A 103998-nucleotide genomic window follows, 5' to 3' on the forward strand; every position below is an offset into this window, starting at 1 on the left:
GATTCTGAAGGAAGTCACTCCTCTCAGCACCCCTCTGACAAAAACAGTGCAGCCATTGGGTCCTATCTAGGGTGAACCTCAGGGAGGGTGAGATGTGATTACTGTTAGGATGTTCAAAGGCAGCTTTGGGGAGTCTCGGAGGGCTCTGCTTAAAACTGGATGGGACACACAGATATTAGGAAATAACTCCGAATCCCAGGCTATCTGAGGGGAGATCATCTATGTAACCAAGGAGCGAGTGGCAAGCTGACCTGTGGCCTCTGCACCCCCATCCTTGGCAGGCATTCCTCATTGGTTGTGACCCTCTGTCCTCTGCCCCACTGGATCTGTTGCGGTGAGTGGCAGAGCCAGGCTAGAACCAGACCTCTTCCCTGCCCATCTGGATCTCTGCCTGCCATCTCTCCCTCTCCCAGCAGGCTTTCTGCACTAGCATCTGAGCATGTATCAGATGCTCACTTGCTGCCATGTGCAGGCTCTGCCCTTGACCACAGTGTAATTTCCCCTGGTCTACAGATCACATGGGAACTTGCAGAGTGAGTGCACGTAGTGTGGGGGCTGGGGTGTCTATTCCTCCCTCAGTATTCAGCAGGTCATTAGTTCAGTCACTTGTCTGGATGCCTAATTTCCAATCACACCCACAAGAAATAAGCATACATCTGCTCACACCCCGATACAGACCATCAAGAATACACATATGGTTGGTGCCTTGACTGAGTCATCTTTTTTCCATTTCATTCATGAAAGCAACATAAGAAAGCCAAGAGTGAAAGGGGTAAAAGATCACAGTATAAAGGTCTTCTGTGTGTCCTTCAAAGGTTTACACAACATTGTCCTAAAGGAAAGTCACAGCAGCTTAGCTGTTTCTCACAGATCAGAGGGGCTGGTAGGGTGGCCAGGAGTCATCAGTAAACCCAAATGAGCAGTGCAGGACTGAATGTCGCTGTCCCCTTGCAAGGGGAGTCCACGTGGAGGGTGCTCCTTGTTTCTCACTGGGATGGTGACTGTGTACAGTGGTAAGCGCAGAGCCAATGAGGGAAAGGATGGCCGTGGTGGAGGGAAAAGAGTGCAGGGCTCCTCTGTTGCTCTGTCCTGTCCCCTGTTAGGGCTGGTGGGCCACCACAGGCTTCTGTAAAGTACAAACACACACAGGCATGTAACACAGACACACATGGGCGTGTAGCCCACAGGTTTCTGTAAAGTACAAACACACACAGGCATGTAACACAGACACACATGGGCATGTACATACAAATATACAAGTGTGTACATGGATGTGCACATCAGTAGACACAAACTTAGATTATACATTTGGGCACACATGCAAGTGGGGCAAGAAAATAGGGTCTGGAGGCAGGGAACGTAAGGCCAATTCGTGCTAACTTCCTAGAACTGAATCAAAATGAAAACCCCACCTCTCCACACCCGAGGAACAAAAAGTCCAGCAGCTACTCCCTTTGCTATGCCCCCTTTCCTCTGCATGGCAGATGAAAATGGAAAGTACCTCGGATTGGTCCCCTCCCACAACCAATCAGACTAGTCATCGGCCAAGTCTTCATGTGTAAATTTGTAACTTCCCTTCAGTCTCCGATTGGTTGCCTCCTGCGACCGATCACATTGATTGGGTCCACTCCTTCATTTGCATAGGGTATAACCAAGTAACCAATGGGAAACCTCTGGAGGGCACTTAAAGTCCACAAAATGCTGTAACCAGGCTCCTGAGCCACTGGCTCTAGCCTGTTCCCACTCTGTGGAATGAACATCCTTTTCAATAAATCTGTGCTTTCGTTGTGGTAACACACACACTTGGGTGTGTAAGCAGGTACACACACATGGGTGTTCACAAACACACAGGCATGCACACAGTACACACAAATGCACACAGGAGTGAACGCAGCCACACACATACACACATGGACAAGTTGGTCAAACGCTGGGTTTACGTTCTTCACAATATTAGGTGAACTCCCTTGGAGTTTTTTACTTAGCCTCTCTCTGCCTCTGTTTTCTTAGCTATAAATTTGGGTCAATGACACAGGTCCTCATCCAATGGGGTGTGTGGACAGCAAGTATTTGAAAATTTAAAGCTCTAAAACACAAGAAGATATTATTCTAATTTCAGAGTATTTAGATGTTCAAGCCCTCGTTGGCAAAGACTTTACTTTTTGCTTTGATTCTCTGGTCTGAATCCTTGTTTTGTTTATCTCCATTTTCTTTGCTCTGAAGACTTAATATTAACACATAAATCTGACGGGTCACTGAATTTTAAAAACTCCTCAGAGAATGAGAGAAAACTTTACCGCGAAGGTGTGGCTGGCCATTCCTTTCCTCCCGTTGGGGTTTCTCTGTGTCAGCGAGCCTCGGTACACTGATTTCCAATCAAAAGAATCATCATCTTTGCCTTTGGGGAAAACAGGGAGAGGGATGGTGCTTTATCAACCACATACCTAGCCCAAACAAGTGCCTTGGCCTCCTCAGACATTTAAAAGGTAGAATAAAAATGGACATATCCCCTTTTAAGAAGTTTCCATATCACATATTTTTAACAAGGCATTTACATTTCAGGTTTCATGGAAATAAACAGTTTTGCCAACTTCTTTCTCCTTTGCTTTGGAGCAGGCATTAATGTACTGTGCATTAATGTACTGTGCAGGCATTAATGTACTGTGTAATTAATGTAATGTACTGTGGCCCCAGAAATCCTCACACTAATGAAACAGCAGAAAGGCCTGTTGCACTGCACTGGTGTGCGGTCTGTCTTTTCTTTTTCCTTTTCTTTTCTTTTCTTTTTCTTTGAGACAAAGTCTTGCTCTGTCACCCAGGCTGGAGTGCAGTGGCGCAATCTTAGCTCACTGCAACCTCCGCCTCTGAGGTTCAAGTGATTCTCCTGCCTCAGCCTCCCAAGTAGCTGGGACTACAGGTGTGCACCACCATGCCTGGCTAATTTTTGTATTTTTTAGTAGAGATGGGGTTTCACCATGTTGGCCAGGCTGGTCTTGAACTCCTGACCCCAAGTGATCCGCCCACCTCGGCCTCCTGAAATGCTGGGATTATAGGTGTGAGCCACCATACCCGGATTCCTTGCCTTTCCTTTGTGACATGGCAACAGCCCAAGGGGTCTCAGACTCTGACCCTCATCACAGGGGCCCCTCCTGGGGCCGTGGCTGTGTAACTGGGGGCATCTGGCCTCACATCCTAGTTGAGTGTTGGTGTTCAGGTGGCTGGTGCAGGCCCTTCTTCACTTTTGCATGTCTTCTGTGGCCTGCCTGACTGGAGCCAGTTGCCAGGGCTCCTGAGAGCTGACTGTGTGCACCTCTTCCTGACCGCACGCTCGGTGACATTAGCTGGGAACTTGCGATCAGCCAGGATGGGAACATTTACGCCACAGAAACTGGCGCATGCTACAAGCCAGGCCTCTGTCCCTTTCCTCTTTTGGGAGTTGGCTCAGCAGCATACTCCTGTTGTGCTGTTCTCTCTGCAGGGTCATCTGGCCTGGCCTGCCGACCCTCCATCCCTGCTCCAGGACTAACCTCTGTGGAGGGAATCACCTAACTTGAGGGATCATGACTCCTGAGGAGTGAAGTCACATGAGGCCCCGCAGACCCTGGGATGGAGGCCCAAGGACCTGCCAGTGCATGGGGCTGGCCTCTGTGGACAGTGAAAAGCCCCCTTGGCCACCCTTGGCAGAGGGTAGTGATGATGGCTGGGAGACATGTGAAGGTCAGGCCTCAACTTTGCCGTTCAGACCCCGAAATGCCTGTGAGCTATCAGGGGGCCAGGGGTGAGCTATTCTGGCCTTGGACTGGACATGAGTGAGGTCTTTGGATAGGACAGAGTCTACCCTTCACGAAACCATTCATACAGAGATGCAAGGAATCACCCTTTGTCCTCCTGCTATAAACATGAACCTCTCAGCCGGGCATGGTGGCTCCCACCTGTAATCCCAGCACTTTGGGAGGCCAAGGTGGGTGGATCACCTGACGTCAGGAGTTCGAGACCAGCTTGGCCAACATGGTGAAACCCCATCTGTACTAAAAATACAAAATTAGCCAGGCATGGTGGCGGGCACTTGTAATCCCAGCTACTCGCGAGGCGGAGGCAGGAGAATCACTTGAATCTGGGAGGCGGAGGTTGCAGTAAGCTGAGATCACACCATTGCACTCCAGACTGGGCCACAGAGTGAGACTCTGTCTCAACAAAACAAAACAAAACAAGAATCTCCACCTGGATTTCAGCCCACGAGACGTGCTGGAAACTCCCCTCAGAGCCAGCACGTGGATCTCCAGGAGCCCCTGCTGGCCACTCCTTAGCGGGTCATCTCTGGCAAAGTCACTCTCCTGGCTGGTGATCCTGAATCTGGGATTAGCCCCAAAGGGCCTTGGGTACCAGCTCCATCCCAGGATTGACCAGAATGTGTGCTGGGAGCTCAGGGGGTGCAAAGAGCGATCTGGCATGGACGTGGGGTGGCTGACTGACCAAGGAGTGAGCTGACTGGAAAGAGGGATCGATGTGCTGGGTGTTGCAGGGAGGTGGTGGAGAGCCCCAGGGGAGATGCTTCATACTTGGCCCCGGAGGACTTCACAGGACAGAGATGGGCAGGGAGGGAGTGCACCCAGGTGTGGAGGCATGTGCTTGTGTGGCGCACTCTGAAACCAGCGTCTGCTGTGTGTTGTTCCACGCATGGGAAGGAAGTGCATGCTTGGGTGGGTGTAGTACAGGGCCGGCTGACTCCAGTGTACGACAAATGGCCAAAGTCTGCAGGGCTATGCTAAGAAATCCCACTTCATTCTGCAGGCAGCTGGGAGCCAAGGGTTGCTTGTGAGCAGAGGAGGGACACACGCTGTCTGCTAGGACTGCAGCTGTGGCAGAGTTTGAACGATGGTGTGTGTGAGGACACAGCTCAGAAAACAGGGACAACAGATCAATGCAACAATGCTTGGGGGCCTGAAACAGCTTGACAGCAGAGGGACGGGGCTCTGAACGGGGAGAGGAGCTGCCAGCCTCCGGTGAGCAGTGGTTGGGTCACAAGTTGAGTGAATGAAATGAGCACACAGATACCCCAAGAGCCCAACCACGTGCTGGGGAGGCCTCACATCCCATTAGTCCAGGACAAAGCTAATGTCCCTGTCACCACCAAGCCTTCAAGGAAGGCTAAATGATGACCCGCACTTTCTGTAAGAAGGCCAGGAACTGTGTACCATGTTAGGACAATTTATGTAGAAAAACATGGAGACACCACCAGCATCACCGCTGTCACCAGGGCCGCCTTTGCACGCTTAAAGCAGCAAGTTCCAGCTGTCTGGAGCACCAACGTGCTGGGTCCTGAGGGTGACCCAAGCGGCACTGGGAACAAGTTTTGGGAGTCAGGACATGAGATATGTCCCACAGATGATGAAGAAACACACAGAAGCTGCGACGGGCCATTTTCCTCCCTGGAGCTCATTTCCCAGGCTCATGGGGGTGCGGGGAGCAGAGGGCTCTTACCTGGAATTTTCAGGGAATTACTGAACTTTCTTCTCAGAAGATAGGGCACAGCCATTGCCTAGAAGAAACAGAATGTCTCCAGTCTTCATCCAATTGTGATGTCTGGGAATTGTGAACTAATTTTTGATTTCTTATTGCTCTTCCAGCTTCTAATTAACCAGGCTCACTGTTTTCTGCTCTCTAGCAATATTTGAACTTTTAGCAACATTAGAATGGACATTTTCAATATATTAAGCACTAAATGCCTGAAATAAGAGATGCTCAGCTTTGGGGGAGCTGCAACATTTGGGTGGTATGGCAGAAGGAGTATAAGTTTCTGCCCTGCAGGTCTGGTTCAGATCCCAGCACTACCCCCTTACCACTGTGTGACATGGGCAAATTAATTCACTTCTTTTTTGTTTGAGATGGAGTCTCGCTCTGTCACCTAGGCTGGAGTGCAGTGGTGCGATCTTGGCTCACTGCAAGCTCCGCCTCCTGGGTTCATGCCATTCTCTTGCCTCAGCCTCCTGAGTAGCTGGGACTACAGGCGCCCGCTACCACGCCCGGCTAATTTTGTTTTTGGTATTTTTAGTAGAGATGGGGTTTCACCATGTTAGCCAGGATGGTCTCCATCTCCTGACCTCATGATCCGCCTGCCTCAGCCTCCCAAAGTGCTGGGATTACAGGTGTGAGCCACTGTGCCCGGCTAATTCACTTCTTATCCTCTCTGAACCTTGGTCTCCTCCTCTGTAAAGTGGGCCTGTAGCTCTCTTTACAAGGACACTGGAAGATCAATTGTGTCTAATACGATTCCCAGGTCCCCGTGACTGTTGGTCCTCACACCTCTCCTCCTGTCTCTTTTCCAGTTGATTACCTTGCTACGATGCGATAAGAAATCCATTCTCTGTTTGGCTTTTCAGGGAAGTGAAGAGACAGCCAAATGGCCTAATTCCCCTAGAAATTTCTCCTGGTGTCTGGCACCCTGGGATTTTGCCTGGCTGGGTTTGTGGGTGGCTCCCAGAGGTGCTGCAGAAGCTGTCAGGCCGGGCTTCTGGGGACAAAGGTGGAAGCGACCCCCCCACCCCACCCAGAGAAGAGCGTGGGTGTCAGGCATGGCCTGGGCTGAGACCCTGCTGTCACTTCCTGTCTGTGATCTGGATCAGGCTCACCCACTGCCCTGAGCTGGCTGGTTTGTTCATCAGTACAACAGGGTTAATAGCACTGCCTAGCCGCTGGGTGCTGTAAACAGCATGTGGAAAGATGGACTTTTGAAAACACTGTGTGTCACTGTGAGGAACTGCCAGGGTTGTGATGAGGAGTGGCTAGGTGTTCCTCGAGGCTCCCTGCGGTGCTGGGCTGCAGGTAGGGCCTGACGCTGAAGCCCGTTCCTCCTGGGGCGCTGGCCATGGCACCCCTCATCCTATTCCTGACCACTCCACCTAAACGCAGGGAGCTCCTCCCTCCCAGGCTGGCTCTGCCCTCTGTGCATTGCCATCTGTGGGTCCCGCTCACACCCCCACAAGTCCTTGTGCCATTTTGAGCGCACTGGCTCCTGGGTGTTTCCACCTTTGGCAGCCAGCGCCTTCGTCTCCCAGATGGAGGCAGTCCCCAGGCCATGGGCCCGCTGTGCCTGTTCAGGGAAGGGCAGAAGTGCCTGGGAATGTGTGTGGCCCAGGGCCTGGCCCTTACTCAGGACTGACGGGTGTGGAAGGGATAAGTGCTGGTGGCCTTGCTCCTACACAGAATTAACTCTGGGGTGTGAACTGCATGGTCTCCAGAGCCCCCAGGAGGACTGAGCCACAGTCAGCCTGTGTGGGTTTGCTTCATGTCAGATGCTTGCTTCCTTCCTTTCCCGTCTCACTTTCCCACTCCCCTACTGGGCTTTCTTGGATTTTCAACAAATGCATCTACACAAACCCAGCTCAGTGTGTGCCACCGAGGAAGCCAACCCACGGGAGTTGCCACGGCGTTCTGGCAGCTGTGTGGGCGGCTTTGCAGACATAGGAGCTCCGCCACCCCGTGGACTTGCCACACTGCTGGAAAGCGGTGCAGTCCTCCACCTTCGTGCGGTGTCTGGGCTTGGATGGAGTAACACATACCTTGGCCTCACTTGAAGGGTCTGCATTTGGGTCCTCTGGTCTCTTGCCAAGTTTCCCAGCCGCTCGAGGGAGAAATATCTAGAGGACAAAGAAGAAACTTTATGTTATTGTTTAACCTCCGTCCACAGGGAGGAGCATGGGCATGTGTCAGCTGGATGTAAGGATGGATGCTGTCTATGCACGCTCGGTCGGGGACGCTGGGACTGCACAGCCACCTCCAGTATGCCGCTACGGGGCTCTGGGACTAGGGCTGCCAGAGTGTGCAAATTAAAAAGCAGCATACCCAGGGAGTTTGAATTTCAGATTGTGAAGAGAAAATAAATCTTGGGACTCCACAAACACTAAGCTAAAGGGAAAAGTCAAGCTGGGAACTGCTTAGGGCAAACCTGCCTCCCATTCTATTCCAAGTCATCCCTCTGAAGCTCACCTGCAGATCTGATTGCTCCCTCTCCCCTATTGCCTAAGTAAAAACGCAGACTCACTGAGCCAGACTAAGTTGTGTATTCAGTGGAAGGCTGATCAAGAACTCAAAATAATGCAACCTGTTGCCTCTTACCTACTCATAACTGGGAAGCCCCCACTTAAGAGTTGTCCCACCTTACTGGATCGAACCAAGGTACATCTTCCACATACTGATTGATGTCTCATGTCCCCCTAAGACGATAAAAGCAAACTATACCCCCAACCACCTTGGCACAAGTCTTAGGACTTTCTGAGGCTGTGTCATGGGTGTGTCCTTAACTTCGGCAAAATAAACTTTCTCAGTTGACTGAGACCTGTCTCAGATATTTTGCGTTCACAAGATCAACAGCTAACTTTTTTAGTGTAAGTCCCAAATGTTGCATGGGGGTATACTTTTACTAGATTATTGTTCATCCGAAATTTCAAGCTAACTGGGCATCCTGGGTTTTCCATCATGACCCTGTCTGGGACTCTCCTAAGGACATCTTCCATTCTTTTGCCAAATGTCCTCATCAGGGTGGTTTTGTCTGAAGATTCCTGAATGGGATCAGGAGAGGAGGATGTTGGCCTAACATGAGCAACTCCTCTGATGTGAGTCTCCCGCGCCATCCCTTCCAGTCACATCCATCTTCACGTTGCAGCGGACTAAGGCTTTCAACGTGAGGCAACGTGATCCAGGTGGCTCCTTTTGGATTTTACACTGTGAGTGTGTGTGTCTTTCAGATCCTCAGAGCAGGGGCTCAGGTCCCCTCAGAAAGAGCTTTTGGTAGAAACAGCAAATAATAAACAAAAATGAACCCCAACAAATTACAGTTGAGTAACTGGCTATGAGGAAACTCGGGCCGGATGTTCACGGGAAAGGAGGTGAGGGGGCCAGGATCCTGCTGTCAGGCCCCTGGTGGCATGTGTGCTGTGGGGAGGCCTCGGGGGGCACCAACTCAACTGAGGTTGCTGTGCCCCCACTCACCACTGTCCCCACTCACCACTGTCCCCCCACTCACCACTGTCCCCACTCACCACTGTCCCCCCACTCACCACTGTCCCCCCACTCACCACTGTCCCCCTAAGGGAGGAGACCACCCCTCATATTGTCTTATGCCCAGTTTCTGCCTCCAAAGAAAGAAGTAAAAACTAAAAGGCAGAAATGAAATCCACAGGCAGACAGCCCAGCGCTGTGCCCTGAGTCTGGTTAAAGATAGACGCCTGACCTAACCGGTTATGTTATCTATAGATTCCAGACATTGTATGGAAAAGCACTATGAAAATCCCTGTCCTGTTCTGTTCTGATCTGATTACCGGTGCATGCAGCCCCCAGTCGTGTACCCCCTGCTTGCTCAATCGATCATGACCCTCTCACACGGAACCTCTCAGAGTTATAAGCCCTTGAAAGGGACAGGAATTGCTCACTCGGAGAGCTCGGTTGTTGGATTTGTGAGTCTAGCCGAAGCTCTCAGCCGAATAAAGCCCTTCCTTCTTTAACTCGGTGTCTGAGGGGTTTTGTCTGCGGCTTGTCCTGCTACACCCCCAGTTACCACTGTCTCCACTTACCACTGTCCCCCCCCGCACACACCACTGTGCCCCACTCACTATTGTCCCCCCACTCACCACTGTCCCCACTCACCACTCTCCCCCCACTCACCACTGTGCCCCCACTCACCACTCTTCCCCCACTCACCACTGTGCCCCCACTCACCACTCTCCCCCCACTAACCACTGTGCCGCCACTTACCACTGTGCCCCCACTCACCCCGTCCCCCCACTCACCACTCTCCCCCCACTCACCACTGTTACCCCCTCACCACTGTCCCCCCCACTCACTACTGTCCTTCCACTCACCCTGTCCCCTCACTCACCACTCTCCCCCGACTCACCACTGTGCCCCCACTCACCACTCTCCCCCCACTAACCACTGTGCCCCCACTCACCCCTGTCCCCCCACTCACCACTGTCCCCCCTCACCACTGTCCCCCCACTCACTACTGTCCTTCCACTCACCCTGTCCCCTCACTCACCACTCTCCCCCGACTCACCATTGTGCCCCTACTCACCACTGTCCCCCCACTAACCACTGTGCCCCCACTAACCCCTGTCCGCCCACTCATCACTGTGCCCCCACTCACCACTCTCCCCCCACTAACCACTGTGCCCCCACTCACCCCTGTCCCCCCACTCACCACTGTCCCCCCTCACCACTGTCCCCCCACTCACTACTGTCCTTCCACTCACCCTGTCCCCTCACTCACCACTCTCCCCCGACTCACCATTGTGCCCCTACTCACCACTCTCCCCCCACTAACCACTGTGCCCCCACTAACCCCTGTCCGCCCACTCATCACTGTGCCCCCACTCACCACTGTCCCCCCACTCACCACTGTCCCCCCACTCACCACTCTCCCCCCACTAACCACTGTCCCCCCACTCACCACTCTCCCCCCACTCACCACTGTGCCCCCACTCACCCCTGTCCCCCCACTCACCACTGTCCCCCCACTCACCACTGTCCCCCCACTCACCACTCTCCCCCCACTAACCACTGTGCCCCCACTCACCCCTGTCCCCCCACTCACCACTGTCCCCCCACTCACCACTGTCCCCCCACTAACCACTGTCCCCCCACTAACCACTGTCCCCCCACTCACCACTGTCCCCCACACTCACCACCATCCCCCCACTTACCACTGTGCCCCTACTCACTGGGAGGTTTGACTTCCTCCGGGGCTTTCCTGAAGGCTTCACCGTGAGCCCCGCGGCCCTCAGGGCTGCAATCCTGGATTCGATGTCTGAAACCTGCGAGACGACAGCAGACAGACAGACGGCCCCTCAGACAGACGCTCGAGGTCCTGCCTCAAAGTCATGGATAGGAAGAGCAGCTGCCCCCAGCTCACTCCTGGAGACAATTTTACTTGTGTTTTCCCTTAAGATTGGTGTCCCAGCCACATGCCTGTCTTGGTGGTCCCCTTGGCGTTTGTCTTCCATGGTTGGTGAGAAGGGGGTGTTCCTTGTGGGTTACCCCAGGCAGGAGGAAGGCAGGATGGGGGGCATTTTCTGGAGTCTCAGGGAGTCTGGCTCCCATGAGGGACTGGAGGAGGGGCCGTGATTGGCAAGGACAGTAGTGGCCACTCTTCACCTAGCAGTCGGCCACCCCCACCGGCATCATCCTTGCCTGAGCCCCCTTCCACTCCTCCCTCCTTAGGCCCCTCCTCCCACAGCAGCCAGGGTCAGCTTCTGGAAATTAGAGCCAGGCCCCATCACCCCCTATTCAGATCCTTCCAGTGGCCCCCAGGGGCCTTTGCCGTCCACCCTCCTCACACTCTCCCTTCATCACTCTGACCTGGTCTCAGGGTTTCACAGCTAATCCCTGCACGCACCAAGCTCACCGCCACCCCAGGGCTTTGGCACACGCTGCTGCCTCCACCCTGACTCCTGTCCCCTGGATTTGCCAGGTTGGCTCACTTTCCTAGTATCCCTCCTGACTGCCTTATCTAAATCGCCCCGCCCCGAGCACTCCAGGGGCTCATCTTCACTGACTGTCTTAATCACACTTTTCATGAACCCAAATGATCTTGTTTGTTTACTGTTTATCTCCTTCCACTAAAAACACAAGCTGCAGGAAGGCAGGGGCTTGGTCTAAGACACTCGCAGCTGGATCTTCCGTGACCTACACAATGTGGGCTACATTTATTTGCAAAGCAAGAAGGAAAACACGAAGGAAAAGTCCAGAGCCTGACTCATTCCCCTTGAACAGCTCTAGGGGACGTGCTCTTTGTCCTCAGGGAGTGACAGACACCTGCTGATGAGAAGGGAAGTGGAGGAGGGTCGTAAGGGCTGGCTGTCCCCACAGTCTGAGGGGCAGAACTTCTCCTCTCTGTAGGTCTCCAGGTAGGACAGAGCAGAGTCCAAGTCACCTTGGCTGTCCCTGGGAGGCCTGAATGCTTTGGCTCTGCCCTTTGACTTTTGTGCACTATTGATAGGTTTCAGACCCAGATTAAAGCTCTGCAGCCACAACTCAGACTCACAGATGGCCCTCGGGACACAGTCCAGTGCTGAGGTCAGGGGCTGTCCTAAATTCCAGGCCTGCTTCTAGGCCCCCATCCTGGGTCAGGGATTGTGTGTTCAGCACCTTTTTCTTAGTGGAAACCCTGCCTGTACCTCACCAAGTTGAACAGGAAAAAGGGAAGGGGCTCAGTGGGTGGTGAGCCAGGTGAGTCCCACAGAAACCCCCAGGTTCATGCTTGGCCTTCAGAGCTGTGCATGCTGGGCCAATGGGGAGGGCTCGGTGAGAGCTGTCAGATGGTTAGAGCTGTCAGATGTTCAGTGCTTGGGTGTGGTCACCATCTGTGTTTGCGGAACCCAGTGCTCCCCTGTGCCTTCTGGACTACCTCGCTCTCTGCCTGCTGGACTTCTGAGGCCGTCACTGCCACTCTGTCCTCCAGCTCCGACAGCTCCTCATCTGTGGTCCTGTTGTGCTGGACGGGGTCCCCAGGGCCCTGGGGGCTCTTTTCCTGTCTGTTGGTTTGATGGGCAGCCATGCTCACCTATGAAAGAGAAGGATGGAGGCTGACCGGCAGCAGGAGGGAGTGCGGGGTCTCACCCAGATGGGGACTCGCCATGACGTTGCTCTCCTCTCTGAATCCTGGGAGCTGGTTTCACAGCTGCAGAACCCATCAAGGGCCCTTGGTGTGCCCCTGTGGGTAGCTACCTCCCTGGGGAGGGCGGTGGCCAGCTGGGACTGTCCATCCCTGCCCCTACCTCTGCAGGGTCCTGCTGAGACCCCTGGGAGGGTAGTCTCACCTCTGGGTCCGCCTGGGGGACAGCCCCAACTGATTTGCCCCTGTCAGGCTCTGCCTTTTCATCCTTGGCCTCCTCCTCCTCGGATGAGGTCCCCTGGTCACTGACGTTGCTGGTCAGCTCCTCCAGCTTCTTCCTCAGGGTCTCCTCCTCTACATCAGCCTCCGTGCGCACTCCAGCACCTAGACCCTGACAGAACAGGCCAGTGGGCTTGGATTCGGCTAGTCATCTGGAGCCGTGGAGCTCCAGGGCTGGCTCCGGGAGATGGGCCTGGGCCCAGCACACCTAGAGTTTCTGCTGAGCTCAGCTGCCTCCCTTCACCTTGCCGGCTTGTCCAACGTGCCCCACTGGGGCCCAGTCCCAGACCTCAGAAGCAGGCTCTGCAGGGCTGGGGGCTCCCAGGGAAAGCTGGCCACCACCCCTGGCTATCTAAGACCCACTGTTTTTATCCCTTCTCATCCCTTCCATTTAAGGGTGCCTCTTGTTTATTCCAGGCTGATGTCCTCACTTTAGGGATGGGGAGAGAGGGGTGTGGACTCACAGATCTCTGCCCACTCTCTCTCAGGGAAATATGCAGACAGCCTTGGTTGGGTCCAGCTCCAGGGGCTGGGCTCTTCCCACGCTCTGACCAAGGATTCATTTAGCAGCTGCTGTGGGACACTCCTCTGTGGCACACGGCTCCTGATCACATAAAACCAGCCACTGGACTGCGAGTTCCCTTGTGGCTCCCCATCAGGCCGTGTACCCCTCGGCAGGTCACTCAACCCCTCTGCATCACAGTTCCCTTAGCTTTAAAATGGTAGTGATAGCAGTATCTAACCTGCAAGTTCTCATACAAACTCAGTTCAATAATCTATATAAAGTCCTTAAAGGGTCTAGTTCCACTGGCCACCTTGTCTGTGGGCAGGAGGCAGGGAGGTTAAGGGCAGGCTTTGTCTGTTGTGGATGCTGGCCTTTCATGAAGAGTTTTAGGTGCCAGGTTTGAGAAGGTAACAGAGTTATGTGATAAAAACACAAAATTATCCCAATTGCCTCTTACAGCTAACACCGTGCTAAGGTAGGTGACGAGATTTAAAGCGTCGCTCATTTTGGCTGAGGCAGCTCCACTCTTTGAAGCTTGCTTAGGCCAAGAACCTTGCAGACATCCTGACTCCTCTTTTTCTCTCGTCCCAAGTATCCATTCCTGTTGGCTCTGCCTTCGCGAGGGCCCCAGGATCGGTCTGCCTCGCACCATCTTTGCTGCGATCCGGTTCGACCACCGCCTTCTCCCAGCCGGCCCTGCTGTCTCACTCCCACCTCCACAACCTGTTCTCAGGAGGACGGCCAGAGCAACTCCTGTGCCCTCAGCCAGCTGTCTTCTGCTCAAGCCTCCCCATCCCTTCCACAGTAAAAGGCAGAGCCTGGACCATGGCCTGGGAGACTCCATTCTGTCTGACTCTGCCACTACGTCCAGCTCCAGCCTCTGCTCCCCCGCCTGCCCCTGCCTTGCCCGTCTTGGCCAGGCTGTCTCCTGCAGCGGCTCCCTCCTTGGGACCTTAGGAGGGGCTGCAACACTTGATCTTAGATAGCCACACAGCGGCACCTCTGCCAGCTCTTTGGGCAAATCTCACGCTTAGTGGGGCGCCCTGACTGTCCTGGTTGAAATGCCACCCTCACCCCAAGGACTTTCTGCCTTGACTTATTTCTCTCTACCTTCCTCCACCTCCTGACCTATGTTCCACTTGTTGGTTTGCGAAGGAAACCAAAATACACCACCCCAGAATAGACTTCTGGGACATATTTCCAGCTGTTTATTCAGAGAAGTTGCAGATGGGATCGCTCAGAAAACCTGTCTTTGTGTGTGTGTCGGGGGGGTGGATTTTGTCTGTGGAGGAAAGCTATAGCGGTGAGCTGAACACCAGACAGATGGGCTTTCTCTGAGACCCCCTCCAGCGGTCTTAAAATGACACTGATGGCTGACACTGACACGTCAGATGGGGACGTTGCCAGCATGGGCTGCTGCTGATTCTTCCAGGGCAGCTCCTGGTTACCTGAGAGATTTTTATCTCCATAACCAGAAGCCCTTCCTCCCCTCCCCCTCCCGTGACCTTGTCACCACTGCAACCCCTCAGGAAGCCCCAAGCCCCATCCATCCTGTCGCCTTGGGTATAAACCTCAGTCATCTGTCCCTGCTTCGAGTCCCACATTCATGGGACCCCCGTGTTCATGTGCATGGCAACATGTTGGCCTTTTCCCTGTGACCCTGTCTATGCTGAGTTCCCTTTAGCAGATGCAGCCCCGCACTTCTGCGGGAAACTTGTTCCTGCAGTTGCGTGTTTCCTGCCTCCTCTGAATGGAATGCAAACCCCACGAGGCCCGCTTTTTTGTTGACTTTGTTCATGGCCACCTTCCCACCGTCAGGAGATGGCGCTGGGAGCAGAGTGGCTCCCTGTGTCTCCCGACTCTTCCCAGGTGATAAAGTCACACAAGTTAGCAACATGGCCAGGAAGACGGCGCCCATTCACTTGTCTGTCTGTACACCTGTCCGTTCACTCATCCATCCCACATTCCGAGGGCTTTCCCCTGGCCCCATGAAGTTGACTTTGAAATGTGAGGTGAGGGCCGCCCAGAGATGCCACCTGGGGAATTTTAGTGCCGCCCTTCGTCCCTTCCTTTGGGAGCCGTCACCTCCACTGACACTGGAGGACTGGGAGGGAGGGAGGGCAGGCGCCTCCACCAGGAAGTTGCTCACAGCCCACGGTGCCCCTGGGTGGCATTGATCCCTCCCTCACCCATCAAGCTGAGGATATTACCACGATCATTTAATTTTCTATTTAGACGAAGCCTATTGAGACAGATCGACAGGGCTGGCTGCCTGGGGTCTCACAGACGAACACCAAGGGGATAATTAGATTCAGTCAATGAATAAGCTGTATGTTTTAGCCAGGATGCTTTTCTATGAGGCTCCACTTTCCTGACAAAGCCCCCACATCACAGAGGCCCTCGGTGGAAAGATCGGGAGTGACATTCAGCCTGTAAACGCCACTGAGCCTGATATGAGCTGAACTTTGTCCCAGAGTGCATGGGGCTGAGAAACTGCAGAATCCCCGTGAGAAATGGAAGCCCAGCACCCATCAGACAGGACGCAGCAGAGCGATGGGGTGTGGGGGTGGAAGCCGGTGGATGCCTGGGAGAGGCAGGGATTGTCTTCACTTTGTAAGCCAGTAAATAAACTCACACACACACACACATACACAAACCTACACACACAACACATGCACACGTATACACATGTATGCATGGAAAACACATGACAACATACGAACATACGTGTGTGACAGGGACCTGAACCAGCATGATGGGACATAGCCAGGGCGACTAACTTGTCCTTGTTTGCCAGGAATTTCCAGGTGCAAGCCCTGAGAGCCCCTAACAGGACACTGGCCACCCTAGAACCAGCCCCCTCAAGGTGGAGGGCCTGGCTGCCTCTCAGGTCCAGCTCCTTGATGGCCCAGAGGGCCATTCCTGTAAGCAGTGTCCCCTCGCGGGGAGTGTGTGGGCAGTGCAGGTCCCATGTGGAGTCTGTTACTTCTGACTTACTAGTCCCTGGGCTGAGATTTGTATGAGCAAAAGGCCAAAGCCAGGAACTACCAGCAAGAGCCACGGTGATGGTGGCTGCCCTTTCCCTCTGCAAGGGTAACTCGTTTCTGGGTGGGCTGGAGTTAGGGCCACGCAGGCTATCAGACAGTGGGTCCCAAGTGCTGCCGAGGGGTCAGCAGGGTGGGGAAGGAGTTGGGCAGGAAAGGGGTAAAGGAGGTGAGTGACAGATCTCCAGTGTCTACCTGAGAGGCAGAGCTGAGGCCCGAGTGGGACCTGGGTCAGTGTATAGCAGGGGGCTGGGGGCGGCCTGGGGGCTGAATGGCTGGATATGGGCCATGGGGTCCGATGGGCTCTGGAGCTTGCGTTGGGGCCACTCTGACTCCAGCGTAGGCGAGGGCCCTTCTAGAGGTATCCCGCGGGAAGCCACGCTCTCCCCAACCTCCCTGTGCTTTCAGCTGATGCTCTCCAGCCAGTGATGGGCTGAGTCTCACTCATGAGAGCCTGGGCCTCAGTTTCTTCATCTATAAATGAGGGAAAGAAATGTCTACTTTGCAGGGGTACTGCAGGATTAAATGAAATGATGGCACATGGTCAGCCTAGCCCTAGCCACCCGTAAAGCATAGAGCACAGTAACCCATCCCCTTGCAGACAAAGGCAGCTATGGTCCCTGCTGGACACATGGCATGTGGGCTGGGCCTCAGTCTCCCTCTGCTCTGGCTGGGGTCAGAGCCTGTGTAGGCGTAGCCCTTGGGATCTAACTTGGGGCCTGTGTGCTCTGCTTCCCACTTGGTCTCATGCCCTCAGCCTGAGCTTCACCCAAATCTGTTTCTCCGGAGCCCTGGCCCCAAGAAAAATGAGCAGCTGCAATCCTAGGGTGCTACAGGAGTGTCCTGTGGTAAATCATTCAAACTTAAAGCTGTGGGAACTTCAAATGATTGGGAACCTTGAGAGGGATGTGGCTATGTGGCCTGAGTCAAGTAGCAGGCAGCTTCAGTTTCTGCTTTTCCCTGTAGACGATTAGGAAAGACTGAGTGGCGCCAGAGATGAGACCCCTCTCAAGATCATTACCCCTACTCATGGAGTGTTAAAGCAATCTTCCCCGAATTAGTAAGCTGTAACCTACTGAATTGCTACAATGCAATTATGGGCCTTGTATGGAAAATGCTGCAACACTGAGAAACGTCTCTGTTTCTGCCTCTGTAAGTGAAACTTTAAATTCTCCACTTTGGAGCGCTGACCCCTTTCCTTTGGAGTCTGTGTGGCCCAGAAGGCTATCCTCAAACTTTGTGGTCAAAGAAACTCAATACTTAATCATATTTTCTGAATCTCCTTATCTCGGTGCCCAGGTGCTAGATGTGTGGCTGTGGCTCAGCTAGAATGGAGGACTGGGTCCCCCACTCCCTCTGCACCCCCAGGCTGTCTGTCTGCCTGTCTCCCAGCCACAAAAGCACACACACACACATGCACACACACTCCTGCAGCAGGCCATGTTTGTTTTATGTACTCCCCATCAGGTTGTCTTGGTGTGCTGCTGTGGTTTGAATGTGTCCCCTAAAGTTTATGGGTTGGGAACTCAATCCCTGGTGCAATAGTATTGAGAGGTGGGACCTTCGAGAGGTGATTAGGTCATGAGGACTCTGCCTTCATGAATGGATTAATATCATTATCGAAAGAATGAATTTGTTATTCATTCCAGGGTGGTTGTTATTAAAGCAAGTTCAGGCCGGGCGCGGTGGCTCAAGCCTGTAATCCCAGCACTTTGGGAGGCCGAGACGGGCGGATCACGAGGTCAGGAGATCGAAACCATCCTGGCTAATATGGTGAAACCCCGTCTCTACTAAAAAATACAAAAAACCAGCTGGGCGAGGTGGCGGGTGCCTGTAGTCCCAGCTACTCGGGAGGCTGAGGCAGGAGAATGGCGTAAACCCGGGAGGCGGAGCTTGCAGTGAACTGAGATCCGGCCACTGCACTCCAGCCTGGGCAATAGAGCGAGACTCTGTCTCAAAAAAAAAAAAAAAAAAAAAAAGCAAGTTCAGTTCCATCTTGCTTTCTGTCTCTCCTGCCCTCTGTCACCATGTGCCATGTGGTGACACAGCAACAAGGCCCTCACCAGATGCCACCCCCAATCCTAGACTTCCCAGTTTCCAGAACCATAAGCCAAATACATTTCTGCTAATTATAAATTACCCAGTCTGTGGTATTTTGTTATAGCAGCATATAGCAGACTAAGCTGTGCTGATGATACATTCACAAACACGGTGCGGAAGGAGACTCCACCCTGCTTTGGTGCCTAGATCTCAGAGGCTGTAGGGCCAAGAAAGTTTCCTCTCATCTCCAGTTATGTCCCCTGGGAAGGCTGTTACACCTGTGTGCCCTCCAAGTTCTCTTGCATTCAAGTTCTGGGCATGAGGGGTGCTGGCAGGCCTGGATGGGACAGACAACTTCACTCAGGCTATGTGGTGGGAACCGCCTGACTCTCTGAGAACTGCACACAGAACTTAAGCTTACAAATAGCAAAATCTCAAGAAACTCTTCTCCCAAAAGCCCATGTCACACCTCAGCCTCCTTTAAGGAGCTGTGGGGGCCCTTTCTCCTGGCCCAGTCCCTGGTGTTACCTTGGCCAAGGGAGGCAAAACTGTGTTCTCCAGGTGGGTCAGCAGACGTTCCACAGCTGAAATACGCTTATTCAGCTCAAAGATCTGTAGCAGAAGGAAAGAAACAGTGGGCAGAGGACCCAGCGCACTCCCACCAGCAAGACACTGGCACCCACCACCTCAGAAGCGCCAAATTCCCAAGAAGTGGAAGGAGAGCTAAGGCCACCACCCATGACATGGCCTGGGAAGGTTAACTGTGAAACCCATTTCTGACACCAAGAGTTCTGCAACACCAAGCAAAATGTTAGAGCAGAACCAAGAGCGGAGAGTAGGACAGTGAAAGTGGCAAGAGAGGAGCCGAGTCCAGCAGGACAAGGAGCTGAATCTGGAAGGTTGTGATGCTGTCATTACTGTGGACAGCCACTGTCACTGCCGGTACTGAGCAGCACAGGAAGATATCAGTTAATTACGCTACAGTGATCAAACACAGTCATAAGCTAGCAAGAGCCTTGGGTCACTAGTAGGCTAGGAGGCAAGGCACTTCAGGTGACAACGTAAAGGGACCAGAAGTACAACTTCCTCATCCCTTGAGTCACCAGACTCTTGAGTCACCCAAAGTCTATTAGCTCCCAGACTGAGACATGAGAAATCAATTTTCTAGTTTTTTTCCTCGCTCAGCAGATGCATCTTTCCTGCCATTATCTCATTTACAGCTCACCTGGCTTTAAAAGAGGGAAGTGGCGCGGTGGGGTGTTAAGATGCTTTTGTATTGTTTGGTTGGTAATTAGTTGAATCATCACAGCACCAAGGGCTTTGAGTGGGCAAATCTCCCCAAAGGACATGATTGGCTGAGAAACGTCAACACCAGGATTTCAGTGAGACCTCGGCCCACGCCTTGAGTGACCACTAGTAACTGAGTCACCCTCTGGTCCTGTTGAGCATCTGCAGAAGCAGAGATCAATACCCTGGGGAGACAGCCCTCGGCACACAGCCTCTGTCTCCCGGAAGCAGTGGGCTTGGCACACATGCGGACTCAGGAGAGGGTAACAGCTCCCCAGCCAGTGCCTGACACCATCACTGGGAAATGTCACATCTAGAGTGGAAGAGAGGGGAAAACGCACACGGGGAGAAATTGGAAGCAGGATGGAGGAGGTTGGGGTTGCGGGAAGTGGGCAGGAGCTACAGGTGGGTGGGGGCGGCAGGGAGCCAGGGAGAGGCCAGCAGGGAAGAGTGGGAAGTGAGCTCAGGGTGACTGCACGCTGCTTTCTGACAAGGCCCTGGCTGTGTCCAGGCTCCCACACTGAGGAGGTGACCAGCATGGACACAATGAGTATGATGCAACCCCGGCTTCAGGAGCGCCGGGCCCCTTTCAGACAAGCCCACGTGCAGATGCAGCAGCTCCTCGGCGACTCCTGAGTGCCCAAGTGGTGTGGGGGCAAATGCAAACACACTGGAAAAATCAGGTGCTCACTCTGCCTGCTGAAAATAGAGAAGAGGCTGGGTGTGGTGGCTCACGCCTGTAATCCCAGCACTTTGGGAGGCTGAGGGGGGCGGGGGCAGATCACGAGGTCAGGAGTTTGAGACCAGCCTGGCCAACATGGCAAAACCCTGTCTCTACTAAAACACAAAAATTAGCCAGGCGTGGTGGCGGGTGCCTGTAATCCCAGCTACTTGGGAAGCTGAGGCAGGAGAATCGCTTGAACCTGGGAGGTGGAGGTTGCAGTGAGCTGAAATCATGCCATTGCACTCCAGCCTGGGCGTCAAGAGCAAGACTCTGACAAAAAAAAAGAAAGAAAATAGAGAAGAGATTTTCCACTGCCCCTTTGTCTTTCAGAGCTTCTTTCTCTGCTTTTTCCAAATAAATTTAAATCTTCAAAATGGCTAAAAAGCCTCTCTGCAGTCTCAAAACTCTACCTGGGAACTGTGTTTTTGAAATGGAAACATCCCTGGCGATGATCCTAGCTCCCACTGCCCAAGAGAGGGTGAAAAGGCTAACGTGGGTGGGCACCTTGCTTCAGTTTGCAAAACTAGCTCCCATCTTAAAGATGTGTGAGAAGGTTGCTTTTCTTCTGGTTAAAGCCAACACAGTGGTCTCCGGTTATGATGCTAGAGCGAGGATGTACACTGCAATCAAAGGCGCCATCAGGTCCTCTCACTGGTGAGGACTGGTAATGGCTTGTGCTGAGAACTGTGTAGAATGGGCTGGGCCTGCTGGGCTGCATAAGGGCTGAGAGCCCTTCCTGTCTTTGCAATCTCTCAAGCGGATTGCCTGGGGCATGTGCCATACTCTGGTTTGATGCTTGTTCAAGAATAAAACTGTCTTCTTTCTTTGCTACCCTTATGGAGAGATTTTCTGAGTAATGAAAATATTTTGGGTTTTTTAAAAAATTGTATTTCTCCAACAGTAGCAACTGCTCTGGGGGGATTAGCATCACTCAGACCTGGGTGTCCGACCCTGTGTGGGCACCAGTTGTCAGGATTATCACGTTACTTAGATACATATGGATGGAATACTAGGTATGAATCCCTTATGCTTTCAATTCGCAACAATACCAAAGTTTAAAGTTTACAAATGCAATACAGACACTGGCTAGGGATTGAAACAAGCCAACAAAATGTGTCACTGGTGACACTTTTATGGGAAACTGTTGGTGTCTGTAGCCTGAGCACGCACGAATGGCCCCAAGGCCAGCCTTCGGGAGTGAGGGGGCGGAGGGTGCGTGCTGGGGTGGTTTCCTCTCCCGTCTCCCATCTCAGCCCCCTGGAAGCTTCTTTCCTACCACATGTTTATGCCATCTTGGGCCTTGTCTGGGCTTGAACAATATCGACAGGGAGTCTTTTCTGATTACCCCTCGTCTGGAAAGCTGTGGCTATAAATACAAATGCAAAGGCAGGCAACGCACAGCTGCCTGACTCCTCAGAGGAGCCGTGATGAAATACGATTCCTGAGAACGCTCAGGCTCTGAGGGCATGGCTGGGAGTCTTGGGGTTGATGGGCAGATTGAGAGGGCTTCCTCCTGGGGTCCCATGGCAGTCACTTCACAAAGGCCCTCTAAGAGTCTGTCTGGGTTTTTTCTCTGAAGTACAGGATCACTGCTGCGTTTGGAGCTTCTTTCTGTTGCTTAATTTCCTCCATATAAAGATGCATGGGAAACAATCTAAGTGAAATATTAGTTGAGGTTGTGACATTAAATAATTCAAACAAAGCTGTTGGAACTTTAAATTCTGAGTCTTGAGAGGACATATTTCATAGCTGAAACTTCTACCTTTTTTTTTTTCTCTATAAATAATTAAGACCAAACAGGACTGCAGATAAGGGCCCCCCAGGTCACTGTTCCTCCGCAAGGATGTGATCCTGCTAACATTTCTACATGAGTGAAACCTTCACTAGTCCACTTTGGGCCATATTTGTTTGGAGTCCGTGTTTCCGGGTGGCCACTGTCAAGCTTTTGTTCTGATAAACTCGATGTACTAATACTTATTTATATTTTCTGAATCTCATTATTTAGGGTTGACAAAGTAAATACAAGTTCATAGGAATAAATAAAGAGAAACAATTCCAGAGGCAGGATATACAAACATGAACTAGAGAATAATTCCAAGCAGGTATAAAAGATAATTGGTTTCAGTGGGGCTGGATACCATGATACGTATTTTACTAAAGGCTATTAAAGTTGCCAAACTAAAGGTTTACTGAAAATAGACAACTTGATTCTTCTCTTCATCCCATTGTCTTCAGACTAGGCAGCTAGGAGATGCTCAGCCAGCCAAGGATCTGCCATAGATCTCTACCTGGCCTCCCTGGGAGGTCTCTATCCTGGCCTCACCCAAGAGGTCTCTATCCTGGTCACACTGGGGAGGTCTCTATCCTGGCCACACCCAAGAGGTCTCTATCCTGGCCACACTGGGGAGGTCTCTATCCTGGCCACACCCGAGAGGTCTCTATCCTGGTCACACCTGAGAGGTCTCTATCCTGGCCACCCTGGTCCTCCACTGCCCCCTGCAGCCACAGGTCCCTGGATGGACTTGGCTGAGTCGGCTCTTCCCCTTTTCTCAGAATAACTGTAGAATGTGCCAAGAAAGCCACTTTCTGATACAAGGAAGAACTGTCTGGACTGTCTAGAGCTCTAGAACTGGATATCCTTTGCCCAGTGATCCCAGTTTCCCAGGGTATAAGACTCAGAGAGGAATGCTTTCTGGAGTCCCCCAGCTGCCGCATGACACAGGACACTTGCAGCCGAGACTCTACCCTCCCTGCAGCTTCCCTGAGCCTGGGGACCTCGCAGTCTGTCTGTGAGTAATGAAGTTGCTCTGCCCAACTTGTGCGTATTCCATGTTTCAGAACTAGATCTGCGAATGCAGGCGGTGGAGGCGTGAATGTTGTGGCACCGGGTCTGCTCTGAGTCCCTGCCAGAGCTCAGCACACCTGCAGCTTCCAAGTCCTCTTGGGACACAGAAACTGCAGGGCCCAAGCCAGTCACTCCCTGATCTGAGTGAAAGGACACTTCCTTGCATCAGGGCCTTGCTTGCTGTTACATCAAAGGAGTTCTATGCCTCAGGAACTGTGGGGCCAGTGGGTGAAGCGGCCATAAGTAGTCTTCATGCAGGCCTTCTCAGGGCCTTTCATGCCCGGCTATGCTTGGGGCAAGGGTGCTTCTTTCAGAGACTAAGCGGGCCCTCAAGGAAGTTGGTGCAGGAGAAACTTCCACCCAGGGCTGAGGAAGCTTCCAGATGACACTACAGTAAACAGCCAGCCGAGGGCACTGACTCCGGAGAGATGCTGAATTCAGAAACTGCGCACTTCTGCCCCGTGGACACCAGCCCAATTTTAGAACCCAAACCCCTATGATTCCCCATATTGCCATGCTAAGAAAGGCTCTTTCTGAAATTCTGGTGCTCGTTTTCAGCAGATCATTTCTGTGGGTGCAGAAGCAAAGTGACAGGAGGTTGGAGGACCCCCCCCCCCGCCTATCACGTACCCAAAGGTTTGGCCCTGTGAGAACAGCCACGGGACAGATTTCCTGCTGAATGAGAGCTCAGAAAAGCCCGGAGCCCACTGCACGCTTCTCCTTGTTGCCCACTCCTGAGCCAGTGCTGGTCTAGTGACTGCCACAGTGTAGGCCAAGGCCTTGGGAGAGGAATCTGCAGCCCTGCGGCTGAAGAGTTGGGTGATGCTCCATCTCAGGTCGTCCCGTGCACCGAAGGGCCCGGGCGCTGGAGAAGCCCTGGACCCTGCAGAGCAGCTACTGTGTGCCCCGCCTACCTCGCCTGCCCCTTGAGAACCCCAGCCGTGCACCATCTGCCTCCCTGCTGCTTCCAGGCCTTTCCTGACAAGGCTCAGCTTTCGCTCAGCCTCCCTCCTGACAGCCCACAGGCCCAAAGGGAAGCTCTACAGAGCCATTCCCTTCCCCAGCTCTCCCAGGAGGAGGGAGGAGGGGTTCCGTACGAGGCATCACCATGCCCAAGGAGCTGGACCTACACTCATCCAGGCACCAGAAGATATGCTTGAGACCAGCTTTGGTGAAACTGCGGTTCCCGTCTCCATTCAGAGCAGCCCCACTTCCCCTTCTCTGGGTTTCGTGCCTCAAGAGTCATCATTTACAGAACAGCCCCCATCCTGTGATTACATTGCTGGAGTCAAGGCGCTATCAGGGACATTAATAGCCTGTGTCTTTCATTGCCTTAAAGAATCTAGTGGCCATAATGTTCTCAGAAGAAACAATATTGCCTTTCCCCCAGCAACATGAACTTGCTCAAATTGAAATCAGCTAACTCAACAGAATCATCATTTAAACGCAGCGAGCGGAACTCAGAGCAGTTAAATCTTGTGATGAATTATTTCATAAGTTAATGTCTACAACGTGAGTGAGTCTACTAATTTAACAGGTGTTAAGTATTATGAGTGGAGTTTCTTGATGCCTATATAAAACCTGCTAAGGGGCTGGGCATGGTGGCTCACATCTGTAATCCCAATGCTTTGGGAGGCCAAGGCGGGCAGACAACTTGAGGTCAAGAGTTTGAGACCAGACTGGTCAGCCTGGTGAAACACCATCTCTACTAAAAATACAAAATTATTCAGGCATGGTGGCGGGTGCCTGTGATCCCAGCTACTCAGGAAGCTGAGGTGGGAGAATCGCTTGAACCCAGGAGGTGGAGGTTGCAGTGAGCCGAGATCACTCCACTGCACTCCAGCCTGGGCAACGGAGCAAGACTCTAGCTGAAAAAAATAATAATAATACAGCCTGCTAAGGGTTTCACATAGCTGACAGATTATTTCCTCCTCTTGTAAAATACATCATACTTGATCGAGTATAAAATATATAGTTTCATAAAAAGGAATGAAGCACCCAAATGTGCTATAGCATGGATGGACCTCAGAAGCATTATGCTTGGTGAAAGGAGCTCGTGACAAAAGGCCAGATGTCCTTCTGTGAGTCCATTTACATGAAATGTCCAGAATAGACAAATCCACTGAGACAGAAGGAAGACTGGTGGTTGTCAGAGGCCGGGGACAAGGGAGACTGGGGAATAACTGCTTCATGGGTATGGGATTTTTTTGGTGGGTGAAGTTGTTTTGGAATCAGAGAGAGGTGGTGGTTACACAACACTGTAAATGTACTGTCACTGAATTGTACACCTTAAAAGTTAATTTTTTGGCCAGGCACGGTGGCTCACGTCTGTAATGTCAGCACTTTGGGAGGCTGAGGTGGGGGGATCACCTGAGGTCTGGAGTTTGAGGCTAGCCTGGCCAACAAGGTGAAACCCCATCTCTACTAAAAATGCAAAAATTAGCCAGGTATGGTGGTGCACGCCTCTATTCCTAGCTACTCAGGAGGCTGAGGAGGGAGAATCACTTGAACCTGGGAGGCAGAGGTTGCAGTGAGCTGAGATTGCACTATTGCACTCCGACCTGGGCCACAGAGGGAGACTCCGTCTTAAAAATAAATAAATAAATAAATAAATAATAATAAATTTTTTGAAAGACATAAGATTATTTTCCCCTAAATTCCATAAAATATTCTTTTTTTCAAATTTTTAAATTATAAAAGATACAAAATTTTACCCTTTTATCCATTTTCGAGGTATTAAGTACATTCACATTGTTGTATGACTGTCACCACTGTCCATCTCCAGAACTCCTTTCATCATACAAAGCGGAGACTCTGCCCATTCAACACTAATTCCCCATCCCCCTGACCCCAGCCCCTGTTGACTACTATTCTGGTTTCTGTCTCTATGAATTTAACTACGAACCTCAGATTAAGTGGAACCATATGGTATCTGTCCCGAGTGACTGGTCTATTTCACTTAGCACAGTGTTCTCAAGGTTCATCCGTGGTCTAGCACGTGTCAGCATTTCCTCCCTTTTTAGGGGTGCATAATACCCTGTGCCGCGCACAGGCTGCATTTTTTAATCCATTCATCTGTCAATGGACAGAAGCTCGGGTTGCCTCCATCTTTTGGTTTTTACAAATAATAATATGGATACAGGGATGCAAATATCTTCTTCAGTCCCTATTTTCAATTTTTTGGGGTGTATACCAAGAAGTGGAATTGCTGGATCATAGCGAAACTCTATTTTTAATTTTTGGGGAATGGCCATACTAAGATGGTTAATTTTCTGTTATGTGAATTCACTTCCATAAAAAATACTGTGATGACGTATCTCCATTAAGTAGGCTTGTGCAATTTCATAGTTTGAAAGTATTAAGAGCTGCAATTTCTCTAAAGTGACTTGGTGTGGAAGTAAAAAGACTCCACCCAAAGAAATGACAAGACAGAAGTCTTTCCAGCCACTGTTACCTGACTCTCAGAGGACGCCCGGCCTCTCCGCTTGGAATGATGGGAGGCCATCACGTGAGCCCGGATGATTTCCTCATCAGAGGTGTCCACATCGGCCAAGTACTGCAGGGGCAGCTGCTCATTCCTGATGACATTTGACCCTTCGGAGCAAGAGTGAGTTTGAATTACTTAGAGTGAAAAGCTGAAAGCTGATGGACGTGTTTAGTCCAATGAAGAAAAATGAGAGCTCAAAGAATATGAAGACATAATGATGTTCATGTTACGGGGCTGAGGTTCTAAAGTCACAATAAGAATGGGGCAGATTCCATGGCCACACACAAAGATCTTCAGGAAAAAAGAGGCCCTTGCCTGGCAGTGCGGGTGGGGATAAGAGTGGACATACTTTGCATGTTTGAAAAGCAAATGTAACATGATTCTCAATTTCAAATTGCAAATAACACCAGATTCCACGATGAGATCATAATTGTGTTGTTTCAAGTCACATTTTAGGTTTGTGATAATTTGCTATGTAGTCAAGCAGGTTCAGACATCTCATTTAAACCCTATGACAACGGGATGAGTTAGACATTATTAACCCCTTTTGTACAATGAGGAAACTGACGTGCACAGAGGTTAAGCAATTTGCTCTAACAGCACAGCATATCTCATTGAATCTCAGACTTTGCAGATTGGATGTTGCACAATTGAGAGACAGTGCTGCCAGTGAGACTCAAGCACACCCCTTTCTTATCACATTCACTAAGACTTTCTTCCCGCATTCACTGTAAGACACTCCCCATTTGAGAGGCTGATATGTAAAAAGAATGTGTGTGAGAACCAGTGAAACAGACTGGCAGACTGAGGCTCCAAACGCAGAACTGCCTAACTCCGAGGCAGTTCTCCCAGCACGATGCAGTCTCTCCCGGCCTCTTTCCCAGACTGCCTCCTGTCCACATGCTCAGAGGACTTGAGATCACAGAGGAAATAAAACTGCTGTCCAGGTCTGCAACCTGTGGCTTGGCCAAAGTAGATTCATTTATGCATTGTTTTGGGGGAATGTAGGACCCTGCCTTCCTCCCAAAGCCTCCAAGGTCCCCGTCAGCATGAGGGCCATGAGATTATGGTCCCTTCAATACAATGAAGAGGGAAGCTGGAGAGTAGACAGCCTTCCCGCACGCAGCCACTCACTGTGGCTGGGGGAAGCTGGCTGCTGCTGTGATCTTACTTGCTCCTGCTCTGATGGGACATCTGAACTCCTGGACCTATGGTACATACACCCTTGGGCTACCAGAAAAGACAGAGATTTGGGGATTTCATTTCAAAGCAAAACTGACAAAGTTAAGCCGAGCAGATTTAGGTTCTCAGTGCTTGAAGATCTCCTGATCAACAGCCTTGAGCCAACCGTGGGCCAGTGGTGGCAATGCCCAGATGCTCATCCTGCCCAGACCAGGATGGTTGGCCGGTTGACCAGTGGTTCTACTCATTTCAGGGAGGCCTGCATGTCCCACCCCCGGCCAGCAGCAGGGAGCTGTGGGCTGGCCACCTCCTGTGCTGGAAGTTCTGAGAGTTACAGGGAAGCACACATCCCAGGGAGGGCAGGTGTCCACGGCATTTGTTGGGACTGCACGTCCTGGACAATCACGCCAAAGGAAGGGGCCTTTCAAATCAGCCCGTGTGAAGGCATAGGTCAGGGTGTTGGGGTTGTTTCTCAGTGACCCGCTCCCCCATGCCGAGCCCTTCAGGAAGACCCTGGCCAAGGGCACCTACTGAGTGCAGCAGCGGCCCCCAGGGCCATACTGTGGGAGCCTCCAGGAGGGCAGAGCTCAGCGAGGGCCGCCGTGTCCAGAAGGCGAGATGCTCATCGGCTCCTCTTCTGGATGGCGCTGGCACCCAGAGGCCCCAGTGTCATCCTCGTCCAGGCCCTCAGCCTTCTGGGGGGCTGCCTTCTCCGAGCAGGACTCATCTGTGAGGGACTAAGCACATGGGGCTGTCAGCCTTCTCTGCAGGGTTTACTAGGAGGGGCCGCTGCCTGGAATGTGGGTCTTTTAATCCAAGTTCTGAGGCTTTCCAGGCACTTGACTGACCCAGCACTAGAAGCCCATCCCTGCTGGCCCCTGCTACTCAGTTCTCTTTAATTTCGAAGACTGTGCTAAAGCATATATTGCCTGTTTGTTGCCTACTGACTGCCTATTGCCTGTGTCTGTGCAATGTTGGGGTTCCCAATGACATCCTGGGCCAGGCATGATGCAAGGGGACCAAAACTCTCCTGACACAGCCTCAGGGGGCTCAGACTCACCTAGAGATCAAAGCCCTGTGGACGTGGGCAGGGAAGTTCATATTTTTGGGAGAAGGGTACACTGTTACTAACTATGTACACCTTAATCTTTGAAGATCAGAAAGGTGGGTTGGGGCTTCCTGGCAGCTCCTTGGCTGTAATCCGGACATCCCTTCAGCAGAGGGGTCTCTGTGTTATATCGTTGTCCCCAAGGAAAGGAGGTGCTGAGGGCTTCAAGAAGCAATATGCCACAACCCCCTTCCAGTTTGACTGTGAGTGGGGGGTGGAGGCCAGAGGCAATGCACACTTAGGCCAGCCTCTAGTTAGAGCAGGACCTGTGGCCCGGAAACCAATTGGCTGGGGCTTCCATGACCCACCCTGCTTCTCTCTCCTCCTGGAGGGGGCTTCAGACTGGCCTGGGTGGACCCAGCCCCGCCCCAACTCTGGCTCAGCACTGCATGTGCCCAGGGGATGCTGGGAATGGAGTTCAGGAGTTCACTATGAAGCTGGCCTTGGGCCTGGGCCTGGGCCTGGCTCTGTGCCCATAGTTACCTTTACTGCCTACCTGTGAGTCTCATGCCTTCCAGGTACAGCATCTATGGTGATTAGTAATGAGTGTCAACTTGATTGGATTGAGGGATGCAATATTGATCCTGGGTGTGTCTGGGAGGGTGTTGCCAAAGGAGATTCACATTTGAGTCAGTGGGCTGGGGAAGACAGACCCACCCTTAATCGCGTGGACACCATCAAATCAGCTGCCAGTGAATATAAAGCAGGCAGAAAAACGTGAAGCGAAAAGATGGGCCTCGCCTCCCAGCCTACATCTTTCTTCTGTGCTGGATGTTTCCTGCCCTCGAACTTCGAACTCCAAGCTCTTTAGTTTTGGGACTCCGACTGGCTCTCCTTGCTCCTCAGCTTTCAGACAGCCTATTGTGGGACCTCGTGATCGTGTAAGTTAATACTTAATAAACTCTCCTTTTCTATTAGTTCTGTCCCTCTAAGAAAACCCTAATACGGCATCCTTGAAATGATCCTGTAGGGCAGAAATAATCAGCTTGACACTAGCCCTCGTAACTGACACCTTACTAGCCCTATTACTAATAATAATCGCATTTTGGCTCCCACAACTTAATATTTATATAGAAAAATCTAGCCCCTATGAATGAGGATTTGACCCAATAGCCTCTGCCCACCTCCCCTTTTCCATAAAATTATTCCTGGTAGCCATCACATTCCTCCTGTTCGACTTAAGAGATTGCTTTACTACTACTGCTGCCATGAGCTCTTCAAACAAGCCACCTGACACCAATAAGCAGCACAGCCCTTATACTAGTTACCATTTTAATCCGAGGCCAAACCGTATTACTTACCCGAGGCCTTCAAACACTGCTCCCAGTAGTAGTCTCTTGATGACGTCTAGCAAATCTTACTAATCTTGCCTTACCCCCCTGTCAGTAAGCTAGTAGGAGAACACTTTGTGACTATGGCCTCATTCTCCTGATCAAATATCACCATTATGCTTATAGGACTTAATATACTAATTACAGCCCTTTACTCCCTATATATGCTAATCATGACACAACGAGGGACACTTGTCTATTAACAGTATTAAACCTTCCTTTACACGAGAAAATACATGAATACTTATACATCTTGTGTCCATCTTCCTATTATCCTTAAACCCTAAAATTATTATGGGGTTTGCATGCTGTACCTATAGTTTAACCAAAACATTAGATTGTGGATCTAACAATAGAAGCCTGCAACTTCTTACCTACCGAGAAAGTATACAAGAACTGCTAACTCATGCCCCTGTGTCTAACAACATGGCTTTGTCAGCTTTTAAAGGATTAGGTCATCCGTTGGTCTTAGGAACCAAAAACATTGGTGCAACTCCAGATAAAAATAACAAACATGAATTCTTCCCCTGCTATAACAGCTCTAATCCCCTTAATCTTACCAATTACTGTTACCTTAGCCAACCCCTGCAAGAAAGGTTCATACCCAAATTACGTAAAACCATCTATCGCATGTGCCTTCATCACTAGAGTCATCCCTACAACGACGTTTATATACACAGACCAAGAAGCCGTTATCTCACACTGACAATCCAGACTCTCAATCCCTCACTAAGCTTCAAACTAGACCTACTTCTCCACAATATTTATCCCAGCAGCACTCTTCGTTACCCGATCTATTGTAGAATTCTCAATATATTTAAACTCAGACCTCAACATTAATCAATTTTTCAAATACTTACTTTCCTCATCACAATATTCATTTTGGTTACCACCAACAACCTCTTTCAGCTCTTTATCAGATAAGAAGGTGTAGGAATCATGCCCTTTTTACTGATCGGCTGATGGTACGGCCGAGCAGATGCTAATACTGCAGCCCTCAAGCAGTCCAGTACAACTGCATCGGCAATATTGGCTTTATTTTAGCTATAGCATGGTTCCTCCTGTCCTCCAACACAGGAGAATTTCAACACATATTTGGTCTAGACCCCACCCCCAACCCCTTCCATGAATTAGTGTTCTCTTAGCAGCAGCAGCAAAGTTAGCCCAATTGGGCCTCCATCCCTGACTCCCATCCGCCATAGAAGGCCCAAGCCCACTCTCAGCCCTACTCCACTCCAGCACTGTGGTTGTAGCAGAAGTTTCCCTGCTCATCCGCTTCTACCCTTTAATAGAAAATAACCTATCAATCCAAACCTTTACATTATGTCTGGGGGCTGTTACTACCGTATTCACAGCAATCTGTGCTTTAACACAAAATGACATTAAAAAAATTGCGGCATTCTCCACCTCAAGTCAGCCAGGCCTTGTAATAGTCACAGCTGGCATTAATCAGCCACACCTAGCATTCCTTCACATCTGCACCCATGCCTTTTTTAAAGCTATATTATTTTAGGTTCAGGGTCCATCATTCACAACCTCAATGATAGAGGAATAAGACATCCACAAAATAGGAGGGCTATTCAAGACTCTACCCCTCACCTCCTCCTCCCTTGTTATTGGCAGCCTTGCACTGACAGGTATGCCTTTCCTCACAGGCTTTTACTCCAAAGACCTCATCATTGAAACCACAAGCACGTCATACACCAACACCTGAGCCCTTTCTATTATTCTTATTGCCACCTCCTTAACAGCTGTCTATAGTACCTTTATTATTTTCTTCACTCTAATAGGACAACCTTGCTTCACAACTCTGGTTACTATTAATGAAAATAACCCCTTCCTAATTAACTCCATTAAGCGCCTAACAATTGGCAGCACCCTTGCCAGATTCCTCATCACCAACACTATCATTCCTGCTTCATTCCCCCAAACAACCATACCACTCCGCCTGCAGCTCACAGCCCTAGGTGTAAACACCTTAGGCTTCTTGCTAGCAATGGAGCGTAATCTCATAGCTAATAACCTTAAACTAAAACACCCATTACAGATATTTAACTTCTCCAACATACTAGGATTTTATTCAGCCACAATTCACTGTACAACCCCCAATTCAAGCCTATTCACAAGCCAAAATCTGGCTTTACTTCTTGACCTAATTTAACTATACCAAAGACCTTTACACAAACCCAAATTTCAGCCTCCGTTACCGTATCTACTCAGAAAGGCCTAATCACTCTACTGTCTCTCTTGTTTTATCCCATCCCTTCTAATCCTACTCCTAATGATCTAATCTATTATCTTGAGTAATTTCAATCGCAACATAAACACTAATGAATAATGATCAACCAGCAACGACCACTAATGAGCACTTTGAAGAGGTTCCAGGGGCAAAGGCCACACAGCGAATGAGTAAGGCAGCCACATGTCCTGTTCACCTGGATGGCCCCTACATATGCCTGTGTATAGGTGTGATCATTAATAGCTGCCGGTATCACAGGACTGTCCTAGTTTGGGCGATAAAGTGTATGTTCCCCTCCCAGTAAGACGGAGATGCAGGCATCATGGCAGGCCCTGCCTGACTCCACAGATGCGCTTCTCTGTCCTGCCCTCCCGAGTCTCAGGGGTTCTGCCTTATTTCTGTGCCAAGCACCAATCCCTGGGCCCCAGCTCATCTGTCTAGCCTCAGGGCCCTGCATCACCCCCTGCTTCTCCAAGCTGGCTGCTCAGTATCTCCAGACATGCTAATCCTGAGGGAGTGTGAGGTCTCTGGATCCTGTCTTCCCACAAGGGTCCTCTGCCCTGTCATGCCTTGGGAGCCAGTGGGACTGTGCGGCCATCAGACACTGCTTCCAGAGTGTTGCCCCTCACCTGGGGCCTGAGCACCTGTCATCCAGATTCAGGGAGGGGCAGGGGAAAGACACGAGGACTCACTGACCTGCGGGCTGTCCCTGGCCTCAGAGACTGAGGACAGGTGCAGAGAGTGACCTTGAGGCTGAGTGGAGTCATCTGAGTCTCCCTCGAAGTCGAAGTCATGGATGGAGAGGAGGCGCTTTTTCTTAGCAGGCACAAGACAGGACAAGACTCAAGTCAGGGCTAGCTTGAGGGAGAGGACCAAACACCCCACACCTCCCCAACCCCATACTCAGCCCCCAGGGTGGTGGGGCAGGCTCCTCTTCCAGCACATCCACCTGCTCCACTAGGAACGAACCTGACTGAGCCTGGAGGGGGAGCTGGTGGGAGGACTGGTTGGTGCTCATGTGCCCATCCCACCCAGGACGCGGGATCTGCATCTCCAGAACCTTGGCTGAGCAGAAGGAATACTGAGTTGAACCCCTGCCCTTGCCCCAGGGGCCCCACCTGGGGGGCATGCAAGCTGTTGCAGGGCTGGGAGAGGGGAGGGTCCCTGGGGCTTCGGGTAAGGGGGGCGCGATGGCTGAGAGAGGCAGAGGTGGGCAAGCTCCTGAGAGGTCCTTGTTCTTTAGATGCAAGAGCCTGCATTTAGCTCTAAACTCCTATTTCATTATAATTCTTTTGATTCTTTAAACTGCTCTATCATGTAGGGAATACTCCAGGCACTGGAGAGCATTCTGGGAACTTCATAAATAGCATGAATCAAATGTTCTCAAATAAAAGAGGATGACATTCCCCTCACAGCAGCCGCAAAGACCTGGTTCATGTTGCATGTCACTGGCCCATTTCTCTCCAAGCGTCTAAGTCTGAACCCCTGCTCATCTACCCAGCCCCTTCTCCCAGCTGCTCCCCCTTCCTGCATCCCACCCCAAAACCCAGGGGTTACCTTGTTTGTCTCGCCCACCCAAAATAAGTTAAATAATACTTGAAAACAGAAACACAAGGCTCATGGTTGACGAAAACAAACAAACAAACAAACAAACAAACAAACAAACAAACAAACAACAGAAGGAGAAAAGCTCTTAGAGGAGAGCCTGAGGGGTCCACTTTTTTGAAAGTTGCAAAGGCAGCTGCTTTCAGGACCCCCGAGAGCCCTTCAGGACCCCTGCCTGCCCTACAGGAGCCTGCTGCACTCATCGCACCTGTGTGCCCCCAGACTGGCCACACACTCAGCAGACTTTGCCCAGCCCACACATTGCTTTTGAGGTTTCTGATGGTGGAAGCACTGCTCCTGCCTGGTGCCCAAGGATCTCAGAGACTACTGAGGGCTGGGAAAGGGCAGCAGATTCTTGGTGCTCACGCAGTAGGAACTAGTGGAGAGGCCATCAAGGTTTTCAGGAAGTCAGAACCTGACGTTCCAGGTACAGGGTGGAATCGAGTTGGCTGAGGAGGGGGTGACTGGAGATGACTTACTTTGTTGCCAAAGGGCTGGGCCTGGGCCTCTGAGTCCCGTTCTCCTTCCTCATCTGTCCGCTCGCTGTCTCCACTTCTCTCTTCAGAGATTGACTCAGGCCCAGCTGCAATAGATACCTGCATGACTCCACCCCAGGACAAACAGTCTGGGAGCAAGCCATCTGTCAGTCCATCCACCCACCCATCCGCTAATCCATCCATCTACCTACCCATACCTCCATCCTTCATCCATTCACCCACCCATCCACTAATCCATCCATCTACCTACCCATACCTCCATCCTTCATCCATTCACCCACCTATCCACCCAGCAATGTATACCTCCATCTACCCGTCTACCAATTCATCCACCCCCCTGTCTATTCATCAATCTATTCATCTATTCACCTACCCACCCACCCATTTATCCACTCATCTACCCACTCAATAGGCAGCCCATCCATCCATGCATCCATCCATGCATCAATCAATCCATCCACCCACCCACACACCCACCTATCTATCCTCCACCCATCTATTCATCCACCCATCCACCCACTCAATCAGTGGCCCATCCAACCATGTATTCATCCATCCATCCATCCATCCATCCATCCATCCATCCATCCATCCCTCCCTCCCTCCCTCCCTCCCTCCTTCATCCACCCACTCATCATCAATCCATGTATACATCCATCTACCCAATCAATCAGTGGCTCATCCACTTACCCACCCATCCATCCCTCTCTCCTTCATTAACACACCCACCCATCAATTGATTTATCCATCTATCCACTCAATCAATCAGTGGCCTATCTATCCATCTACTTACTCATCCACTTATCCATCTACCCACTTATCCACCTACCCATCTACCCACTTATCCACCTACCCATCTGCCCATCCACCTACCTATCCATTTATTCATCCATCCATCCACCTACCACCCATCCTTCTCTCTTTCATTCATCTACCCATCCATCCAGCTGCCCACCCATCCACCCAGACATCTATCTATCCATCCATTCATCATCTATCCATCAATTCACCCATCCAATTACTTATCCATCCATCCACCCATCCATCCATCCTCCATCCATCCATCCATTCACTTACTTAGCCATCCATCCATCCATCCATCCATCCATCCATCCACCCACCCATCCATCTGCCCATCTACCCACTCATTCACCTGCCCATCCACCCCTCCACCTGCCTATCCATCCATTCATCTATCCATCCACCCACCACTCATCCCTCCCTCCTTCATCCACCTACCCATCCACCCAGCTGCCTACCCATTCACCCACCAATGCATTCATTCACTCAGACATCTATTTATCCATCCACTCAGACATCTATCCATCTATCCACCCATCCACTTATCTATCTATCTATCCATCCATCCACCTATCCACTCACCCACCCATCCATCCTGTTGACCCACCTACCACCTTATCTGCCCATCCATCCACCTATCTATCCACCCATCCACTTACTTATCCATCCATCCATCCATCCATCCATCCATCCATCCATCCATCCATGCATCCACCCATCTATCCACTCATTCACCTGCCCATCCACCCCTCCACCTACCTATCCATCCATTCATCTATCCATCCACCACCACTCATCCCTTCCTCCTTCATCCATCTACCCATCTACCCAGCTGCCTACCCATCCACCCACCAATGCATTAATCCACCCAGACATCTATTTATCCATCCACTCAGACATCTATCCATCCATCCATCCATCCATCCATCCATCCATCCATCCACTCACCTACCACCTTAGCTGCCCTTCCTTCCTTCCTTCCATCCTACCATCCATCTGTCCATCCATCCATCCATCCATCCATCCATCCATCCATCCATCCTATCATCCATCCATCCTATCATCCATCCATCCATCCATCCATCCATCCATCCATCCATCCATCTGCCCATCCATCCATCCATCCATCCATCCATCCATCCATCCATCCACTCACCTACCACCTTAGCCACCCTTCCTTCCTTCCTTCCATCCTACCATCCATCTGTCCATCCATCCATCCATCCATCCTACCATCCATCCATCCATCCATCCATCCATCCATCCATCCATCCATCTCTCCCTCTCCCACAATCCATCCACTCACTGAAAAACATTCAGGGAAGGCTCTCTGCTGGCGTTTCATAGACCTATCGAAACATCACTTAGAACTGGTCTGAATTACAGTGTAAAAATCACTACTTTGCATCAGTGTTACCAATCAGTTGCCAATGTTACCAATCAACGTTACCAACAGGTCTGACCATGTCTGCAGCATTGTGATTATTGGGCAGTAGGAAGACCCTGGAGCTGTGGAGTGTGAATGAGGCCTAGAGCTAAGTCATGTTCTCCCAAACACATGGCTTCACCTGCAGGCTCATAGCATTTGCTGGTCAGCAGGCCTGACCTCATCACTGCAGGGAGGGAGGTGAGGCTCAGCCCTCATGCCCCCTCTCCTTTCTCTACCCAGCAGGGCTCCTTCCCCACACTGAGCTCCTGGGCCTGGTCTCCCTAGCCCCACTGTCTCTCCCTGCTTTCTCCTACACACCTTGGCTTGGCCTGTGCTGTGACTGTGGCAAATGGTTCAGGAAAGGGATCCCAGGGTTTAAAGCTAGCAGGCCCTGTGGACCATCCACCTTTCTACTCCAGGGGCTGCTGAGGGCACAGCTGGCACTGTAGAGGTCAGATTCTCTGGGCCCAGCCAGGCCTTGCTGCCCCTGGACACCCTTGCCCTGGGGCCTGCACCTTGCTGTCTGCGCCTCAGGGGTCATAGGTGTGAACAAGCAGGCATTGGTGCATTGGAGTATGCACTGTCAACTGCAAAGGGGAGCAGGACTGTGGGTGCAGGGCCTGGGGTGGCCTCAGAGCCACCTTCACTCTCTGCTCTGTGACGTCGGAGCTGGCCCTGCACACTGCACCTCCGGCTTGCCTGCTGCTCTGTGAGGGCTCGGCCCGCAGTGAGTGGGAGTGGGAAAAGGAAGGAGAAGGAATGTTCCCCTTCCTGTGGTTTCCAGCCCCACGCCCTTGACCCTGACAGCTGGTCCTAGCTTCATCACGGCCTCTGAGACAAGGGCACTAGCTGGTGGCACCCCCGCCTTGGAGGGCTGTGTCCCATCCCTGGGTGGCCTCCTTGGAGCTGCCTGTTTCTATTAATCCCAGCCTCTGCCCTTTGCTCACACCCCTGGTGGTTGTGGGGGATGCAGGCACCCCTGCAGTTATGACCTCTGATACCTCAGTATCTCCTTTTCCCATTCTCCGTTAACAGCATTTGAACCAGTTCCTTATATGAAATGACCGTGTGGTTTCTGTTTTAGACATTTCCCTGACTGGCCCACCTGTGATCCCCGCAACTCCTATCTTCATCTCTCGGGCCTGGGGCCCCTTTGCAGGAAGCTCCTCCCTTGTGGCTTTCGGTTTCAGAGGCACATATGTCCCTATTTGATGGACTGGCTATGCTGACAATCCCTCCCAAGTGGGGACTGTCCCCAAGTGTGGAAGAGGGCCTGGCTCTTCCACCGCCCTACCCTCAGGACAGCCCAGGACCTGGCACCTGGCGAGCATTCAGGGGATGTACTGAGTCAATCACCGATGCATCTTCCAAAGCCTCCCGTGAGATGGAGACCTCACTGTGCACCTCCCTTCATCCACCCCCAAATGCCGCACACCCTCCTCCGTGATGTCCACACCAGCTTACAATTCTACCATCGACTGGGCCTTGGGTGGCTCTGGGTTCTCAGGCTCTGTCCTGAGCCAGCAGTGATCTTTTATATGGGTTGGAAAATTCAGTCTAATTGTCCAGCTTTCCACTTATAATACAGAGATAGAAGCAGTCAACCAACTGGCAAAAACTGAAATCTGAACGAAGGACTTTATAACAAACAGCTGAGATCAGGTGTCAAGCACATGCTGTCACTGCCTGTCCTGCCTGAAGCTGCCACTGCCATTCACCGCTTTGCTGCCTATTTAGGAGTGTCTGGGAAGATGTTGGGGTGAGTCAAGGGGACCAGCAGCTTGCCTGGGCTCAGAGGGCCTCAATTTCCCCAGTGGAAGGAGAGATGGGAGAGGCAGCCTGGTGTATTCTTTAACTTGAATCTTTCTCTTAAAGATAAAAGCTATCAAGGGTTTTAAAGGGGCCCGCAGGTGCCCATGTCTGAGCTCTGGCAGGTCTATTTTTATACACTCACCGGATGCCTGCCTGGCTGGCAGTGCTTCTGGGGCTCAGAAAACAGCGCCCCCAAATGAGGGCCTTAGCAGCAGCCTCAGAAGCAGTTTCCCTCTGATCTTCTCCTGCCCTCTTGTCTCCCAGGCCCATTCTCCCCCAAGGCCAGTATAGAAACTAGAATCCCTCTTCCACAAGGCAGGACATAGAAACCGGTGTCCCTTTCTCCCAAGTCAGCCAAAAAACATGCAAATACCACTCTGACTTTCTCTCTACTTTCTATGTAAAATCTAGCCATAAAGAAATTATCTGGCTGGGCATGTGTGGCTTATGCTTGTAATCCCAGCATTTTGGGAGGCTGAAGTGGGAGGACTGCTTGAGCCCAGGAGTTCAAAACCAGCCTGGGCAATATCGTGAGACCCCATCTCTAAAAAAAAAATTAAAAAAAAAAAAGAAATTATCTGACCTTCCTTGTTTGACTTTAGGTCATAAGACCCCCACTCCAGAGAGGGTCCCGCCCCATTCCTGGAGGAAAAAGGTCAAGAAGAATGTAGAGAAACAGGGCTTGCTGGGTTCCCTACTCAGCCTATCAGCAGTAGGTTTGGCCTTGTATAATCCCTTTCCACACGCTGTCCATCCTTTCTTGAACCTAAGCCTAAAAATGGACAATTTCCCTGCATCTGTGGGTCTGCATTCTGAAGGCTCCCATGTATACACGGTGAACACATTTCTATGTTTTTTGTCCAGTGAATCTGCCTTTTACGAGATGATTTTTCAGTGAGCTTTCAGAAGGTCAAGGTTTTCGGCTCCAAACGTGCCCAGATGACAGTGCCAGAGAGCAGACCTGGTTTTATTTTTGTTCTCTCTGGACACGTGAGTGCCTTGAGGAGACGCACCCCAAACCAACAGGCAGAGGCCCCAAGACGTGAACTCCCCCTGCACTCAGGGATGCGGAAATGGGCTTTCCGGGGCCTGGGGACCCACCTGTCGGGGTGATGTCCCCGGTCCCCACAATGAACATGAAGAGGAAGGTATCCTGGCATCTCAGGGGTCCTTTTAGTGTTGATCCCTTTCGTCACTCTGCACTTGGGCCAGGGGTTTGGGCGATGTTATCCTACCTATCTGATCAAGTCATGCAAAAAAAAAAAAAAAAAAAAAAAAAAAAATCCAAAAGATCTTCCATGTTCCTGACACAGAACAGAGATTTTCTGACCACTCTTGATAGGGAGGAGAAAACAAAAATAAAACCACATGAGTATAAAGAACTTAGTGTTGACGTCAGGCGAGGCCTGCACTGTCAGGCAAAGCCATCACCGAGGGAAACAGAAAGGCACTGGGAAGGAAGGCAGGGGGTGGGGGAACTGCAGGCACAGCGACCAGTCCAGGGCTTTTCCCTTCCTCTCCTGGCCATCAGCCATCGAGGCTGCCTCCTGCAGAACCTGCCAGGTCCCCTATGGAAGGCCTTGGTGAAACACCCAGCACTCTGAAGGTTCACTCAAGGAAGACGCCCAGCGGCCCACTTACTAGCTGGACAAGGTCTGCATTAGGCCCTGGCTGGGCCAGGTTTCAAAACATTAACCTTAAGCTTTTTTACCCTACTTTTTTTTTTTTTTTTTTTTAAAGGCACAGCTTTCCCAGTTTTTGTGTTCTTTGCTTGCGCCCTGTTTTAATGTTGTAGTTACAGGCGCCCAGCAGGGAGGAACGCAGCCCCGTGGGCGCTTGGGGGAGCTGCTGGGAAGCCAAGTTCAAGGAACAGCTGTTTTCTGTTTTCTGTTGCCCCACAGCGCCACCTCCTGGCCCTTGGTGGTGATGATTTTGAAGTCGGCAGGTTCTGGCCGGCCGTGTGAAGTCCAGCAGCTCTGGGCTGAGCTGTTGAAACACTGCATTCTGCATTCTTTGAAATAATACAGCTTCCTGAGGCCACCCCAGTCCCTAAAGACTGCCTCTGGGGTTGACATTCTCAGATGCTTGACAGCATGGCTTTTCCCGGTGTTACGTGTCGTTTCTATCCCTACGCCTGGTAGGGGTGGACTGGAGGCTGGACCAAGCTCCATCAGCTGCAGGAGGACCCTTCGGTGGGCTCCAGGCTGGCCGTGTGCTTGTGGGAGGTAGGATTTGCTGCTGGGCTTCATGATCACTGTGAAGAAGCAGCCCAGGAATAGGGTGACGGCCTGTCCCCATGTCATCGGCCATTCCTAGTCACATCTGTTGTTGCAGCATGTTATCAGCAGAGCTTCCTTTTACTCTTAAAAATGCCCTGGTTTGGGTGATTTATCACACCTGCCCCCACCCTCACCCCCACCACTCAAGAAGTGCAGCCACCCTGTGCTGCTCAGCGTGCTGCTCCAGGGGTGCCTCTCCGTGGCCTCTGTCCTAAATTAAACGATGTGCTAAGATGCCTTGAAATGCCTGCAGCAGGCCCAGTGAGAGCTTGAATGCTCAAAGGGTGTCTATGCCAACTTCTGCCTCTCCAGTCAAACTTGGGGCTTTAAGGGACAGGCATGAATAAGGTGTCTCTCCAGAAAGAAGGCCTGGGGGAGATGCCTGGGCTGGGGCATGGTAAGGACGCCCCAATCCAGAAGCACAGCCTCTGCCCTGGATGTGCCCAGCTGCTGGAGCCAGGCAGCTGCCTCGTGACCCTGGAGAAACTTGCTTTGCAGATGGAGTCATCCAGGACACTGAGACCCCAGACACCTGGCTTGGTGGGGGCTGTCCCCCCAAATGCTTGGCCAAGCTTAGTGATAAGAGCCTTGGACTCAGGTAACAGGGACAAGGTGAACTTTCTCAAAAACACTGTTGGTTTAGCTCCCTTCAAACTCAAACGCAGAAGACCCTCTGGCATCCTCCCACTCTCCCCTTGAAAAGATCTCTTCCAAATGCCTTATGGGGGGTATTACAGGCAAACAGATTGTTTAGTTTAAGACTACTGCCTGGATTTCAAAGTCATCATGAAATAAATACTTGGATTCAAAAGACAAAAACAACCGAATTGTAACAGATTTCTCTAAATCCTGATAATCACCATTCATGTGAAATGTTTGTTGAAAAGAGAGAGTCTAGGCCCCAAACCAGATGTCCCAGGGAAGAAGGGCTTGGAAAACATGTAGTATTAACAAGCACCCTGGTGATTCAATCAGCAGCTGGGTTTCAGAAACTTGGCTTTGAGTTCTCAACTTACTTTGAAGATTTGAAAACAATATAATTTCAAATACTGGCAACTTCAACAGCACCCAGGACTTCTGAGGCACTCAGACCAGGCCACTGGGATGCAGAGGTTTGCACTTCACATAAAAAGGAGCCAATTTCACAGGGCGCAGTGACTCACGCCTATAACCCCAGCACTTTGGGAGGCTGAGGTGGGTGGATTGCTTGAGCCCAGGGGTTTGAGGCCAGCCTGGGCAACATGGTGAGATGCCTGTCTCTACAAAAATTAAATTAAAAAAAAAACCAGCAGAAGAGACAGAGAGGCATGTGCACGCACACACACGTGCACACACATACACACACACATACATACACACACACGCACACTCCAAAGGAGCCTGCTTTAATATTCCTAAAATGCCTGGGAACTAAAAGTCCTTCCCACTGTCCACTCCTTACCTCCACCCTGCAGCCGCCCATGGAGGGACCGGATCACTTTGGCACTTCCGAACCTCTTGAAGCGGGCTTTCACGTGCTCATAGTACCACTCCAGTGAGCCGATCTTCACGACTCTGCAGAGACAAGCACAGGCGCATGGCACCGCCTAAGTGCTGAACACAGGTCTGCATAAATAACACACACACATGCACACACACACACACAAGCGTGCGCATGTGTGCATCCACCCTTCTTCAGCTAGCTTCACCGAAGGGACATGCCAGATCCAGAAACTATCAAGATCACTTTACCTCGAGGTCTGGGCTCACCTGGCCAGATGGCAGGGGTCACAGATCCAGCCCTGCTCCTCCGGGTGGACGCGGCCACAGCTTTTGCAGGTGAAGAGGCCACATTCCAGGCACTGTCTTTTGCTATTCACAAGCAGCCGGTAGGGCTGCAGGCAGTGGGTGCAGTGGGTCTCGTTCAGATGGGCAGTGTCGGAAAGCAGCTCCCTCTTGGAGCTTTCCTTCTTAATCTTGCCCTTCAACCCCCTTGGAAAAATATCAGAAACAAGAAATACATTGGACATCTTGTTTTTGCCACAGGCTTTAAGTGTGTACATGTACATACACATACACACAGACACATACACACACACAGTAACGGTCTCCTATGCAGAAAATGTTGCCTATGCAACAAAGTTGGGCAAAGGCACACAGGCATCTTTGTGTTGCGGGCTGAGCTCAAACGGGCAATTTTGGTAGGCTGGAATGGAAACACGTTAACTTCATAGAAATGACATTGCATTCAAGCATTTCTGTGGCTGTTTACTATTGTACCAATTTTGGTTGGCAGGTCACTGGACCCTCTCCAGGGCGGTCACAGAGTCCTGAGGGCAAAGCCAGATGGTGTTTCCTGATCAAGCATTTTTGGGTCTCTTCCAGCAGGGGGCAAGAGTTGAGCTTCCCCAGAGCACGGCTGAAACTGGCTTGGTGTTTCCAGAGCAGGAATCATCCAGCACCCAGAAGTCTCAGGAAAACTACAGTTCTCCTAGACCATCCGAGTTTAACTAACACAGCTTCCTGGTGAACCTGCCAAGTTGAACTGATTGGAAAATGTACGCTTAGATGATAATGAACACATTTCTTTTGTTCTAGAGTTCAGCGAATGTCTGCCAAACGTAATATTTTCAGTTTCAGACGAGATAAAATTAATCCATTCTTAGTGACACAAACAAGAAGGACACTAGATGCCATTGTCTTCTGAGAACTCTGAAGTACACTGATTTGGATGGGGACACCCAGAGTGTGGCAAAGGTGAAGAGACTGGAGAGTCCCACAAGGCAGTGGGAGGCCACCTCCGGTTTCAAGTGCAGTTGGCTGAACTTCACTGATTTTCCTCTCTCAACTATTTACAAAAATATTCACTGAGATGGACACAAAATCAGGCTCTCGTCATAGCTTCAAAAACCAAGAGAAAAAGCATCAAGCAGTTGTAGGAATCTAGGGGGATACCGCCATCCACAGACTACAGTTTAGATAAAGCTGCATTGACAAGGTAAAGTCTTTGCCCCAAACAGAGGAGCACAAGTCCCTGGAACCAGATGGGAAGGGCCTCACCCCTCCATTTCCACTCTTGCCAGCTCTGCACCAACCAGAAAACCTGGAGGCCACCCCTTCGCTGGACAGGGCTTGTCCAGCCTGTGTCCCAGGGAGTACCTCTTCTTCTGTATCCAGGCAGAACAATACCCCGAGGCCCAGCACAGCAGGAAGAAAGACAAGGACATGTGCACTGCCCTGCACCCCAGGCCGGAGGAGTCCTCTTACATAAGAGCCCAGGAGTGTCCTGGGGCAGCAGCTGGAGGTTGATATATTTCCGGGGCCGAAATTGGGGAAAAGGATAACTGTACTGTGCTTTAGATTCTTTAAAACATAACTTCCCTTCTTCATAGCCAGAGACCAGGAAGGGAGGGCAGAGAAGACTCCATTTGGGGAGGCCAAATGACACCTGCCAGCCACTCCAGGACGTATCAACCAGACCCGGAGCTTCAGATCCTGAGGGGTGAATGGGGCCGGAGCACTCCATGCACTCTGTTTATTGGGTTGACCAGAAGTCACTCCTCAACAGGCAAAAGCCAGGCACGTGGCTCCAAGTTAAAGTTAGCTTCAGGAATAAAAGACCCTCCTGAATGTGACTTACCATCAGAAATAGACTTGAAACAAGTCAGCTTGGCGTGCTGAATGGGGCATAAGCAAGTATGTATAGTCTCAACGAGAGGGACAGAGGAGACACGGGAGGAAACCAGGCTGAGATGGGAGCACCACCGGCTATGCTGGTGGAGATGGAGAAGAACCGGTTAAGACGGAGGTGGCGAGGAATCACAACCCACAATGGAGGGGGCAATGGGCACAACTTCTACTGTGAAATATTAGATTCCATGATTTCCAATAGTGGTCTTCAAAGTGTGGTCCAGGAACCTCTCCTCTGGAGGTTCCTAAGATCCTTTAGTGGGCGGGTCACAAGGGCAAGGCTATTTTTGTAATAATGCTAAGACATCATTTGCCTTTTCTTTGCTCTTCGACGCCTGCACTGAAGGTGTAAAAACAATGGTGGATAAACTGCTGGGGCTTTAGCACGAGTCAGGGCAGTGGGCCTGACGGCACTGGCAGTCACTGTATCCTTCATCAAAAAAGAAAGGAGCTGGGCGCAGTGGCTCATACCTGTAATCCCATCACTTTGGGAGGTCGAGGCAGGCAGACCACCTGAGGTCAGGAGTTCAAGACCAGCTGGCCAACATGGTGAAACCCTGTCTCTACTAAAAACACAAAAATTAGCCAGGCACAATGGTACACTCTACTAAAAACACAAAAATTAGCCAGGCACAATGGTACACCCCGTAATCCCTGCTACTTGGGAGGCTGAGGCAGGAGAGTTGCTGGAACCAGGGAAGCAGAGGTTGCAGTGAGCCGAGATTGCACTACTGCACTCCAGGCTGGGTGACAGAGTGAGACTCTGTCTCAAAAAAAAAAGAAAAGAAAAAGAAATGAGAAGAAAAAACAGTTGCATTTAAGAATCACCTTGATGAAACACTGAAAGTTATGAGTCTTTTTGAACTGTGGCCCCCGTCCATGTCTTTTGAGTATTCTGCGTGACAAGCTTGGAGGAGGACGGGATTGGAGGAGGACGGGAAGCTCTACCGCTGCATGTTGAAGGTGACAGATATTTCTATCAACGGGATTGGGCAATTGTTCAGACTGCAACCTGAGCTAGAAACTTTTCTTATGAAATACGATTTTCATCTGAGAGAACAACGGGGAGATGAACTGTTTCGACTTGGGTGCGTGGCAGATATTTTCTCAAAAATGAACGAAGTGTGACTCTCACTTCAAGGAAAAGAAGTGACAGTATTTATTGCCAGTAATGAAACGGAAGCTTTCAAGCACAAAATAGAATTTTGGAAAACATATATCGCCTGCTGTGAGCTTGACAGTTTCCAACACCAGGAGAATTTTGATGAGATCGCTGGTGAGAGTAACAGAAGTGGTTCTCTTTTGGGATGCATATGAAATGTGTCAACGTTTGAGAAGTCTGCATAACTCAGTGAGCCAGAGTCTTCCAAATGATTAATGCATGGTGTTGCAAAAATCACACAGGGGTAGAAAATCTACCTCAAGTGCAAGAGAGACCAATGGGTTTTAACAAACAGGAAAGGAAAAGTTCACTAATGTGGTTTCAGATTCCACATCACAACTAACCTTTAAGAAACTACCAACTGTCTGGGCACAGTGGCTCACGCCTGTAATTCCAGCAGTTTGGGAGGCCGAGGCAGGCAGATGACCTGAGGTCAGGAGCTCGAGACTAGCCTGGCCAACATGGTGAAACCCTGTCTCTACTAAAAATGCAAAAATTATCCAGGCGTAGTGGCACACACCTGTAGTCACAGTTACTCAGGAGGCTGAGGCAGGAGAATCACTTGAACCTGGGAGGCGGAGGTTGCAGTGAGCTGAGATTGCACCACTACACTCCATCCTGGGTGGCAGAGCAAGACTTTGCTTCAAAAAAAAAAAAAAAAAAAAACCAACAACAAAAAACTACCAACTCCAACTGCCGGGTTTTCATGCTATAACAACACATAATGATGTTAATTATCATCTGCAAAGGCTCATTTTTTCAATTATATATCTGGATGAGCCTAGATTTTCTTCAAATACTACAGCCCAGACAATGTGTTATCACCCACTGAATGCAGAAGCAAGTAGAGAATTCAGCTGTCTTCTATTGTTCCAGATAAGGGAGGAGACCACCCCTCACATTGTCTTATGCCCAATTTCTGCCTCTGAAGAAAAAAGAAGTAAAAACTAAAAGGTAGAAATGAAATCCACAGGCAGAGAGCCTGGTGCCACACCCTCGGCCTGGTAGTTAAAGATCGACTCCTGACCTAATCGGTTATGTTATCTAGAGATTCCAGACATTGTATGGAAAAGCACTGTGAAAATCCTTGTCCTGTTCTGTTCTGTTCTCATCACAGGCGCAGGTGCAAGCAGTCCCCAGTCATGTACCCCCTGCTTGCTCAATCGATCACAACCCTCTCACATGGGCCGCCTTAGAGTTGTGAGCCCTTAAAAGGGACAGGAATTGCTTACTCGGGGAGCTCGGTTTTTGGAGACGTGAGTCTGCCAATGCTCCCAGCTGAATAAAGCCCTTTCCTTCTACAATTTGGTGTCTAAGGGGTTCTTGTCTGCAGCTGTCCTGCTATACAGACATTAAAGGGATTTGCAAAAACAGAACAACACCACTGACCTTATTCATGCTCTTATTTTGGGAAAATCTCATTTTTAATAAAAACTATATTTATGTTAACATATAGGGGGTTTACAGTTATTTTAAATGAGTGAATAAATAAATATTTTTAACTCCCAGTTTTAATTTCTGATGTGATAAATATTAATAGATATGATTCATATGAATACAACTCTTTGGGGTTCTCAGTAATTTAGGAAATGTGAAGAGGTCTTGAGGCCCAAAGGTTTGAGAACCGCTGATTTCGAAGTCAAGTTTGCTCCCCCTCCCAGAATGCAGAGAAAAGGGACTAAGCAATGGGAGAGAGGGGGGAGATGATGGCAAAGGCAGAGAAAGTGAGCCCCTGGCGGAGACAGAGCCCTGGAGACGGGGATGCGTGGGGTGGAAGGGAAGTGCTGTCCTTGTCCTGAGGGCAGGGAACCCACACTACTGTCCTCTGCAGTCCCACCTCCGGGGGGCCCTGGGACACGCAGCCAGAGCTGTGACTGGTGGGGCAGAACAGAGCTGAGGGGAGACTCCTGTCCTCAAGGGAGGCCCAGCAGCCTCTGAGGAAAGGGCACATACAAGGGAAGAAAAACGCTTCCAGGATGAGAAGAGGAAGGAAAGGCCGCTTCTATGATGGGGGCTGGACAGGCGAGGTGAGCCAAGCAGGGTGAAGGGGTCAGACCTGTGCCCTGCTCTGCCACTCTTGGGGTGGAATCCAGACGGGGGTGTGGTGGCAACATGCAGGAATACTGGAGAGAGCCCAGGATGGCAGGGCTGGTGGCCACCCCCGCAGGCACAGCAAGGGGAGGCTCCCCACTATGGCCGTCCCCAAGGTCCAGCACACAGGCCAGGGAGGAGACTGCATGAAGGGTCTTGTGGGCCTCCACTTGCATTGGGTGCTGGGGTGTTGGGGAATCCACATCCCTGTGGTCTCAGACCATGCTCCAGCAGGATTGCATGAGATGAGGAGCAGCCAGGGGACTGGCAGAAGCTTGGGGTTGGTGGAAGAGGCCACAGCACGTGGGTATGTGGCTGGGATCAGGATCTCAGTGGTGGGTGCCATCCGCATCTCAGTGCCCAGCCAGTACCCTTCGCGTACCAGCCAGCAGCCCCATCCTGCAAGCTGACCTGCCCTCCACTCTGCATCAGGACCAGCAAGGAGGTGGGGACAGTGTGTGGAGTGCAGATCCCAACAACCCAGCCACTGGGAGGGTCATGAGCCCTTCTCCCAAGGCCCAGCTTCTGGCCTGGCCAAAAGCAGGGGTTGGGGAGTAGAAGTGGCATTGCGGGGAGCTCTGGAAGAGAAGCTGAGCCAGGAACAGAGACCCGGTAAGTGAGTACAGTCTGGGAGATCTGAAGCCCTGAAGCCTGCACTGTCTTGCTGCTCAAGGGTTGGGGCCTCACGAGCAGGAGCAGATGGGAAGTAAAAGACCTGTATTTCCTTCACACAGCTTGGTTGGGCATGAGTGAGTTTTTGACCATGCCACCAAGGCAGCCATCACCTTAACAACACAGGAAAACTCTCCCAACCAGAGAGAAGAAACAAAGAAAGAGCTGGGTCTTCAGATTAGAGGGGTCACTGGATGGTAGGAGATGCCTACACAGACTGACAAGACCACTCGGTTCCAGGGTGGGCAAAACCCCCACCAGCATGGTGGAAAAAACCAGCGACCTCCAGTGGGGTGGAGGCCATGCAGGGGGCCCTTCCGCAAGGCTGAGGGCTGGCTGTGGGGCAGTGGCTCCTGTCCTATTGCTGCCGTTTCAGAGCTCCACCAACTCCATGGCTTAAAACAATGCAAATGCTGGCCAGGTACGGTGGCTCACACCTGTAATCTCAGCACTTTGGGAGGCCAAGGTGGGTGGATCACCCGAGGTCAGGAGTTCAAGACCAACCTGGCCAACATGGTGAATCCCTATCTCTACTAAAAATAGAAAAAATTAGGCTGGTGTGGTGGCGGGCACCTGTAATCCCAGCTACTTGGGAGGCTGAGACAGAAGAATTGCTTAAACCCAGGAAGTGGAGGTTGCAGTGAGCTGAGATCATGGCACTGCCCTCCAGCCTGGGCAATAAGAGCAAAACTCCACCTCAAAAAACAAAAGAAAATAAAAGAAACACAATAAAAAAATGCAAATGCATTACCTGACAGCTCTGGAGGGCAGAATTTTGACTCAGGATTCACTGAGCTAACATCAAGGTGTTGGCAGGACTGTGGCCCCTCCTGGAGCCCCCAGGGGAGAATCTGCTTTCTGGCAGCTCAGCTTCTTGAGGGCTTCAGGTGTGTGGGCTCCTGGCCCCTTTCTCCATCTTCAAAATCAGCCATCCCTTCTGTTTCCAAGGCCCCTGTGATGACATTGGTCCCACCCAGGGAACCCAGGATCATCTCCCAGGTCCAGGCCAGCAGGTGGACAGCCTAAAATATTGTATAGACTGAGGAATTCACAGGTTCTGGGGATTGGGATGTGGACATCTTTTTGGGGGGGATGATTCTGCTTACCACCGGTAGCAGCATCCCCACAGCCTGCAGGGGAAAGCGTGTGGGCTCAGATTGTACTCCCGGCCGAGTGGAACAGAGATCCTCAAAGACAATATCCACACTCCATGCCATGCCTGAGAAAATCGCCTGAGGACAGACACCAGGTGACGGAAAAATGACTCCCGAGGGTGACCCTGAGTTGGAGGCTGGAGCACAAAAGACCCAGTGAGTCACGGGATTGAGGGGCCAAATGACTGAAAGCGCAGCAACCAAAGTAAACCTCACGTCAGGGCTAACAGCTGGCAGAGGATGGAAAGACGGCAGCCATTGCTGAGGAGCAGTGCCGGGGAGCCAGGCTCCCGATCCTGGGAATGCATGTCAGGAATTACCATGAGGGAGCTGGAAACTCACTAAAGGGAAGGCCAAGATGACGATAAAAATGATGAAGAGGAAGTGAGTGGTGATGTGAGAACGGCAGGCACTGAGAGACAGAGCCTCAGAGAATCTCATAAAACATCTCAGACCAACGTTCCCCTCCAGGCCCTGCCTTGGAAGCAGATTCCCTGTTTTAGCCCCTATTTTTTTCATCTCTAGAGCTGCCTGTGTCAGTGATTCCAACTAGCTTGGTTAAGGGTGATTTCAAATTCCTTATTATCAAAAAAATTTATTTTTATTATTAATTAATTAATTAATTTATTTTTGAGATGGAATTTTGCTCTGCCGCCCAGGCTGGACTGAAGTGGTGTGACCTCGGCTGACTGCAACTTTGCCCCCCAGGTTCAAGTGATTCTCCTGCCTCAGCCTCCTGGTAGCTGAGATGACAGGCGCCTGCCATCATGGCTGGCTAATTTTTGTATTTTTAGTAGAGATGGGGTTTTGCCATGCTGACCAGGCTGGTCTCGAACTCCTGACCTCAGGTGATCCACCTGGCTCAGCCTCCCAAAGTGCTAGGGTTACAAGTGTGAGCCACAGAGCCTGGCAAAAAAAAAAAATAAATTTTTTTTTAAAGCAAGCCATGGTTTGCCCATGTCTCATACTGGGAGAACCTTACAGCTTCGCTCAGGAACCTCCTCTGTTTGCAGAGATCACAGATCCACGTCACCACCTATTTGCCTTTCCAGGGCAGGTTGGCAGGCCTAATATTTGATTTGTAGGCTGTGTCCTTTAAAACAGGGTGTTCCGTTTGGGCTTCAGCCTTTTCCCCAGGGCATGAGTCACCCAAGTCTGGCTATGCATGGTCTCCTAGTTCTTCCTGGGTTTGGGGAATATCCATTAATTTCTACCATAACCACAGCTGAGGGGCTACCCTCACAAATGCAGAAAGCAGTTACTGGAAGAATTTGATACAAGCATGATACAAAGCAAGACACAAATCAGCACCAACGCAAGCTCCAGGATGCCTAGGTGGAGGCCAGTTCCTTTTGTGCACAGCCCCAGGTCCCTTGGGTCCCGGACAGGGATGGGTGCCCAAGAAGTTCTGGGCTCTTCTGGGGACAGAGGGAGTTAAAAAGCTGTAACTCTTATCCAATGTTCCCTTCAAGAAGGTTTACTTTGGCCCTACTTTGTATTTGTAGAACAATAAAAAATAATAACATGTGATAATCTTTTCTGTACTCTTAAAACCTTCTTAATACCCAAGTGATACAAATGAATCTAAAACACTCAAGACAAGAGCACTCAGAGGACCACTTCTATGGAACTCACCACCAGCTTACAGGAAAACAGGGATGATGGAACTTTTGTGCAAACATCACGAGGATATCCTCAGCTAACTCTGGACTCTGAAAAATTCCACAAAGGTAAACAGCTAGCTTTCTCCTACACATAAGCTTCAAAGAAAAAAAAGAGAGAACTGAAAAGAGATCTTATAGATTCAAAAAGACTTAAAAGATACTGCAAGCAATGTAAGGTCTGGACCTTATTGGGAGATGAGCGGAAAAGTTTGAACACACATCAGATATTTAAGGAATTAGAGCTAATTATTTTATTTATTATTATTATTATTATTATTTTTTGAGGAGTGCAGTGGTACGATCTCAGCTTACTGCAACCTCCGCCTCCCAGGTTCAAGCAATTTTCCTGCCTCAGCCTCCTGAGTAGCTGGGATTACAGGCAAGCGCCACCACGCCTGGCTAATTTTTGTATTTTTAGTAGAGATGGGGTTTCACCATGTTGGCCAGGCTGGTCTCAAACTCCTGACCTCAGGTGATCCACTCACCTTGGTCTCCCAAAGTGCTGGGATTACAGGCATCAGCCACTGCGCCTGGTCTATTTTTATTTTTTATTTATTTATTTTTTTGAAACGGAGTCTTGCTCTGTCGCCTAGGCTGGAGTGCAGTGGCACGATCTCAGCTCACTGCAACTTCCGCCTCCTGGGTTTAAGAGATTCTTGTGCCTCAGCCTTCTGAGTAGCTGGAATTACAGGTGCCTGCCACCATGCCTGGCTAATTTTTTGTATTTTTTTTTTTTTTGGTAGAGACGTGGTTTCACTATGTTGGCCAGGCTGGCTTCGAACTCCTGACCTCAGGTAATCCACCCTCCTTGGCCTCTCAAAGTGCTGGGATTACAGGCATGAGCCACTGTGCCTGGCCTAGAGTGAATTATTTTAGATGTAATATATATTTATGGGGGAAAAAGGAGATGAGAGGAACAATAACACAAGAGAATACACCAAGACACAGCAAGCTATCACTCACTGCAGGCAAACCTGCAAATGCTAAAAGTAAACATTTACCAGATATTCATCACAGCTAGGTAACCTGCCTCAGCCTCAGTTTCTCACCTGTGCATGGTGACAGTAAAAGTTACCACATCACAGGGGTGTCTCAGGGTTAAAGGAGACAACAGAGATGAAGCTGAAAGGGGTCATCATCCAACATGATCCCAGAAAGCTGTGGAGTCGGTCATGGTCAGTACGGTGCTGGGGCCTGGTGACACAGCAGTCAATGCAATAGAGCCCTCATGGGACTTAGATGCCCGCAGGGATAAGACACTAACAAGGAAATGACTCACTGGGTACTGGAGAAGGCTAAGGAGGAAATGGAGGAGGGAGTGAGGTCCCACGGTGAGCAGGAGGGAGGAGGGTGAATTTCATCATAAATGTGATGGAAGCTCTGTGGGGGTTATGAGGACTTGATCTACATTTTTAAGGCATGAGTCTGGGGGACGGGGGGAGAATGGACAGCAAGACAGTGAGGGTGGAGGAGGAGAAGAGTGAGCATATGTGTGTGGGGTGGATTCCTGTGGTGTCCACAACGAAGACAGTGTGGCATTAAGGGTGGTGAGCAGTGGCTGCATTGGTTGAGCCATGGGGCTGGCTGAATGTGGGGTGTGGGGTGAGAGGGAGGGAGCAGAGACAGCCACGACTCCTGGGAACTTAACTTTGGCAACCAGCCTGTGTCCAAGATGGGGATGGGGTGCTTGGAGGTGGAGGAGAAATCACAACTTCTGTTTTGGACATGCTGGGACAGAGATGCCAGTGGGACACTCCGGCTGCAGTCTTGCAGGCCTTTGTCTACCAAAGTCAGAGTTCAGAGGACACGTCTCTGATGTGGGTATAAACTTGGGACTCATTGTTTAGATGTGTTGTCTAGCTGCTATAATAGCCCCTAGCTGCTAGGGCACATGCAGCTATTTACGTTTAAATTAATTAAAACTGAACACAATTAAAACTTTGGTTCTCCGGTTGCATTAGCCACACTTCTAGTGTTCCATAGCCTTGGATGGCTGGTGGCTGCCACATGGGGCGTGCAGATACGAACATTTCCCTCACTGCAGAAAGTTCCATCAGGCAGTGCTGGTCTGGAACTCATTTAAAACCTTGGGGTTGGACAAGGTCACTGGAGAAGTGAGTGACACAGAGCAGAGAAGAGAGTTGGGCCAGGGTCCTCGATCCTGCAAAAGGGAATATTAAAGGAGTCCAAGAGGTTCCAGCGAAGGAGACAGATTAGGGGCTAGACTCCAACACACGACGTAGAGCCACTTCCAGAGAGGGCTCAATGAGTGCGGAGCTTCTGCTGCTATTATTGGATTTTTCTATATATTTTTTAAAAAGTAAAATGTGGCTAAGTGTAGGGGTTCACATCTATAATACCAGCACTTTGGGAGGTCAGAGTGGGAGGATCACTTGAGCTCAGGAGTTCAAGACAAGCCTGGACAACATAAAGAGACCCCATCTCTACAAAAAATTTAAAAAATTAGCTAGGTGTAGTGGTGCATGCCTGTAGTCTCAGCCACTCGGGAGACTGAGGTGGGAGAATTGCTTGAGCCTGGGACGTCGAGGCTGCAGTGAGCCATGATCATGCCATTGTACTCCAACCTGGGTAATAGAGCAAGACCCTGTCTCAAAAAACAAAACAAAAAGAAGTAAAATGGGATAAAATTACATGTTCATAACTTGCTTTTTCTACTGGACAATGTCTTGTGAACTATTAATGTCAATTTATTTCTATAGCATTATTTTTATTGGGGGCTGAGTAACCCATTCTTAAATCCGTTGTTAAATGTGGTATTTAACCAAAGCCTGAACATTTGGACATTAGGGTCTTTCTAATTCTTCTCTCCTGTAACCCTTGTCTGATTCTCTCCTTATGATGACTTTCAGCAGAGGACCTGCTGGCTCAACGGGTGAGCATACTTTTAAGACTTTTGCTACCTTATTCCAAATTGGCCTCTGCAAAGATCGGATATGGTGGCCACTACCCACGTGTGGCCATCAAAAACCTGCAATGTGACTGATAAGACTGAAGAGCCAAATTTTATTTAATTATAATTTTATTTGATTTAATTATAATTAATTTTAATAGCCACGAGTGGCTAGTAGCTTCTGTCCTGGACAGTGCAGCCTTAGGTCTATTTATATGATGGTTTAATTGGGCTGTATTTTCTTTTTTTTTCTTTATCTTCATCAATATGAGGTGTCAGGGCGAGGCTAGTGAACACTCTGGTATGAAGCAGTTTAAATCACACAGGATTTATTTGTTCTTTGACCATTTGAAAGATCGGTCCATGAAAACATATGGATCCAAACCCTCTGGGAAGATCTGTCATTGGCAATTTATCCCAATAATGGGCCAGCAGGAAAAAGAGGAAGCTTCAAACTAACCACAGAGAAAGGTCAAGAGAGTGTGGGGAAAGGGACACCCAGGACAAACAGAGGGTCGAGAGCGCAGAGTCGGGAGGGACAAAGGCTGAGAAGGGGCTGCTGATCGGGCAGCTCCTGGGACAGGACGTGGATGTTAAGTCAAATCTATCCTATAATGCCTGTCTGATGCCAATGGTTCTAACATCCTAATTTTGTGCATCTTCCAGTTTTTGATTCCATGGTGCACAGCACTGTGTCCTTGTGGGAGGCAGGAACCGCCCTCCCACTCTATATAGCAAACAGCCCGTTCCCAAATCCCTAGTGGCACAGGCGACTTCAGGGAGAGATTATAACTGCCTGGGCTAGATCAAGACGTGCTGGCTTCCCCTTCCTTCTCACCGATCCCTCCTAAGGGCCAGCAAGGAGAGCCTTGTCAGGGGTGTGCATCTCTGAAGGTCCACAGCACAGCCTGGAGGGAGGGGCAGGCCTGGCCAAGGGAGCAGGAGCTTCCGTGGCTTGAGGACAGTACTCTGGTCACGGGGGGGTTGTCTCAAGGTCACGTGCCCTCCTTCCTCCAGCATATCAGGGATCTGGACCAGCTTGTTTGTCCCGCTTTGACAGAGGAGAAATCAAAGTTGTGTTGTTCTGACGCTGTGGGAAAAGGTGCAGGCATCACCTCCAGACCCTGCCCAGCATCCTTCAAGGTGATTGATGCTCACATCTGGGGAGAAATACTGAATCCATCTGACACACATCTGCTAACTGTAAGAATGTTAAAAGAAATGCATTTTCTTTGGTTTGATAACTGGTGCATTAAGTGAATCGGCTCTTAAGCAAATCAACCCCCTGGCAAACTTGTGTCTGGGGCACTGGCCTTGAGTCTGCATGTGGTGTTCCCCTGATGCATATTTGGGGCAGTAAAACTCTTTCCAAGCAATGACTGGATGTGTTTCTTGGTTTTACAATTCCCCCACCCCTGTTCTCTCCTCTATCCTATCAGTGGCCTTGGGTTTCCTCGGGCTGGGCCTCACCCACGGGCATCCCCCTCAGAGTATGTGAGACACACTGGAACCTGCTGGAAGGTTCCCGAATTGCTACATTTGTTACCGCCACCCACTGAGTGGTCCCTTGGGCACCAGTTTCTTCATCCAGCCTCTTGCTGATTCAGATATTTAAGACTCGGTGACCGGGAACAGACATGAGGACCCCGAGGATGTCACCCAGAGAGATGCTACAGAGAACGGGATTCCGTGGTGGGAGCACACAGATGACTGTTCATGTTGAAATTGGTTAAACGCACAGATTAAGAATGATGAAAGACGGGGAAGAAGGAGGTTCATTATTGGAAAAGTTATCTTCTGTTTCATCGTGGATTTCTGGTATTTTTGGCAGCTCCTCTGCAGAACCAGTTTTGGTGCTGAGAACTAGAGCCTTTATTCTACGCTTGTTTGCTCTGTAGCCTTGCTGAGCCTCCACACTGCTCAGTTTGAGCAGAGCACACTGCGAGGTGTGTTTCGACCTTGCAGTGCTCACGGCACCTGCACGTGATGCGTGCCCACATGCCAGGGCCCTGTCACTCCTCAGGGCTCATGAGGCACCTGTGAAAAAGCCTCTCACAGGTAGAGGCAGATCTCCTTTTAGTGAAAAATTTAATCAATAGGGCAGTCAACAAAAGACAAGCACAAATGAAACAATAAGAAACTCACGCCATTCTCCTGCCTCAGCCTCCCGAGTAGCTGGGACTACAGGCGCCGCCACGTCGCCCGGCTAGTTTTTTGTAGTTTTTAGTAGAGACGGGGTTTCACCGTGTCAGCCAGGATGGTCTCGGTCTCCTGACCTCGTGATCCGCCCGTCTCGGCCTCCCAAAGTGCTGGGATTACAGGCTTGAGCCACCGCGCCCGGCCAGAAACTCAGAAACCTCTTAACTACCTCTACCTCCACGCTGTTTACATCAGGGGTCCCCAAGCCCCGGCCGCGGCCCAGTAGGGGTGCCTGGCCTGTGAGGAGACGGATTGCATGGCAGGAGGTGAGTGGCGGGTAAGAGAGCATTTCCCGCCTGAGCTCCGCCTCCTGCCAGGTCAGTGGCAGCTCAGATTCTCATAGAGCTCCTGTAGTTCTCTATTGCGAACTGCCTGCGAGGGATCTAGTCTGTGTGCTCCTTATGAGAATGAGAACGAGGCGGAACAGCTTCATCCTGAAACCATCCCCAAACCCACCCCCAGCCTCCTCCCCCCCCCGACCCCCACATCTGCGGAAAAATTTTCTTCTATGAAACCGGTCTCTGGTGGCAAAAAGATTGGGGACCTCTGGTTTACACGATTCTTTGCCTCCCAAATGTGTCACCCGCTGAAATGTATTCTCATAGTAAGAACCATCATAGCAATGCCACTTGGGGCTTCAGTATTCTCGACCTAACACGACCTTGACACAGGCTTTCCATAGCACTGTCTCTCTGCACACGGACATTTTCAATACGGTACTCTACGCTCATGTGGCCCCTTCCGTCGGAAGGCATTTGGGGATGTAACAAGCCCACCCCCTAATCACATAGCAGGCTGAGAAGACACAGCAGAGTGGGCCCATTACACGTTCCCCCCACTGGCTCATTCTGGGCAAACGGCCTCAGGTACAGAATGAACAATGTGACCTTAGCTGCAGCCAACTGGCCACCAGCGGCCCCCCAGGCACGGTCAGCAGAACCCACGTGCTTACAAAAGTCCCTTCCTAAGAGCACTGAGAGGTGACCCGGGTGCGTCTTTTCCTAAGAATTCTGCAGGTGACCTGGGTGTGTCCCTTCTTTGCAATGTGAAATGATGAAAAGAACATGAAATAAGGAAAGATGGGTGTCAGAAGTGGGTGAGCCACAGACAGGAAACACGTGGGAGTTTCTGCTAAACCCACTTCAGATAAGCCTGGACTGGAGCAGGGCAGACCACTCAACAGTTCCCTGGAAGACAGTACCTGCCTGGGACCCCAGGCCCCACTAACTCCCTCCCTCTGCTCCTTGGAAAACATGGTTCTCCCTCCCCTTTTCATTTCTCTGCGTTTGCCTATACACAGGCAATGAGGAGTTACAAGTAGCCATTGAATTAAGGGCTGACAATAGCCAGGGCTGCCCTGGAGACAGGGCAGGATGCACCTGGGAAGGATCCACCTGGAAGGGGCTCTATTAATGAGAATGATGTTCTGCCCTTGGCACAACCTGAACGCCAAGGCTGAAGCAGGGAGACTTGCCCTAGTTAAAACAGCGAGAAAACATTTGAATTTACTTAGAGAGGATGGGAAGGAGAGGGTGAGGGACTTCAGAATGTGGAAATGGGGGATCTGAGACTCAAGAGAGGAGGGGTGAGACCACATTTTCCTGCCAGTGCAGAGGGGACAGGGTGGCAGCCCTGGGGTCAGCTGCATGCTGGTGGGCAGCCTCTGCTCAGGCTTTGAGGAGTTGGTCAGTGCAGGCCATGGCCACCAGGCTGGTACTGGCTGTACCAGGGCCAGCAGGATGGGCCCTCCCCAAAGGCCAGCAGTGAAACCTGTGCTATGATGAAATCCAGGGGTGATCAGTGGTCCAGGGTGAGGGAGAGTGGGGGATCGCACGGCTCTGACCCTGGCCCCTCCCCACCAAATGGACTGCCCCTGCTCCATGTGCTGCTCTTGTGAACTGTTCTGCTTCACCTAACGGTTTGTTGTGGACCCTACTCAGCCTGGGGACCCAAAGTCCCCCTTCTGCTGCTCCTTCTGTCTCCTTTCTTGGCACTTTATCTCCTCAACATGCTGGAGCTGAAGTTCCCGGGGCTGGTCCCTATCCAAATTCCCTTCCAGCTTTAAATGCTGTGGTCAGCTGAACAATGCTGCCCCGCCCCACCCCAAGGCGTTCATGTTCTAGTCCCAAGAACCTGTGAAAATGTCACCTCACATAGTAAAAGAGACTTTACTGATGGAATGATATTAAGGATCCTGAGATGGGAAGAGGGTCCTGGATGATGCAGGCAGTCCCTAAATGTAACCGTATTTCTCCTCATAGGGGAAAGAAGAAGGCAAGAAAGTCAGAGGGAGAGATGTGAGCATGGAGGCACAGGTGAGACAGGGTGAGGGTGAGAGAGAGGCAGTGGGAGAGGGAGACATTGTTAGATGTTGTGCTGATGGCCTTGGAGGTGGAGGAGGGGCCAGCAGCCAAGGAATCCAGGAAGCTTCTAGAACCTGGAAAAGGCCCAGAGATGGGTCCTCCCTCAAGCCTCCAGCTGGAATGTAGCTCTGAGGACACCTTGATTTTAGGACTTCTGACCTGCAGAATTGCAGGAGAACTGTGTGTTTTAAACCACTACATCTGTACTGTACAAGCCACATAGGCAGCAGTCCCAGAAATGAATACAAATACCATTCATCTGTTTCACCATATGAAAGCTTCACCTTTAGGAAGCTCTCATAACAGCATCTCCTCTGAGCCCTGGACTAGTGACCGTGTCCAACGCCCGCTCAACATACCTGCGTGTTGTTACTTCAACATGCCTGAAACATTTTCCCCAAACCTCTCCATCTGTGGCCTCCCCAGCAGAGCTGACCTCCACCCTGTCCTCGAAGTTGCTCTGGCCACAACCTTGAAGTTGCCCTTGACCCCTCTCACCCTGGAGACCCCCTATCTGATCTCCGGACAAGCTTGCCGGCTCTGCCTGCAAAGTGCATCTGGTCACTTCACAGAGCCCACCACTGTGAAACAGAAACCAGGACTTGCTGTTGCTCTGCTTGAAGGCCTGTGGTGACTCAGGGGAAGGCTGAGGCCCTGTGAAGCTCTACAGGATTCCTGTGACCGGCACCAGATCCCATGCCCCCAACCGCCTCTCTTCCTGGCCCCCTCATTCACTCCACTCCAGCCTCGCCAGCCCATGCTCTCCCTGGGGCACACCAGGCTCCCTCCTGCCATCTTCAGTGGGGCCCTCTGCCTTCCGCTCTCTGGCCTCTGCCCTCTACCCTCTGCCCTCTGCCCTCCACCCTCTGCCCTCCACCCTCTGCCCTCTGCCCTCTGCTCTCTGCCCTCTGCCCTCCGCTGGCAGCATCCTCTCAGCTTTTGCTTAACTACTTTCCTCATATTGCTTCCTTCTCATAGGGTGACCCAATCCACTAAAGACATCAAGAAAGGATAAGGGGGCCCAGATGATAGAGAGGGGAGGAAGATACACAGTGGAGGAGGAGTGAACAAGGATGGGTGGGTTTTAGCCCAGTCACTGGGCAGAGTGGTACAAAACCGTGCTGGGGCCTCCCATGGTGAGGTCGGGATGCTGCCTGGCACTGCTGAAAAGAAAGGTAGAAGGGCAGCTTCCGTCCTAAAGACTCGATTCCAACATCGGGGTGCTTCAGAATGGCATAGAGACTCCCCCCATGGATCACTTTTGGCTCTGTTCTTCAAAGATGTGGCCTAAGTATCACCTGGCTTAGGAGATATCACCCTGGAAGCTGGGTCAAGTTGAAATAAAACTATTCAGAGAACAAGTGAATGTAGTTTGGCAAGTCAGATCCCCTCACTGAGAAAACCAAGGCCAGAAAGAAGAGCTATGTCCCAGACCCGGCTTCCTATCCATCACTCTTCACCCTGCACGTGGCCGTCTACCCACCCAGACAGCACCCAGAGTATGGCCCTGGGGGGAGATCAGGGACCACGGGCTCTGTGGGCTCAGCACGGCACACTCACTCTAGTCGTTCCTCTTCTTTCCTTCGGAGGTCAAAATCTCGTTGAACAACTTCCAAGATGTGCTGGGCCTCTTCATCAGTGAGCTTGGAAAGATCCAGTTTCTTCCCCATTTCTGCTTCTTGTCAGGGTCACACCTGGAATTTCACAGGATCACAAGTCATCAGTCCCAGAAGCCTACCAATGCCAACCAAGTCACAAAGTAAGAGACAACACAGAACGACGCTGACTTCTCAGGACATCTGTCTGTACTCGGGTTAAATGGTTTTCTAATGCTTGTCTGGAAACTTGTGTAGATTAATGAATTTAAGTGAATCTATGCAAAATTCCCACATTCAAATTTTAAAAGGGATCTACTTCCTACTCTCCCAAACACACTCAGCCACAGGTCCTTCATTCTCTTTCCACTGTGGGATAAACGTCAGTGATCTCCCCATCCAGGGGCACAGCTCCTCTCCCTGGCCTAGGGTTGAGCTTTGCAACAGAAAACCCTGGGAGAAATGCTCCACTCCTGAGGCTTCTCACCTTAAGTTTCTTGGGAGCAGGAACAGCACAGAAAAGAGGAAACTTCACAGCAAATTCAGTCAGCTCAGAGTTTTCTATCATCTCCCAGACCGCCTAGAGTGATGCTGCCGGCTCTACGTGGGCAGGAATGCCTGGATGACTGACCCACTGGGTGGAAAAGTTGGAAGACTTCACAGCACTTGGAAGGTTTCATCATCCTCCGGGTGTTGGGGGCTGTTCAGGTTTGCCATGCGTGTGGTGGGGGGTGGCTCCAGCGGGAGGTCATATGAGCCTGATGCCTGAGAGGGTGATGTGCTTGTGCTGGGAATTGCCACATAATTTCCTCGGAGAGGCCAAAGCAATGCAACTTGGGAGAACAAAACATCTGGGCAGGATGAGCAGTGGATGCTGAACTTTATTTACTCGAGAGGTCAGCTATGGGGCTGCCCAGCAGGGATTCTCAAGCCTGGTGTGTATAAGGATTACCTAACACGAGTGGTGGCCAGGCCTCACCCTCAGTAAATCTAATTAAAATTTTTAAAAATGTTACTTTATTATTATTTTTTTTCTTTTAGAGACAGGTCCTCACTATGTAGCCCAGGCTGGTCTTGAACTCCTGGGCTCAAGTAATCCTTCTGTCTTGGCCTCCCAAAGAACTGGGATTCCATGTAGGAGTCACGGTGCCTGTCTGAGAATCTGGTGTGACTCAGCTGCTTAGCAGAGCAGCAGCCTCACTCAATGCACTGTGTGATGCGGTGTTTATAGGTAACCTGATGACCAAGAAGTCAAACCTCAGATGATCTTATGCCCTTTTTGAAGTTCATCAGACCTGATCCCAGTGAATATCCGAAGGACAGAGGAGGGAAAATCCAAATGCCAAAAGCCAAGATAAGCAGAACCTTAGAATCTTGCTTGCTACTCAAAATGTTGTTCGTGGACTGGCAGCATCCCCTGGGAACTTGTTAGAAGTGCAGATTCTCAGGCCCCACCCCAGACCTACTCATTCAGGATCTGCCTTTGAACAAGATCCCCAGGCAGCTCGAGTGCATGAATTGGCTCATGCTGCTGTCCTCAGACCCCTCTGAGTAGCAAAGCTCTAAGGGAGACTCATTCACTTGGGTGGTGGGCGAGTCACAGAGGACTTTAACCTGTACATCCTGTTGGGTGGGTGATGGGTGTGAGGCAGGGGAGTGATGCAGTGGTGGTGGCTGAGGAGAGAATGACAGATCTTCTTGTTGGCTTTTCATATGGCAATATCATACAGGCCTCACAGCTCATGTTGATGTAGACATTACTGCTGGGTATAAAATTGGAGGCACAACTGTACCAGGGAGAACCTCACCACCAATGCATGCACACCGGGACACTGCAAAACTGTGCATGCTCCCCACAGAGGACTTCCCCTGACCATCCTGTGGTTTTTACTCCTTCACCTGTCCCCATCCCTTTAACATTTCTTTATACCCCTTAACAGTTGGTGATGTCTCACTAGTTATTGTTAAGTTCCATGAGAATAGCAACTCTATCTGTTCCCAGCACACGGCGGTTGCTTTTCTGTGCTTGAAGCTCCCTGGTGTGCAGCAGGCTGTGCCAGGGAAGCCCTCAGCCCTTAGATGCTGCAGCTATAGACAGACCAGCTCTGCTCTGGGCACTGAGGCTTTGGGGAATATTTTGTTTGGATGACTGGGAGTTCTGTTGTGAGTAACTGAAAGTTTAAAAACCACCTCATGATTTCAACAAGTTTTCCTTGAGGACTTGAACCTATTTTCTCAGGAACATCAAAGAAAGGGTCCAATTTGTGTGCTTTCAGGGGGAAGTCTAAAAACCACCAAAAAGACTCAATTTTGCTTCTGAATTCTGGGAAGCATCTCCCATCAGGGCTGCTGACCATTTGAAAGTGTTTATCATAAAAATACGAACAAAACTCCCCCTGTGCTGGAGATGTACTTCGATTTCATTGCACAAGAGGTTAATTATGAAAAGTTACATTTTCTGGGCAGATACCATTTACAATAAAAATGTCTACAGAGCTCTCATGGAAGTCAGCCAAAAGAGTCCCTGGCTTATGCCATAAAAATGGGGAAGGATAATTTGTTGATTTTTTTTTTTTTTACACCCACACCTCAACATTTCCACTCTCAAAGGTAAAGAGGAGTGTTTGCATTATAGGAAGAGATTGCCCCAATGCCCTGGGAGCATTCAAACTCTGTTCCTTTACAGTCAGATTTAGGTTCTGGTCAATAAACCCTTACCACAGAACTCATTTTTGATGCTCCCACAGAGCACACACTTTCTGGTTTCTAAAGAATTGGAACAAAAAGTTATTATTTGATGCATGACTGGAGTTCATTCACTTTTATTTTTCATGAGTTCTGAAAAAAAGGGATCATAAGAAGAGCATTCACTGACGTTCTATTTTCAGAATGGATGGACAGTGTGACCATCAGCTGAGGTATTATCATTCCCTCTCTTCTAACGTAGAAGCCAAAATTCCAGGCCTCAGTTTGAGAAACTTAAATCATGATATGTGAGGAAGAAAAGCAAGACAAAAGGAAAAACCTGCTTTTCTTGTCTTGCAACCTTCTTAGAGCAGTCAGTGACCAGTAAGTGAATGGATGAAAAGATCACAGTGCATCACAACCAATGTCCTAGAGGCTGCCTGGATACCTGTCCCTCCCTCTTTCTATCCCCTTTCAAATCTTGGTTTTGTTTCTTGTTTTTTGAGATGAGGTCCCAGTCTGTTGCCCAGGCTGGAGTGTGGTAGTGCAATCATGGCTCACTGTAGCCTCGACCTCCATGGGCTCAGGGAGGTGAGGGCAGAGAACATGCTAGACCCATGAGGAGTGCAGGGCTGCTCTGTGCCTGCCCTAGCTGGGTGAGGTGGGGGTGGGGGCTCCCAGAGTTCGTGTGTTGGGCGAGGGCAGACGCCACCCTGCTCTATCTGTTCCTTGTTCCATTTCTATGTAGATAACGCCTGCTCACGAGGTTCCTGAACAAAACACTTCCCCTTAGTGCCTGTTCCACTGCTCAGATTCAATCATATTTTAACCATTGGAGACAGCCAGACTTCCCCAGTGGTTTAATAGCCATAGTGGGGCAGAGGGAGGGGACACAGGGATTAACAGACAGGGAGGAGAGAGTGGAGCTGGTTTTATAAGATGGATATCCCAGGCTCAGACCGCTGAATTCCAGTGGTGTATCACCTTTATCCATTAAATAGTTGAATTCATTTTTTGGCCAAATTGAAGGGAAATCAGGGTGGGGGCTCCTCCTGGATGAAGAATTGGCTTAACTAGCTCTTGGGCTGGCTGCTTGGAGAGCCTTGGAACAATGGTGATTGTGGGTGATCACTTGCCTGAGCAAACAAACTGGCACGCTAATGACAGCAGGAATGCTCTCTCTGACTCAGCCAAGGCGTGTCGTGTGTGTTATTCTTGCTGATAAAGGGGAGGTGGGAGAGATGACAACTGTGGTGCCCTCTGCCTTAATCCTTTGTGGCTATTTCCCGAATGCTGCTGTCCAGGATGGCCATTGTGGTTATTTCTGTAGGCGGGGCCCATCAGTAGGCACTGACCCCCAGCTCTCATCAGTGGCTAAATGAGCACATTTCCACCCAGAAGGGCCACTCCCTTCCCTACAGGTGAACCAGGCACATCTGTGCTGTAGCCACGAGGGTCTGGAATGGCTCCAGCAGCAAAAGCACTGGGAGGGTGTTCTGCCCCTCAGCCACCTGCCTACCAAGCTGCCATCTCCTCTGCTCTCCCGGTTCTCTGGGGAGTTGGTGGTAAACCTCACTGATAAATGGACATGAGTTCTGCATTTGCACCTAAAGCCTCAGTGCTAGTCTCTACAGCAAGGATGGGTCCCAGGTGAGGCTGCAGAAGGAGGATGGGTCCCAGGTGAGGCTGCAGAAGGAGGATGGGGCTGAGAGGTGGCAGCTGGGTTCCCATCCCAGTTCAGGCACAGCCAGCCCGGCCGCCTGGGACAGATGCCCCTTCTTTCAGGGTCTTAGTTTCCCCATCTGTACCATGGACATTGGCTGAGCTCCAGGACCTCTCTGGCCCTCTCCAGCCCTGGATGATGCCAGGATGTTGAAATTAGGAAGGGGAGTGATGGCGTTGGGATAGTGGGGAGGAGTAGGGGCAAGGGCTGTTCCTCCAGAGGTTGCTTCTGAAAAGAACAAGATGGTTGGCCCTAGAAGAAGGCTGCAGCAACCACTGAGACTGGGGCTCACTTGAGCCGTTGTTACACTGCGGTTGAAAGGCACCAAATTCACTTTTCACATTAGCACACAGGCTCTGGGACACTTCCACCACCTCCAGCCCCTCACTGGGCACACATTCAGCTGGTTTTAATTTTCTCCAAGTCACTCATGCTGTATTCAGCAAGACCCACTGACTCCCCATGTGTGTGCCTGGCACCGCCCCATGTTCTCTAAATGTGTCCTCAGTCAATCTTCTGAGGCACCTGCTGCTGTTCTCTGAGCCTGAGTGAGGGCCAGGAGGACAGTGACCCATGCCTGGTACTTAGATACTGAGGAGCACGGCCCTGGGCGGGGAGGGGGCTGGGCCCAGGAAGGCTGAGACCTTGCTGAGGTCAGCTGAGTCCCACCAGTGAGCAGGTGGAGGGATGGGTTTCTAAGGACAGATGCAGGCCAGCTGGAGGGATGGGTTTCTTAGGACAGATGCAGGCCAGCTGAATCCAAGGCATCATGTCAGCAGCGTGATAGGCTAGTCCAGGACCCTTTTCCTGAGACTTCACAGCCCCCAGCAATGCTGGCCTTTGCACCTGTGGGGAGCCTTGGTCTCCCCCACTGTCATTTCACTCCCTCAGAAAGAAATATGTGAACAACATACCAGTCACACCATCTAAAAACAGGTCCTGTAAAGGCCCCAACCCAAGCTCCGTGTGGAAGAGAGGTGGAGTTTTCAGTGCCAGTTAACGTCAGTGGGACGCGGTGTTAAAGCCTGTGGAATTTTTGGGGATTTACAAGTGAGATTCCGTTCCTGTAGGGACCTGGGGCCAGGGCAGGGACCGAGCCCACAGGTGCTCACAGCTCACAGACCCTTTCCACATCTCTACTTCCCACATCTCCCCGGCGGGCCCAGGGAGTCTGTCTGCAAACAAAAGGTGATTCCAATAAAACAGACTTTTAGATACCCAAAGGAAGCCGGGTGCCTCCTCCCATGCCAAGATCATCCGGCCTCTTACTCACCCCAAGACCAGCTCCTGGGCCGGGAGGAAGCCTTTCCCCTGGGGCCAGCCTGCTTGGCATCAGCAGCCTTGGCCCAGTCTGCATGACAGACTCGCAATGGAGGCAATGGAGCTTCTGATTAAAATCAACCGTTTTGCCCAAAATGGGGATACCCCACCACCCCACTTCGACTCGTGCCCGCACCCAGACCAGTCTGCTCAAAGAATCCAGGTGAAGCCTGGGGACTAAGGCTGGGTGGCTGGGAACGCGCTGTCCTCACCAGCCTGGACCAAGGCAGGGAGGCTGGCGGCTGGGGGCGGTTTCATACCAGTGGGTCTGCACGCGCGACACCGCGCACTCCCCAAAGCCTAAGCCCTCAGTCCTGGGTGCCACCCTAGCCCCGCTGTTCCCTCTTCTCGGTGCACTCACCGGACCCTCTCCGGGGGACGCTCAGTCCTTGGTCCAGCACCTGGGAGAGAAAGGAGGGCGACGAAGCAGGGCGTCAGGTCAGGGCGCCGGGGCAAGGCTGGATAATGGGGGCAAGCAGAGCGGCTGGCTCGCGCCTGGATCTCGGGGCAGGCGGGCAGCTGGCCAGGTCCCGGCGCCTCCTGCCCGAACCACGTGGGCTGCGCCCAGCTCCGCCCAGCTCCGGGAGCGCGGACACTTCTGGATGCCCTGCGAGGCCGAGGGCGGGACGTTCACCTGGGGCGCCCGCGCAGGGAGCGCCAGTGCGGGGGAGAGCCCCGGATACTCGCCCCCAGGTCAGTTAGGGGAGAAAGACGGCGGCGGGGTGGGGAAGGTTCAGCACACAGCTGCGATTCCCGTGAGTTGCGGCGACTTTGCGTGGGTGACATTGCGCCGCGGTCCTGCCTTGGGCACGGTGGACCCGCTTGCTGAGCGCGCTATAGAACGCGCGGCACAACGTCGAAACTTCTAACTCTGCCAGGAGAGCGCTATTTACTTCGGCTTTACAGATGGGGAAACTGAGGCTCAGAAACGCGCCCTACCAAAGCCACCGACCAGTAAGTGGCAACGCCAAATAATAAGTGGGATTTTAAGCCCAGGGCTTTCTGCTGCAGAGCGCATGCCCTCACCCCTTCGATTCTGCCAGGCATCAGGACCAGGAGGGTCCCGCAGCCGCGGGCAACCCCGATGCGGAGAGGAGACCGAGGCCTTGCCCGCCAAGGAAAAGTCAAGATCCGTGGGCAAATGGGGCAGATGTGGAAGCCAGGACGCGCGGCGCGGCGGTTCCAGGACCGAGGACGCGCTGCGGGGGACGCCTGGGAGCTCCGCGCCGCTGCGCTCTCCTCCTGGACTCTAGAGCCGTCCTTTGGGTGCTCAGTGGGGCCCGCGAACTCAGAGGGTCCCAAGGCCAGCCGCCGTCTCCAGTCCGCCACGCCTGCCTGTCCTTCCGAATTCCAATGAACATTAGGGAATTGCCCTCCTCCCTCATCCTCCAGGACTGGGCGCTTCAGAACTTTCTCTCCCTCCTCCTCCCTCTCCCTTGTCATTTAAGAACTTACATTCTCTTCTTCAGGAACTGCTTTTGCAATTCAGTTTTCGTACCTGCAAAATGATAGGAATAAAGCCATCAGGTGAACAGATACTACTATCTCCATTTAACAGAAGAGGAAACGAAACCTTATAGCATTGTTGTGATATCACATTAGATTATTTGTAAACAGCTTTCAAAAGGCTGCAAAAGAATAAAAAAGAATGTTGTTGCCTGCTGAGCCCTGGGGAACACTGTAGGTGAATCAGGGTATTTCGGGTCCCTGGGCTGCCTTGGGACAGGTGCTGTCACCAAACACCATCGATTGTTGAGTGTGAGCCCTGGAATGGGGTGAAGCTTACACTGAAGCCGGCGCTTCCACATCCCACATGATCTGGTGTTTATGTTTTTCATTTCCTTACCTCCTTGCCATATACCTTACTGTTTGTTGCTTGTAAGATTAGTAAAACCCTTAAGAGTTGATGTGGGGACTTAATTTCCTTAAGGGCAGAAGTTTTTTTTTTTTTTTTTTTTTTAAGTTTTTAATACTTTAGTGCTTATTTATTTGAACTAGTGGTTTTAAAAAATATACAACTGACACATGCTGATATATAAGGTATATAGTAAAGAATATAAGGAATATAAAATGAAAAGCCAATTTCTCTCTTATTCTACTACCAACCTCTATGACCTGAAAGCAATCATTATTAATGGTGTCTTGTGTATTCTTTCTGAATTGTGTGTGTGCGCGTGTCTGTGGTTAAGCATGTGGGCTCAAACCAACTGCAAGAGTCGGAATTCCAGCTAAGAGTGTGGCCCACAAGCTGTGTCATGTTGGACCTGTTACTGAATCTTTTGCCGACTTTTTTTCTCTCTTCTCCATGACGGGAATAGTAATGGGAGTTACACAACATAAGGGTGTTGTGGATCAATATCCCTGCAGCTTGGGTGAGACACCATGTGGTGAGTGCTTGGTAAATACTAATTACTATTTCTGTCGAGCCACTTCATCCTTTTTTGGTTGTAGAATATCCATTGTGTGAGTTACCATAATTACTTATCAGTCTTCTATTGATGGACAGCTAATTTTTGATTTTTTGCTATTTAAATGATTCTGCCATAAATATATCATTCTACATAATTCTTATGGACACCTATCATACACAGGATGACACATAAATATCATTGTACATACATACTGATATATCTGTAGACTAAAAGCCTACAGATTTGGATTTTCTGAGTCAAAGGATGTACACAATTTTAAGAGAAAATTCTAGAATTATAAGCTTTTTTTTTTTTTTTTTTTTTTTTTTTTTTTTTTTTTTTTTTTGAGACAGAAGCTTGCTCTGTTGCCAGGCTGGAGTGTAGTGGCTTGATCTCGGCTCACTGCAACCTCCGCCTCCTGGGTTTGAGCAATTCTCGTGCCTCAGCCTCCCCAGTAGCTGGAAATACAGACGCACGCTACCACGCCCAGCTAATTTTTGTATTTTTAGTAGAGACAGGGTTTCACCATGTTGGCTGGGATGGTCTTGCTCTCTTGACCTCGTGATCCACCCTCCTTGGCCTCCCAAAGTGCTGGGATTACAGGCATGAGCTACCGCACCTGGCCCTAGAATTATAAATATTTAAAATGGTTAAACAATCCTCAAATTACAGAAAGTTTCAAGTATAACACAAAGAACCCTCCCTTCCCCTAGCCATTTGTGATGAAGTTTCTGACATGAAGGTTTAGTGTATTTTATACAAACAAGGACAACCTTCTATTAAACTGCAATCCAACCATCAACATCTATAAATGATACGTTGCTATCATCTAATCATCGGAGTCCTTTCAAATGTTGCCAGTTGTCTCCATAATTTTCTGTTGCCAAAGGATCCAGTTCAGAATCTCATGTTGTGTTTAGTTGTCATTTCTAAGTCTCCTTCAAATCGGATCAGTTCCTCTGTCTTTGACTTTCATGGCTTTGCTATCTAAATATTAAGCCACTTTTTTAGACTGTCCCTAAATTTGGGTTGGTCTGCTCTTTCCCATGATTATACTCAGGTTTTGCATGGTTGGGAGAATCTCGCAGAAGTAAGGCCGGGTCCTCTCCCTGTGTCCTGTCGGCTGGTGCCTGGATGCAGTATGTCTCCTTACTGCTGCTGGGATCCCCAGACTAAGGTGCTGTCTTCCAGCCTTCTCCATGGGAAGTTACTCTCTTCCCCTCTGTAATTAATATCTATTTTTGGAGGAGGGGTGTACACATTTAACATTTCATGAGGCTGGGTGATGTGGCCATGCCTGTAATCCCAGCACTTTGGGCCCGAGGCGGGCAGATCACTTGAGGTCAGGAGTTCGAGACCAGCCTGGCCAACATGGTGAAACCCCGTCTTTACTAAAAATACAAAAATTAGCCGGGTGTGGTGGTGCATGCCTATAGTCCCAGCTACTCGGGGGGACTGAGGCAGGAGAATCGCTTGAGCTCTGGAGGCAGAGGTTGCAGTGAGCCGAGATGGCGCCACTGCACTCCAGCCTGGGCGACAGAGTGAGATTCTGTCTCAAAAAAAATTAAATAAATAAAGAACAAAATTTCATAAACAATGTCAAATGGTAGCAGAGAATAGATTTTATGTCTTTGTATTCCTGCCTCCCCAGCTTCTTCTCAGGGCTCCCCAGGGTGCCTGTTGTTGGTACTCTCTACCTCCCTCCCTGATGTTTTACCCTGCCCTGAGATCTACCCTTCCTTCTTCACTTTCTAAAGGAGGAAACTGATGCCCAGAGAGTCAGAAGGTATTTACCCAAGATCACACAATGAGTCAGGGGCAGCAGAACTCTTCAGCCCTGAGCCTCACAAGCCACGCTACTAAAGTCTGGGTTGGTGGGTGGACACCAGAGGGCAGTAGAGAGCCCCCTTTCTACTTCCTTGTCTTAATAGTGGCCTTTTGGAGACTCAGCCTTTGCTGGGACTTAGTGGCTGGCATGAGAAGGAGGAAAGGATGGTTCGCTTGGCCATGCCAGCAGGAAGCTCACCACAGAAGATGGGCTTCAGAGAAGCACCCTTTAATTTCACTGCCTGGGCGTCCCCCAGTTCCAAGGACAACTGGTCAGGCAAGTCCCACTGAGGGGTGGCCTTGGGCTTAGTCTCCGCTTTGCACATGGATAGGGGACCTTAGGGGAGAGATGGTTTCTGGCTCACCAAGGAGCCTCACAGAGTCTGGACGTGGCAGCTTCCTTTGCAATGGCAGAGTCCAGGATTAGTGCTGAAAAGGCCCGCAGTTCCCATCCACTGACCCTCCTGGATGCTCCAGCTCTCTGGCAGGCAGTAGTTAAAACCCATCCCCCTCAGTCTCTCTGTCTAAACCATCTAGGCCAGTATGGCATTGGGCTAACAAAGGTGTCTGGATTTTTGAGATAACCATCCAGGAAACAGAACACATGCAAAATATTGCCCCAAATCTTAGCTATGTCCAGTCAACTACTTGTAAATTACAAGAAAATATGTTTTCATCAGACACTGAATCCTTTTTTTTTCTTCCAATAAACCTGGAAAATTGAGGGGGGAACCCATTTTTGGAAGCATTCTGGCTTTGCCGTTGTTCAGCTGGGTGGGGGATCATGGGTTATGCAACAGTGCCCTAGGCCTTTAAAGAGCTGTCACCTGACTCTGCTCCTGCCAGTTCGTCAGAACACAGGCTCATGTGACTGCCCTCCAAGCAGCTGAGCACACATGCAGCTCCCTGGGCTCGCATTGGTCTACTTGCACAGCCCCACCCTGGCTGCCTCCACTTGTTTTCTGGGCTCCAGCTCTTTTCTGAATGACCCCGCCATCCAACCTCCCTTCATCTGTCCAAGTCCTGCTCCCTGTTTGGATCACCACTCAACTGTCCTTCCCTCAGAAATCGGGTCCTGGCCACACAGCCCTGCCCACTGTCAGCTTCCCTGTGGTTTCCACGTGTTCTTGCAGACCAGGCCCATAGTTTATCTCCCGTGCTCGTGTGATTATCTGGTTAGTGTCTGTTGCTCCCCTGCCCTGGGCTCTGGGACGACAGGGACTGTGATGGTCACTCTGATGTCCTGCTGCCTTCCACGGTGTTTGGTGCATAGTAGGCTCTCAACAAATATGTGTTGATTAAATATTGTTCAATAACCATAATATCATATCTTGATGTTGCCCTTCATCTTAACTTTGACTGAAGGGCATTTTCCAAAGAGAGCTAGCTCTGCCCTCCACCATCCAGGTGGCCTCACAGCACTTCCCTGGAAGAGCAGGGTCCCTTGGGAAATGACTTGATGGGACAACGGAATGCACAGCTGGGAGAGAGAGGGTTGAATTGTCCTCCCAGGGATCTCTGCTGGCTTGGGGCCCATCATTCTCCTCTTGCTGTTACGATTCATTGGCCCTTACTATGTTTTGAGACGGTGGCCCCCAGCTCAGCTCAGCCTCCTTCTCTTTCTTGTGTTGGTCTGAGACCACCCTTTGTTTTCTCTCCTAGGATGCGTGTGCTACAGAGTAAGAAATAGTCCCCTTCTGCTCAAAGCTTAGCAGAATTCCATTTAGGATTCCTAAATTCCTACCCCACATGTGTGAGTGCTCGGAAGTGGAGGACTCTTACATTTATGTTGGCAATGTGCTTTCCCTCATCTGCACACATAGAGAACTACATTTTGATGAGTGCTTGAAGGGAGCTCTAATTAACCAGAGAGGCCAGCCAAGAGGAGTGAAAAATCTGAACAATGAAGTTCTTGAATCTAAAACCATCAGAAATCTCAGGCTTCTGGGGGTTCTGGAAGCTTCAGCCCATGTTGGGGCATGGGCCAATGAGCAGTTCTCTTTACCTAAATTACCTTAATTAGGAGCTTTAACCATGAAGGATTCAGGAATTAGGCAGAAATGGTCCACATTGAAGGGAATGAGTTCAGGCAATAAAATTTCCAGACCTACTTCCATAAATCTTGGTCATGTGGTTATGAAGGAAGACAGCAGGAGGGGCACTGGTCCTCAATGAAGGCTACTGTGTGCCCAGCAAGTGTGGTCAGATGAAGGGAGGTTGGGTGGTGGGGTCATTCAGAAAATCGCTAATGTGCCTGGCCTGCATATTAGCAATTGGGTTGGGCATCTGAGCTCCCCAGTGTCAACTGTGTTGTGCAGCTAAGGAAGCTGAGGCATTGGTGCAAGATCACACAGTCACAGAGGGGATACCAGAGGCAAACCCAGGTCTAAGGGCCTCTAAGCCTGGACTTGCACAGCGCCTGGGGCAGGCAACAGCCACAGCAGGGATGACCGGTTCATGGGGCCTGGCACGGCCAGAAGCAGGAAAGCTGTGAAGAGCAGATCTAGAAATTCAAAACCAGAGCCCCTCTCATGGGCCCCTGCTGGAGAAAACAGTGGTGAGCAGCCCCATTAGGCCCTGAGTGCATTGTGCCCCACATCAGGTGGTGGGCATCACCCCATTCCCAAATCACAAGGGTCGAATCAGGCGTTACGGGAACAATTCTTTTTGCTTCTTCTCCACTTCCATAATTCATAGCGATGGCCTAATTTCAGTTTCAACACATAAGCCGCACTTCATATCTCACGTTAAACTCTTGTGCGAATGTTCCAGAATATTTGCAGTGTTGCTAATGCCCTCCCCACGGTGAAAGCTGTTACAAGATCTCTTGCTTGAGCTGCTACTGCCTGCACCTCTCAGGTCGGTCTGATGTCAGCACAGGGCTTGGCTCAAACCACCCCAGAGCCAGCAGCAGGAATCCAGCAGTATCCCCGCCTCTAGGCCTCCCCCTCACTCATGGCCAGATTCAAAGCCCATTACCAACTAATAATGTACCTAGAGCCAATTCCTAACCCATGAATTCCCCACTTTCACCTTCCTATTCCCCATACTCACCCCAGTCTTGCCCTTCTGCGAACTACACAGTTTTCCAAGCTTGCCACCACCTCAACTCCAAACCCAATTAATTTCCAGTGGCTTTCTGGCCGCACAAATCCAATGAATCCACCTATTCCCGGGAGCACATGTGCCTTCAGTTCTGGGTGGAAATGCGACATCAGGCTGTGTTTTGTGCCTTCCCGTTTTCTCCTACAGTCATCCAAGGTTAGCCCTCAAGACAGGCTCAGATCCTAACTGCTCAGGTGGCTGGGCTAGGTCACTGGTTTTGAAGTTGGATTTGTAAACATATTTCAGGTTCTGAAAACACTTGGTTAGAATTTTCAGGTACTTAAAATTATTTAAAAACTATCATAACAACTTCACACATACTTTGGAAATGGAATGACAGGCTCAGGTCTATCTCCTCAGGGCATACTGTAAGAGCCAGAAGGCCTCTGTGGCAGTGTTTAAAGAAATCTGCATCTCCTGCCAACTTAGTGCAGACTGTGCTGAAAATCAGACCCAGGATTTGATTGTAAGGGTGCCAAGAGTACAGTTTCCAGATGAAATGTAGGCTTTCCAGTTAAATTTGAATTTCAGATAAACACTGAATAATTTTTAGTATAAGTATGTTCTAAATATTGCATGGGGCATACTTGCTTACCCTAAAATATTATTTGTTGCTTATCTCAAATTCAAATTTAACTAAGCATTTTTTATTGACATCCTGCAAATCTATACCAGAAATACAAAGGGAGCACCCTGAATACATTTTCTGTGCTTAAGTCAGGGCATCGATAGGGTGGTAGAATCCTGTGACCTGGGAGGAGGAGATTTGGATAGATGAGTATAAGCTTGAACACCTAGATTCCCAACAGTCCTCTTGGGAATAGCCCTTTCCCTTTGCCCAAGGATGCTGATACCTGGACACTGTGCAGAGTCTTCACCTGAGATGGTTGCCTTCCAATGGGATGCTTGTCCTTCTCAAGATCTGTCTCCATCTCTTCTTATTTCCTCTACATCAATAACTAGGGCCAGGTCCCAGGATAGCCCAAGTGGGAAAATAAAGTTTCTTTTCTGGGAATAAACAGCATCTAGTGAACATAACTGCAAGTCTTGGCTAATATAGGTCACCAAGCAACAGACAGAAATGTGTCTGAATAAGCCATGAAGATACTGAATTCAGTTTGTTGATTTGGGGCAACTTGTCTATGTCTTAGAATTTGGCTTCCTGGCAAGGGTACTTGGAAATCATTCAAATACATTGCTGAGATGGCTCTGCGAAGCTTGGGCATGTTGTAAATGAGGTGTAGATGCTGTGCTCGCCTTGGCAGAGTATTGAGTAAGAGCTTAGAAGGCTTAGGGAGGTAGGAATGTGAGAATGGATTTATTATGTAAGATCAAAGACTCTACCATTTGACTGTGTTTCCTGGGAGGACCCAGAGGACACTTTCTTCACCAAAGCAATAAGAAATGTACCAGTGTGGGGAGTGTCTGCATCTTTTGGCAACTCAGTACTGGCTGTCCTCTGAAGCTGGTATTGACAATAGGAAGTTACTCCGTGGAACTACACTCTGTCGTGTCACGGAGGATGCTGGGATTCAGAAATAGAAGAGTTCAGATAGAGATCCTCAACTATCAGAGGCAGGGTGGACAGAATTTCTGTAATGACAGAAAATCCAGAAAAGCAACCAACCGTAAGTATCTACGGGATGGCTAGTAGACTGTGGTATTCCTTGGGGCTCAAAAAATTAGCAGATGACTAAGGTACTGGTTGATTGTGCACACAGATAATTCAAGGACTGGTGAATGGAAGGCTGATATCAGATGCTGCAATGAAAAATCACAATCCCTCACTCAGTTTCCATATCTAAACCAGTTTTTATAGACCTAGACCCCATCGACTAAAGGAGAAGCATGGTCCCTTCGAGAAAGGACTTTACAATGTCAGTACAATATATACCATAAATATTATACGTTGTTTTCCTCAAATGGCCCACAGTTATTTACCAGGATAACTGTACACAGGGGAAAGGAAAACACTCAAACTTTGGAGGGTGATTGGATACAGATTCTGAGCTGACATTAGTCAGGGGAACCATTACACCATCAGCAGAAAAGATCTGAAACAGCTTTTACGTGGGAAGGACAACAGTATGCCTTCTCTCTATTGTCTGTCCCAGGGCTATACCAAATCTCTGATTACTGTCACAATATAATCCTCAGGAACCTTGAGCACATTGGTGCAACATATGATGATATTTTCCAGATTAGACCTGGTGGAAAGGAGAGTAGAAGGATGCTGAATACCCTGGTAAGATATATGTGCATTGGGAGGCCAGTCTTATGATGTTCCAGGGATATAAAACTTTGGTTAGGTTTTTAGGGGACTAAAGATGTAGAGTGTGCTGGGACATACCTTCGAAAGTATAGGGCAAATTATTCTCTTTGCAGGCGCTGTGACAAAGACAGACATAGCACTAGGTGGAACTTTGGATTTTGGAGGCAGCACATGGCTCACTTGGGAATACTACTCCAATCCATTTGGGAAGTGATTTGGAAGGCTGGCAGGTTTGAGGACGCTTAGAGCATGAGAAAATTCTGTAGCAGGTCCAGGTATTAATGCAAGCTTCTCTGGTTGTTCAGGGAACTGGAAGAGAATAAGGTTGAAAGACTGGAGACAGAGAGGTACGTGCAGGGATCTTGGCAATAGGCACCATGTGTGAATCTTCTATCTCATGTCAATGCTCACTAGAGGCCACCCAGGACAAAAAGGACGCTGAATGAATGATTTCACCCATACTAGGTGATTTACCCTGTGGAGTCAGACTCTGTCCTTGGTCACCTCAATGTTCATGCCAGGGGTCCATGAGGGAGGCCATATGGTCGACTATGTGGGCTCTATCTCACCAAGGCTGACCTAGCTACTTCTGTTGCTGAATATCTGACTGATGCTGAGCTCTTTACATGGCACCATCCCCTGAGAAGACTAATGAATCCCTTGGAGCTGGCGTAGATTTGGGGTATTTAGTGGGAGTCGGTGAGAGGTAGGTTGGAATGTGCTGTTGAAAAGGATTTAGGATTTTGGTTCTGAAACAAAATGGGTAGACTCACTTTTCCCTACTCCTCCCTTCTAAAAACTAAATACCATGGAAATTATTTAACAGACAACGATAAAAGGACTCTGAAAGTTGGATAGAAGAAGGTGGACTGGCCAGAGACCTCAGGACTGGAGGAAAGATAATATGGTGAGTTCCTTAGGCTTTTCTTTTTATCTCCCATGTAGCCTGGACTGGGTGTCAGAGATGTCTGCAACCAGTATCTCCAACAGGAGATATTCTTTAATATTTTGTAATAATCTTTTATTATGTTTGAACATAATAACCAAATGACCAGGATTCAATACAAACCCACCTGTCATACCAAGAACCAGAAAAAAACCACCCGAGTGAGAAAAGACAATAAATAGATGCTGATACTTTGATGCATCAGATGGTGGAATTATCTGGTAAGAATTTTAAAGCAGTTATTATAAATATGCTTCATAAATTAACATCAGTGCTTCAAAACCAATGCCATAAAAATGCCTCAACATCAATGTCAAGTCATTGATATACAGAACATCAATACTTAGAATCAGGAGACTGGGATGTCACACCCACTAGCTGTGTGACCTTGGGCAAGATTTCCAGCATTACTGGGCACTGATTTCTCTGTCTCCACAGTGGAGGTTAGGTAGACTATGCAACAGCATACTAGCAGGTCCCGTTGGTTGTCCACCCAATAATCATGTCCCTTGTGTGCTAACAGAACCCTGACTCCAGGTAGAGGAGCAAGGACTTCCCCTAAAAATAGGCATTTTCCAGCCTCTCTTGCAGTGAAGATAGCCTGCATGGACACTTCTGGACAATCGAAGTGCAAGAGGTTCCTGTCCTTTCCAGAATAAACAGGAAACCCTTGCAGGAGGAAGCCCTTTACCTCCTGTCCTTTCCCCCTTCTTCCTGCCTGGATCTTGAATCTGAGGTCTGCAGCTACAGCAAGTATCTGGCAACCAGGAGGAGACCAGCAATAGGATGGTAAGGATCGGGGATGGAAAGAAAGCCTAGTGTCCTGACAGATTGCTGAGCTGTGCTCCCAGGCTGACAGATGACTTCTGAACTCCTTGTTATGGGAGAAAAAGACACCTGCACATCTAGGCCACTGCCAGTTGCGTTTCCTGAGCTTGCAGCTGAATGCATTCCTAACTGATTCAATGAGGAAGATGAGGAGGAGGGTGCCAGCTGCAAGCCTTTCAGTGCCAGGTGCTGTTGTAGCGAGTTTACGGGTTCGACTACATTTCATCCTCACAGCTACCAAATGAAGCAGATGCCAGTATGGTCCCCACTTCAGAGAGGACTGAAGGGAGGCATGGGTCCTCGTCTGAGAGGCAGGCACAGGGAGTCAGGGGTGGAGTGGGAGTGTGTCCACAGCACTTCCGAGTGCCTGGCGTATTCACGAATGGCTCACAGGTCCTGTTGTGGTTACCTTAGAGGATTTGTGTGTGCGCGCGTGTGTTTGTGTGTCAACACCTCTAAGATGGTGCTATGGCATGGGAATTCCCTTCCTCGCTTCCTGCATCCTTCCCTTGGGTCTACTACCTTTTGCCAGGGGCTGGGGCCATATGAAAAGATGAAGATCGAGGGCATCCTCCAGCTGATCCCGACATCCCCAGGACTGACGTGAGGCCTCCAGACCAATGTCAGGATCCTCTCTGCCAAGAAAGGGGGTCCCCGGGCGGGCAGCGCCGACCCCCTCGGGGCCCCGCCTGCTTCGGGCTGTTTCCCGCCGTGACTCCTCCGCTCCGGGAGGGGGCGACAGAGGCCGACGGCTGCTGCCGGGCGCGCCGCCAAAGCTCCTGCCTGCAGGGCGGGCCGGGGTCTGGGGTCTGGGGTCTCGGGGTCCTGGGGTCCGGGGTGGTCCGTCCGCGGGGGGCGGCGACACCAAGCGCGGCTCCTGCCTGGCGTGGCCTCCGTTTCCCAGGCTTCTGAGCTCAGGGCCCTGGCCGGGCTTCGGGAGGGCCCCGCGCCGCCTTCCCGGAGCCCCGTCCTCCCCGCGCCGCCCGGCCCTTCCCTCCGCCCGCCGCGGCCCGGCCCCACCCCGGAGCCTTTCTGGGCGCGGCCTGGGCGGCCCTGGGGTAGTTACAGCCGCGGCCGCAGTTCCGCGCGCCCCCGCGTCTGCGGTCCCCGGACCCCGAGACCCGAGATGTGCGCCCCCGGCTCTCCACCCCTTCCCGGGGACCCCGGGGCCTCTGAGCCCCGCACCCAGGCACTGTCTCCTTGGAACTGGAGCCCCCCAGCCCCACGTCATGTTGCCGGGAGCCCCTCGTTACAGCAAGCGGCTGCCGGGAATCAGTGGCCACTAGGACCTTTACCCTGAACGCTGCGCACCCGTGGGGCAGCTCTCCGCCCCGCCCTTCTGTGGGATTCAAAGTCAAACCGCACTAAGCCATAAATAAGTGGTTGTGGGAATCCAACGCTGGGCCCCTCCATCCAACAGACTTTATCCACAAATTGCTTGAATGCCTTTTTGCGTGTTTAGTATCAAATTAAAAAAATTCTCCACTCTTAATGCCCTGCCTGGCGTGTTGGTGGCCCGAGCCGCTTCGTGGTCAGCCCCTGGGGAATGGCTTTGCAGGGAGGCTTGCATCGCATTGCACCGTTGGGCTTTCTGCTCCTTAAGATCTGCTAGGGGAGTCCCTGGGGTCGGGGAGCTGGAAGTGCTGGGATTTCCCACCATCCCTAAACACAAGGTTAAGATCCCTGGACCATTGCCCATCCAAGCCCCAGGAACTTGAGGCCTGCAGAGGCCTCCAGGGACCCACCCACAGCCGCCTGGGGCTCTCCAGCCAGGGCTGCGCCCCCTTCCCAACCCCAACCCCAGCAAGCACTACTGCTTGGGAAGGCCAAGCTCCCAGCTTGTCCCTTTCTGGCCTGAGCTACCCCTGGAGGCCTGGCCCCTGCCCCGCTGTGGGGCCAAGCTGAAAGGCATCATTTCTGGCCACAGTTGCAGGGCAGAGGCTGGGGGCAGTCAGTGGGTGGGCCAGGTGGGCCGGGTGTGCCAGGGAAAGTTGCCAGGCTTTGTTTCTAACTGAGGGTGGGGGGGTAGATGAGCTGGACCTGGGCCTGCCGTTTCCAAGGAAACAGTGGGAAACTGTGGGTGTCTCTGTCTGCGGCTTCTTCATGTCATGGGGTGTGTGGTTTCTGGAGCCGCCTGTCAGCCTGACCAACTTGGGGCCGCTGTGGCTGTGGGAACATGTATCCTGAGTCCCAAGCCACTGAGTGAGGAAGCTGCAGAGAGGTTGGGAGGTGCTTCTTCTCACCAGCCCTTCTCACCCAGCACCTCCTATCTGAGGACTTCCCTCGTGCTGCTGCTTTACCTGAGTTTGAGGTCTGAGGTCTAGACGCTCAGCCCTGATGGCCTGGGTTTTGCCCCATCTGGTCTGCCTGGTGCCCTGGCTCCACCCAACGGGACACTGAAGTGAGGGCACTGGGTTGCGAGACTTGGTAGCTGAAGGGCTCTGGCCTGAGAGGTAAGCCTAAGCTCTCTCCTTCTGGTTTCCAGTGGTTCCCCTACACGTTCTTCTCTTGCCAGCCAGGATCTAGGCAGGAGAGAGGTGGCAAGAGTTGCTGCCACGGGGACCTCTGACAAAGGTGTGGGCAGAGTTAGGAAATAGGCAGGTGACATGCCTGGGGAGGGGCTGCAGTAAGAGCTGTTGCTGCCTCAGGCCTGAAAGAGGCACATGAGGGCTTGGTGTCTGGAATGTGGAGTGTGGAGCCTTGAGAGAGGTCCACCCAGAGCTGTGGGGTCCAGGCAGCAGCAGCCACTGCAGGCAGGGAGGGAGACGGGGTCAATGCCAGGCTTCTCTCTTCCTGTTCCCCAAGCTCCTGCTGGGCCCCTCTTGGCTGAGTCCACTTGGAAGCTGGTGCCAAGAGAGCAGTTGGTGCAGGCCCTAGTGGCTGGTGTTCAGGATAGAACAGGGTGGTGAAGGCGGGTAGGGCATCGGGAGGGGCAGACAAGTGTCCTGCTGGGGGCTGCCACCACACTGCCCGGGTGGGTTTCTGAGTGTGCAGGAACCCTCTCTGGCCTGGGCTGCTGGGCTTTTGCTGCATCGTAAGTGCATCTGAAGGAGTAGCAGCCAGTGGTGTAAGACTCTACCGCACCCCAGGCCATCTGACCACCCGGGCCACTTGGGCTTGTGGGCCGGCCATCTGGGAGGCAAAGGGAGTCTGGGGAGCCTCCAAGGAGGAAGAAGTGCTTGACCCCTTTGCCTTCCACACCCAGGTGCCCAGTCCGGTGGTGTTCTAGCGGTAGCCCCAGCGCCCAGGACCACGTCTGCATGTGGTTGCCTCAGCAAATGCTGTTGTGTAAGCGATGGCCTGGACCTCCCTGCTAATTCTAAGAGAAAGGCCCATCTTCAGGTGTGGGGGGGCGGGGCAGGCCTGGGGCTCCTCAGGGGATGGGGTGCAGCACCCAAGGCCCTGCTAGTGGGGCCCTGCCCTGGCCTCAGGTGAAGCCCAGCCTCTGTCCCAGGCCCAGACAACAATCTCCTGCCCTCTCTGCACACTGAGTGACAACCATGTGATGCTAATACGGCTCCCTGATATTGAGCCCTTCTGCTGTGTGCAGCCCTGCACCCCACGACAACCCTGGGGGACAGGCACTGTTATTAACATCCCATCTTATAGAAAACAAGACTGCAAGGGAGGCTGAATGTGAGTTAAGCGACTTTACAAAGGTCACTGGGCAATGCTGGTGGAGCCGTGGCTCCTGCTCAGGCCTCTCTGAGAGCAGACGTTGGCCTCTGTGCCTCTCTGTTTCTCCTAGAAGGTCAGGCAACTGAGGTCCCTGCAGTGGCCCTGGGGAAGAAATGGCTGAGTCCCAATTTGATGATGCGCCAGGCCCTTGGGCAGAGCCACCTTGGCTGCTTCATGCATCGGGACAGGTCCTTCTCAAATACCCTTCCCTTCAAGACCCTCTTCTAACTGCCACCATAGACCTGCCCCAGGCCCCCATACCCCTGCCTAAAATGCACCTCTAAGCAGTCCTAACAGTCTGCTGTTCAGGTGTGTCTGTGTCTGGAATGGGCCCCTGAACAGTCCCATGCCTACAATGAACCCCTGAGTGGTGCTGTCCCTGGAATGCACCCATAAACAGTCCTGTGCCTGGAATACATGCCTGAGCAGTCCTGTGCCTGGAGCACACCCCTGACAGTCCCATGCCTGCAATGAACTCCTGAACAGTGCTGTGCCTGTAAGAGACCCAAAAACAATCCCATGTCTGTAATGCACCCGTAAATAGTCCTCTGCTTCTCTTCTTTCCCCTCTGACCAAACGTCCACCTCACCCTGCGGACATCCCCGCAGCCCTAGCTCTGCTGCGCTGAGCCGTCAGTGCTGAGTCTCCCTCTCATTCCTCGGGTGGCTCCTTTGGCCTTGCAGTATAAAAGACCATCCTCAGGAGCTGGCTTCAGGGCAATGGTGACAGGTCTGAGCCCACATTCAGTGCTTTCTCAGGGGGCTCATTTGGGAAGGGAGAGAAAAAGCATCGTCCCAAAGGGCTAATGTTTCAGGAGCCGATGACCCTGCAGGCCTCTGGCTCCAGCTGCTTCACTGGGCTCCTAGGAGCTGCTTCCCTCTGAGCCTGGGGGCATTCACCCAGGAGGCCTTAAAAGGCAGGTCTCCCCAAGCCAGCTGGGGTGGGGACTGCTTGTGCTACCTGCTTGGTCCCTAGGCCCTCTGATTCCCTCTACTGGCCAGAGCAGGTTACTGGGGCTGACCGTGCAAGCTGAGGGACCCAGAGTCACACACACACTCAAGACAAGAGCCATCGGGGCAGGCCTGCACGCTGGCTTTGCAGCAGGGGACTGTCCCTGTTTTGAATGTGTCCATCTAGCCAGCTCTGCTCTGAGCCCTCCCTGTTTCTACCTCGCTCAGCTTGAGTGATTGCCGGGTGGCCCCATCTGACTTCCCATAGTGTCTGAGACGCGCATAATCACAGATTTCTTCCGAACAGACCTACGTGGCATAATTTAATGCTCTAATGTTTACATTGTTTTGCTAAATGGCTTGCCATGTCTTTGGGTATATGGTTTCAAGCCAATGGTCTTTGGAAGCTTGTAACGTCTCCGCTTGATTTCTAGGAAGAATGATTTCAGACGTCTGGATGCTGGAGTCAGCAATGGTTCTGCCAAAACATCTGAGTGTAAAATCCGGATGGAAGTTTGCTGGTCTGGGGAGCCCTCCTCCTGCATGGACTTCCCAAGTCGGGGGGCATTAGCCCACCGGGTGGACCCATGCTCAGTGCAGAGCCCTGATAGGGCAGCCTGGTGCATGAGCTCTGTCCCGGAGGAGGCTCAGCTGCAGGCACTCACCTTGCACTCACTCTCAGACACAGTTGGAAACAAAGATCTGAGATTGTTTAGAAACTGAACAGTAGCTTACCTGCTAAGAGGAGTTCATTCTAGGAAACCTAGAGAAGATGATAAAATCCCGTAGCTACATGTCTTCTTTAAGGTACCATCTTGAGTGAAGCATTTGTAGTGTTATGAGTGTGTGTTATGAGTGTGTTGTTTAATTTGTTTCTTTTCCTTTGGTCCTCTGAATATTGATCAAAGTGGAAAATTCTCGCTTTCTGGCCTTTCTAAGGATTTCCATCATTGTCACAGTTGTATTGCTAAGGAGACTTATTGCTAGTGTGACCTTTCTTCCTCTCCTGTTTTCCTCCCCTGCCCTCCCTCCCCTCCCCTCCCCTCCCCTCCCCTCCCCTTCCCTTCCCTTCTCTCTTTTCCCCTACCCATTTTTGTGACAAGAATCAAACAGTATTCAAGTCATTGCCCCTTCCTCAACTATCTGGATAGCCAAAGCTGCAGCTGCTGTTGGCTGAGTGGGGTCATTTCCCATAAGAGCCTGCATTGCCAGGGGAGCAGCTGGTAGCAAGGGTGCAGCCTCCTGCTGTGAAGGCAGTATGGACAACAGTGCAGAATCAGGCAAATGTCACCCAGGTGAAAGTCAAGGGCCACCTGTGCCTGTGGCTTGTGGCCCATTCTTCTTCCATCTGAATCAAGGTTGTATCAGCGTCATCAAGCCAGTTTCTCCTGGGCTGGAACTCTCTCTATCCTGCTAGGAAGCAGGGAGGTGAGGTCCAACTGGGTTGGAGAAACTGGGATTTTACTCACCTATACCCTGTCTGTCATTGATTGAGGACTGGGTAAGCTCCTGCAGTTAGGAAAGATGCCTGAGACAGAGTCTGGGTGTTACCACTCAGTAGCCTGGGTCACCTGTAGGATATGTAGGAGAAATGCAGTGCCGACAACATCTGTTTGCTGCAGCTCCTCCATGTGCCTCGTGTCCCTGGGGCTGCTCCAGCCCCCTGGCCAGGGCCTCTCCTAGAATGTCTTGCCCTGTGTGCCAGATGCCCTGCTCCTTATGATGAGAGTCCTACCCCTGATACCACTGACCTGTGAAAGGCAGGAACCTGCTGAGCTTTTTCTATTCCCTTCTCTGCTGCGCAAGGGTCGAGCCCCACCCCTTGTCTTCTCTCTAGCAGTGGTTGGATTCAGGACCACCTGTTGCGAATTTCTTGACTCTGACTTGTACTGGAGCTCTCACAGGACCTTCAAAGGATGGGTAATACGGTTTGGCTGTGTCCCCATCCAAACCTCATCTTGAATTGTAGTTCCCATAATCCTCCCATGTTGTGGGAGGAACCAGGTGGAGATAATTGAATCATGTGGGCGGTTTCCCCCATCCCGTTCTCGTGATAGTAAGTTAGTTCTCACGAGAACTGATGGTTTCATAAGGGGCTTCCCCCTTCGCTTGGCACTTTTCCTTGCTGCTGCGATGTGAAGAAGGACGTGTTTGCTTCCCCTTCTGCCATGATTGTAAGTTTCCTGAGACTTCCCCAGCCCTGCTGAACTGTGAGTCAATTAAACCTCTTTCCTATATAGAGTACCCAGTCTCCAGTATGTCTTTACTAGCAGTGTGAGAGCAGACTAATAGGATGGGAGATAAGTTAAAATTTTAATTCAGATTATTTTGTTTTCTTAAAAATGAATGGTTTATGACATTAAGGGTACAATAATCAAAACTGTGAGGTACTGGATTTTAGACATGTAGTTCCATGGAATAAAATAGACCCAGAAACAGACCTACACAAATATACCCAACTAATACTTAACAAAGGTACGAGGGCAATCTGATGGAGAAAAGGCTGCCTTTTAAACAAATGGTGTTGGTGAGGGGCAAAAATATGAACCTCAACTTCAACCTTGCACATTATATAAAATTAACCCCAAATGGATTACAGACTTGCATTTAAACCAGTGAAAACACTAAACTTTAGGGAAAAAAAATAGAAAATATTTTGGACCAAGGGCTAGGTGAAGAGGTAGTTGTCTGACTTGATACCACAGGCACAATTAAAAAGGCACAATCCAAAAGTGGATGAATTGGACATCAAAACTCACAGGTCTTGCTCTATGAAAGACTCTGTTATGAGGACGAAAAGCAACACCACACCTTGGGAGAACATATTTGCAAACCACATATGCAACAAAGGATTAGTATCTGGAATATATAAAGAACTCTTAAAATTCAACAGTAAAAAAATCCAAACAGTTTTATTAGAAAACAGGCTAAGGACATGAACAGGTATTTCACCAAAGATAACACACAGCTGGCAAATAAGCTCATGAAAAAATATTCAACACCATTAGCTATTAGGCAGAAGCAAACTAAAACCACAATGAGCTATCACTATGTACCCATAAAAATGGCTAAAATAAAAAATAGTGTTAACACCAAATATTGGCAAGGATGTAGAGAACCTGGATCTCTTATACACTGCTGATAGAAATGTAGGATGGTACAACTCCTCTGGAAAAGAGTACGGCAGTTTCTTACAAGCCCTCACCATATGGCCCAGCAATCACACTTTTGAGTATATATTCCAAAGATTCGAAAACTAAGTGTTCACACAGAAACTTGTATATAAATGTTCATAGAAACTTTATTTATATTAATACTAGCCCCCAATGGAAACAACTCAAATGTCCTTCAGCAGGTGAAACGTTGAACAAACTTTGTACACCTGTATTTCAAAGTACTACTCAGCAATGAAAAGGAAAAGGCCATGGATGCATTCAACAGGTTGGATGGATCTCAGGGGAGTTACACTGAGTGAAAAAAGGTGTCTCAAAAGGTCATCTGTTGCATGATTCCATTTATGCAGCATTCTTACAGTGACAAATTTATAGAGGTGCAGAATAACAGACTAGCAGTTGCCAAGGGTTAGGGACAGGGAAAGAAGGAGTAGCTGTGGCTATGAGAGTAGCATGAGGGATCCTTGTGACAGACCATTCTGTATCTTGACTGTGGTGGTGTCACAAGAATGTACATGTGATAAAATTACGTAGAACTAAACACACACACACAAACATACCATGAGCACACATAAAACTGGTGAAATCCAAACAAGGTCCATGGTCCATATCAAGATCAATTTTTTTGATTGTGACATTGTGCTACAGTTATGCAAGATGTTGTCACTGAGGAAACCAAGTAAAGGGTATATAAGGTCTCTCTGTATTATTTCTTACAACTGCATGTGCGTCTACAAGTATCTCAAAGTAAAAAGTTTAAAAATGGGTTATAAGAGAAATGAAGCCTTGTACACAAATGTTTATAGCATAATTGCCCACAGATGGAAACCATGCAAATATCTGTCAGTAGGTGACTAGGTAAACAAATTATGGTATATTCAGACAATGGGATACTACGCTGCAATAAAAAGCAGTAAACTGAAGATTCGCAGAGCACCTTGGGTGGATCTCATAGACACTATCCTGAGTGAAAGAAGTCAGACACAGAAAAGTACATAGAATCTGGTTCCATTTATATGAAACTCTAGAGGTAGACCAGTCTAATTTACAGTTTAGATAGGTAGTTGTCTGCAGCTGGAGGTGGGAGGTTGAGAAAGAAAGGGCACGAGGGTCCCTTTTTGGGTGATGGAAATGTTCTCTATCTTCATGGAGGTGGTGGATACCTGTTTTTTTTTTTTTTGGTTGTTGTTGTTTTTTTTTTATTTTATCTACTTTTTTTTGAGACAAAGTCTTGCTCTGTTTACCAGGCTGGAGTGCAATGGCACCATCTTGGCTCACTTCAACCTCCACCTCCCAGGTTCAAGCGATTCTCCTGCCTCAGCCTCCTGAGTAGCTGGGATTACAGGTGTGCACCACCACGCCCGGCTAATTTTTGTATTTTTAGTAGAGACCATATTTAGTTTCACCATATTGGTCAGGCTGGTCTTGAACTCCTGATCTCGTGATCCACCCACCTCAGTCTCCCAAAGTGCTGGGATTGCAGGCGTGAGCCACCATGCTCAGCTGGGTGCATGTTTTTATGCATTTATTGAAACTCATCAAAATGTATACTTCATGTACATAGGTCTACATATTTGTCAAAATTCATTGAAATGTACACTTAAAATGAGTGCAGTTTTTGAATACAAATTATATCTGATTAAAAAGAATAGGTTATCCAAAATTCAAGCGGGAGGTTTTTGGCCCCGTTGCTAGCCCTGGTTACAAATGTCAGTGTTAGAACATAGTTTCCCATGTTCCATTGACGACTGGATGAGATTTATCTCTTCAAAGATTTCTCTGTTTTTTGTAGATAAGTTAACTCATCCCAGCTGGGCCTTAACAAGCCTATCCACTGTGACTCACATGGTTAATGATCTATTTAAAAGTGTCCACGGGGAAGAGACTTTTGGCACTGGAATTATATACATCAATTTTTTGAGGTTAGGCCCTATTCTTGTTTATGTCTCAACTCAAGCGGAGTTCCTTTAGGATGAAATCAAGATGTAATTTAGATGATGTTTTACTAAAGAGTAGCTTGCTGTGGCGGCTATGGCGTGCACCACTTGGATCTCCCTCCAAGAAAGAACTTGCTGAAAGCTGGAGGAGTATGTTAGCCAGTGTAACCGCCGGAGGGATTCTTCCTGCTCCCCGCACAAAGGAAGACGATGGCACTGTAGTAAAGAAGGAGTTTAATAGACGTGAGGCTGGCCACACCATGTGGGAGACAGAGTCAGTACTCAAATCACTCTCCTCCAAAGCTCCTAGGTTGGGGGTGTTCAAAGGCAGTTTGGGGGAAGGGGTTGGGGCGGCCAGGGTTGCTGCTGATAGGTTGAAGTGGAGATGAAATCAGAGGGGTTGAAGCTATCCTCCTGTGTGCTGCATTGCTTCTGGGTGGGGCCACGGGAGTGGGGTTCGGGGGTCCAGGTGGAGCCAGGGGTGTCCGACATGGAACAAACAAACCCTGAAAAGATATCTCCAAAGGCCAATCTACAATACAATCTGCAGGAGTAATTGCGGAAGTTGCATATCCTATGACCTCCTGAATAATTGCTTGCCATTCTGAGGAGCATGATGAAATCTTGTGCCATCCAGCTCCATCCCACTGTGGATGTGAATCATCTCCTTGTCCAGCACAGCCACCCTGTGTATGCTACCCCTGACCCGTGACTCAGTTAGAAGCCATCTACGTTATCAGATCGACTATTGCTGTGTCGCAGTGCTTGTAAACCCCGTTTTACTTAATAATGGCCCCAAAGCAAGAGTAGTGATGGTGGCCTGTTTTTGTAATTGTTCTATTTTATTATTAGTTATTGCTGTTAATCGCATATTGTTCCTAATTTATAAATTACACTTTATCATAGGCATGTATATATAGAAAAAAAACAGTATGTATAAAGTTTGGTCCTATCTGCTATTTCAGATATCCACTGGGGTCTTGGAATGTACCCCCCTTGGATAAAGAGGTCTACTTTATTTCAAATAGAGGACGTGATACAGAGAAGCATTTATACAGGTGGTGGAAAGAGATAAGAAGCTAAATGCAGACAGAACAGGCAGTGAAGACAATAGCAAGAACAGGAAGTTCCTCTCTTCTCAGGCCTGGAGGGATAAAGCAGGAGAAGATGCGGTAGAATCCAGGACCTGGGGCTGCCTGGAGGAAGCTGGAATCATTGCAGGCATGTCTGGGGGCAGCTAGAACCCCAGAAGGATACATCAGGGGAGCTGGAGCTATGGGGGAGATGCAGTCACTGCCTCAGGTGCTACCTAAGCAGAGAGGCAGACACACACACACACACACACACACACACACACACACACACACACACAGAGAGAGAGAGAGAGAGAGAGAGAGAGAGAGAGAGAGAGAGAGAGAGGAGAGAGAAATACCCTGACCTTCTCCCTGCCTGTCTCCCTCCAGTCTTCCACCAGTGCCTGCCCTGTCTAAACTTACCGAGAAGCCAGGAGACAGTGAGGCCTGGGAACCATATTTTCCTTCAATCTTCAATGCAGAGCAGAGGAAGGACAGGTCAGGATGTGAATCTGAAAGAAAACAGGGAAATGACCCAGGTGCTTTCTCCAAAACTTTTCTGCGAATTCACTAAAAACATCATTAGGATTCCAGCTAGGTAGCTGGGTGGATAGATGGAGAGATGGATTGAAACGTGATAAAGAAGATGTGTAGTGAAATATTAATGGCAAAAGCCTGATGGTGAGATTCCTGCAATTTTGCTGTATGGTTGGCCATTTTCATAATAAACTATTGTTTAAAATAAACGTCTTTAAGTAGAATTTTTATCTTTCTGTGGAAAGAGGCAGGCAAGCCTCTGGCATAGCCACTTCTCAAGGGAGCACAGTTGCACAGCCTTTTCTTTCTCCTTGCCAAGAAAACAGTGAGGGGCAGTGGAACTCCCAGGGTCTGCAGTATTGGTGGTCTGCCTTCCATCCTGGTGGGACCAGAGGTTGTGTGCCCACGGGCAGGCTTCAGTCCAGGACACGCTATGTGTGGCTCACCTATTGTTTCACAACTTTTGAGATAGATACTCGCATGTCAAAATCTGAAAACTTCTCATATGAACACAGATATCCAGCTTTTCTTTGAAAACAAAAGATTGGACAACATCAGACCTGCAAGTCTTCGTCGTGACAGCTGTGTGCAGCTGAGTGAGCTGAGCACACCCTTTCCAGTTCACCACCGCCTCCGCCACTCCCTGTATCTCTTGTATCACACCTGGCCCACTTTCCTCATTTAGATTTCCTGTGTGGTCCCCGAAAACATTTGAATTTAGAACCCTAGATTCATGAGACCACTTCCATTTATAATGAGCACACAACTATCCCTTCAAGGCGATGCTTCCCAAGTATCTTAGTATTCCTAACCATCCCTTTAAGGCCATGCTTCACGAGTTCATCCATGAACCCGCTTTTGTGGCTTGCCATATCCATGGGCCAACACTACTTGGTTAAAACTTTAAAAACAGATTCTCTTAGAGTCAAAGCCTGTTTTTCCGGTTTCCTAAGTAGTAATTCCCATAAGACCAAGAGTTTGGTGTGCTTAATAGGCTTTTTTCCCCTGACGCAAAACAAAACCTGTGTGCAGCGAAACCCTCAGAGATCATCTCTTGCGCTCTGGTGACACCTGCACCTCCTCCCAGGCAACACGATTTGTGTGCCCAGGAAGACTGACCCTGTCTTATTAGTGTGGCCATCCCTCTCCCCAGATGGCCTTGCTGAGTTACACTTTACTGATCCTAGGCCATCTATTCTTCTGCTGCACTAGGCTGCCTTTCTTGTGGATCTCAGACCCTCAGAGCAAGTAGAGTGGCCTCTGAAGTCCCCACCACTCCAAGAGCTGCCTGGTTCTTGCCCATTCTGAGTCCTGGTCCTTCCATGCCTCCTTGGATTCAGGACATCCTCAGTTTGCTTAAGTTTGCTCAAGTTCATTGCTGTTGCTTGTACACAGAAGCCTTTAACCAGTTCAAGGTATAAGTCATTCATCGTGGATAGGGTGTGTGATGGGAGGTAGGGACACGGCTTGGAGGGTAGACAGAGGCTAGGGATGAGAGGGTCTTCTCTGTCACACTTAAGGATTTGATGGTCAGTGTCATTGACAGAGTATTAATAATTTCCTCTCTCAAGAAACCAACAACTTGTAGGAATCATTGTGTTATGCCAACGATGGAAATAGGAATAAAAACAACAGCAGCAACAATAACAACACCCACATTTAGCAAGCACGTACCATGAGTCTGGCACACATATCATCTCATTTAATGGTCATAAGAACACCCTGAGGAAGCTACACTGACTCTGCTATTTCACGGGTGAGAAAAATGATATTCAGAGAAGTTGAGCTACACAAGTAATGCCCCACAGCTGCAAGTGATGGAGTCAGTGCCCAGTCCCAGGTCCGTTTGACGCCCATGTCCACACACTTCATGCTTGCTGTTTGAAGGCTTTTGATGCTGAGTCATTTCCTGTCTTTTGGTGAGTTAATCCCAGTCCCTTCCATCTTCACTGCTAGGTCAAGTGGCTTTGTTACTCTTGGATTTCCCTCTGGGTTCTCCACCTTTGCTCTAATATAGCATCCTGAATTGGGCACAGTGTTGTGAAAAGAGCATACAAACTGACTTGCCCAATGTGGCCAATTTTGGCTCCCATAATGATGCTGTGTGTTCTCCTTCTTCACTAGGTGGGAACCAGCAGTTACGCAAGCAGCCTCCACCCTTCAGAGGAATGAATTCCTCTCCATTCCGGCCAATACCACAGAATACTCTGGAAAGAAGATGAGAGGTTGGTGTTCTGATGTTACTAAGCCCTCATTTTCTGGCTCAGTAATGCCCACTGACTTTTACAACCGGAAGGGCTCTGTACATGATGTATTCTCCAAACCCATCCTAGAGCAAGCAAGAAGGTGGGTTGGTTACGCTGTCCTCTACGGGAGGCTGTCCCAGTTTACACTCCCACCAACAGAGTATGGGAATCTCTGCATATGCTGGGTTCGTCCCGCAAAGGAAATAGATGAGGGAACAGAGACAGTTAAGGCCAACCAAATAGTCACCCACTCCTCTAACTTCCAAGCCTTCCCCGTAGTCAAGTGGGGATCACATGGTTATTCTGGTCAATGGAATGTGAGTGGAAGTGATATGTCACTTCTGGGTAGAGGCATTTGAAAGGCATTGTACTTCCTCCAGCTCTCTCTCTCTCTTTTCCTCTGCCATGATGCCTTTGGAGGCCACAGGCTCCAAATGATGCTAGCTGTAAGATGGAGGAGGCCACTGGCCTGCCCAGGACTAACTTGATTGAGTATGGTAGCTGGTCTTCAAAGAGGGCCTTGCTGAACCACGTCTCCTGATATTCACACCCTTGTGTCATGCCCTTTCGTGTTGAATCTCAGCTGGCCCTCTGATACCCTTGAACCAACAGAATATGGCAAAAGAGATGCTGTGCCAGTTATGGATCCAAGATGGATCCAAGCCCTAAGAAGTCCTGGTAACTTTTTCAATTTTGGAAGCCTTAATCTGCCTTGTATGAAGTGTGGCTGAACTTACCAAGTTGGAGGAGAGAAGACCTGAGAGTACACAGAGAGAGAAGATCCTCAGCTATCTTAGTGTTCTTGCCATCCCTGTCAAGGTACCAAGTGTGTGAGTGAACCATCTTGGATTTTCCAGCCCAGTTGAGGTCTTAAGGGACTGCATCACCAGCCAACATTCTGTGGAGCAGAAAGAACCACAGAGCAGAACGCGCCTAACTCACAGAATCCTGAGAGATAATAGAATGGTAGTTGTTTTGTCCCAGTAAATCTTAGAATGTTTTGCCTATAGCAATAGACAACCAATGCAGTAAGAGAGTAGCTGGTGACATTTTGGCTACTATGACTTGGCAGTTTGTTGGAATAGTTAGTGTCTGTTTCCTTGAGGTAGCAGACGACTAGTGCATTATACCGATCAAGAGATAGCCTTGAGCTCAGGCAAAGGTGTAAAGACTGGGAGAATGTACAGACACAACAGTTGCTCTCCTCATTGCCTGACTGAGTAGAAAAGGAGACTGAGAGCAGAGAAGTGACAGTGACTTTGAGAGTCCCAGCCTGTGACCATGAGAGGGTTCATGGTTTTAATGAGGGCTGGGGACCCAGGAACAGGAGTAAGTCTGCTTGAGGTAAAAAACTAGAAAAAGAAAGCATTCGAGTTTTGGATCTAAGGTGCTGATGGGCTCTCAGTAGGAAAGTAACCATCAGGTAGAGGGCATTTAACTTTGCTGCTCAGATGAGAGGCCAAGGCCGGACATAAGAGGGGAAGGGAGAGCTGAATCCATGAGAGAATGACACCCATGAAGAGGGTGGAGGGAAAGGGAGAAGGCAGAGGTATAGTCATGGAGAATGCCTTCATGGAATTGGCATCTGGGGAGCTAGCAATCAGGGAGGGAGACCAAAGAAGAGCTGAGACAAAGAGATGATTCCTCAGAGCCTGGGGTCAGAGAATTTCACTTAGTGAGCAGGAGTCAGTGGTATCAAAGCCTGTGGTAGTGCTAAGATGGGCACTGGCAGCAGAACCCCAGACTCAAGCCAGAGGCAATGGTGAGCAAAAAGTATTTGATCTTCATCTATCCATCTGCCTGTCCCTTCATTTGTCCATTCATTCACTGATTCACCCATTTACCCATTCACCCATCCATCTACCCATTCACCCACCCACTCATTCACCCATTCACTCATCCACCCATCCATCCACCCATCCAACCCATCCACCCATTCACCCACTCATCCATCCATCTATCCATCCATTCATATATCCATCCATCCATCCATCCATCCATCCATCCATCCACCCACCCACCCAGCCACCCACCCACCCATCAACCAGTCTGTCCATCCGTCCACCCATCCATCTAATAAATCCTTGTCAGAGCCTGCCATGGGCCAGGAATGGGTATCGTATTAGGATGCAAAGTAGATGTGGTTCTGTCCTTTATTGAGAACATTTAATGGTTCCCCTCAAACCCTAATATGCCCAGATTTCATGATAAGTTCTCTCCTGCATATGAAAGGCAACAGTAAAGATAATAACCACCATTTGTAGAGCATTTGTTTGGGACCAACTGCCATTCCTTGTGTGTTATGTACATTGTACTACTTAATCCCCCCAACAACAGCAACATAAGGCGGAGACCATTTGGAGGTGAGGTGATTGAGAGTTGAGAGGTCTCAACTGAGGCCAAGACAGGGTGAGCACCTGATCAAAGCATGAGGTGGCCTTGGGAGTCACACTCATATTGTGGGTCTCCAAAGCTGATGGCCACTGACCCATGTTCTTGTGAGTGCCTTACGCCATCACCAGGCCCTCCTCACTGCCATTCACTGACAGGAGAAAGGGGCTCCCTTGCTCTGATCTGGACATCAGAATTTAACTTCTCATGGAAGCAAAGCTATAGATGATGTTGAGGGGAACTGGAAAGGTGAAAACGGTAGTACATTTCAGATACTTTATTGAAGAAGGAGACATCTATGGGTTAACTTGGTGACCAATGCACATAGTTTCTATGGGAAAACGAGTTTCAAACTCCAAACAACTGACTTGGAAATACAGTCCTGGAACTCAGCCTGCATGTAAATCAGGGTCTGTCTGTAACTGTAAAAATTGTTTATTTTGAAAGTGGACCTAACTGGGCTTTCCTTTCCTCACTCTTGTTCTTTCTCTTACATTTTTTCTTTTCATTATGCTGTGCAAAGATCCCCAGACTTCCTCTTCTAGCTAATTGGCACTAACCACATTGTCCCCTAGCTGAGTATACATTTTTGTAAATACCCCCTAGAGGTTCATTTCATCGTGATGGAAAATGTAATTCTGTTTTCCTAAGTGACGGGATGTGTTTATCCAGGGACTCCAAGTGGGCTCGGGTGGTGGGGCCAGATGGCTCCAGATGTCCTCAGTGTAACCCGAGGAGCTGAGCCCAAAGGCCCTCCCTGAGCCACATGATGTGCAGCGAGGGCCAGTGTAGACGGAGATGTCCACATGGCCCACATGGTTCTGCTCTGTGGAGGCCTGAGATGGTGTTGTAGGCGGGGGAGGGCTTGCTCTCACTGGAGCAGTGGTGGGACCCTCCCAGCCAGATGTGAGTCATGCCTATTTTTAACATGCCACTCACCCAGGTGGGCCCGGCGCCACCCAACTGCTCTCCAGATTCTGTGTGTCTATTTCCAGAGTCAGATGGCTAGACCAGTCAGGGATTTGGTGGCATTTTCCGGCCAATCCTTCTGTACGTGTGACTCTTAGCAGGGTTGGCAATGGAAAGAAGGAAAATTAGCCATTTTGGGAACTAGTGACATTATGAGAGTGACATTTGTTTTATGGCTGTCAGGGCTTAGTAAGCCAGGGGCTGGAGTAGGGATGAGAAGTAGCTGTGCACTTGCCACCACTCCAACTCTTCCACAGGGACAGAGGTGACTGACTGGTTACGATGCTCTTTCTCCCCTGTGCGTGAACACAGCTTCGGAAAGTGCCATGGTCAGTTAGACATGTCTGTCTCTGGGGGTGGTGAGGAAATCCCCATGGCCATGCACTGCTAATGTGCCATCCTGGGTTGATGGGTGTTGAGACATGACTTACTTATTGTGTAGAATTTACTTATCTCTACCTTCTTGGCAGCAGTTTGTTAGTGTGGACAGAATACCTTAATTTTAATTTGGGGCTCCTTAGAAGCAGACCAAGACAAGAATTTGAGTTCAAGTTTACTTGGGCGGTGATCCCAGGAGGACCTGAAAGTGGGCCAGTGAGACAGGGTGTGCAAACAGGTAGGTGGCCACTGTGGCCTGCTAGGGCTCAGTCTCATTGTGGACCTTGTGGGGACAGATTAGCGCATGGCCGAGAGTTGTCCCTCCCTAGGGCTGAGGAAGTGGGAGCCCCCATCTCCAGCCTGTCACTGAGTGAGGCTATCGTGGTTGAATAGCACCCTGGTGCTTTTGTCCTGTCTGCCTGGGGGCCATGCATGCTTCTATGTCCAAAGAGAGCTCTCAGACTGAGCTGCAAGGGAGCTGGTGGGAAGCTAGGGAGAGGAGTTCTGGGTTCTGGGTGGGATACAAGAGTGTCTGCTATGGAAGGCCATTCATGACAGTGTCATGAAGTGGAGAGAGCACCCACTCTGGACTGCAAGAACTGGTTCATACCTCTGCCTCACTGTGCCACGGTGGACAAGCCACTCAACCTCTCTGGCAGCTGTAATCCCTGCTCTGTGACCTCAAGGGGCTGCTGCGAAAATGTTACCAAACCAAACTTGGGGTCTGCTCGCCCAGGGCAGTAAGGACAAATATCCACACTGAAGTTTTGCAGTGGGAGAACAGAGGGCGTTTATTTGCAGGACGCCAAGCAAGGAGAATCAGACGCTTACACTTATGACCCTAGGTCCTCAAAGGCTTACAAGCAAGGGCTTTTAAAGGCAGGGGTAAATTTCAGGAAAGCAGAAGTCACAGGCAAAATTGTAAATCAATACATGGAGGTTGATATGGTTTGGCTGTGTCCCCACCCAAATCTCATCTTGAAATGTAGATCCCACAATTCTCACATGTTGTGGGAGGGACCTGGTGGGATGTAATTGAATCATGGGGGTGGGTCTTTCCTGTGCTATTCTCATGGATAGTGAATAAGTCTCATGAGATCTGATGGTTTTATAAAGGAGAGTTTCCCTGCACAACTTCTCTTTTTTTGCCTGCCACCATCCATGTAAGATGTGGCTTTGCTTCTCCTTGCCTTCCACCATGATTGTGAGGCCTCCCAACCATGTGGAACTGTGAGTTCATTAAATCTCTCTCCTTTATAAATTACTCAGTCTCAGGTATGTGTTTAACAGTAGTGTGAGAATGGACTAATACAGACGTTATACATTGGTTTAATCTAAAAAGACAAATATCTCGAAACCTGGGGGTTTACAGTTCCTATAGGTGCATTCAAAAACTCCCTTATTTGTAATTGGTTAAGGAAGTGAAGCTTTGCCTAAAACCTTGGGGTCAGCAGAAAGGAATATTAAGATCTGGCCCGTGGTCATGATTTTCTCCAGGTCTCTGTGGACAGAGTTCATTCCTTAGCTCCCCGCTTATCTGAGGCTGCATGCCAGCAGATGGATTCCGTGGGGGATTTGGGTTTCTGAAAAACAACTCAGAGACCTATGTTAAGATGCTGTCTTGACAGGCCTCACACACCTTGTGGCTCTAACTTCCTTGGTTATCGTTTTAAGTTGTTGTTACCTTCTTACTCATCAGGTTGCTTATTTACTTCTGAGGACCAGCTAGGTGCCTGCAAATTCCTCTGAAGGAACTCAAGATTTTCTTTTATTTCCATGCTTGGAGACATCTGGCAGACCCCTAAGAGGGGTCCCTGCTCTGTCTCAAGAATGAAATGAGGTAATGTCTATGAAAATGCTTTGTTAATTTTAGAGATCTCTGTAAACGTCTGTGTGAAGATAAATTTTGACTGCCTGTTTAACTCCAGGGAAATGCTAATTGTGATCTCTCACTTCCCACCTGCCACACAGGTGGCACATGGCCCAGCCTGGCCCAATGGAGTGTTCCCTCTTCCCGACTGCAGTGGTAGGCTCAAGTGGAGCACGTGACCCATGCAGGGCCAACCAGGGTCTCCCCTGGGATTGATATGTGGGTCCTGGGAGACAGAAGACCTCTGTCCTTGCCCAAGGAGGCTGTAAGTGTGGGGTTGCTGGTGGTCACTGTGTCACACTAGGGAGGCTTCCCTGGAGAATAAATCAAGGAGAGCCATGCAGGGCTGACTGGTGGAGAGAAAGACAGAGAAAGAAGGAGAGAGAGAGAGAGAAAGACAGAGAGAGAGAGAGAGAGAGAGAAAGACAGAGAGAGAGAGAGAGGAAAAGAGAGAACCCTGGCACAACCTTCACTGGGTCCCTGGACCCAGCTGTCACCAAATCTGGCACCATTCTCGAACTGTCCTGCTAGGTGAGTCTTTTTGCTTTCATCCATTGGAGCTGGGGTTTCTGGGATTCATGGCAGGAACCCTGTTAACTGAGGATAGAAGCATTTGGAAGTGATGGGGAGCCTGCTGCGCAGGTGCTGGGTTATATTTGCTGCTATTGAGGGATCTCGAGGCAGGTACTGCCTGGCCTGCATCAGGTGTGGAATGGCAAGGGGTCCCACATTGACCAAATTTGCCCCAGGCACAGTGGGGTTGCCTTTGCAACTTGTTGACCAGGATTCTGCCCCCCTACCCCATCCCTGAGGGGCCATATCTACTTGGCCCCTTACCTACCAGTGGGCAGGTTCCTTAAGGCCCTTCCACTTTCCCTGCAGGGCCTTAAGGTTACTCAGGCTTGCTGGTGTCTGTGATTCACTCCCAGTTCTGGGGAAGAACTAGTGCCCGCTGATGACTTAAGAGGCAGCCTGTCTCCGGGGATGCATTTGCAGCTTTGTCGTAGAATCTGGTATTCTCACATTTTCCTCCCTAAGTAACTCCAGCTGGGGAGGACAGTGAATGAGCAGCCCAGACACCAGGGGTCAGGCTTGGTGGGCTGGATGAAATATCTCCACTGTCTTCACATTCATCCTTAACAAGCAAGTGAAATTTGCTTTCTATGACATAATCTATCACCATTTTACTTACCATCAAATAATGTTTTCAATGACTGTAGTCTGCCACCCTCAGCTTGGAGTTTAGCAACATTCCAGAGCGACGGGCGAGATTGAGCCTGTGATCTCTCACCCTTCCTAGTTCTGCTGGAGTACGAGGACCCTAGTGCCACAAGCAGAGCCCATGTGAAAGGGCTAAGCTGGGGTGGGGTCCCCGTGCCCTGGACGGTGTTTCCTGCCTCCCACTCCCTGCCCGTGCCTTTCCTTTCTCTTCTCCCGCTGCCATCTGATGTGCCTTCCTTCCCTCTCCTCTCGGAGGACACACTCCCCTTGGGGCCGCCTCAGGCACCAGCATCGCCCTCAGGATATCCTGGTTTTCTTAAGGAGCCCTTACCCACGTTCCCTCCGCCGCTGTCATGGGCATTGAGCTGTGGCCTGGCCATCTTTGGGGCCCAAGTTCCTGGGGAAAGGAAGGATGCAAGGTGTTGAAGGCACCTCTGTCCCCGCAGCACAGAGCAGCCTGCCTGGCAAATACATAGTAGGTGCTCACTATGTGAGGCTGAGCACCACTCCCTGCAGGCCACCTCCCTCTCCGCTTTCTCTGTGTGGGACTGGTTTTCCTGTGTGATCCTAGAGGAAGCGGTTTGAAAAGGCTGTAGGGGAGTGAACCTCCCCGAGCATGGCCAGCAGGAACTGGGGTGCTCAGGGGGAGATGGAACCAGCCACATGAACTTGCCATTAACTCTCGGGAAGAGGTGGGGGTGGTGCAGTCCAACAGCCTTGAGTGCACTGTTTGCAGTGATGGTTCCCAGCTGTTTTTCATTTTCGCAGGGGACTGAAGAGGAAATGGGTCTCAGCTGCAGCAGGAAGGGTCTCGCATTTAAAAAGTGAGGGAGATGCTGTCACTCCAGAGACAGATCCTGGATGGGGCCCAAAATGCAGAGATGCATCTTTAGGGCCATATGATGTGGGCTCTGGAGAGAGGGGTCAGGAGCCCCAGGGGTGCTGGGAGCAGCATGGTGCCTTATCCTCCTGTGCGAGTGAAGGAAAGTCAGCTCCCTCTTCCTCCCCACATGCCTCCCCGACTGGACCAGCAGAGAGGGCCTGCGTGGTGAGGGGGTGGTGATAGCAGGACATGCTTGTTTGGGCAGAGGTTTGGCCGATTCCTTTTCTTGTTATGGAGGGCTTGTGTGTGCCTCCAAGGAGCTGCAGCGGCCCCGGTGGGACTGGATGACGTCAGAAGAAACAGCTGTCGACTTGCTAAGGGTTCATCAGGGCCCAGGAGAGCTCAGGTTTTCCTCTGCGATGTGTGCAATAGAACTGTGTGCATCCCCGCATAGCGTGGGGAGCTAAGCGCTCCACAGGTTCCTCGTGTCATTCTCCGCAGCTCTGTGTGCTGCACACCAACTTTGACGCAAATTTGCCCAACCGATTTTTGACAAAGGTGCAAAAGTCATCTTGTCGACAAATGGTGACAGAGCTCACGGCCATCTGCTGGCAAAAGAATAAATGGGCAATCTTATACATTAACTCAACCAGAATCATGAACTCGAATGCCAGGCATAAAGCCATGAAGCGCTTAGGAAAAGCACGGGAGAGAATCTTTGGGAACCAAAGAGGTGAAGAGTTCTTGGACTTGGAATCAAAAGCACAACCCATAAAGTGAAAAAGTGATAAAGTGGGCTTCGTCAAAATTAACAGTTTTTGCTCTGGAAAGACGCTGTTTAAAAATAATGAACAGCTTCAGAGAAGGAGAAAACATTTGCAGACGGCAGATCCAACAAAGGACTGGTATCCAGAACATGGAAAGAACTCTCCATGCAGAATATCAGTGGAGTGACCTCCCCAGAGGGCTGGGATGCCAGGCACTGCCCCTTCCTCTAGAACTTTCTTCAGTGAAGGAAACATTTGCCGGCCCTGTTCACTATGGTGGCCACCAGCCACACATGCCTCTCCTCCCCGGTCACTGAGATTCGTCTAAGGGTGGGCACGTGGTGCAGGCTGGCCCTTCACAGCACCTCCTTTTGCTGCCCTGTGGCCTTGGCCTGAGACCCAGGGTGGGGGAGGTCAGTGCCCACCTGGCTGGGCATCACCACCTCCTGTGTAGCTTGTGTGTCAGGCCGGGCATCCCAGTGCCTCGCACTGTTGGCCTCACTGCTGTGCTGTTGTGCACAGTTGGGGTGGACTGAACTGAGGAAAGGGTGAGGCGTGTGTGGGTGTTGAAAAGGTATTCGGCTCCTCGTCTGTCAGATGTGGGCTTCATCACTCCCTCTGTAGGATGAGGAACGGGCTTGCTGGCCAGTCAGTCAACCCCTGACCCGTGATTAGAGCCAGACCCTGGACACCCCCTAGGGCCTGTTCAATGGTCGTTTATCCTTTTTCTCAACACCATGATGCCCGCTTTAAGAAAATGTTTTTGGCAAAAATGTATTGAGTATACAGGCTGTATGAAAAACTGCCTGAATTTGTTGGACTTGGGGATTTGGAAAGTTACCATGTTATCCGCTGGAGATCAGAACTCAGAGGGCCACCTCCACATCACATTGTCATGTGGTACACAGCCGTCATGCACCGTGGGCTTGGCTGGGGAGCGCCTGCCTCCCTGGACCTGCCTTTCCCTTGCTGGTGCCTCAACATGGGAGTTGGAGCTGTGCGCCTGGACCAGGGTCGGACCTTGTCCTTACTGCCCATTAGCCCTGAGGCCTCTTCTCACACTCAGAGTGATAGCTGCAAGCTGGTTCCTCTTTCCCACCTCATCTTCTAGAACTTTCTGTGTCATTTCTCTAGTCAGTCCTCCCTGGACTCAGCCTCCCCTCACACTTCCTCTGCCCCTCCCACTTGATTTTGTCCTAGCTCTTCTCACTTTAACACAACAGGCTCTCTCTTATGTATCTGAATCCCTTTCTAGAGTGGAACCTCCCTGAGGGCAGGAGCCTTAGCCTGTCTCCTGTCTCCCAGGGCATCAGAGAGCAGCATCCAACATGGGGAAGCTTCTCAACACATGCTTGGTGAATAAACGATCAAATGGAATGCCATGCACATGACACCATGCAGTCATTTTTGGCACAAGAAGAACCAGTTGGATCCATATCAGAAAGCAGGCAGGACGGTGTGTTCCCTTGGCTGGAGAGCTCGAGAGCAGCCAGTGCTCTAGTGAGTGATACACCAGACTGGCAGGGTTTGCAGGAGTTGGTGTCATTTATGCAAACAGCATCAGCAGCAGCAGCAGGAGATGGACAAAAACCGTTAACGGCCTTTTCAATAAATGAACAAGAAGACCCTTGGACCGCACTTCCTTCTGAGCTGACTTCTGTAAACACACACAGGTCAAGCCCAACTCCCTGCTCCCAGTGGGGGCGTTTCAGCCTGGCTTCTGCCAAACAGGAAACACTTGGACTTCCTGAAAATGCTTTTCTTATCTTTGACCAAAGTGCTAACTTAGAGGATCTTGATGTGGACATTGGGCAGTTGGGGGAGCTGTCAAGGATTCCACGGAGGCCCCCAGCACACAGGGCGTCTCTCCAGGCTCAGGTGCTGGAGAAAGGAGAGGGCACAGCATGCTCCCTGGCTGGGTCTGAGGGAGGATGGAACCAACACGGCCCTCCGGGGAGTGGGGAGGGGAAAGGAGCATGGTCGGGGGAGGTACTTGGAGAAGGCGAGGCCACAGATCAGACTTGCCCTCACCCTGCTGTGGTGGGCAGAGAAATAACAAGAAACAGTTGAATAAATAAAGCTTTCCACTCAAAATGGACCACAGATATATGTTTTTCCTCTTTTTTATTTTTATTTTTTTTTAAGAATGAAGAGAAATCTCCCCATCTGGGCATTCTGAAGGGGAATTTTATTTTCCTTCTTTTCTGAGTGACCTCTTCCAGCTTGGTAAAAAACCTGCTCAGATCAGGAAATATTAAGAACTGGTGGGTCTGCTTGTGCTCAGAACCTTCCAGATGTGAGGGAAGGGCTACCTGGGCCTGGGCCTTTGTAGAGAGATGGGCTGGAGTCACTGTGGCCCAGCTGCTGGACTTCTGCCTTTCCTCTTCACCTGAATTCTAATGCATCGGAGAGTCGGGGGTTGCTGGTGATGGACGAAGCTGTGATGGGGGCCCTGAGCACCTGGACTCAGCTCCCCTTCCCATTTTCTCAAGCCCTTCCCTGGGCAGGGCTGGAAATACTTTACGAAAATGGCCCCTCTGCCAGCCCAGAGAGATCCACGTTTGCACCCTGTCTTGGAAATACTTTCTGGATTAGATGTGGGTCTTCAGCCCCTTGTCTCAGTACCCTCCTTGAGGAAGGACACCTGAAGGTCACAGCCTTACATCTTCGCCCCCCCGAGGAACTGGGACACAGCCTGGCAAGGAGCAGCTTGGGGAGCTGCTACCTTTGGTGATGTTGCCCCACAAGCCCAGTGTACTGTCCTCTGGTCCTGCCCAGTCTTGAACCCCTCACTCAGCTTCATTCCCTGCCCAGGCAAATGGCACTAGGGACAGCGACACACAGAAGTTCCAGGTAACAGGACAACTGGCTGTCCTCAGGGGAGGGGTGGGCCCCTAGAGGGCAGGGAGAGTGAACGTCTTCTGGAGCCATGGTGTGGGGGAGGACTGGGGCGTCCACCTCTGCCATGCCTGTGAGAGTGCAGGAGAGGTCAAGGGCTTGGGGTCTGATTCTTGTCACTTTTGAAGGGCAGGAAAAGGGATGGCGCCTCCTCTTTGGCTTTGGTATCTGTGATTTGTCGATAATGGATGATTGTTCCCGTGGGGTGTGGTGACCCAGCCTGAGGAGGTAGCCCTGAGATGGTGAGGGGCAGTACAGAGGGAGGAGGAAGTGATGGGCACAGGAGCTCTGAGGGGCCTGTGGAAGGGGTGGGGCAGGAGAGCTGCCGGGAGGCAGGCAGGCTGGGCAGCAGGCTCAAGAAGATCTGGGAGTTAAGAGTATTCTCCCCTGGGCAGTTCTGAGAGACACAAGCGTGGACATTCCTGCTGTTTTCAATCATGTTTAGGCAGCTGGACTGTTTCTTTGGATGGGACTGTGTGTGGTATGGGGTGCAAGAGGAGGCTCCCAATCCTGTTTCAGGAGAACAACTGACTTTGAGGGTAGCTGTGCCCCAGGGGCTGGATCTCTGGAGGGAGCCAAGGGCAGGGTCAAGAGGAAAGAGTTAGGAAACAATGAGAAAAGATAACAATTTGTAAACTTCACCATTGCACAGTCTTAGAAATATAAACAATTTGGCTTGATTTCCAAAACATGACCTGAGAGAACTTAAGAAAGCCATGCTCGAGCTTTAAGGCACAATGATAAAGACTTCACGTCGAGATGACAGATGGCTCAGTAGCTGTATCTAGTCTGTCTGCAGCTGCATTAAATGCAGTCAAGAAGTTTTTAAGTTATAAACCCACAGAAAATAAAGAGATGGGAGAGGATCCTTCAAACAATGAGTGGGTCGGGTGCGGGGGCTCACGCCTGTAAGTCCAGCACTTTGGGAGACTGAGGTGGGAGGATTGCTTGAGCCCAGGAGTTTGAGACCAGCATAGGCAACATGGTGAGACCCTATATCAACAAAAGATACAGAAGTTAGCCGGGTGTGGTGGCGTGTGCCTGTGGTCCCAGCTACTCAGGAGGCTGAGACAGAAGGATTGCTTGTGCCCCGCAGTTTGAGGCTGCAGTGAGCTATGATAATGCCTCTGTACTCAGCCTGGATGATAGCATGGTCCTGTCTCAAAACAAAAACAAAACAAAACAACAACCAACTCCCAACCCCCCACTACCTCTCCAAAAAAAAAAAAAAAAAAAAAAAAAAAAAAAAAAACCACGATGAGCAATTTCAACAAATATTGGGAAAGTGGAGAGCAGAAGAGGGCGTTTTGTGGAGGTGCCTCATATGAATACTCGCAGGGGACAGAGCCCTGCAGAGCCCAGAGATGCCCAGAATTCAGAGTGCCAGGT

At 50.3% G+C, this 103998-nt stretch overlaps 1 protein-coding gene and 1 long non-coding RNA gene across 2 annotated transcripts; one reads left to right on the top strand and one right to left on the bottom strand.

Annotated features, from left to right (window-relative positions):
• Positions 1-698: 698 nt before the first annotated feature.
• MLPH (melanophilin) lies at positions 699-66913 on the bottom strand. The gene is given in 17 exon segments (XM_010357931.2): positions 699-1126; positions 2298-2398; positions 5482-5539; positions 7560-7637; positions 10716-10808; positions 12401-12556; positions 12813-12998; positions 19004-19087; positions 26786-26925; positions 28532-28598; positions 28600-28737; positions 33375-33494; positions 34763-34866; positions 42543-42655; positions 42851-43072; positions 60547-60680; positions 66671-66913. Coding segments are annotated over 16 exon segments (1797 nt in total). The 5' UTR covers positions 60657-60680; positions 66671-66913; the 3' UTR covers positions 699-1099.
• A 40-nt stretch (positions 66914-66953) lies between these two features.
• Positions 66954-68214, top strand: LOC115893241. Its single transcript, XR_004053224.1, has 2 exons — positions 66954-67263; positions 67353-68214. It is a non-coding gene; the product is annotated as an uncharacterized LOC115893241 (long non-coding RNA).
• Positions 68215-103998: the final 35784 nt, after the last annotated feature.

This window comes from Rhinopithecus roxellana, chromosome 14 (assembly GCF_007565055.1).
Source record: "Rhinopithecus roxellana isolate Shanxi Qingling chromosome 14, ASM756505v1, whole genome shotgun sequence".
Taxonomy (NCBI): Eukaryota; Metazoa; Chordata; class Mammalia; order Primates; family Cercopithecidae; genus Rhinopithecus; species Rhinopithecus roxellana.